Source organism: Pseudophryne corroboree, chromosome 3 (genome assembly GCF_028390025.1).
Source record: "Pseudophryne corroboree isolate aPseCor3 chromosome 3, aPseCor3.hap2, whole genome shotgun sequence".
NCBI classification, from domain to species: domain Eukaryota; kingdom Metazoa; phylum Chordata; class Amphibia; order Anura; family Myobatrachidae; genus Pseudophryne; species Pseudophryne corroboree.
In genome coordinates, this window is record NC_086446.1 from 671,333,697 (window position 1) to 671,477,875 (window position 144,179).

The window sequence follows — 144,179 nt, forward strand, 5'->3', positions numbered from 1 at the left end:
TGTCCACCTGTGGCAGTTCCCAACGGTTTACAATCTGTGTGAAGACTTCTTGATGAAGTCCCCACTCTCCCTGGTGGAGGTCGTGCCTGCTGAGGAAGTCTGCTTCCCAGTTGTCCACTCCCGGAATGAACACTGCTGACAGTGCTAGCACGTGATTCTCCGCCCATCGAAGAATCCTTGTGGCTTCTGCCATTGCCATTCTGCTTCTTGTGCCGCCCTGGCGGTTTACATGGGCGACCGCCGTGATGTTGTCTGACTGAATCAGTACAGATTGGTTTTAAAGCAGGGGCTCTGCTTGACTCAGGGCATTGTAGATGGCCCTTAGTTCCAATATATTTATGTGTAGAGAAGTCTCCAGACTTGACCACTGTCCTTGGAAGTTTCTTCCCTGAGTGACTGCCCCCCATCCTCGGAGGCTTGCATCCGTGGTCACCAGGATCCAGTCCTGTATGCCGAACCTGCGTCCCTCGAGAAGATGAGCACTCTGCAGCCACCACAGCAGAGACACCCTGGCCCTTGGGGACAGGGTGATCAACCGATGCATCTGAAGATGCGATCCGGACCATTTGTCCAACAGATCCCACTGAAAGATCCTTGCATGGAACCTGCCGAAGGGAATTGCTTCGTAAGAAGCCACCATCTTCCCCAGGACTCGCGTGCAGTGATGCACCGACACCTGTTTTGGTTTCAGGAGGTCCCTGACCAGAGATGACAATTCCTGGGCCTTCTCCTCCGGGAGAAACACCTTCTTCTGTTCTGTGTCCAGAATCATTCCCAGGAAAAGCAGACGCGTCGTAGGGATCAGCTGCGACTTTGGGATATTCAGAATCCAGCCGTGCTGTTGCAACACTTCCTGAGAGAGTGCTACGCTGACCAACAACTGCTCTTTGGACCTCGCCTTTATGAGGAGATCGTCCAAGTACGGGATAATTATAACTCCCTTTCTTCGAAGGAGTATCATAATTTCGGCCATTACCTTGGTAAATACTCTCGGTGCCGTGGACAGACCAAACGGCAATGTCTGGAATTGGTAATGACAATCCTGTACCACAAACCTGAGGTACTCCTGGTGAGGTGGGTAAATGGGGACATGCAAGTAAGCATCCTTGATGTCCAGCGACACCATAAAATCCCCCTCTTCCAGGCTTGCAATAACCGCTCTGAGCGATTCCATTTTGAACTTGAACTTCCTTATATAAGTGTTCAAGGATTTTAAATTCAGAATGGGTCTCACCGAACAGTCTGGTTTCGGTACCACAAACATTGTGGAATAGTAACCCCGTCCCTGTTGAAGGAGGGGAACCTTGATTATCACCTGCTGGAGGTACAGCTTGTGAATTGCCGCCAGTACTACCTCCCTTTCCCTGGGAGCAGCTGGCAAGGCTGATTTGAGGTAACGGCGAGGGGGAGTCGCCTCGAACTCCAGCTTGTATCCCTGAGATACAATTTGTACAGCCCAGAGATCCACTTGTGAGCGAACCCACTGGTTGCTGAAGTTTCGGAGACGCGCCCCCACCGCACCCGGCTCCGCCTGTGGAGCCCCAGCGTCATGCGGTGGACTTAGTGGAAGCGGGGGAGGATTTTTGTTCCTGGGAACTGGCTGCCTGGTGCAGCTTCTTTCCTCTACCCCTGCCTCTGGGCAGAAAGGATGCGCCTCTGATCCGCTTGCCTTTCTGAGGCCGAAAGGACTGTACATGATAATACGGTGCTTTCATAGGCTGTGAGGGAACCTGAGGTAAAAAAGTTGACTTCCCAGCTGTTGCCGTGGATACGAGGTCCGAGAGACCGTCCCCAAACAATTCCTCACCCTTATAAGGCAAAACCTCCATGTGAAAAAATGGGGTGTGTCTGTGCGCTTCAGTGACTCCAATTACAGTGATATTGTGTGAGTAATTGCCTTTACCATAAAAACCAAGAGACTTGTTATAATCTATTCTTTTACTATAAACAAATCACATTACACTTGTAAACACATTTATAAAAACCTATAATAAAATATAACAGCTCGATTTTTAATTAGAATTCAACCGGAATGCATTCCACAGTTAATAGAATTATATATATATATATGGCCGCTTTTAGCTTAATTAATACAACCTGATCTAACAAGGGTATCCACTTTAAATAAACAGTAGACCTTCTGATTATATTTGCCGTTAGTGCCACAATGTTTCTCATCAATAAATGGCAACTTATATATGAATAGTAATAGAAAGTCTCCACTTATCCTAATTACTGGCGTCCCAGTAAAGGATTAGTCCTTCCTGATGTGTTTTGCCCTAATTATATTGGGTTATATTTACCCTTCCTTAGGAATATCCTCCGTTTAGGCACTATGGCACAAGTGCACGGATTCTTTGGGGTGAATACCTTTTGGAAGTTCCCAGCTGTAGGGCAGCGTTTATAGGCACACAGTCAGTAGTGGTGGAGATAACAGCAAGTTGTCAGTGCTGCACTCGGCAGCATTCACGGAGCCACACTGGTGATGAGCCGTAGGTGTGAGTGTCCTTATTTAGATCGGCACACCGTAAACGGCAAGAATCCTCAGCGCACTCGTACAGTGTATGCGGCAGGTGTCCTCAGTGCATCCGCACGCTGTATTTGGCCGCCTGTTAGCACACAGGATGCGGCGAGGTGAGCGGCAGGAATCAGCACAGCACAGACGGCAGAAACGGCAGAGGCGGCCACTGAAAAATCACGTTTGCTGCAGTTGAAAACGGGTGATGACGTCAACGCGTTTCGTCCCGTTAATTCTCGGGACTTCCTCAGGACTGCATTTGATAATACGGTGCCTTCTTAGGCTGTGAGGAAACCTGAGGCAAGAAAGTCGACTTTCCAGCTGTCGCTGTGGACACGAGGTCCGATAGACCGTCCCCAAACAATTCCTCACCCTTATAAGGCAAAACCTCCATGTGTTTTTTAGAATCAGCATCACCTGTCCACTGCCGAGTCCATAATACTCTCCTGGCAGAAATGGACATTGCATTAATTCTAGATGCCAGCAGGCAAATGTCCCTCTGTGCATCCCGCATATATAAGACGACGTCTTTTATATGTTCTATGGTTAGCAAAATAGTATCCCTGTCGAGGGAATCAATGTTGTCTGACAGGGTATCAGACCATGCTGCTGCAGCACTACACATCCATGCTGAAGCAATAGCAGGTCTCAGTATAGTACCCGAGTGTGTATACACAGACTTCAGGATAGCTTCCTGCTTTCTATCCGCAGGCTCCTTTAGGGTGGCTGTATCCTGAGATGGCAGTGCCACCTTTTTTGATAAGCGTGTGAGCGCCTTGTCCACCCTAGGGGATGTTTCCCAACGTAACCTGTCCATTGGCTGGAAAGGGTACGCCATCAGTAACCTCTTAGAAATCACTAGTTTCTTATCGGGGGAACTCCACGCTTCTTCACACAAATCATTTAATTCATCAGATGGGGGAAAAGTCACTGGCTGCTTTTTCTCCCCAAACATAATACCCCTCTTGGTAGTAACCGGGTTAACATCAGAAATGTGCAATACATTTTTCATTGCAGTAATCATGCATCGGATGGCTTTTGTAGACTGTACATTTGTCTCATCCTCATCTACACTGGAGTCAGACTCCGTGTCGACATCTGTGTCTACCATCTGAGCTAGCGGGCGTTTATGAGCCCCTGATGGCCTCTGAGACGCCTGGGCAGGCGCGGGCTGAGATCCCGGCTGTCCCAAGGCTGCTGCGTCATCGAACCTTTTATGTAAGGAGTTGACACTGTCTGTTAAAACCTTCCACATATCCATCCAATCTGGTGTCGGCCCCGTCGGGGGCGACACCACACTTATCTGCCCCTGCTCCGCCTCCACGTAACCCTCATCAAACATGTCGACACAGCCGTACCGACACACCGCACACACACAGGGAATGCTCTGACTGAGGACAGGACCCCACAAAGTCCTTTGGGGAGACAGAGAGAGAGAGTATGCCAGCACACACCACAGCGCTATATAACACAGGGATTTACACTATAATGAGTGATTTTTCCCAATAGCTGCTTATTATCCTATTTGCGCCTAAATTTATGTGCCCCCCCCCTCTCTTTTTTACCCTTCTTGTACAGGATATTGCAGGGGAGAGCCTGGGAAGCGTCCTTCCAGCGGAGCTGTGAAGAGAAAATGGCGCTGGTGTGCTGAGGAAGAAGGCCCCGCCCCCTCAGCGGCGGGCTTCTCCCGCGTTTTGTATAGCTTAATGGCGGGGTTTTTTACACATATACAGTTTTCCAGATTGTATTATGTGTATTTAGTGCCAAAAGGTAATATAATTGCTGCCCAGGGCGCCCCCCCCCCCCCAGCGCCCTGCACCCTACAGTGACCGGAGTGTGTGTGTGCTGTGGGAGCAATGGCGCACAGCTGCAGTGCTGTGCGCTACCTTAATGAAGACCGGAGTCTTCTGCCGCCGATTTCATCTCTCTTCTGTCTTCTGGCTCTGCAAGGGGGACGGCGGCGCGGCTCCGGGAACGGACGATTGAGGTCAGGCCCTGTGTTCGAACCCTCTGGAGCTAATGGTGTCCAGTAGCCTAAGAAGCACAAGCTAGCTGCAAGCAGGTAGGTTTGCTTCTCTCCCCTCAGTCCCACGTAGCAGTGAGTCTGTTGCCAGCAGATCTCACTGAAAATAAAAAACCTAACAAATACTTTCTTTCTAGCAAGCTCAGGAGAGCCCACTAGGAGCACCCAGATCTGGCCGGGCACAGATTCTAACTGAGGTCTGGAGGAGGTGCATAGAGGGAGGAGCCAGTGCACACTAGATAGTACCTAATCTTTCTTTTAGAGTGCCCAGTCTCCTGCGGAGCCTGTCTATTCCCATGGTCCTTACGGAGTTCCCAGCATCCACTAGGACGTCAGCGAAATGTAGGTTTGTCCAGGGTGGCCTCTCGGGCACACTGCGCCTAAACTTATACTCATGTTTGGGTTTTCTCTTTTTTGCTTCAGATTTTCTACTGAAATGACCCGTAAAACCTACGATTTCTCTCTTTGTACGTCCTAATGAAGGTCACTGATCACTTTAAGAGCATTAGAATTGAGTTAATTAGGTGCTAATGATGATTTTCTAACAGGCGCCTGTCAGGCGCACTGTGCCTGAACCCAGGAGTCCCAGAGGTGCGCCTGATGGAGGGTTAAGGTTAAGATGTAATTTTTAATCAAAACTTTTAATATAAGTAATAAAAATAAAAAAATGTACTGATATATGATCGCTTTTAATACTTATTCACTGCCCTCCATCCTCATCTCTCCCCAGTTCAGCTCCATGTTAATCCCAGATCCTTTAGACCAGGCCTGGCCAATCTGTGGCTCTCCAGATGTTGTAAAACTACACATACCAGCATGCCCTACCACAGTTTTATCATTCACTAACAGCAAAACTGTGGCAAAGCATGATGGGACTTGTAGTTTTACAACAGCTGGAGAGCCACAGGTTGGCCAGGCCTGCTTTAGACTGTAAGCCTTCACAATCAGGGGTCTCCATTCACTTGGTTCTCACCCAACACGTTTCGTCTCTTGGACTTTCTCGGGGATATACATCATTGTAGAAGTCCAAGAGACAAAATGCATTGGGTAAGCCTCTGTCATCTGGAAAGTGTAAATGCAGAGATCACGGCACTTTTGCACTATTTACTGTCAATGATAGAGTAAAAGTTCCTGTTTTTAAAGGCTAAAATATGTTATACAAACACCTCATAACAAGTGTTCTAAAGAGATCTTACAGGTTAGGAAAGGATCTGCCAGTTTCCAGTGAAAGGGAGTATACTAATTATTCAATATACATAGTCATGTGGCATTCTGCTCTTACCCTCTGAGCCACAGCTATGTGTCAGGATGCCAACAGTTTGTATTTTCTCAAGGGTCTGTTCTGCACAAAGACCCATTACATAGAAATATGAAGGAACGGTACATTGGTAAAACCAGAACACTACAACAATCTGAAGGCATTAATGGCCTGAGTCAAACACATCTGTAGGCACTTTGCCATATGGCTGTGGCAGCATGCTTACTGCGTTACGCTAATGCAATATCTGCCGTCTATGTAGAATATCCCTGCGTCTGCATGCGGAAGGCCGTGCTGGGCACTGTTTCTCTGTCTGCAAAGATCATTTGTATCAGGACTTCCACTCACTCCATGCAAAATATCCATCTAAAACAGGTGTCTCTTCTCTGTCTGCTACAAACAAGCATAGAAGTCGGTTTACACGTCCATGACTCTCCCTCAAGACAGATCAGTTCCGTGTGTTCACATGGCTAATTTCACACAGTGATACGTCAATGGGTGGCTCAATCTGTCTGCGTTGCAATCTCCGTCTGCATATACAGTACATCTTCATTTCCACATGCATCTGATTAACAATTATGCTCTATATGTTCCAGTAGTGAGTTATTAATTATAAGCCCAATTTCCAGGCCATACATCTCCAGAATTAGCATCACTAAGGGCTGTTTAATACCTGCAGGCCACTGATTTTTTGATTGCAAAACTGTGGCTTTCTAAAATGCCCGTCTGCTACTTCTCTAATATAGGGTGGGTACCAGTGGCTCACCAACTCCATCCAATAATCAGTACTCTGTAACTCTCTGCCCCTCCCATAACCAAGCTGCCAGTCATCTTGCCCCATCTGTGCTTTCCTTTCCTTCCTTATTGATTTGATTTTGAAAAGCTTCAAACTTGTTTGTACTCCCTCAATTGTTTTATTACTTAAAACCTGTTTCAATCGGGTTAGGTACGAAATGTCAACAGTCATAATGTCAACATTCATCATGTAGACAGTGATGAGATGTCAACAGGTTATAATGTTGACATTTCATCGTGGTGGTCCATCGGCGACTTGCCTGCTCCTGGCGGCTGCATCTGCATCTTCTAGGTCCCATAGTTATGCGACGGCCCCTTCCGGGACAGACCTCCGATCCTCGGGCGTTCAAGTAATTTGTCTACCATCCCTAACCCTAGTCCCTACCCCTCATATGCCTAACCCTAATATCCCACCCACAAGCCAACTCTACAGCCTGCAGCATAACCCTAATGTTGACATGTTGCCCGTTGACATAACTGTCCACATTTTAGTGTCGACTTTTTGCCTACATCCCATTCCGATGACCTATTACCTTACTGCTGTACCTCATCGCTGCAACTCCTATAATGACAGAATTTTCTATTCTGCGGTTTACCTGTTGTATATTGTATTTACTCAATTCCAATACATCACTATACCCCTGAGATACCGTGACAGCTTCTGACATCACATTTAATAGGACACATATATTACAATAAATTCTCCTGAGTCATCTAGCATGTTATTCCAAAACATTTGTCTTTTAGCCTAAGTGTTCATGAATCATCATTTAATCTACCGAGGTCTATAATGTATGTCTGCTAAATGTTACTATAATCTGCAATGCATTTTGTTATGTAAATTGGAGCCATTAAACTTTTTATGCTGGCAAAGCTTTAAAAAACCTTAATCCAACCACATAAAACAATTCCTCTGCCCACCTTTCAGTCATTCATCTCCTACATTAACCTTCCATAAATGATTGCGTTCTATATGTAATATCTAATTACTGAATTGTTCGTAACCCAACAGTCAAGACTGCAGCAATAAACTGTAAAGATAGGCGATTTATAAAGAAATTACTAAGCAAAGGCATACTGAGCAGACACGTAAGTATTTTATTTATTTATTTTATTACAAAACTATATAGATACTAAAAGATTTATCGCAAGTTACTGAGTTTTGCACTCGACATCCCCCTCAGTAGTAGTCTTCATTGATTTCAGTTCCTTTTGTAACTCTTCTTCAACAGCGAGAAGCTCCTTTGGTTTTTGATACTATGTATAAAAATATGGCACAAAGTGTTAAATATTTAAACAAACCAACAAATAAAATCAACATAATTTTTCTTTTGTCTTAATGTGGGTACAAACAAAGAAAATTGTGGGTATACACTGGCCGATATATCAGCCGTTCTCCGTCGGCCAGTGTGTACGGGCGATATGTCTGTGAACTCCGTCGTTCACAGACGTATCGCGTCGGCCCCGCAGCACAGCCGACGGCCAATATTCTACCGACATATAGGCACGTCGCTGTTTGTGTACGGGCGGTCAGCCGCCCGCCCGTACACATGCTGCGGCAGCTGGCGGTGATTGACAGCTGAACTGGGCGGGCGTGTGTACACGCCCGCCCAGTTCATGACGTCAGTCCCCGACGGATCGGGCAGTGTGTATGCTCAACACACTGTCCGATCCGTCCATAGATATATCTGCCGATCAATTGATCGCCAGATATATCTTCCAGTGTGTACCCACCTTTACAGCTCTCAGGAGTCAGAACAATATTTAAACACAACACAAATGTTAATTTTTGATGATGGAAACTCGGAGATTTCCGGGACAAGCGTTGTTTTGTCTACTTGCACCGTCATGTGCTTATTTCTACACAACTGCAGGTTTTCATGTGGGGCAGAATAGAGAACCAGCACATCATAACAGGTTCTGCAAATTTCTGCTATTTCAGAATGTTTATTGTCCTCTTCTCCTTCTCATGTGTCACAAAAGGGTTTATTTACGGAGCGCTGGCTTGTACAAAAAGCCATCAAAACCGACACTTCCTGCTGCATTTAAGCCCAAACTGTAAAATGCTTTTAATAACAGAACACTGGGGGGAGGGGAGGGGACAATATAAGAAGCATCGCCCTTTTAAATTTCAGACTTAAACATGCCAGAAAGTGGTAAATAAACCCAGAAATCTGCAGGACTTGTGACGGTATGCAGCGGTGTAGTGGTATCAGCTGGAGACCAGTTACACACATAAGTATAAATCTACAAAGAAATATAAGTAGGCGCTGGTGTACTGGCTATGAGACACTGATGATATTAATACTGACTGCAGCTTCACTTATTTGAGGTGCTGAGCCTCAAAAAACAAAAATTAATAAAAACCAGAGAGAAGCGCTGTCACTAAAGTATTAATATATTTTATTAAAAATGACCTTATTCATATATAAAAATTATGAGAAAACCTAAACATCCTGTGACTTTAAAAAATCTTTTAGCAGCAACACATCAAAACATGTAACAATTTGTATTCCTCACTAAGGTCTCCTTTGGAACAATGTATCAATCTACCCTTTATATAATGTATAGTAACTCTTGTGATTAACAGGAATTCCTTAGAGTAAGCTCCACGCGTGGGCTGATTGAAACACTTGAAACCATATATTGGTAGAGGGTTTAAAAGTTCATCCGTGATGTATATAGGGATTATTCACATTGATGTCATCCGCTCCATTATTTGTGAAATCCCTATTTAGCTCTTATTTCTCAATAATGCCGTCCAGAATTGATCAGCTTTTCTTATGAAGCTTATAATTGCACAATAACAGATTAAGCATGTGACGCTATTTTGGAGTCTGTTATTATACTTAACCCAACTTATGCAATGGGCAACAATTGTGTTATGTCCGTAGGGCGCCGGCTGCCCGCTCTGGGACACTGCAATAGAATGTGCAGGGCTTGTGAGAAATAATAGATAAAACGCTCACAGTCTCATTCAGATCGGCATAAAAATTCAAAGACTATAATGCTCTCTCACCACTTTCCATCAAGCTTCACCTGTCATAAGCTGAATCTCCGTTTGATGCGGTGAGCCAAATGCCGAACAGATGCTGGGTGAGGCGCTGAGCGGCGGATGCTGTCGGGGACGTGCTGCAGAAATCAGTCTCTGTTCGTGATGGTTAGCTGGATGCCAAGCAGAATGTCGGGCAATGTAATCAGACGGATTGCTTGACGCGTTTCTCAGCCTCAATCCTGGGGCTGTTTCCTCAGAAGTACCGCCTCTAGAGCCCCTGGTCTCCTTTATACTCCTCTGCTTCCTTAATTGGCAATACACCTGTTAATCCTGGGTTGCAGAAATACAAGGCTGCAGTTGGTCCAGGCTCCAGGGTATCAGGTACTGGGATGTTCTGGTTTAGTCCAAATGGGTCACACCAAACCATAGATTCTTTGGATGGCTGGGTAAGGGGTGGGGTGGGCTCTGCACTGCCCACCCCACCCCTTACCCAGCCATCCAAAGAATCTATGGTTTGGTGTGACCCATTTGGACTAAACCAGAACATCCCAGTACCTGATACCCTGGAGCCTGGACCAACTGCAGCCTTGTATTTCTGCAACCCAGGATTAACAGGTGTATTGCCAATTAAGGAAGCAGAGGAGTATAAAGGAGACCAGGGGCTCTAGAGGCGGTACTTCTGAGGAAACAGCCCCAGGATTGAGGCTGAGAAACGCGTCAAGCAATCCGTCTGATTACATTGCCCGACATTCTGCTTGGCATCCAGCTAACCATCACGAACAGAGACTGATTTCTGCAGCACGTCCCCGACAGCATCCGCCGCTCAGCGCCTCACCCAGCATCTGTTCGGCATTTGGCTCACCGCACCAAACGGAGATTCAGCTTATGACAGGTGAAGCTTGATGGAAAGTGGTGAGAGAGCATTATAGTCTTTGAATTTTTATGCCGATCTGAATGAGACTGTGAGCGTTTTATCTATTATTTCTCACAAGCCCTGCACATTCTATTGCAGTGTCCCAGAGCGGGCAGCCGGCGCCCTACGGACATAACACAATTGTTGCCCATTGCATAAGTTGGGTTAAGTATAATAACAGACTCCAAAATAGCGTCACATGCTTAATCTGTTATTGTGCAATTATAAGCTTCATAAGAAAAGCTGATCAATTCTGGACGGCATTATTGAGAAATAAGAGCTAAATAGGGATTTCACAAATAATGGAGCGGATGACATCAATGTGAATAATCCCTATATACATCACGGATGAACTTTTAAACCCTCTACCAATATATGGTTTCAAGTGTTTCAATCAGCCCACGCGTGGAGCTTACTCTAAGGAATTCCTGTTAATCACAAGAGTTACTATACATTATATAAAGGGTAGATTGATACATTGTTCCAAAGGAGACCTTAGTGAGGAATACAAATTGTTACATGTTTTGATGTGTTGCTGCTAAAAGATTTTTTAAAGTCACAGGATGTTTAGGTTTTCTCATAATTTTTATATATGAATAAGGTCATTTTTAATAAAATATATTAATACTTTAGTGACAGCGCTTCTCTCTGTGGTTTTTACACACATAAGTATACCTAAGGGGAGCTGTATGAATGATGCCGTATTAGAATTGATTTTATGGGTAAGGACACGTGTGTGACAAGGTGACTGCACCTGGAGTGTGCAAAATGTTTCTTCTAATGAGAGAAGCTGTTGTGTATCAGGACAATCCCTGCTATAATAATATACATGATTATAAGCCCAATGGACTGACTCCCCTACTCATCAGGAGGGCCACTGCCTTGATCTTGTATATACCAGACTATGCTCTGTTTCTGAACTCACTAACACTCCTTTCCCTCTCTCAGATCACAACCTTATCACCTGCATGCTCTCAATTACTTCAAACTCAATGTCCATAAAGTCTACAAGGACACCTCTTACCCGCAGAAATATTAACTCTATTAATTTTCAACAACTATCTACCTTTCTGCAACCACTGCTCTCACCAATTTCTACATTCACCTCTCCAGAGACTGCTGTGTCACACCTTAACCAAACTCTAGAAACAGCACTTGATGAAGTGGCTCCAGCTACCCATCACACTCCACGTAGACTTAAATGTCAACCGTGGCACTCTAAATACATTAGACACTTACAAAAACTCTCACGTAAAGTTGAACGCCAGTGGCGTAAATCTCGTAGTTCAAGTGACTTTCTCACATATAAGACCACCTACCACTCTTATCGTAATGCTCTGGACACTGCCAAACAAACATATTTTCAATCTCTCATCTCTGCTCAAGCCTCTAACCCCAAGCGACTTTTTAATACATTTAAATCACTTCTTGTCCCTCCCTCACCTAACCCACCAGCCACTGTCAGTGCGCAAGATCTTGCTTCCTATTTCAAGGACAAGATTGACAAGATCCGAAATGAAATGGTATGCTCTTCCACAGCAAGTGACCTGCTCAATTCCCTGCCTGAACCCTCCAACACCTTCTCTTCCTTTGATCCTACAAATGAAGATGACGTATCTGCACTTTTTTCATCTGCCTACTCTAATACCTCTCCCCTTGACTCTATACCCTCACAAATTAGTAAAGCTCCGTCTACTGTGCTCATCCCAGCCTTAACGAACATCTGTAATCTCTTCCTGTCTACTGGTATCTTTCCTTCTCTGTACAAGCATGCAGTGATTACTCCCATTCTGAAAAAAACAAAACTCTGACCCGAACTCTCTCTCTAACTATCGTCCCATCTCTCTCCCATGCCCCTCCAAGCTACTTGAGAGACTAGCCTACACTCGCCTCACACACTTTCTCAACTCACACAGCCTACTGGACCCACTTCAGTCAGGATTTCGTGCCCAACACTCCACAGAGACAGCACTGACTAAGGTAGTGAATGATTTGGTCACTGCTAAATCTAAAGGACATTACTCTCTACTTATTCTCCTTGATCTCTCTGCTGCTTTTGACACTGTTGACCACTCTCTTCTCATACAAACACTACAATCCCTAGGTATTCAGGACACAGCCCTTTCTTGGTTCTCATCCTACCTATCTAATCGCTCCTTCAGTGTTCGTTTCTCTGATTCCACTTCTCCTTCGCTACCTCTCTCAGTTGGAGTACCGCAAGGCTCAGTCCTAGGTCCTCTGCTTTTCTCTATCTATACCACATCTCTTGGCAAACTAATCAACTCTTTCGGATTTCAGTACCATCTGTATGCGGATGATACTCAAATCTACCTATCCTCCCCTGATTTGTCACCATCTGTATTGGGTCGTGTCACTGAATGCCTTTCTTCCATTTCATCTTGGATGACATCTCGCCACCTCAAACTTAATATTTCCAAAACAGAATTAATTATATTTCCACCAGCCAATAGTAGTTTCCAACCTGATATCTCTATCACTGTTGAGAACTCGGCAATCATCCCTACCCCACAAGCTCGCTGCCTAGGTGTCATTTTTGACTCTGAACTGTCCTGTTACCCACATTCAATCTGTCTCAAGATCATGTTACATACATCTAAGAAACATATCCAAAATACGACCATATCTTACACAAGACACAGCAAAAACTCTAATCCATGCTCTCATTATCTTCTGCATTGATTATTGTAATAGTCTCCTGACCGGTCTTCCCAAACATAGGCTCTCACCACTACAATCCATTTTGAATGCAGCTGCGAGGCTAATCTTCCTTGCCAGACGTTCATCGTCTGCAGATCCGCTCTGTCAGTCCCTCCATTGGTTACCTGTATTCTACCGTATTAAATATAAAATACTTTTACTCACATACAAGGCTATTAACCAAACTGCACCAACATACATCTCTTCACTCATCTCAAAATATCTCCCTACCCGACCTCTCCGCTCTGCACAAGATCTACGTCTCTCATCCACACGCATTACTTGTTCACACTCAAAATTACAGGACTGTATCCGGGCTTCACCCACTCTGTGGAATGCCCTCCCACGCACAGTAAGACTCGCCTCTAGTCTCCAAACCTTTAAATGTTCCCTGAAAACTCACCTCTTCAGACAAGCCTATCAAATTCCAGACCCACCCACATAACCTTCAGTGCTTCCCTATCTAATTACATCCTCTGTAGAGTATTCATAACATCACATATCTTGTCTTTCTTTAGTCTCACACCCTCCTGACACTTGGCCAACTTTGTGGGGTATCATACAACCCATTAAGAACCTAGCAATCTGGTGGACCATTATGCAATAGGTAGCATCAATCCTTGTGTATCTATGCCTATTTCCCTATAGATTGTAAGCTTGCGAGCAGGGCCTTCCTACCTCTACATGTTTATTTTTACCCAGTTTTGTTCTATTACTGTTGTTCTTATTGTAAAGCGCAACGGAATATGCTGCACTATATAAGAAACTGTAAATAAATAAATACAGCCGAAATGCAATAAAAAAACAAACCCATCCTAATGATTTTCCAGGAGTGGAAAGTGAGCATTTAGGGAAGTGGTCCCAGGGCTGTTATAGCGCATTCTGCAGACATCTGGTAGTGTATTGAGACCCCCATAGGCAGTATTGCAAATCCAAGCAGCTGCGCACAGACAGAGGCGGTCGCAGATCCTTCAATGATCGACTCTCGGATAAATGCTGAACTCCATAAATATTGGCATTGTTTACATTTCCCAGTCCTGTATGTACAGATGTGTCCTCCCTCATCATTTTTGCAGCCATGTTAAACAGTCCTTCTAGTTCCGCCTAGTTCTGAGCGAGTTCACTAATGCAGAGCATTTACTATATCACCCAGTGCGCATGCAGCAGACGCGCGGCCCCACAGTGTCAGCCGTACATGCAGCTCAATTTGGACTCATCGTCCAGAATCAGAATCAGCTTTATTGGCAAGGTATAATTGCGTATACTAGGGATTTGTCTTTGGTTTGCTATACAACAGCTAAGTAGGTAACAGATAAGCAGGGAATTAAGTAAAGTCCTACAGATAGGAATGCCGTAGGGACACAAGTGAGTTACATGTACATCTAGTCAGTCAATGTTCAGGAGTTCAGCAGGCGGACGCTTGGGGCAAGAAACTTTTGAGGCTTCTGGTGGACCTGGCGGGGATGGCCCTGTAACGCCTGCCTGAAGGAAGCAAGTTAAACATGCTGTGGCCCGGGTGTAGCTGGTCTTTTACTATCTTCATTGCCCGCTTTTTAGCTCTGGACAGGTACAGGTCCTGGACTGAGGGAAGGTCGGCCCCGATGATCTTCTCTGCGGTTCTGACCACCTTTTGGAGCCTGCATCTGTCCCTTGAGCTGGCAGAATCGTACCATACCAGTATCGAGGATCACAGTACCGACTCCACAATCACCGAGTAGAAGAGGAGCAGTAGCTTTTGTGGGATGTTGAACTTCCTTAGTTGCCTGAGGAAGAACAACCTCTGCTGCATTTTTGCGACAGGCCGGGAGGGGACACACTAGGCAATGTCGCTCACGGAGCACATCGTCTAGTGTGTACCCACCATTATTCGCATTGTTATGCTAATAAGATGCACAAGCATCTGCTGATTAAAATTATACTTTGCAAGACTATATTCTGTTTGCGACTGCAGCTGTATCTGCATATGACATCCTATGCTACAGTGTTTTCCAAAACACACTGTCACGTAGAATTTCGTATGCAGATACGGCTGTAGTCGCACACAGAATATACAACTTAGCCCTTTTTTAGCACCTTGTTTTTTTTACCAATGCAACACTTTGTAACACTCTATTTCTTCCCTCTCACCTATGTAACTCTCAACACATAGCTGCTGCTGCTTCTTACTAATGTAACACCTTTTAACACTTAAACCTCTTACTAATGTGATGCCTTGATGTGGTTGGCCATTGATGGCCTGGAGGGGGGGGGGCAACACCTTGGGCTTGAAGCTTAGTGTTAGGGACCCACCAGATGAGGTCACCTGGTTGCAGTCGGTGGGCACATTTTTTTAGCAAAATTATGTTAAAACACCTAAAATTTATTATCTGCTATATTGCAGGGTTTACTATAATTCTTATCAGTGTTTAGTATTTAGCATTCACACCTGCATTTTCTATTTATTCTGCATGAAACTAAAAGCCTCAGCATGGTAACACCACTCATTATGTTTAGAATTAGGGTGTGCCATCCAAGCCCCCCTGTATGTTAGTGCACATAAAAGGTGGAGACTCCTTCAGCTTGGATAAGCACTATTCCCTCCTGTCCAATGATGTTTTTTTAATTAGCATGGTTTTTTTTGGCATTTGCAGACTGCCTATTGGAAAATGAACTATAAAATGGTAAGTCCTGAATAAATGTATAGAATTTGTCAGTTTTAGGAATGAGTTTGAGTCGCAGGGGCCCGCTGAGTTGGTGTGGCCTAGCTGTATTCGGGCATCATAGTGTAATCTAGCAGTTTTTTACCATTGTCTCACTTTTTAACACTGTCATTATTATCTTGTACCTTTGTAACACTCTCAACACATACATAGCTGTTTCTTCTTATTAATGTAAAACCTTTTAACACTTAAGCCTCTCACTAGCCTGATGCCTTGGGAGGTCCTGTACCCTGTATTTGATCTTTAGTGTTAGGGACCCACCAGATGAGGTCATCTGGTCATGGTTAGTGGGCCCATATTTTTGGCCAAAATTATGCTAAGCACCTCAAATGTACTCTTATATTGCAGTTTATTATAATTATTCTGCATAGCAGTGTTTAGTATTTAGAATGTGCACCTGCATTTTCTATTTTTTTTCTGTGGAACTACAAGTCTCAGCTTAGTAACACCTCTCATTATGTTTACAATTAGGGTGTGCAGTCCAGTTTCAGGCAAAATATAGAAAAATTGCAATTAAATATTAGCAACAAGTGATAGCAGGCAGAGCCTTGGGGTTTATTGATCACGTGCGTGTTTTGTAAAATCACAGACTTTTGGTGATTTTGCCAGTAGAATTTAAAATTGCATTTTATTAAAGGCAGCACATAGCGGTGCTTTATAAAAATCCCCCTACCATAAATAGTTGAAAATCTGCAATTTTACAAAGCTGAATAAATGTATCCACATCAGTTTGGTTAGGTGCCGCAAAGCTCCTGCATGGAAGCACAAAAAAAATAAGAATTTACTTACCGATAATTCTATTTCTCGTAGTCCGTAGTGGATGCTGGGAACTCCGTAAGGACCATGGGGGATAGCGGCTCCGCAGGAGACAGGGCACATCTAAAGAAAGCTTTAGGATCACCTGGTGTGCACTGGCTCCTCCCCCTATGACCCTCCTCCAAGCCTCAGTTAGGATACTGTGCCCGGACGAGCGTACACAATAAGGAAGGATTTGAATCCCGGGTAAGACTCATACCAGCCACACCAATCACACTGTACAACTTGTGATCTGAACCCAGTTAACAGCATGATAATAGAGAAGCCTCTATAAAAGATGGCTCACTACAACAATAACCCGAATTTTTTGGTAACAATAATTATGTACCAGTATTGCAGACAATCCGCACTTGGGATGGGCGCCCAGCATCCACTACGGACTACGAGAAATAGAATTATCGGTAAGTAAATTCTTATTTTCTCTGACGTCCTAGTGGATGCTGGGAACTCCGTAAGGACCATGGGGATTATACCAAAGCTCCCAAACGGGCGGGAGAGTGCGGATGACTCTGCAGCACCGAATGAGAGAACTCCAGGTCCTCCTCAGCCAGGGTATCAAATTTGTAGAAATTTACAAACGTATTTGCTCCTGACCAAGTAACTGCTCGGCAAAGTTGTAAAGCCGAGACCCCTCGGGCAGCTGCCCAAGATGAGCCCACCTTCCTTGTGGAGTGGGTATTTTAAGATTTTTGGCTGAGGCAGGCCTGCCACAGAATGTGCAAGCTGAATTGTACTACAAATCCAACGAGCAATCGTCTGCTTAGAAGCAGGAGCACCCAGCTTGTTGGGTGCATACAGGATAAACAGCGAGTCAGATTTTCTGACTCCAGCCGTCCTGGAAACATATATTTTCAGGGCCCTGACCACGTCAAGCAACTTGGAATCCTCCAAGTCCTTAGTAGCCGCAGGTACCACAATAGGTTGCTTCATGTGAAATGCAGAAACCACCTTAGGTAGAAATTGAGGACAAGTCCTCAATTCTGCCCTGTCAGAATGAAATATTAAATAAGGGCTTTTATATGATAAAGCCGCCAGTTCTGACACACGCCTGGCAGAAGCCAGGGCTAACAGCATCGTCACCTTCCATGTGAGATATTTTAAGTCCACAGTGGTGAGTGGTTCAAACCAATGTGACTTTAGGAAACTCAACACAACATTGAGATCCCAAGGTGCCACTGGAGGCACAAAAGGAGGCTGTATATGCAGTACCCCTTTTACAAATGTCTGAACTTCAGGCACTGTAGCCAGTTCCTTTAGGAAGAAAATCGACAGGGCCGAAATTTGAACCTTAATGGACCCTAATTTTAGGCCCATAGACAGTCCTGTTTGCAGGAAATGGAGGAAACGACCCAGTTGAAATTCCTCTGTAGGGGCCTTCTTGGCCTCCCACCACGCAACATATTTTCGCCAAATGCGGTGATAATGTTTTGCGGTTACGTCCTTCCTGGCCTTGACCAGGGTAGGGATGACTTCATCTGGAATGCCTTTTTCCTTCAGGATCCGGCGTTCAACCGCCAAGCCGTCAAACGCAGCTGCGGTAAGTCTTGGAACAGACAAGGCCCCTGCTGGAGCAGGTCCTTTCTTAGAGGTAGAGGCCACGGTTCGTCCGTGAGCATCTCTTGAAGTTCCGGATACCAAGTCCTTCTTGGCCAATCCGGAACCACGAGTATAGTTCTTACTCCTCTCCTTCTTATGATTCTCAGTACTTTTGGTATGAGAGGCAGAGGAGGGAACACATACACTGACTGGTACACCCACGGTGTTACCAGAGCGTCCACCGCTATTGCCTGAGGGTCCCCTGACCTGGCGCAATATCTGTCTAGTTTTTTGTTTAGACGGGACGCCATTATGTCCACCTTTGGTTTTTCCCAACGGTTTACAATCAGGTGGAAGACTTCTGGGTGAAGTCCCCACTCTCCCGGGTGAAGGTCGTGTCTGCTGAGGAAGTCTGCTTCCCAGTTGTCCACTCCCGGAATGAACACTGCTGACAGTGCTATCACATGATTTTCCGCCCAGCGAAGAATCCTTGCAGCTTCTGCCATTGCCCCCCTGCTTCCCGTGCCGCCCTGTCTGTTTACGTGGGCGACTGACGTGATGTTGTCCGATTGGATCAATACCGCCTGACCCTGAAGCAGGGGTTTCGCTTGACTTAGGGCACTGTAAATGGCCCTTAGTTCCAGAATGTTTATATGAAGAGATGTCTCCAGGCTTGACCATAAGCCCTGGAAATTCCTTCCCTGTGTGACTGCTCCCCAGCCTCGCAGGCTGGCATCCGTGGCCACCAGGACCCAGTCCCGAATGCCGAATCTGCGGCCCTCTAGAAGATGAGCACTCTGCAACCACCACAGGAGGGATACCCTTGTCCCCGGTGACAGGGTTATCCGCTGAAGCATCTGAAGATGCGACCCGGACCATTTGTCCAGTAGGTTCCACTGGAAAGTCTTGCGTGGAATCTGCCGAATGGGATTGCTTCGTAGGAAGCCACCATTTTTACCCAGAACCCTTGTGCATTGATGCACTGAGACTTGGTTCGGTTTTAGGAGGTTCCTGACTAGCTCGGATAACTCCCTGGCTTTCTCCTCCGGGAGAAACACCTTCTTTCTGGACTGTGTCCAGGATCATCCCTAGGAACAGAAGACAAGTCGTCGGAACCAGCTGCGATTTTGGAATATTGAGAATCCAATCGTGCTGCCGCAACACTACCTGATATAGTGCTACACCGATCTCCAACTGTTCCCTGGATCTTACCCTTATCAGGGAATCGTCCAAGTAACGGATAACTAAAATTCCCTTCCTTCGAAGGAATATCATCATTACGGTCATTACTTCAGTAAAGACCCGGGGTGCCGTGGACCATCCCTACGGCAGCGTCCGAACGGATAGTGACAGTTCTGTACCATAACCTGAAATACCCTTGGTGAGAAGGGTAAATTTTGACATGAAGGTAAGCATCCTTGATGTCCCGAGACATCATGTAGTCCCCTTCTTCCAGGTTTGCAATCACTGCTCTGAGTGACTCAATTTTGAATTTGAACCTCTGTATGCAAGTGTTCAAAGATTTTAGATTTTAGATTTTAAAATCGGTCTCACCGAGCCGTCTGGCTTCGGTACCACAATAGTGTGGAATAATACCCCGTTCCCTGTTGCAGGAGGGGTACCTTGATTATCACCTGCTGGGAATACAGCTTGTGAATGGTTTCCAAAACTGCCTCCCTGTCAGCGGGAGACGTCGGTAAAACAGACCTTTGGAAACGGCGAGGGGGATACGTCTCGAATTCCAATTTGTACCCCTGAAATATTACCAGAAGGATCCAGGGGTCTACTTGCGAGTGAGCCCACTGCGCACTGAAATTCATTGAGAACGGGACCCCACCGTGCCTGAACTTGTAAAGCCCTAGCGTCATACTGAGGGCTTGGCAGAGGCGGAAAAGAGTTTCTGTTCCTTGGAACTGGCTGATCTCTGCAGCCATTTTCCTCTCCCTCTGTCACGAGCAGAAAAGAGGAACCCTTTTGTCCGCTTGCCAACCAGGCCTGCGCCTGATAATACGGCGTCTTATTTTGAGAGGCGACCTGGGGTACATCCCCTCTTTTAAGGCAATACTTCCAAATGCCGTTTGGAATCCGCATCACCTGACCACTTTACTGGTATAATTGGACAACGCACTTATACTTGATGCCAGTCGGCAAATATTCCGCTGTGCATCATGCATATATAGAAATGCATCTTTTAATTGCTCTATAGGCAATAATATACTGTCCTTATCTAGGATATCATATTTCCAGTCAGGGAATCCGACCACGCCAACCCAGCACTGCACATCCAGGCTGAGGCGATTGCTGGTCGCAGTATAACACCAGTATGTGTGTAAATACATTTTAGGATACCCTCCTGCTTTCTATCAGCAGGATCCTTAAGGGCGGCCATCTCAAGAGAGGGTAGAGTCCTTGTTCTTACAAGCGTGTGAGCGCCTTATCCCCCCTAGGGGGTGTTTCCCAACGCACCCTAACCTCTGGCGGGAAAAGGTATACTGCCAATAACTTTTTAGAAATTATCAATTGTTATCGGGGGGAAACCCACGCATTTTATTTCTCAGATTCAGGAAAACTACAGGAAGTTTTTCCTCACCAACATAATACCCCTTTTTTTTGGTGGTATTCATATTATCAGAAAAGTGTAAACTTTTTTCATTGCCTCAATCATGCAATGTGTGGCCCTATTTGGAAATCACGGTTGTCTCTTCACCGTCGACACAGGAGTCAGTATCCGTGTCGGCGTCTGTATCTGAGGTAACGGGCGCTTTAGAGCCCCTATATGAGACGTCTGGACATGCACAAGCTGAGTAGCCGGCTGTCTCATGTCAACCACTGTCTTTTATACAAAGCTGACACTGTCACGCAATTTCCACAGTACATCCACTTAGGTGTCGACCCCCCAGGGGGTGACAACACTATTACAGACACTCTACTCCGTCTCCTCATCATTTTTCTCCTCATACATGTCGACACAAACGTACCGACACACAGCACACACACAGGGAATGCTCTGATAGAGGACAGGACCCCACTAGCCCTTTGGGGAGACAGAGGGAGAGTTTGCCAGCACACACCAGAGCGCTATATATATATATACAGGGATAACCTTATATAAGTGTTTTTCCCTTTATAGCTGCTGTATTGTTTATACTGCGCCTAATTTGTGCCCCCCTCTCTTTTTTAACCCCTTTCTGTAGTGTAGTGACTGCAGGGGAGAGCCAGGGAGCTTCCCTCCAACTGAGCTGTGAGGGAAAATGGCGCCAGTGTGCTGAGGAGATAGGCTCCGCCCCTTTCTCGGCGTCCTTATCATCCGTTTTTCTGTATGTTTTGGCAGGGGTTAAATGCATCCATATAGCCCAGGAGTTATATGTGATGCATTTATTTTAGCCATAAAAGGTTTTCTAACGATTTATTGCGTCTCAGGGCGCTGCCCCCCCAGCGCCCTGCACCCTCAGTGACCGGAGTGTGAAGTGTGCTGAGAGCAATGGCGCACAGCTGCGGTGCTGTGCGCCTACCTTTATCTGAAGACAGGAAAGTCTTCTGCCGCCGATTTTTCCGGACCTCTTCGCTCTTCTGGCTCTGTAAGGGGGCCGGCGGCGCGGCTCCGGTGACCCATCCAGGCTGAACCTGTGATCGTCCCTCTGGAGCTAATGTCCAGTAGCCTAAGAAGCCCAATCCACTCTGCACGCAGGTGAGTTCGCTTCTTCTCCCCTTAGTCCCTCGATGCAGTGAGCCTGTTGCCAGCAGGTCTCACTGAAAATAATAAACCTAAACTAAAACTTTCACAAAGAGCTCAGGAGAGCCCCTAGTGTGCACCCTTCTCGTCGGGCACAGAAATCTAACTAACTGAGGCTTGGAGGAGGGTCATAGGGGGAGGAGCCAGTGCACACCAGGTGATCCTAAAGCTTTCTTTAGATGTGCCCTGTCTCCTGCGGAGCCGCTATCCCCCATGGTCCTTACGGAGTTCCCAGCATCCACTAGGACGTCAGAGAAAACACAAAAAAAACCTTTGTAAATGACCTACCCATTGACTTAGAGTAAACAAACTCATACTTACAGTAATAATTAATGTGTTATTCGCATGGGCAAAACTTAGAGCACTTTCGTTCAGGTCAAGCTGACATCGGTCCAGGTCAGGAATAGAAAACTTTTTATAATACCTGTAACACCAAGACAGGCAGGAGTGAGATGCAAACAAAGACACACTGTATGACAAGCCAGACTACAGAGAAGTAACAGTAATAATGGAAGACAGTTCTGCATTACACACAAATCTCTGCAAGTGGCCGGCTGTTCCCTCACAACGGTGGTGGAGGCAGATATTTTAGACAGCTGATAGGTCTGTGATTTCTCAAAGCGAGAGGATGGGGGAGAATAGAGGTGTGGCAGGGATTTGTACATATACAGAGACAATATTACAGAGAGCACATAATACAATGGGAACATAAAGCAAAATGAAATATATATATATATATACACACACACATACATACATACATAGAGAACCATACAGTGTGTATGAAATACAAATCAACACTCACAACTGATTATATGATCTGTGGACTTATGTATTGATATGTAGTATGTAAATTTGTAAACTAATCTGTATTGACCTAATGCAGTTACGTATTTCTTTATATATTATTCCCTGTGTACAGTGCTACGGAACCATTGTGACGTCATATAAATACAGGACAGTTAAATACACAATTTAAATACTGTAATTAGACTGTATCTGACTCCTTCAAGTGTCTCTATTGGGTCAGGTTTAGAAGATCTCCTTCATTAAGTTTGGGTGCATACTACTGCGATCTGTAGATGAAGGACTTTTAGCAGTACCTAGAATTTCCCGTAATTCATGTAGAGGTTGAGCTTTTAGTCATGCGGCTCCGAATTTATGGAACTCACTTCCCCGCACAGTGCGAGAGGCCCCAACTATAGAATCCTTCAAAAGTAGACTCAAGACTTCCCTGTTTATTAAGCATTTCCATAATGTCCCTGTAGTATCTCCATGCAAAAAAGTCAGCACCAACTCTGTATTACGCTTATTGTATTTTTTTTCTACCGCTGTGTTACTGTATTAATTTTTTGTAATATGTGCTGTAATCTTCTTTGCTATGATGTATGTAAAGCAGTACTGTTGGAGGAAGAGCACTACTACTACTACTACTACTACTACTACTACTACTACTACTACTACTACTACTACTACTACTACTTACTACTACTACTACATGGGTTTTTAACCTCAACCCTCAAGTACTCCCAAAAGGTCATGTCGACAGGCTTTCTGTCTGTGGAAGAAGGGATTTGGCTTGATGCTCTAATCCTGTTCTCACAGCGAGATGGATGTATCAAACAGTGAAAAGTCTGTAGATGTGGACCAGTGGAGAGGTTGTCCATAGCAACAAATCAGCTTAGAGGTAGCATTTATCAAGTACATTTTATAAAATGATAGGTAGGTACAGATTGCCCATAGCACCAATTTCTCCACTCTTTTTACTGCTTGATACACCAACCGCAGAGAGAGTTCAAGGTCCATGGTTACCATTCATAATAAAGCAGGTACCTGACCCAATGGCTTATACCTGCACTGTGTACCAGAGAAGAGCTGTTAGACATCATAGAAAGGCATGGTCATGGCTTGCTTACACAAATGTGTATCCCACAGTGAGACAGGATAGAAAGAAACATAAGCATTGTATGTAAATGACACGCCTACAATTTATTGTATGTTACATATACGGCCACAAATGTAGCTAAAGCCAAAGTCCAACTTATTGCAGTGATGAGTATGAGTAACTCTGTCTCTGCTCCTTATATATTCCCCCGATTGCAGTCACATGCTGTGTGGATGTCCCTTCTCCCTAAAACTGAATAATATCTGCTCAGTGGGACTCCTACCTGTAGCATGTCCCGCAGAATGAGCTTTATACACGATACATAATTGTGAAGAAGTCACATGACCATTAAGCTAGATCCCAAAATATGTGCACCTATGTAACCTTAGTTTATAATAAAATACGCACTCATGTATCTAGAAAATGGTATGTGCAAAGCCAAGGCCCCCAAACCTGCAGCCACTTGATATAAATGTATACATCAGCGTTACCAAATATAGTTTCAGTGACAAATGTATGAAAGAAAGGAGTCTGGGTGCAGAATGTGTGGCTCTCCGACAGAGATTAAAGTCTTCTGTGATGTAGCTGCTTTTGGTATTTGGCAAAGGTGGCAGACATGGATAATAAGGGAGATGTCAAAGGTTAAACAGCAGAGATTAGATGAACACAAAGACATGTTAAAGAAGTGTTAACTCCTCAGTGATAGATAAAAAGACTATACAAAGCAGGAAACTCTGCTTGGGACAGGGAGGAACTGAGCACCTAATCCAATGAATGCATGTTCCTTACTAAATAATATACCTCATACATTGTTACACTGATAACATGCAGCACACGGACAGCGCCGAGACACGCAGCAGCCTCATAGGCAACCAGACTGTGTTACACTTGTCTTATTTTTCTTTTAAAACTTGTTCCAGCAAGCATTAAAAAGTAAAACAGATAATGGTAGAGCATTGAGGATAGTCTTATTAACAGATACTTGTAGTGACTAGCCGTTACATGGCAAAGTGCGATGGCGAGGGACATGGGTGGCAGAATGGTGTATAGTAGTAGCATATATGCTGGACATATGGCCAGTTGTAGGCAGTTAATAATTGTGATCAATACTTGTGATGGTTATTATGTAGATAATCCAAAATGACCTCTATTAAAAGATTAAGGGAGGAAAAGTCACTGATAAGAGCTGTAGGTACCTATAAACCAGATATAGGGGCTAATTAAGGTTTGATAGCAAATTCTGCTAATCAGCAGTATTTGCTATCCTTTGTATCGCATGCTGGGGGTCGCCCATCATACTGACTGCAGCCTCCCCCCAGTTGAACAAGCAGAAATTGCGGAGCGTTTGCAATTTCTGCTTGTTAGCAGAAACTGTGGGAGCCTCCTGGCGGCGCAGCTGAGCTGCGGTCGCAGGAGACTTGCCACCAGTTTCCTGATCGCAGCGGCTGCATGTGACGTCACGCAGCCGCCGTGATCACACCCACAACACGCTCCTATTCGTCCGCCTCTGCCCCCCGTTCACGACGCACTGCCCCCGCAACGCTCCGTCTCCTCCCCGGAAACAGAGCGTTGCGCCCCCACGACCGCCGCAGAGGCAATCACATTTTCTGCGCCGCCCCCCCCCCCCCACAGAAGGTGCAGGTGCACGCGCAGGAAGGGTGCTGCGCATGCACCCACATCTTTTCAACAAAAATTCCGGTTGGATCGCACACTGTGCTCCAACCTGAATTACCCCCATAATACTGTGAAGAGTTAGCACTACGTATGGTGTCACAGACACTTCTCAGCAGTTACAGCTGTCATACAAGTTGCACTTTTCACATCAGCTTCTAACTAGCATTTATCAAGTACATTTTATAAAATGATTGGTTGCTATAGGCAACTGCTCCTCTCTTCGGAAGGTTTAATACATCTCCCCATTAGTATAAAGACTTGTCTAAAGCTGTTCTTTCCACACAAAGAGCAATGATGCCCCATCAAGAATATTTTTTAAGTTTTTCCCCACCTTTAGATTTACCCAATTGATGTTCGGACATCAGGCGGTGTCCTCTGTCCAGAAAAAACAGGTGCATGTGTGAGAAAGATTCCATCATCTCAGGGGCGTTTTAAGAGAGGAGGGGACCTGCGTGCAGCCTCCGTTGTATGCAGCAAGAAGACTGGCATAATGCCAGAGTCTACTGCGCATGGGTAGATCTCCGGGAACATGGCGCCCGCACTTTGTTCCCGGGGACATCCCCATTGCGCATGCGCAAATCACTCGGAAATGGCTGCAGCGGCCACTTTCCAAGTGATCTGTGCCCACACTGCAGGGACACCGCCACGGGACTCCGGAGGGGTAAGTATAATATATGGGTGCAGGGTGTGCGGTGTGGGTCCCTCTGGATCCACGGGCCTGTGTGCACCGCACACACTGCACCCATTATACAACTATGTCTTAGGCAGCAATGCAATTGAGAGCACTGTAGGGTCTTGATGTGTGGCTCTGTACACCACTGAAGCTTCTGGTAGCCCAACAACGCTCATTTTTCTGTACACTCCTGTAGGGGTTCCAGGTAAATCTGACAATGATGCAGTCACAATGAGAAACCGTTCCCACACCATTCTAACAGCGGATCTCCAACATCTCTCCAAACTTAACTGCCCTCTTCAACTAGTTTTTGGAGGTAGAGGCACATTGCAGAACGAAATTATGTATCAGTGTAACTAGCGTCTCCCAACTACAGCTCAGTACCAACTCATGAGAACACCACTCCTCAATAATGGGATGCAGTCAATTTACCTACAATTAAAATCCCAACATTCAAAATCCCAACATCCATTGGCCGATAGTCAAAATACAGACATTTAAAAGGTCGACAGAAGTTTTTCATGATTTTTTTATTGAAACCGAGTGGCTCATACTTTACCATCCCAGTGGTCCTGGAGGGGGAATATAATAGTGTGCCGAGCGCAGCGAGCCATGCGAGTGGATACAGTACACTTTTACGATGTCCATGTCAACCTAGGTCGACATACACACACAAAAACAATGTAAAACTCGTGTCTACTTTTCGACCTGTCGACATTTTTAATGTCAGGATTTTGACCTTGTCGGTATTTTAAATGTTGGTATTTTGACCGTCTGTGAATTGTTGTCAGGAATTTGAACATCGGGATTTTAATTGTAGGCATTTCATACTGAGCCCTCAATAATACATATACAAGAACATTTGAGAGAGGCCCACTGTGCTGTTGTATTAAACTTCAGAAGAAGGATCTTCTGGCTCCTTTGGTATCCTAAATTCTCAGGCTGAGCCAGAAGATCCTTCTTCTGAAGTTTAATCCACAGCGCTTGTGGACCTCTCTCAAATGTTCTTGTACATTGCAGAATGAGGCTAATCTGCAAATATCACAGCCAAGATGGTCACGTGTCAGGTCAGCATAAACAAATACATGGTCCCCTCAAACTGGATGTGTACACTTTACACTTACATGTGCCCATGCCGAGCCGAACGCAAGCTGGCTGTCAATGCACCCAAATAGCATGCACAGAGGAAAATACATCCGTACTTGTACATAGCTACCTGCCTCTCCTATATACGCTTTGTATCATAGCTGCCATCATGGTGCGGTTCACTACGATATGCCGGCGGTCGGGCTCCCGGCGACCAGCATACCGGCGCCGGGAGCCCGACCGCCGGCTTACCGACAGTGTGGCGAGCGCAAATAAGCCCCTTGCGGGCTCGCTGCGCTCGCCACGCTACGGGCACGGTGGCGCGCGCCACGCTATTTTATTCTCCCCCCAGGGGGGTCGTGGACCCCCACGAGGGAGAATAACTGTCGGTATGCCGGCTGTCGGGATCCCAGCGTCGGGATCCCGTCAGTCGGCATACTGAAGACCACCCCATGTGCACTATCCCTGGTGTAAAAGATCCATCTTGAACAGGTGTACATACATATATAAGTACCCACAATGCTGCATACCCCGCAATTCCGTCTGCGCATCCTCACTATACTTATCCAGTGTGTGATCACACCATTACACCACATTACTCCCAATTAGCAGCAGGTGGCGATGGCAATGAGTTGTGTATGACTATGCATTACCCCTAGTTGTGCATGCTCAGCCCAGAAGCATGTCCTGTCCGAAACACGCAAAACTGACTTCAGTGGCACCTAGCCATTAACAATAATGGAGGTTTAAAATGTACAGCGCCATCAGAGCATATATAGAAAGTCAGATATATAAAGGAGAATGGCTTTTTACAATTCTGCTTTCTCTCTTTCAGGCAAGTGCAGCATCAGTTTTATAAAACAAATCTAAGCTAGTAACATTCACACAGAATTTTGTTTTGAATAATATCTAACTTCTCCCCAGACATAGGTGGTACAGGGCAGCAAGGATCATTGCTGGTGCCGTGCATATCTATCATGTTGTATATGGAATGACAAGGTGTTCATATGACATATCTTATCGGGACTCATGAAATGCATCAGTGGAGGAGTTCACTGATGGTTATGTGGGATCCTCTACGAGAGCGCCCTCTATTGAGCTCAGCTGAAGCCTACATCATAAATACTCAGCCATTCACATCAGTCCCTGCCTCAGTGGAGCTTACAATCTACAGTATATTCCCTATAACATGTACAGTGCATCCGGAAAGTATTCACAGCTCCTCACTTTTTCCCCATTTTGTTATGTTACAGCCTTATTCTAAACTGGAATAAGTAAATTTTTTTCTCTCAAAATTCTACACACAATACCCCATAATGTCAATGTGAAAAAAAGGCTGTTTTTTTTTTTTTAGATTTTTGCAAATATATTAAAAATAGGGGTCGCGGTCCAGGCAACGCAGGCATGCCCAGACCACTGGGGGGAGCCGCGGCGGCTGCGTAACGTCACATGCAGCCGCTGCGACCCGGACAGCGACGAGTAGCTCCTACCAGCGCAAGTACAAAAGAATTGGCGCTGTGTGATGCTTTTGTACTTGCGTGGCGGCACAGGGCCTGACATGCGGGGCAGACTTGCCCTGTGCTAGGTGTCCACCCACAAGTCAGGGAAGCTGATCGGTCTGAGTTAGCCCCTATATAAGGTCCCACACTTGACCGTGAATGTCTGAGCACAAACCAAGCATGAAGTCAAAGGGATTGCCGTAGACCTTCACAAATCTGGGGAAGGGTACAGAAAAATATCTGCTGCTTTGAAGGTCCCAATGAGCACAGCGGCCTCCATCATCCCTAAATGGCAGGAGTTCGGAACCACCAGGACTCTTCCTAGAGCTGGCCGGTCATCTAAAGTGATTGATCGGGGGAGAAGGGACCTAGTCAGGAAGGTGACCAAGAAACCGATGGTCACTCTGTCAGAGCTACAGCAATTCCTCTGTGGAGAGAGGAGAACCTATCAGAAGGACAACCATCTCTGCAGCAATCCACCAATCAGGCCTCTATGGTAGAGTGGCTAGACGGAAGCCACTCCTTAGTAAAAAGCACATGGCAGCCCGCCTGAAGTTTGCCAAAATGCACCTGAAGGACTCTGACCATGCAAAACAAAATTCTCTGGTCTGATGAGACAAAGATTGAACTCTTTGGCGTGAATGCCAGTGACGCATGGTGGTGGCAGCATCATGCTGTGGGATTATTTTTCAGCGACAGTAACTGGGAGCCTAGTTCGGATAGAGGGAAATATAAATTCAGCAATGTACAGGGACATCATGGATGAAAACCTGCTACAGAGTGCTCCTGACCTCAGACTGGGGCGACGGTTCATCTTTCAGCAGGACAACGACCATAAGCACACAGCCAAGACAACAAAGGAGTAGCTTCAGGACAACTCTGTGAATGGAGTGGCCCAGCCAGAGCCCAGATTTGAATCCGATTGAACATCACTGGAGAGATCTGAAAATACCTACTGGTAAATCCTTTTCTCGTAGTCTGTAGAGGATACTGGGGTCCACATTAGTACCATGGGGTATAGACGGGTCCACTAGGAGGCTTGGACACTTTAAGAAATCAAGTGTGCACTGGCTCCTCCCTCTATGCCCCTCCAACCAGACTCAGTCTTGAACTTTGCCCGAGGAGACGGACATATCTTGAGAGAAGGATTCAGAAATGATAGTGGTGAGATTCGAACCAGGACACACAAACAAGAAGAAAACCATGTTAACACAACATGAACAGGAACAGCAATGGCTGATCCCACACAATACTTAACCAAGTAACCCTGCAGGAATCACGAAACACTGGGCGGGCGCCCAGTATCCTCTACGGACTACGAGAAAAGGATTTACCAGTAGGTAATTAAAATCCTATTTTCTCTTACGTGCTAGAGGATACTGGGGTCCACATTAGTACCATGGGGATGTACCAAAGGTCCCAAACTGGGTGGGAGAGTGCTGAGGTTCTTGCAGAACTGACTGACCAAACTGAAGGTCCTCAGAGGCCAAAGTATCAAACTTGTAGAACTTAACAAACGTGTTCGAACCAGACCAAGTAGCTGCTCGGCAGAGTTGTAAAGCCGAGACACCCTGGGCAGACGCCCAGGAAGAACCCACCAACCGAGTAGAGTGGGCATGAAAAGATTTAGGAACCGGCAAACATGCCATAGAGTAAGCATGCTGGATAATCAGCGTGATCCAGCGAGCAATAGACTGCTTTGAAGCAGGACACCCAATTTTCTTGGGATCATAAAGCACAAACAGTGAGTCAGATTTTCTGTGACGAGCTGTCCGCTTCACATGGATCTTCAAAGCCCTAACAACATCCAAGGACTTTGAAGTAGCAGAGGTGTCGGTAAGCACCGAAACCACAATAGGTTGGTTGATATGAAAATGCAGACACCACCTTTTGAAGAAATTGCTGACGAGTTCTAAGTTCAGCTCTATCTTCATGAAAAATCAAATTGGGGCTTTTGTGAGACAATGCCCCCAGCTCCAACACACGTCTTGCTGAAGCCAAGGCCAACAGTGTGACAGTCTTCCATGTAAGAAACTTCACATCAACGTCCAATAAAGACTCAAACCATTCCGATTGCAGGAACTGTAACACCACGTTGAGATCCCAAGGTGCCGTAGGAGGCACAAAGGGCAGTTGGATGTGCAGAACACCCTTCAAGAACGTCTGAACTTCCGGGAGAGAAGCCAATTGTTTCTGGAAGAAAATGGAGAAGGCCGAAATCTGGACTTTTAAGGAGCCTAAACGGAGGCCCACATCCACTTCTGACTGCAGAAGAAGAAGAAAATGTCCCAGTTGAAATTCCACCGCAGGAAATTTCCTGTTCTCACACCAAGAGACGCATTTTTTCCAAATACGGTGGTAATGTTTAGACGTTACCCCTTTTCTGGCTTGGATCAAGGTTGGAATAACCCTGTCTGGGATCCATTTCCGGGCTAGAATTTGCGCTCAACCTCCATGCCATCAAACGTAGCCGTGGTAAGTCTTGATAGACGAATGGCCCCTGTTGTAGAAGATCCTTGCGAAGAGGTAGAGGCCATGGGTCCTCTAGGAGCATCTCCAGTAGATCCACATACCAGGCCCTTCTTGGCCAGTCCGGAGCAATGACAACTGCTTGAACCTTTTCCCTTTTTATTCTTTTGAGAATTCTTGGGATCACTGGAAGTGGTGGAAACACGTACACCATCTGGTAGACCCATGGAGTCACCAGAGCATCCACTGCCAATGCTTGTGGGTCTCTCGACCTGGAACAATACCGCTTGAGCTTCTTGTTGACACGAGAGGCCATCATGTCGATTTGCGGAATTCACCACCGACGTGTCAAGCCAGGGCTGCCATCAGAAGTTCTGGGGCCCGGAAGTCACAAAATAGGCAGCCCCCTCCCCCCCCCCAAAAAAAGGAGAAAGGATAAATAAATAAATAAAAATACTAAAAATATATATTTTATACACACAAAACACACACAATATAATATATATCACTCTCCCTCAACTTACCCATCACAGGCTGGCCAAAGCTGTGGCAGCCTGGTCCCTTGAAGCTCCGCCCCCTCCATTCATGTAGCTCCACCCCCTTTTCATGACAAGCTTTGGCACTGTCACCTGAGCCTCCTGTAGTATCTTTAATAACTGTCTCCTCTGAGGTGGCAGCCATTTTTGGAGGGACGTTTACAATAGAAGCTTGCAGTGTCCTCTCCCCCTCCTTTAGCAATGCCAGAACTCACTAATGAAAAGTGGGCGGAGCATCACGCCTGGCGGACGGTGGCATAAGCGGCCCGGGACAGCTGTGCCTGCAACACCCCCCTGATGACGGGCCTGTGTCAAGCACCCGAACACCTCCGGGTGAAGGCCCCACTCTCCTGGGTGGAGGTCGTGTCTGCTGAGGAAGTCTGCTTTCCAGTTGTCTACTCCTGGAATGAAGATTGCCGACAATGCCACAGTGGGTCTTTCTGCCCAGAGGAGAATCTTTGTTACCTCTGACATTGCTGCTCTGCTCTTCGTTCCTCCCTGTCGGTTTATGAACGTTACCGCCATCACATTGTCCGACTGAACCTGAATGGCGTGATCTTGAAGAAGATGTGATGCCTGTAGAAGGGCGTTGTGTATGGCCCTTAGCTCCAGAACGTTGATCGGAAGAATGGTTTCCAGACTCAACCATTTTTCTTGAAACTGTTCCCCTTGGGTGACTGCTCCCCAACCTCTGAGGCTTGCATCTGTGGTTAGCAGAATCCAATTTTGAATCCCGAACCTTCGGCCCTCGGTCAGGAGAGAAGTCTGAAGCCACAACATAAGAGAAATCCTGGCTTTTGGCGACAGACGTATCCTCTGGTGCATGTGAAGATGCGAACCGGACCATTTGGTCAACAGATCCAGCTGGAAGGGCCTTGCGTGAAACCTTCCGTACTGCAGTGCCTCGTAAGAGGCTACCATCTTCCCCAGAAGGTGAATGCATAGATGCACCCATATCCAGGTTGGCTTTAGAACGTCCCGCACCATCGACTGGATTACTAAAGCCTTTTCCAATGGAAGGAAGACCTTCTGTGCCTCCGTATCCAGTATCATCCCCAGGAATGGAAGCCTCCGTGTTGGTTCCAGGTGAGATTTTGGCAGGTTCAAAATCCACCCCTGATCCTGGAGTAGTCGTGTTGAGAGGGCAATGTTGTTATCCTGGCATGATGTTGCCCATATGTGACTGAAATATCTTTTTTATCATCAATAATTTTTATTCAGATTTTTTTTTTTGTTATGCAAAACAGGGGTACAGAAATAAGAAAAGGGGAGGGGAGGGAAGGGGGAGCAGTAAATACATAAGAGACAATTTGTATACTTATACATACTTTTCAAAATCGATCAGACGTTTGTACACTGGACGTAATGCAGTAGGGCGTACAGAATGGAAAGAAACGATGATTCCACATTAATGCATATTGCAACCGAGATCGCCGGGCGGTCCCAGGCTCAGGGAGAGGAGGTGTCTCCATCTAGGGGAGGGGTGTGGGGTTGGATGTCCGGGGAGGGAGATCGCCGTACCAAGTTGGCACCCTCACCCTCCGTGGTAAAAAGCAGCCAAGGCTTCCAACGTATTAGAGGGGACTTGGTAGAGAGGGAGCAAGACATATACTCAGTCTCCATCAGGAATTGTTTCTGAATTTTGTGTATGACTTTCATTAAGGGGGGGGGTATGGATTGTTTCCAGTTCTGAGCCAGTGCCGCCCGGGCTGCAAGGCAAATGTGGCCTAAAACATATTGTAAATTGGCACCCACGGAACGCGGATAGACATTTAGTAAAGCAATGAGGGGGGTGGGGGACAGGGTGAGTCCAAGTACTTTATTAATTAGCCCAAACACCTCTACCCAGTATGGCTTAATAAAAGGACAGGTCCAAAAGATATGGAAAAGGTGGCCCACCTCACCACATAGACGCCAGCAATACTTCGAGCATGTAGGCCAAATCGTGTGCAGCCTATCGGGTGTGAGGTATAGTCTATGTAATAACTTGACGTGCATCTCGGAATGGTTTAAGCATTTGGACATAGTGAAGGATGACATAAAGATATGTTGCCATTGGGAGTCGGTAAGGGTACAACCAATGTCTACCTCCCACCTGTTCTGGGCTCTAGTTTTAAGAACGGGAGCTAATGCAAGTAGTGTCTTGTACCAAAAGGAGATCTCTCCAGCCGAAGCGTCCCTAGAGAGACGACCCAAGGCCTGAGACATAGTAGGGTGCATTGGGGAGGGGGTAAGGCGTAGACTGGTCCACCAATGTTGTATTTGATAGTATCTGAGCCTCTCAGATTCAGGTAAGGCAAAGCGTTCTTGGATGGTAGAGAAGGAGCTAAGCACAGGCCCGTTGAGCAGGTCTCCCAGTAGGCCGATCCCTCTAGAACGCCAGCCTGACAAATTAAGGTTAGGGATTAGGGCGGTTACTGTACGTAGGGAAATTTGTAGCAATGTATAGAGGGGAGATGATAAGCCGATAGTCAGTTTATCCCAGACCTGTAGAGTGGCTCGGGTTGAGGGGAGAAGACGTAGGTCCGAGGGTCGCATGGGTTTAGGTAGCCAAAAGAGGTCCTTTAAGGGGAACCTGGGGCAGGTTAGTTCCTCTAGACACGTCCACTCCGAGTGTGTATCACTGGTGATAGCTTTAATCTGAGCCAAGAGGGAAGCTTCTTGGTATAGTGAAAGGTTAGGCATGTCGAGGCCACCAACTCTCCTAGGTAGTGACATCCTGGCGCGGGACAGTTTAGGCGGTCGCAAAGCCCAGACATATTTGGTGAGGATATTGGTAGCCTTGTCTAGGTATTTCTTGGGGAATATAAAGGGAATTGTGCGGAACAGGAACATTAGTTTGGGAAGCAGCGACATTTTAAAGGCGGCCAGGCGACCCAGCCATGATATCTCATAATTGAGCCACGATTTGGTGGACAGTTGTAGCGCAGTCAGTAAAGGGGGGAGGTTAACGTCAAATACAGAAGAGGAGGACGGGGGGATGTGAATACCCAAATACTTTATCGAGGTTGTTTGCCAATTGTAAGGGTATTTGGTACGCAAAGAGGCCATGGAATGGGAGAGGTTTATCGGCAGGGCGTCTGTTTTAGTTGTGTTTAATTTATAGTAGGACGCTGCAGAGTACCTATCTAAAATATCGTGTAAATGGGGGAGTGAGGTGCAGGGGTCAGTTACAAATAACAGAACATCATCTGCAAATAAACATAGTTTATGGGGGACGGTGCCAAGGTGGAGTCCTGGAAATTGTGGGTCTGCCCGAATCTTAGCTGCCAGAGGCTCAATCGCCAGGACAAAGATGAGAGGGGAGAGGGGGCAGCCCTGACGGGTGCCATTGTAAATTGGGAAGGGGGAAGAGAGGAAGCCATTACTAAAGACCCGGGCCGAGGGCGAACTATACAGGGCTAATATGGATGACAGGATGCGGTCGCGGAGGCCAAATTTCAATAATACTTCCCGTATGTAGGCCCAGTTTATGCGGTCGAAAGCCTTCTCCGCATCTAAGGACAGCAGGAGGAGGCCCTGTTCACGGGTTATAGAGTCTACGAGGTTCAATACTCTACGGGTATTATCAGACGCTTGCCGACCGGGAATAAATCCAACCTGGTCGGGGTGGATCAAGGAGGGGAGGAGGACGTTCAGTCGGTGAGCTATTAATTTAGCATATATCTTAATGTCACCATTTAACAGCGCAATAGGGCGGTAGTTTTGGCAGGAAGTCAAGTCCTTACCTGTTTTAGGGATCGTGACAATGCGAGCCTCCAGCATCTCCGTTGGGAGCGTGCCCTGAGAGGTAATTTGGTTATAAACTGTTACCAGGGATGGAGTCAGGAGGTCCTGGAGTGCCACATAAAAATCATTTATAAAGCCATCTGGGCCTGGCGCTTTACCTTTAGGGAGGGATTTGATCGCCCTTAACGTGTCTGCGGTGGACCAAGGGGCATTCAGCACTTCTAATTGGTCGTCGGTAATGGAGGGAAGTTTCAAATCAGCGAGGAAGGTGTTGATAGATGGAAGAGTGGGCTGCGGAGTAGAAGGGTCAGTTGCGAGATTATAAAGTTGGGAATAGAAGTCAGCAAACTGGTTCGATATCTCCAAAGGGTTAGATATTTTGGTGCCTGTTGGGGACATAATAAGCTTAATTCTATTCCTAGCTTGTTGCGCTCTGAGCTTACGAGCAAGCAGTTTTCCCGGTCTATTCCCTGCCAGGTAAAATTTCTGCCGCATCCTATTTAATGAGGCCTGGGTGCGCACCGTGAGCAATGTCTGAAGCTGGGACCTAATATCAGCTAATTCTTTCTGGAGAGATCTCGAAGGTCGAGCCTGATTTTTCTCCTCCAGTTCCTTTAATCTACGCTCCAAATCATTCAAGCGTTGTTGATGTAGTTTTTTAAGGTGGGCTCCTGCCTGTATCGCCGCGCCTCTAGCTACAGCTTTCAATGCGCACCAGAAGTTCAGAGTGGACGTGTCCGAAGGGGAATTAAATTCCAAGTAGGACGTGATGCTGTCTACAATAATTTTTTTTGATACGGGGTTGGCCAGTAAGTGAGGAGAAAGTCTCCAAGGTCGGGGCGGGGCATGTTGACTGTTAAGATCCCATTTGAGAAACAGCGGGGCATGGTCTGACCAGGTTATTGGGAGGATGTCAGCAGATCTAGTGAATTGGAGAGTCCATTTATCAGAAAACAAAAAGTCAATACGGGAATAGGAGTTGTGAACGGGAGAATAGTATGTGTACTCACGGCCCGTTGGGTTTTGCACTCGCCATATATCGTAGAGGTCAAATTCAGCAAAAAGGTTACGGAAGGCTAAGGATGGGGCGTTAGAGGAGGCTAATGGAGAGGGGGAAGGCCTGGGAGACCTGTCCAATCTAGGGTCAAGAACCAGATTAAAGTCCCCCATGAGAAGGAGCGAGCCTGTACGGTTCCTCTGGATAGCCAAACATAGCTTACGCAAAAAGGCCACTTGGTTTGAGTTAGGGGCATAGGCTGAGACCAAGGTAACAGGTTTGTCATTTAAAAGGCCACTCAGGATGAGATAACGGCCATTTTTATCAGCAACTTGCGAGTGTAAAGTGAAGGAAACAGAGTTTTTAAACAATATAGCTACACCATTCCTCTTAAAGGGGCCGTTTGCAAAATAGCCAATAGGGAACCTGTGGTCTTTAAACGTAGGGGGGGCTAAGGACGAAAAGTGCGTCTCCTGCAGCGCAATAACATCTGTCTTGTGCCTAGCAAAATAGTCCAATGCTAACCTTCGCTTATTAGGGGAGTTTAACCCCTTAACGTTCATGGACAGAACCTGGATCATCTAGGCGGTCTAAAACGCGCCATGAGTAGTGAGATATTTCTGTATACAAGTATGAAGTTATTTTGTCTCATACCATTAGTTAGAGTGTCGTGAGAGGGGGGGGGGGAGGGAATAACGAAGGAAGAAAGGGTGAGAACAAACCGAAACGACCCAGTACATCGGGTCGGTGTAACTACTGCAAGGAAAACAAAAAAATGCAGTAGTACATTAACGAGGGGGAACATGTGGCCTAACGCCACCACCACCAATGAACCTAGATAAGGGGAAAGAGAAGAAGAAAAAAGAGACATGTACAAATGCAAATATTCCTACCAACCATGTAAGGACCACAGATAACATATATGCACACACTAATAAACTAAAGTATGGGCACGGAGCCGGGACTCCAACATTACAACTACTAACGTAGTAACTCACGTGTCCGCATCTAGACGAAAGGCCAAGGCCTATCTATTAGAACAGAACATCATAACGTCCACATTCAAGACCCAAGTTTACAATGACGACTTTAGGCGACGATCCACTCCGATTGGGGGGTTGACTGTTTCTTGGCTCCAGGCGGCAGCTCGACAGCAATATCCCACTCCGATAGCAGCTTGACTCCAGCGTCCAGTGAGGCGACCGTGTAGGATTTGTTGTCATAGAAGACGATGAGCTTCACCGGAAAGCCCCATCTATAATTAATCTCTTGATCACGAAGCGCCAGGGTAACAGGAAGAAACGAACGTCTTTTGGCCAAAGTCAAAGCCGAGAAATCCGGAAAGAGCTGTAATCCACCAAGCGTGGTAGAATCCGCATCCCTTGCCGCCTTTAGAATGCGTTCTTTCGTCGTGAAGAAGTGCACTCTCATGAGCGTATCTCGTGGAAGCGAGGGAGGGACAGAGCGTGGTTTAGGCAGTCTGTGAATCCTGTCTATAAGCAGCTCTCTGGGGTCAGCCCTGGGCAAGAGCTTCCTAAATAGCGCGGTGGCGTAGTCTTCTAGCTCGGAGTTTTGCACGGAGTCGGGAATGCCTCGGATCTTGATATTATTGCGCCGAGATCTGTCCTCGATATCCGCCATCTTGAGTTTGAATGCCTCCAGGTCATTCTGCTGTTGATCATGGGCCGCTATGAGGTCATTATGGGACGAGACCAATTCCTCGACTTTCCGTTCCAGATGGTCTGTGCGTTCCCCTATAGCATGCAGTTCTGTCTTGACCTCTCGGACGGCCGATGTGAGATCCTGAGTCAGCTCTGTTTTAAATGCTGTTAGAGCCTGATACAGGGTTTTGACCGTGAGAGGGGCGTCAGAGTCTGGGTCGAACCCCGGAACAGAAGCAGGTCTGCAGGGAGGGTCTGACGCGGAGGTGGCTATTGGGGACTTCCGTGCCGTAGAGGGGGCAGAGGCTGCTTTCTGAGACGGCAAAGATACTCTAGGAGGAAGCACCGCTTTAACCTTTTTCGGCGCCATTCTGAAGCGATAAGTCCCGGAGACTATATGATGGAGGTTAGGTAAGCAGAGGGTTCAAAGGTGGTGGTGTATGAACGTTCTGGACTACATCAAAAGAACGGCATCAGCAGAGGTCCGGCGACCGGTCATAACCCTCCAGCGGTGCCGAAGGGCAGGTCTCCAGCGAGCAAGGGAGAGGGGGGAGCCAGGTATAAAGACAACAGCTGATAGCTCAATGTCGTAGGTGTCAGGCAAGCAGTGCCCTCCTGGACCAACACTCACCCCTCCTGGGATGCCTCCACGGTATTGCGCCTGGTCGGGGAGTGTGAAGGGGGGGGCACAGAGAGGTGACCAGGCTATCCACAGCTGCTGGGGGCGATAGTTGGCTCCAACAGGCCTCCACACTGGCAGGGCTCCGCAGCAGGTGCTCGCAGCTACTCTAGGCCCCGGATCCTGGTGCTGATGTAGGCCTCTACTCCCTGGGGCTTCAAAAGTGGCAGCAGACCCCCCTCTCTCCCTGCTGAGGGAGTATTTATAATAGAAGGGGTCTCAGGGGAGGCAGGGCCGGCTCGTAGGGGCAGGGGTGTGCAGGTGACCGGCGGGCCGGGTGTAGCAAGATGGCCGCCGCCGGAGTGTGTGCAGTCGGGAAAAGGCCGCAGCCGCGGCTCCGGAGGGCAGGGAGCGGGAGTCTGATCCGCCCCGCCGTCCCCGATGGTCTGGGGCAAGAGAGGGGCTTAAATGAGCCTGCTTACTTGTGCGGGGGAGCCGCCAGGGGACCCGGCGCGGCCGCGTTCCGGTCCCGGAGCTCGCTCCCGGGTAGACCCCAAACTCGAGGTCCCGGTCCCGGGACGGAGCGGAGGCCTCAACAATGAAACAGTGCCAGGGGGCACCTCTCCCGCCTCCTCGGGTGCTGGGCACGGTGGGCACTCGCCAGTGGGTATAAATCAGCGTGGGAGGTCCGGTAAATATGCCCTTTAAGTGCAGGGCCAGCAGGAGCTCTTGCAGGCACGTCCACACAGGCTGCAGGTCAGGCCACGCCCCCCCGTGACTGAAATATCTTAATCATGCTCCCACCCGCCTGTCTTCCAGTGTGGTCCACTGTCATGCTGAAGGCTTTGTGGAAGCAGAACTGGAGGTCTGTTCCTGTGAACCTGCAGTAGCTGGTTTTCTGGGTTTACCTCTATTGCCTTTGAAGGTTGTAGAAGAACCTTTGGTTTTACTTTTTAATTTTGCTGTCCGAAAGGACTGCAGAGTTGGAGCAGAATAGGTTTTCCTAGCTGGGGGTGCTGCGGAAGGAAGGTATGTAGGCTTACCCACCGTAGCCTTGGATATCCACGTATCCAGCTCATCTCCAAAAAGGGCCTCACCTGTGAATGGTAAGCTTCCACGCCTTTCCTGGAATCCGCATCCGCAGTCCACTGGCGTAGCCACAAGCCTCTGCGTGCTGACACCGCCATGGCAGTGGTGAGTGCATTGAGCAAACCAAATTTCCTTTATGGCCTCCACCATAAAATTAGCAGAGTCCTGAATATGCTTTAGGAGTAAAACTATCTACACCCTGGATAAGGAATCTAACCCGTCAATTAGACTACCTGACCATTTTGCAATGGCCCTATTGATCCATGCACAAGCAATAGTGGGTCTTTGGGCTACCCCAGCAGCTGTGTACAGGTATTTGAGAGTTGTCTCAATCTTGCGGTCAGCCATGTCCTTTAAGGAGGCTGCCCCAGGGACAGGTAAGACTATCATATGTGACAACCTAGATACTGATGCGTCAACAAATCGGTGGATTTTCCCACTTTTTCCTATAATCCTGAGGAAATGGGAAGGATGCGAGTAACATTTTAGGGATGTGAAACTTCTTGTCAGGATTAACCCAAGTTTCTTCAAACAGGGAATTTAACTCCTTATATGCAGGGAAAGTAGCAGAGGATTTATTTTTTACATTAAAATAAGATTCCTCATCCACCTCCGCCACCTTGTCAGGAATGTGCAGGACTTCTCTAATAGCTTCTATCAGGGCCTGTATGCCTTGTGACAGTGCTGCATCCCCCCCACTGGCGTCCACTTCACCCTCCTCCGCATCTGATATGTCATCGTCAGTGTCAGCCTGCAGGATTTGTGCCAGAGTACGCTTTTGTGGACAAATGGCAGGTGTTTGAGACACTGGAATGTGAACTGAATCTCTAGTCATCAGGTCATCCACAGACTGTCTTAAGTATTGTGTCTCTTTCTCATTATGTGATAATTTATTAGAAATATTTGAGATCATCCCTTTAAGGGAATCCAACCATGCGGGTTCGGACCCACTAGCCTGAGAATGTGTACTATCTTGGGTACACGGTAGTGATTCCTCCGGCGAAGGCAGACACTCTGCTGTGCAGGAAACACACTCCCTTGACATGTTATGTGAAGGAACACACACACACTCACACACAGTAAAGGTGACAGTTAACCCACACAGAGCCCGCCTGGAGACACAGAGAAGATGGAGCCAGCCACACCATGCCCTATTAGCCAAAGCCAAGCTCAGCTGGATCGCAAACTAAGTTCCTTAATAGGGCTTAGTATTTTAACACCGCTCCCCGCCATTACTATGACCCCCTGGTACCGCTGAGGAGACTTGGTGTCTTGGTGGATGAGTGCACTTCCCTGTGAGTCCTGTCAGTGTAAGCTGCAGAGGGAAAATGGCGCTGGTGAGCTGCTGGGTCCGCTCATAGTGAAGCCCCGCCCCCGTAATGGCGCATGGCTTCCGGGTTATTTTTATACTGGCTGAGGTGTTCTGTGAAGCTTAACAGCGGGTTAGAATCCCTGTAAGCCGTTTGCCAGTGTAAGGTCTGTTAAAAAAGCTCAGCTCGCCCCTCACAGGGGAAACATACACACATATAGCATGTACTGAGCCCCGGAGACGCAGCCTGCATGTCTGTGCTGCGCTCCATACCCTGATGCCGCCATTACAGCCGGCGACCCGCTAACCGGGACCCAGGCCACCTCCTCACCATTCTTCTTACTTCTGGCTTTGTTAGGGGTGGCGGCATGCTGCAGCACCGCACGCTCGCCGTGGTGGGGCTTGCGAATAGGACCCTCTGGAGCTCAATGTCCTGTCAGAGGGGGAACGGGGCCGTCCGTCCGTGTACCCTCTTCCCTTCCCCCCCTCCCCCTATACGTAATGATAGTATTTACCCAGGAAAGAAACATTGGGTCTGATCCATGTTTGTAACTAAATTATTAAAAGCAAACAACTTTGTGTCTGGAACATACCATATTGCCATGAAAGTGGAGCAAATACATTTATATTTTTTACAGCTTTATTTTTCACTGTAATTTAGATTTCAGTCTGAACACACCCCACCCAAATCTAACTCTCTCTGCACATGTATAATTGCAATTACTGATAGATACAGTAAATCTGCAGATTTTTCCGCAGTCATAGTTTTGGCAGTCAAAGGGGCATATTCAATTATCTGTGAGATTTATCGTGGGAGGATAGCCTTGAGCTTTTACGCCTGAAGCTATTAAATTTTAAGCCCATTTCCCCTGAAGTAACTCCACGGGTTAACGCGCATTAACCCAGAGTTTCTGGGTTAAGTGCCTGGAGCTATGGGTTAATGTGCTCACTGTAAGGGCAAAATGCACTACTTACAGTGGATTTCTGTTCGCACCTCAGGAGGGCACTGCAATAAGCCCACGGTAAGCCCCATGGATAATTAAATATGCCTGAATGTGTTTTAATAGTGTCTTCTCTGTGCACTGTGACATCCTCCGCCTCCTTCTTGAGGCCAGCGGCCTGTTTCTGGCAGCCATATTTGTTTGCCACCCAGAGTGGTAGTGAAAAGAAGATAATGATCTGTAGGAGAATTAGGTGTGGTTTTGCTGTTTCAAGAACTTAGGATGACATTGTTTGCAGTCATATAAAACTTTCACTGAATAGGAGGAGGTGGGGAAATCAATGTTTTTACCAACATCCAAAACCTATATTTTATACTGCAGGACAAACGAATGTAAATTAGATAAAGGACTATAAAGGGTGCTTAAATTTGGGGAGGAGGGGTTCACAGCTTGTTTTCCTACTGTACAAGGATTTTTATCTTCTGGCAACCTACTGTAAGTCTTCTACTATACCTTTTACTGGGACATCCTGTGGCCTACCATATGTGGTACTGTGAGGATGTGCATTTCTAGACAGAATTTTGCTAATACAATAAAAAAAAAAGATTATAACAATACAAAAGCAACAAATCTAATAACAAAACCAATATCCTCCACGTTGAATGTTTTAAGCCACAAAACAACCTATAGTATGAGAAAAAATGAAAAGCTAAAATTAATTAAAAAAGCGGACAATCCTATATAGTGTTCATAGCCTGGACCTAGAGGTGATGTTCACTCTTTTTGTCATACACATATTCACGGCGGCCATTTTTTCGGAGACCTGTGCATGCACTATAGACTCTGGCATTGTGCCAGAGTCTCTAGTGCTCAGACAGTGCGCCAACAGCGCTGTTGAGGCTGTCGGCTGCAGGACTCTGGAGAGGAGGGGACCCACACCCGGACACCAGAAAGGTAAGTATATAGAAGAAATGGGCGCAGTATAATGGGGCACACACTGCACCCATTATAGATACGCCACTGATCATTCATACATATGACGTACTTCCAGTTAGTAATTCCATTGCCGTCAGACTATTTTAGCCACCTTTAGTCAAAAATTACATCCTATAAAGAATAGTCTACTCTGCACAGTAAATGTTAAATATCTCAATGTTACTCTTAGGCTTTGTGGTTCTGTTCCCCCACCCTAGCACTCTAAATTTACTTGTTACCTTCAGAAATGCTGCCGCACTGCTGAATGGTACTGGAGGGAATCATGTGTTCAAGCTGACCACCTCCATTTCAAATACATGCTCCCTTCCTACAGGCCTGCTGTCTCACACCAAACAATTTTCTTCAAAACTCTCATCTCTGCTTGGTCCTCCAACCCTCGCCGCTTCTTTGCTACTTTCAACTTCATCCTCTGCCTCCTCATCCATCAATTGCCCTACTTCCTCTTTCCTCTGGACTTTGCCAACCACAGCAGTAAGTGTCTCCAAAGGGTCCGTCCTCGGTCCCCTTCTTTTTCCCCCCTCTACACCAACTCCCTTGACACCTCATCAGCTCTTTCAGCATCATACTATCTACACACTGATGACACAAACTCCCCTGACTTCCCTCCCTTTATCCTTGCCCACACCTCCAATTGCCTGTCTGCCATCTCCTCCTGGATAATCCAGTGCCTCCTGAAACTCAACATGGACCAAATCAAACGGATTGTTTTTCCCCCTTCCAGAATGCCACTTCCTCTCCCTCTCTCTAACATCACCCTCTCTTCTGTCTCCAAAGTCTGTTGGCTGTGTCATCCTTGAGTCTGCTCTCTCATTCACCCTCCACATTCAAGCTATCTCACAATCTTGCCACTTCCAGTCCCAGAACATCACAAGAAGCTGACACTTATTTACACCTGATGCCACCAAAACTTTTCATACTCTCATCATTTGCGGCATTAACTACTGCAACCTTCTCCTATGTAGCCTCCTTCTATCATGCTTCTTCTCACTTCAATCTATTCTAAATGCTGCCGCTCATCTAATTTTTGTTTCCCACCATATGGTTAATACCTCCTCCACCTGCAACCTGCTTCACTGGCTCACAACTTCTCTCAGAATGCAGTTCAATCTTATCAACCTCACCTACAGAGCCTTTAACCAGTCCACCCCTCCCTACATCTCTGTCCACACTCTGTCCCGCCCTCTCCGCTCCTTCTCTGACCAACACCTCCCCTCCTCCCTGGCCACTTCCTCTCATGCTCACCTAGAATATTTTGATAGACATGTCCCCATCCTTTGGAACTCACTCCTTTGCCCAATCAGACTACCCAGGTTTGAACACACCCTTAAAAAATACCTTTTCATTAAATCGTACTAGCCCTACTCTTAATCCATTCATTTCCAACCCTGCACCATTTATATTTCCGAGTTCACCATTCAACTGTTCTTCCCTAGCACACTTCACGTCCCCAGTGCTCTGCCCCCTTGTCACTTTCAGCGACTCGGATTCTGTCTCCTCACCTATACTGTACATTGGATATTGGATCTCTGAGACCAGGATGGATATGGAGACTTTTTACGTATAAATTTGTGAATGGTATTTGTAGCATGTTCACTTTACGGACTCTTACACTAAGCATTTTACAAACAAAATAATTGAATAATCACTTTCTGGAAGCAATACTATGCTTCCTCTATAGCACATAGACTACAAATTGTCATGAATATGCAATAATTCTCTCTCTTCAGGGCTAGAAATGATGAACACTTTATACAGAACAAAGGTGGTCATTCCGAGTTGTTCGCTCGATTAGCGGGGATTAGGTGGGAAATGTGCATGCGCATGGTACACAGCGCGCATGCGCTAAGTTATTTAACACAAAACTTAGTAGATTTACACAAGCTCAAGCAACGTTTTTTCATCGCTTGAGTGATCGTGTGTGATTGACAGGAAGTGGGTGTTTCTGGGCGGAAACTGGCCGTTTTCAGGGAGTGTGCTAAAAAACGCAGATGTGCCAGGTAAAAACGCAGGAGTGGCTGGGGAAACGGGGGAGTGGCTGGCCAAACGCAGGGCGTGTTTGTGATGTCAAACCAGGAACTAAACGGACTGAGGTGATCGCAATCTAGGAGTAGGTCTGGAGCTACTCAGAAACTGCAGGAAATTATTTAGTAGCAGTTCTGCTAATCTTTCATTCGCTATTCTGCTAAGCTAAGATACACTCCCAAAGGGCGGCGGCCTAGCGTGTGCAATGCTGCTAAAAGCAGCTAGCGAGCGAGCAACTCGGAATGAGGGCAAATATCATACAGGCTTTAGCAACCTCTTGGTGACACAGAGCACAGGAGAGTATCTTGAAGGAAGAAAGCAAAAGGGCCTACTCACTTTTTGTTGGTTGTTCGTACAACACAGTAACGCTCAGTATTGTCTACTGAGACACTATATACATCCTTTGGGTAAGGAAGATTACGAATTCTCCACTGAAAACTGTTTTTTGTATCCTTCCGTATAAAAACAGGCTGGAAAAGAAAAGAAATGTGTAGTCAACCAGTTTGGATGTTTTAATAAACTTAAACATAGAAACATAGAAACATAGAATTTGACGGCAGATAAGAACCACTTGGCCCATCTAGTCTGCCCCTTTTTTATTTTATCCTTTAGGCAATCTCAACCCTTTTTTAATCTTGATTCTTTGTAAGGATATTCATATGCCTGTCCCAAGCATGTTTAAATTGCCCTACAGTCTTAGCCTCTACCACCTCTGATGGGAGGCTATTCCACTTATCCACTACCCTTTCTGTGAAGTAATTTTTTGTTAAGATCTTTTAGCCTTTCCGGGTAAGTTTTGTGATGTAGGCCATGCACCATTTTAGTTGCCCTTCTTTGTACACTCTCTAATGTATTTATATCCTTCTGGAGATAGGGTCTCCAGAACTGGACACAGTATTCCAGATGGGGCCGTACCAATGACCTATACAGTGGCATTATCACTTCTTTTTTCCTGCTACTGATTCCTCTCCCTATGCAACCAAGCATCTGACTTGCCTTTCTCATTGCTTTGTTGCATTGCTTTCCTGCCTTCAAGTCACTTGAAATAGTGACTCCTAAATCTCTTTCCTCCTCAGTAGTTTCCATTATAGTACCCTTGATACTATACTTAGCCTTTGGGTTTTTGAGACCCAAGTGCATGATTTTGCATTTTTTAGCATTAAACTGTAGTTGCCACGTTCTTGACCATTTCTCAAGCCTACCTAGGTCATCAATCATTTGTTTGACCCCTCCCGGTGTGTCTACCCTGTTGCATATCTTTGTATCATCTGCAAAAAGGCATATCTTCCCTTCAATACCATCTGCAATGTCACCAACAAAGATATTAAAGAGAACTGGACCAAGTACAGATCCCTGGGGTACTCCACTGGTAACATTTCCCTCCATAGATTGCACTCCATTTACTACAACTGTCTGTTTCCTATCCTGCAACCAGGTTCTTATCCATTTCACTAACTTAGGATCCTTACACTTACTGTAATACATCACAGTTTTATACAGTATATGTTTATGCCACTATCACATGGTTAATCACAGCTCGAACAGTACTGTCAAAATAGTATCAACTAAATGAAGTTTTATTGTGTCTGGCACCGTGCCACATACTTGCCAGCTGCAGACTATGGCAGTAGCCACTTTGTGAGTGATACCAATGTTCATTAGAATACAGCTATTTCATTCTGTGCCTCTCACGAACATGTGGCCATGAAGCGCCTCAGTCGCCAGTAGGGGTTGCGACAACACACCGTCATAGCACTTAATGGAATATCTCCAAGCAAGGTCTAGCACTGGGCAAACATTATAGTCAGGATTTGGCAGGTGCATATTTTACGTCCATATTTAGTAGCGAACACACACATGCACACTACTATAACCTATGACAGTGTTTCACACTTCTTAATAAACTGCACTCTACTCATTTGGAGGATATAGCTTTCAAACATACCATCAATGATTCTCTTCTTACGCCAAAATGATTTTTGACAGTAGTATCTGACCTCTTAGAAAGAACATGGCAGCGAGGGTGTGCAGTAATAATTTGTAGTCATGTCATTAGTACTCACATTGGAACTGTTTTCCTTCAAGAAATCGGGCTGTAGAGCTCCTATGACAGGAAGAGGTGTCTCTCCAACTTCAATCTCCCATTGACCATAAGCTCCCAGGGCTGACTTCTGTCTCCATTTACGAACTAGAAAAAGTATAACAGTACCAGAGAATTATCTATGTGCTGACTGTACTAAACTATTTCCTACACATGGACTGGACACATAGGGCTTGGTGGATACATAATACTCTGTGTTGCCAATATTCTAACGCACTTTATCTTCTGATCATCCATGTGTGCCTAGTTTTTAAGAGTGAATGCAACAGGTGTTCTGAAAAGCCAAAACACTCCTACTAGTAAATACTGCAACTTAATTGAGTCCTGTTGGAGCAAGAGCGCTATATAAATAAAATTATTATTATTATTATTATTAATTCACTGCAATGGTAACAAAATGCAAATCTCAGAAATTCATATTGAAGTGTTAAACAATTCAAAAGTTATTCAAATGAAAATAAAATAGTTTTGATTTTTTTTGTGTTCTTAATTAATGGCGCTGTTTATGTGCAAGGTCATTTTATTTTATTTTTAAACAGAGAAGAGATGAGCCCCTATATAGGGAGCATTGCTTTCTACGCAGAGCCGGCAAGATTCACCTTTGCCTGTTTTACAGAGGCATATATATGAACAGGGACTGGAGAAGGTACAGTGGCCCTCATTCCGAGTTGATCGCTCGCTAGCTGCTTTTAGCAGCAGTGCAAACGCTAAGCCGCCGCCCTCTGGGAGTGTATGTTAGCTTAGCAGAAGTGTGAATGAAAGGATCGCAGCGCTGCTAAAAAAAAAAAAGATTGTGCAGTTTCTGAGCAGCTCCAGACTTACTCCTAGCTAGCGATCACTTCAGACTATTTAGTCCCTGTTTTGCCGACACGAACACGCCCTGCGTTCAGCCAGCCACGCCTACGTTTCCCCAGCCACTCCGGCGTTTTTATCTGACACGCCTGCGTTTTTACACACACTCCCCGAAAACGGTCAGTTACCTCCCAGAAACACCCACTTCCTGTCAATCACTCTGCGGCCAGCAGTGCGACTGAAAAGCGTCGCTAGACCTTGTGTAAAACTGCATCGGCTTTTGTGAAAGTACGTCGCGCGTGCGCATTGAGCCGCAGAATGCGCAGAAGTGCCGATTTTTAGCCTGATCGCTGCGCTGCGAACAACGGCAGCTAGTGATCAACTCGGAATGATACCCGTATGCGCTTCTTTTAACATCCCTTCTCCAACATCCACCCTGTATAGCTCCCATATATATGGTCACGAGATGTGATCTCTGTGCGTATAACCATCACTCATCCATGGACCAGACGGATACAAAAATCACTATATGCATGTAACCTAAGATTGCCAATTTAAGATTCTACTAGATACGCTCACTAAGAGGGATGTAATAATTTACAGTCTGTTTGAGAGTCTAAGCTTAATGTGTAGGGATAATCACATGCAGCATTATCTGTGTGGAACCACATTAACTCTCCATATACTGAACATCACAAAACACACTGAGTATAAAGTCAGCAAATTGTTGAAGGAACTGCAGGGTAAACTGGTAATGTAAGCACTTACGGTATATAATCCATTCTGCAACATTATAAACAGATATAATAAGTGTAATATATAATAAGTGTAATATAATAATATCTTGTAACATTTTCTAGGATTGTTATAAGGAATACAGGTCCTGCGTATAAGCCAAAGTCATTTATAAATAAGTTCTCTCATCGGAAACTTGCTCTGAAGTTACGCTGCTTGATATTTTCCTTCTACGGTCAATATAAAGCGTACCTTTCACTGACATTTTGAAGAAAGCGAATTAAACATTCCCATACTAGTAAAATGCTTTTAAAAGTATGTAAAGGGGTACATCATGTTCCTCTTAGCCTGTTTTAGCAGTGTAATGCTGACTGGGACTCATTCATCTGCCCCGAAGATCACACGCTGTCCATGTTTGAGAGCTCGCTTCTTGGCCGCTGCTTCAAGACCAGTGACCAGGCGTTAGACAACCCATTAGCCTTGCTGGACTTCTACAAGATCCAATACTTGGACATCAGCACCCAGGTGAGCTCTGCTGCGGTCACTGTGGAGTATTGGACTTCTACAAGATCCAATACTTGGACATCAGCACCCAGGTGAGCTCTGCTGTGGTCACTGTGGAGTATTGGATGCTGCCAACAACCATTAATAACCTTCATAATTATCTAATTTATTTAGACAATAAAAAATAGAATGACAATGCACAATTTAATAATAATAAGATATATCAATTAAAAAATTAAAAACCATATCAAATGGACATCTCTCGTGGAAATAAACAACTCAGTTGCTGGTGTTAAAGGGTCCAGATTAGGCTATTTAGCCAATAATTACTGAGCAAGTCCAGAATCCTAGTGTATCGTTAATGTCACCAGCAAGTAGCTTTTAACTGTTAAAAGATGTACTGTAGCAGTCCAATGCCACTTTTTTTTATTTTTGCTTCATTAGATTCCATCGAGAGTTAGCCAACCTTCCTCCTCCATGTTTGGTCATGGTCATATGTGTGTATGTGTATGTGTGTGTGTGTGTGTGTGTGTGTGTGTGTGTGTGTGTGTGTGTTTTTGGCGACAGTTGTGCCTTACATACACACACACACATACATATGTCTACAAATGGCATTCATATACCATATGCAATGTAATTAGTTCTCCTTAGTACAAATAATCCTTGCATCACTTTAAAATTGGAGTAGTAGTAAGCTCTTTCTCCTTCTCTGTCTTTTAAACTCCCGATAATCTGGGAAACCTATTTACCTCATTATATCTCTATATATGTAATTTAAGATATATCTGCATCAAAACCTAGAATGGTGTAACAAATCTAACTAGAGGTTCCTCCCATAATTTCCTGTTTTAATTTTTCCTTATATCCTATGTAATATATGGTATTAACAAAATATCAATTTTATATGTATGTATCGATTTTTGGGAAAATGTATATATGCGAGTCAAACCTGTGGGGTTGAGTCATCTACTTTGGTGCTCTCTTGAATTAGCCCATTAAGCTATTGGAATGCTTGGTCAACAGGAAAATATACTTGGTTATATTGTGCAATGTTAAGTTATGCTATGTCTGCTTCACAACACAAACTGGTATAAATAATGTAGCCAATTAGAAAGTCTTTTCATATTTTCTTTTTCCTCGGAAGTAATTTTTGGGTTAACAAAATAATAAGATAAGTAAACCAAAAAATAAAAAATAATTACCCACATTTATTTTTAAGAAAATGTCATGGGAATCGAAGTTATGAGGTTGATCTGTCTAGATTGGTGCTCTCCAGCATTAGCACACCAGACTATCAGAGCTCTTGGATCAAAATGATCATATTAGGTTGCCTTTGAAGTATATTGCGCAATGTTCCGGATCGATGCCATATATAGAATATTAATATATATTTTTATGCTCTTAATATCTTAAACAGTCTTTCTTTTTTAATTTAATGGAGCTCCTTATAAGGAGACTTTTTGATTGATGATAAAAAAAGGTTGTTTTATTTCTATTTACACTGATTGTGTTTCAAAATCCTGGATAAGGCACCAAAGTAATTACCTGTTTATTCTACACCTGTTATTTAATGGACAATGCCTTTTGATTGGATGGCCACTGTATAAATATCTTCCAAAGTGGACATTGAGTATACCTTCTGATGAAACCGCTACTCTACCTATAGCGGAGAAACGCGTCAAGGAACCTACAATTTCTCTGTGGAAATCAATTTATATCTATCCGTCACCACTTTGCTCCGTGCTGCCTGCATCCAGCTCTCTCCCCTAGTCTGCAAATCAGGCTCCACATCACTGCCGGAGACGTCCGGCTGTGCAGCCACGGTTCATCAGCGCACACTGGTAAGCCTGCAGGGGAGACGGGGACACCGCTGAACAGCAATAGATGGGAGTTTGGAAACACTTCCAACAGCGGTGAGCTTAAATTTAAGTGGCATTGGACTGCTACAGTACATCTTTTAACAGTTAAAAGCTACTTGCTGGTGACATTAACGATACACTAGGATTCTGGACTTGCTCAGTAATTATTGGCTAAATAGCCTAATCTGGACCCTTTAACACCAGCAACTGAGTTGTTTATTTCCACGAGAGATGTCCATTTGATATGGTTTTTAATTTTTTAATTGATATATCTTATTATTATTAAATTGTGCATTGTCATTCTATTTTTTATTGTCTAAATAAATTAGATAATTATGAATATTTAGCGCTCCCTGTGTACACATGTATGTATACATTATTGTAATTTCTTGTTCGGTTTGAATAATTGCAGATTATTCATTGGGAGCAGCATTGTAGATCTTCCTTATCCAGGTTATTTAAAGTTGGTAATAAGTGCGCCTGATTGCCTCTAAGTAAAATTAGTGTGAGTTTTATCAGTAATAACCTTGTTGTATTTCAGAGCCAATGTCCGGTAAATGCACTAAAATGGGATACAGTGCACCCCTTCTTTGCCTCCTAACATTACAATTTCACAGGAGGGGATGCAGAAACATTACTTCAGGCTGTAGCCTTACAACACCATGTACATTCTTCAGCATCCACTGCTTAAACAGCATTCATAGGTAACACAGCACACTTGCCATTTTAGGGTAATATGAGCTTTCTGTATTTCAATTATCCTAACCACTGGGCTACTCTTTTCAGCCAATGTGTTTAGTTTCAAAACAAGTTCCGGGTCCAGGAGTTAGCTGGTTTCCAATTCCTGGCTAGCCATGTTGCTAATAATGCAGAATATGCACTACTGTACATTTCAGCTTCAGAGACGCCAGTAACATGTGGTCCTTCAAAATATAAATATGCTATCATCACAGATCAGCACCCTGCCCAAAAGAAACATAGAGTGAACACTTAGTATGTGGATGGACACTATTGGTTCCAATGACCACATACCATTTTACGCTTGGAACCTGGAATGACATTTATATTGCTTTTCCTCCACAGACCCTCCTTGACCACAATTGCCAATTACCACTGCATGTCAGGTATTTATTTTTCAAATGCCGGTGGGTAACTATCCTAATGCCAGCGGGTAACTATTCTAAGGTACAGAGCTAAGTAACTGTTGATGTGTGTGGTCCAGAGGTAATCAGGTGACACTGCTTTAAGCAGAAAGGGATCCTATTGTTTCATGAAGCCTAATGATCCCATGTGTCCTTATTTTCTCATTATAGCCCCCCTTTTTCCACCTAATATCTTCTTGCAATTCTTATTTTACTATATCATGAGGAACCCAAATAAATTGGATAAAGTAATGGGTTTCGGTTCTTAGATCTGTTTTCCCATAGTTGAGATATAAAAGTAAGTATACAATGGACTTTTTATGGTGTTTGTAAACTTTAGGACACAACGGTGTCCAGTTCTTTTAATTCCAAAATTGTCTGATCCTAATGATGCTAAATAAGCTTCTCAAGAATATAGCGGGAACCTTCCCTGATACAATCTCATTCATGCTCATTAATACTAATGCCTACATAGAAGATGGCTCTTTTCGATGAACTGCACGAAGACATGTAGAAGCTAAATATATGTAACAAATGATAAATGTAACTTTGTTTTATTTGTATGTTGCTTGTTAATAATTTTGATTTAATATGCATGCTCCCTTTAACAGAACATATCCGACTATCCTAATTATTAACATTATTCTACTCAACGCATAATTAGCTGAAGGTCTGGGTGTAATAAGCATTAAAAATCTGTACAAGAAGGGACACAGTCATTGGGAGAAAATACAAACTCTATTAAAAAACACTATGGTCAGAAGTAAGCCTAAGAAGCAGCAATGCTACCCATTGTGTCACCCATCTCACAATATTCTGTCTGTTATTTAAGTTTAATGAAAACCTTTGTATGAAGTTCTTTAAAAACATTTTTTTATTTCTCCTGCAGGATCCACAGGTTATCCACAGGATAATATTGGGATATGAGGTAGCGACAGCGGATTGGCACCAAACGATCAAAGCTTTCAGCCTCCCAGAATGCAATGGGCCCATCCCTATATCCCCGCCTCCTGGCTCAGGCTATTCAGTTTTTTTGTTTAGTGCGGCAGGAGCCGGACCATTGTCAATGGGCAGCTGGTTTGTTGCAGCCATAAGCTTTTTGCTTTTTTATTTTACTTTTATAGTCTTACTATATTTTTTGAGCGATCTTTCTAAAAAGTGTCTTATACGTACCTTAGAAAGAGGCCCTCCAACAACTCCCCACTGGGTCGCTACAATGCTTACACACGTGTACAGTGCTGTTTTTCGGTGGGCGTCTGTGTAGAATGTACTAGCAAGTCCAGCAGACGTTACCAGGCTGTGGCCGGAGCACATGGAGAAGGTAAGGCATCGGTTCCGCTTAGTAGGGGAAACGTGAGACACAGACGCACTGTTTCGGGATGGAGACTACCGAACTGTCGCTGACACAGCTGCCACCTCGGGTGCAACAGCGCTAGGCCTCAGGGATCATAGGCTTCAGAGGCCGCGATCCCTAGGGTTGATGTCAGCAGTGGGGAGTAAGACGCTCCCTTGGTCGCCCCCATGACTGAGTTTCCTGGGTCAGAACAACTGACGGAAATTATGCAAGAGGCTTGGGTTACACCCAGTAAGAAGTTTAGAATTCCAAGGAAATGGAATTCCCATTATCCTCTTCCGGCTGGGGCTGTTTAAAAAGGGAGGTGGCTCCCAAAGTAGATAAGCATGTCATCCAATTGGTGCGAAAATCAACCTTCCCTCTGCCTTCAACATCATTAAATGACGTCATGGATAGGAAAATAGATGGTTTTCTGAAAACCATTTTCTCGTTATCTGGGGCAATCATAAGACCAGCCATGGCTTCAGCTTGGGTGGCAAAAGCAGTGGCAGCCTGGGCTGATGCATTGGAGGATGACCTTTCAATGGCATCTCGAGAGCAAAAATCCCATATTGCACATATCAAACAGGCAGCTATTTTTATAGAAGAAGCAGCCTTGCATATGGGTACAATTGCCTCTCAGGCATCAGCTTCAGCAGTAGCAGCTCGCAGAGCGGCTTGGCTACGTACGTGGAAAGCTGACTCAGAATCTAAGTAGGTTCTGGAGTCTTTGCCTTTTACTGGAGATATTCTTTTTGGTAAAGAATTAAACAGTATTTTGGCGTCAGAAGCAGACTCCAAGAAAGTGAAGTTTCCTTCCACACACAAATCCAAGCCTAGATTTCCAGCTTTTAGGCCCTTTCAGACTCAAGGAAAAGCAAAAGGAAAGGGTTATGGCAAACAGTCTCAATCTGACAAGTCTCGTAAGACTAAAAAGCATTGGGCGCACCAGAGGGCCGGGTTCCAAGTCAGAAGATAAACCATCAGCCTGATGGTACGGGCCTCCACCTGGGGGACCCAAGGGTGGGAGGCCGACTTCTTCAATTTGCACAGATCTGGCAGCAGTCTACCACTGATGCCTAGGTGCAAGAAGCATTATCTCACGGATATGCGTTTGCTTTCAAGAAACACCCTCCTCAAAGGTTTATTTGTACCAGACCGTCTTCAGTGGAAACGAAGGCCAGGGCTTTACAAGAGGTAATTCAGAAGTTGCTTAAATCAGGAGTGATAATTCCAGTTCCTCCTGCACAACGAGGGCAAGGTTTTTATTCCAACCTGTTTCTAGTCCAGAAGCCAAATGGGTTGTTCCGGCTCATACTCAATCGCAAAGTGCTGAACAACTACATTTGGGTGCCTCGATTTCATATGGAGACTTTACGTTCCATTATTTTGGCCATGGAGCCGGAGGATTTTATGGTATCCCCGGATATCCAGGATGCTTACCTTCATGTTCCTATAGCACTGTCCCATCAGCGCTATCTCAGGTTTTCTATCCTCCAGCAACATTTTCAGTTTCAGGCCCAACCATTTGGACTGGCCACAGCTCCCAGAGTGTTCACCAAAATTAGGGTGGTAATGGCATCTTATCTCCGTCAGCAGGGGATAAGGATTTTGCCATACCTCGACGGTTTATTAATCCTGGCACAATCTCAGGAATTGCTTCTGTGTCATCTGCGGCAGACAATAGTTTGTTTGCAGAGACAGGGTTGGCTCATAAATTGGCAAAAGTCATCCCTGGTTCCGTCACAACGGATGACTCACTTGGGGGCTGTGTTGGATTCAAGTCTTCAGAGTAATTTTACCTCTGAACAAACTATCCAAAATTCAGTCAAGGATTCATGAGCTGCTACACAGTCAAAGTGTATCCATTCAGGTAGCAATGCGTGTGATGAGATCGATGGTGTCGACATTCGACATGGTGGAGTATGCTCAGTTCCACTCGAGGCCTCTGCAACATCTGATCCTTTCCAAATAGAATGGTTGTCATCAGACAATAAAAACACAGACTATGGGGGTAATTCCAAGTTGATCGCAGCATCAAATTTGTTAGCAGTTGGGCAAAACCATGTGCACTGCAGGGGGGGCAGATATAACATTTGTAGAGAGAGTTAGATTTGGGTGGGTTATTTTGTTTCTGTGCATGGTAAATACTGGCTGCTTTATTTTTACACTGCAATTTAGATTTCAGTTTGAACACACCCCACCCAAATCTAACTCTCTCTGCAAATGTTATATCTGCCACACCTGCAGTGCAAATGGTTTTGCCCAACTGCTAACAAATTTGCTGCTGCAATCAACTCGGAATTACCCCCCATAGCCCTTCCTCTGAAAGTAAGAAGGTCATTAGCCTGGTGGCTGCAGACATCCCATCTGGACAAAGGGAGACCCTTTTGGATATAAGATTGGGAAATCACCCTTTTGGATATCAGATTGGGAAATTCTGACAACAGAAGGAGTTGCTTCCAGGGGCAGTGGACCAAGGAAGAGAGTTGCCTGCCAATAAATATATTTGAACTTCGGGCCATATATATGGCACTTATTCGGGCAAAGGACATCCTTCAGGGGAAACCAGTCCAAATACGCTCGGACAATGCAACGGCAGTAGCGCACCTCAACCATGAGGGAGGAACTCGCAGCCAAAACGCAATGAAGGAGGTAATTCACACATTAAAGTGGGCAGAACTTCATCATACAGCCTTGTCTGCAGTGTTCATTCCGGGAGTCCTAAACTCAGAAGCGGATTTTCTCAGTCAACACGACATTCATGCAAACGAATAGGCTTTACACCCCGAGGTCTTCCAAATTATGTTAGTCAAGTGGGGGTTACAGGAGATAGATCTCATGGCGTCCCGTCAAAACAACAAAGTTCCCACATACGGGTCAAGAACAAAGGATCCCAAAGTGATCTTGCCCTGTCAGTGAGATGGGACTTTCGTCTGGCATGTGTTTTTCCACCAAACACCCTGTTACCCAGGGTGATGCCAAAGGCAAAACAAGGAAGGGGCGCCGTGATACTAATAGCTCTGGCTTGGCCCAGAAGACATTGGTACACAGATCTGCAGAGGTTGTCGATGGATGCTCCATTCCTACTCCCTCAACGTCCAGATCTTTTGTCTCAGGGTCCTTGCTATCACAAGCACCTGGATCGACTGTCTTTGATGGCTTGGTTCATGAGACTTCCATCCTGAAAGCAAGAGGATTCACACAACAGGTAATTCAAACAATGCTCAGAGCAAGGAAACCTTCCTCAGCTCGCATTTATCACTGAATATGGCAAGCCTATTTAATGGTGCAGTGACCAGAAATTTGATCCTAGGTTTTTCAGAGTTTTCAGAGTCCTAGCATTCCTTCAGTTAGGAATGGACAAAGATCTAAGGGTGGCTTCCTTGAGAGTGCAAGTGTCAGCATTGACTGACTGTATGGTTTCAAAAGAAAATTGCTAACCTACAGGATGTGCGCACTTTTTTCCAGGGAATGCTGCACTTTCAACCTCCTTTTGTTCCTCCTACAGTGCCTTGGGACTTACGTTTAGTCCTAAAGGCCCTTCACGTTGCCCCATTTGAACCACTAAAATGAGTGGATTTTAAGTGGTTGACAGCTAAAGTAGCAGGTGATCACTGAATTATGAGGGTCATTCCGACCTGATCGTAGCTGTGCTAAATTTAGCACAGCTATGATCACTTACACGCGGGGGGACGCCCAGCACAGAGCTAGTCCGCCCCGCATGTCAGGGTGCCCCCCCCCCCCCACAAGTACAAAAACATCGCACAGCGGCGATGCTTTTGTACTTGAAGAGCAACTCCCAGCCAGTGCAGCACCTGCGGCTGGCCGGGAGTTACTCGTCGCTGCCCGGGTCGCAGTGGCTGCAGAACGGCAGGCAAACACGGCCGTGCTGCCCCCTCCCGCCCAGCGACCGCCTTTATCTGTCTATCAGGCAGAGGCAATCGCTATGCAACGACAGCCGTCGGCTGTCAGCCATGCGCCTGGGCACTGTAGCGCCGGCCCATGCACAGTTCTGACCTGATCGCTGCGCTGCGATGAACTGCGGCGAGCGATCAGGTCAGAATGACCCCCTAGGTGCCGTGCGTCTAAACGGTGCAGGGAGTGAGGCGCGGGCTGCCCAGCTGGGCTCGCCCCCAAAATGACAGAAAAATGGGTGTCATGTTATGAGGCCCCCGTCCCCTTCTGACGAAGCTTCACACCCTTGTCGAGCGCAGCCGCGACAAAACTTTGGGAGGTATGTGTACGTGCAATACACCTATGCAGATAAAATAACAAAAAGGCTTCTATAGAATGCATCAGCTGAAGCCTCTATAAGCCAGGTAAGGCTGACAAATTAGCAGCGCAGAGGCTTCCCATTGGAAGCTCTTTCTCCTAATTACAGTCTGCACTGGCAGTCCCAGGGGAAGAAAGTACCTCCTCCTTGGACAGCCTGTCCAGCGTGTGATTAGCAGGGAGGGTTTCCAATGGGAGCTTCTGCCAGTGCACTGCACTTGCTGGCTCAGGCAGATTTTACTGGGGAGGTTGTAGCCCTGCAGAACATAAGTAAAATCTACTACGGATACCATGTATACTTTACTTACCCAAAAGTTCATTTGTCTTGTGATCATATTCCTCGGCCATTTCCTTGCCATCTGAAAATAGATAATGTACCTTTCTTCTGTCTAGAAATAAAGAAATAAGGATTAGGAAAAGATGGCTTAAAAAAAAAAAAAAAAAAGCCTTATGAACCCAATAGTACAATGCATGACAACATATGCAGATAATTCCCAACTAGAGCATACAGTTTGAGTCATATTCTCAGCTGTGTGCCTCACCAGCCTATCTTTCTGGTGTGCAACACTTCCCAGATGGAGAAATAGGTCTCACTTAAAGTATGCTCTATAGCAGTTCTGGGAACACATACTCTCACATATGTTGCTGAATTAGCTTAGAAGACATGTATACCTGCCATTGTGACTGGTCACATCCACGTCTACTTGTGAAGTGCCAACAAATGGTTAAATAGCAAATCATTTACTTTAAACCAAATACTATACATATAAAACGCACAGCAGCATTTAAATTGGTTCATATGTATGTGAAATATTTTTACAATGCAAATTGCAAAATAAGATACGTTGTTTAAATTCAATGTAGTACCAGGGCCAAATGTACATTGTGAAAAATCTCAAATTTAAAGGGAGGAGGATAGAGTACTAACAATGTTGGAAATCGGGATTGTGCGTACCCACTGTTGCCTTACACCCAATAAGTAGCCCTATTTAAGGCACCCTGGGAACGTGCCAAGATCCCAGTGAAACATATTTTAAAGGTGCTTGACTGCCCCCAAAACCCATCTGAATAACATAGTGAGCTAGACATACCATCCAACAGTACTTCTAGTTGGTACAAAAAGGTCCTTACTGAATGTGTGCACAATCTTGATGGTAAGCAGAGTACTGTACACACCAGCGGAAACGTTGTGTAGGCAATGACCACTCAGGTACAGTAGCTTAACCAGGCTCTGTAGTTTTTTTGTAGAAGTGGATGTACAGCTGTACTCATTGTTACAGATATTGGTTCAGCAATTGAACAAAGCCTATAGTGGAGCTGGGTTGCAGACAGCTCATCAGCTGGTAACCTCAGGGTAGTGGTCCTTCACCCCGTCGCTAATATACATGGGCAAGATGGCGCAACACAAGCGCAAATACACTATTGGTGGCCATCTTGGTATGGTAATAAAGCATCCCTTAAGGAGCCATTTTGTTGAAGACTGCGCAGTAGCACACCCCACTTATGGACGATCTCGTCCATATTTGCCTGCACTGCTATGAAGCCGGGTGACGGGGGAGTGAAAAAACTTCACTTTACCCCGTCACTGCCCCCCGCCGCCGGGTCGGCTATAGCTGCCGTCGGGCAGCTCGGCAGTGGATCGCAAAGTGTGTAGGGCCCATTACATGTACTGTTGCCTCTGCCATGCTGCGGTACTAAATCCTAGTCAATGTGTCATTTAAAAAAATAAAATAAAAATCAAGCCCTGATGATTTCTGTGCCAAGATTTAAATGACAAAGCAATAGAACACTTAAGACCAGACACATGCACACACTAGTGTTTAGTTCTGATGCATGCTGCAGGTTTGTAAGGCTGCTATCTGTAGGCACATAGAATACATCCATGAAGCATGCAGTATGCACATTTCATAGGTGTCCGTTTTTATATGGCTGGTCTAACCATTCTTTCTATTTCCCTGAATGGATAAGTCAAGGGAAATAGTGAGGATTCTTATTTAAGTGCTTTGCAGCACAGTGGAGCAATGGTTAGCTTGCAGCCTTGCAGTGTTTTTACACAGAGGCTCCATGATGAGACAGTTATAGGAAATATACATGTATGGTTACATATAAAGATATGGGAAGGATACATATGAGATTATGGAAGTATGCATGTAATATTACATATAAAGTTATGGCAATATAAGGTTACATGTGAGGTTATGGAAAGCACACATGAAAAGTTACATATGAGTTCTGGGAAGCATATATGTAAAGGTTACTGTAAAGTTATGGGAAGAACACATGTAAGGTCACATATGAGGACATGGGAAGCACCCATGTAAGGCATACTTGCCTACCTGACCCTCTCCATGAGGGAGAAAATGCTCTGTTCCTGGACTTTCCTGGTAATGTATGATTGCCATCACCTGTGGTGAGCTAGGTAATTGATAAGAAAGGTGTTTCACCACAGGTGATGGCAATCATACATTACCAGGAAAGTCCAGGAACAGAGCATTTTCTCCCTCATGGAGAGGGTCAGGTAGGCAAGTATGATGTAAGGTCACATGAGGATATGGGAAGCAGACATGTAAGGTCACATGAGGATATGGGAAGCAGACATGTAAGGTCACATGAGGATATGTGAAGCACACATGTAAGGCTGCATATGAGGATATGGGAAGCACACATAGATACACAGGATATGGGAAGCACACGTGTAAGGCCGCATATGAGGATATGGGAAGCACACAAAGATACATAGGATATGGAAAGCACACGTGTAAGGCCGCATATGAGGATATGGGAAGCATACATGTAAAATTACATATGAGGATATGGGAAATACACATGTAAGGTCACATATGAGGATATAGGAAGCACACATGAAAGGCTGCATATGAGGATATGGGAAGCACACATGTAAGGCTAGATAGGATATGGGAAACACACATGTAAGGTCACATATGAGTATATATGAAGCACACATGTAAGGCTGCATATGAAGCTATAGAAAGCAAAAATAAAATAATACATGTGACAATCACCGTCTTGCAGGAGACAGGTCTTCTTAGCAGCTCTCAGACTCTCCAGCCACTGCTGCGCCGCCATCTTTACTAATGGCATAAACTACACGTCCCTATAGCAACCAGTCGGTCACCATAACAACCACCAAAAACCGTCGCCTGTTACTATGGCAGCGTATACCCAGGCCTACACCTGGCAATGCACAGCACCGTGCTTATCAGCAGCTGACAGACAGCCCAGCCGTGTGCAGCAATAATAATACTGATACTGAGAACACTGCTGCCCTCACTGCAGGACCGGTGCCAGCACCACATCCGGGTTGCCCGGAAGCGGCAGTGACCTCAGTAATCCCTGCTGCCGACCTGCTGTAATAACAAGTCATAGTGGGGTAAGCAGAGTATACCGAATCGGTTGTACCGAATCGTCTTATGTTCCCATCTAGGTGTCCTACAGAGCTTCATACACAGGTTCTCTGCTTCTTCCTCTGCTTGTCATGCCTGGCATACTGGGACATGTAGTCCGCCCCACCCGCAGAGCCACAGGTCTGTTGGTACAGTAGTGCTAGTGGCAATCCCTAATAGACCCAGCATGCTTTGGGCTGGCATGCAGTGTGGGATCTGTAGTTCCCCCAACAATTGGCAATGCATGTGCTTAGCTGCCCCTTGTCTTAAGTTTCAGCCCCAGCTTCTCTAGGGGGTCTCTATGGGAATGTTTTTTGAACAGCAACACAATAAAATTATTTTTTATTTCTTATCATCCAGTCTTACCTCTTTACAGCAGTGTTATTTGGAAGGGTGTATAAAAGGCAAAAATAAAATAAAAGACAAAAAATCCCCCACAACCTGTTATAGATGGGTAGAAATGGAAACATAGGAACTGTAGTTCTCTGCCGTCTGCCAGGACGGTGTACTGCTTGATGGCGTAAGTGTCAGCTCTGCTTTAAAGTCTAGCTGGAATTGTTTTAAAATTCTGGCAACTATGTATATGCATGGGATGCAGTCAATTTACCTACTATCAAAAGACCGACAACAATTGGCCTATGGTCAAAATTCTGACTTTACAAATGTTGACACGGTCACAATACCAACATTTAAAATGTCGACAGGTCAAACAATCAACATGAGTTTTTCATGATTTTTTAATTGAAACCGACTTGTTCATACTTTACCATCTCAGTGGACGTGGAGGGGGAATATTATAGTGTGCCCGAAGCATGGCGAACGCAGCGGTACACTTATACGGTGTCCATGTCGACATACACAACAATTTTTTCTTTTTAAATTGTTGACTTTTTGACCTATCAGCATCTTAAATGTCGGTATTTTGACCATGTTGACATTTGAAACGGTGGTATTTTGACCATCGGTCAATTGTTGTCGGTATTTTGACCGTTGGTATTTTGATTGTAGGTAAATCATACTGATCCCGTCATTGAATCTTAGCACTAGTCTTTCTCTATCGTCCTAGTGGATGCTGGGGTTCCTGAAAGGACCATGGGGAATAGCGGCTCCGCAGGAGACAGGGCACAAAAAGTAAAGCTTTAGGATCAGGTGGTGTGCACTGGCTCCTCCCCCTATGACCCTCCTCCAAGCCTCAGTTAGATTTTTGTGCCCGGCCGAGAAGGGTGCAATCTAGGTGGCTCTCCTAAAGAGCTGCTTAGAAAAGTTTAGCTTAGGTTTTTTATTTTACAGTGAGTCCTGCTGGCAACAGGATCACTGCAACGAGGGACTTAGGGGAGAAGAAGTGAACTCACCTGCGTGCAGGATGGATTGGCTTCTTTGGCTACTGGACATTAGCTCCAGAGGGACGATCACAGGTACAGCCTGGATGGTCACCGGAGCCTCGCCGCGGGCCCCCTTGCAGATGCTGAAAAGAGAAGAAGGTCCAGAATCGGCGGCAGAAGACTCCTCAGTCTTCTTAAGGTAGCGCACAGCACTGCAGCTGTGCGCCATTGCTCTCAGCACACTTCACACGGCAGTCACTGAGGGTGCAGGGCGCTGGGAGGGGGGCGCCCTGGGAGGCAATGTAAACCTATTTTTTGGCAAAAAATACCTCACATATAGCCTCCGGGGGCTATATGGAGATATTTAACCCCTGCCAGAATCCGTTGAAGAGCGGGAGACGAGCCCACCGAAAAAGGGGCGGGGCCTATCTCCTCAGCACACAGCGCCATTTTCCCTCACAGAAAGGCTGGAGGGAAGGCTCCCAGGCTCTCCCCTGCACTGCACTACAGAAACAGGGTTAAAACAGAGAGGGGGGGCACTAATTTGGCGTTAGAAATATATAAAAAGATGCTATAAGGGAAAACACTTATATAAGGTTGTCCCTATATAATTATAGCGTTTTTTGGTGTGTGCTGGCAAACTCTCCCTCTGTCTCTCCAAAGGGCTAGTGGGTCCTGTCCTCTATCAGAGCATTCCCTGTGTGTGTGCTGTGTGTCGGTACGTGTGTGTCGACATGTATGAGGACGATGTTGGTGAGGAGGCGGAGCAATTGCCTGTAATGGTGATGTCACTCTCTAGGGAGTCGACACCGGAATGGATGGCTTATTTAGGGAATTACGTGATAATGTCAACACGCTGCAAGGTCGGTTGACGACATGAGACGTCCGACAAACAATTAGTACCGGTCCAGACGTCTCAAAAACACCGTCAGGGGTTTTAAAACGCCCGTTTACCTTAGTCGGTCGACACAGACACGGACACTGAATCCAGTGTCGACGGTGAATAAACAAACGTATTCCTTATTAGGGCCACACGTTAAGGGCAATGAAGGAGGTGTTACATATTTCTGATACTACAAGTACCACAAAAGAGGGTATTATGTGGGATGTGAAAAAACTACCTGTAGTTTTTCCTGAATCAGATAAATTAAATGAAGTGTGTGATGATGCGTGGGTTTTCCCCCGATAGAAAATTATTGGCGGTATACCCTTTCCCGCCAGAAGTTAGGGCGCGTTGGGAAACACCCCTTAGGGTGGATAAGGCGCTCACACGCTTATCAAAACAAGTGGCGGTACCGTCTATAGATAGGGCCGTCCTCAAGGAGCCAACTGACAGGAGGCTGGAAAATATCATATAAAAGTATATACACACATACTGGTGTTATACTGCGACCAGCGATCGCCTCAGCCTGGATGTGCAGAGCTGGGGTGGCTTGGTCGGATTCCCTGACTAAAAATATTGATACCCTTGACAGGGACAGTATTTTATTGACTATAGAGCATTTAAAGGATGCATTTCTATATATGCGAGATGCACAGAGGGATATTTGCACTCTGGCATCAAGAGTAAGTGCGATGTCCATATCTGCCAGAAGATGTTTATGGACACGACAGTGGTCAGGTGATACAGATTCCAAACGGCACAAAGGTGTATTGCCGTATAAAGGAAGAGGAGTTATTTGGGGTCGGTCCATCGGACCTGGTGGCCACGGCAACTGCTGGAAAATCCACCGTTTTTACCCTAAGTCACATCTCTGCAGAAAAAGACACCGTCTTTTCAGCCTCAGTCCTTTCGTCCCTATAAGAGTCATATTTGCCCAGGGATAGAGGAAAGGGAAGAAGACTGCAGCAGGCAGCCCATTCCCAGGAACAGAAGCCTTCCACCGCTTCTGCCAAGCTCTCAGCATGACGCTGGGACCGTACAGGACCCCTGGATCCTACAAGTAGTATCCCAGGGGTACAGATTGGAATGTCGAAACGTTTCCCCCTCGCAGGCTCCTGAAGTCTGCTTTACCAAGGTATCCCTCCGACAAGGAGGCAGTATGGAAAAAAATTCACAAGCTGTATTCCCAGCAGGTGATAATCAAATTACCCCTCCTACAACAAGGAAAGGGGTATTATTCCACACTATATTGTGGTACTGAAGCCAGAAGGCTAGGTGAGACCTATTCTAAATCTAAAAAAAAAAAAATTAAAAAAAAATTTGAACACTTACAAAGGTTCAAATCAAGATGGAGTCACTCAGAGCAGTGATAACGAACCAGGAAGAAGGGGACTATATAGTGTCCTGGGACATCAGGGATGCTTACCTCCATGTCCCAAATTTGCCCTTCTCACTAAGGGTACCTCAGGTTCGTGGTATAGAACTGTCACTGTCAGTTTCAGACGCTGCCGTTTGGATTGTCCACGGCACCCCGGGTCTTTACCAAGGTAATGGCCGAAATGATGATTCTTCTTCGAAGAAAAGGCGTCTTAATTACCCCTTACTTGGAAGATCTCCTGATAAGGGCAAAGTCCAGGGAACAGTTGGAGGTCGGAGTAGCACTATCTCGGATACTGCTACAACAGCATGGATGGATTCTAAATATTCCAAAATCGCAGCTGATCCTGACGACACGTCTGCTGTGCCTAGGGATGATTCTGGACACAGTCCAGAAAAAGGTGTTTCTCCCGGAAGAGAAAGCCAGGGAGTTATCCGAGCTAGTCAAGAACCTCCTAAAACCAGGAAAAGTGTCAGTGCATCATTGCACAAGGGTCCTGGTAAAAATGGTGGCTTCCTACGAAGCAATTCCATTCGGCAGATTTCACGCAAGAACTTTTCAGTGGGATCTGCTGGACAAATGGTCCGGATCGCATCTTCAGATGCATCAGCGGATAACCCTATATCCAAGGACAAGGGTGTCTCTCCTGTGGTGGTTACAGAGTGCTCATCTTCTAGAGGGCCGCAGATTCGGCATTCAGGATTGGATGCTGGTGACCACGGAGGCCAGCCCGAGAGGCTGGGGAGCAGTCACACAAGGAAAAAATTTCCAGGGAGTGTGATCAAGTCTGGAGACTTTTCTCCACATAAATATACTGGAGCTAAGGGTAAATTTATAATGCTCTAAGCTTAGCAAGACCTCTGCTTCAAGGTCAGCCGGTATTGATCCAGTGGGAAAAACATCACGGCAGTCGCCCACGTAAACAGACAGGGCGGCACAAGAAGCAGGAGGGCAATGGCAAAAACTGCAAGGACTTTTCGCTGGGCGGAAAATCATGTGATAGCACTGTCAGCAGTGTTTCATTCCGGGAGTGGAAACTGGGAAGCAGACTTCCTCAGCAGGCACGACCTCCACCCGGGAGAGTGGAAACTTCATCGGGAAGTTTTTCCACATGATTGTGAACCGTTGGGAAATACCAAAGGTGGACATGATGGCGTCCCGTCTGAACAAAAAACGGGACAGGTATTGCGCCAGGTCAAGAGACCCTCAGGCAATAGCTGTGGACGTTCTGGTAACACCGTGGGTGTACCAGTCGGTGTATGTGTTCCCTCCTCTGCTTCTCATACCTAAGGTACTGAGAATTATAAGACGTAGAGGAGTAAGAACTATACTCATGGCTCCGGATTGGCCAAGAAGGACTTGGTACCCGGAACTTCAAGAGATGCTCACAGAGGACTTATGGCCTCTGCCGCTAAGAAGGGACTTGCTTCAGCAAGTACCATGTCTGTTCCAAGACTTACCGCAGCTGCGTTTGACGGCATGGCGGTGGAACGCCGGATCCTAAGGGAAAAAGGCATTCCGGAAGAGGTCATTCCTACCCTGGTCAAAGCCAGGAAGGAGGTGACCGCACAACATTATCACCACATGTGGCGAAAATATGTTGCGTGGTGTGAGGCCAGGAAGGCCCCACGAAGAAATTTCAACTCGGTCGATTCCTGCATTTCCTGCAAACAGGAGTGTCTATGGGCCTCAAATTGGGGCCCATTAAGGTTCAAATTTCGGCCCTGTCGATTTTCTTCCAGAAAGAATTGGCTTCAGTTCCTGAAGTCCAGAAGTTTGTCAAGGGAGTATTGCATATACAACCCCCTTTTGTGCCTCCAGTGGCACTGTGGGATCTTAACGTAGTTCTGGGATTCCTCAAATCACATTGGTTTAAAACCAGTCAAATCTGTGGATTTGAAGCATCTCACATGAAAAGTGACCATGCTCTTGGCCCTGGCCTGGGCCAGGCGAGTGTCAAATTGGTGGGTTTTTTCCTCAAAAAAGCCCATATCTGTTTGTCCATTCGGACAGGGCAGAGCTGCGGACTCGTCCCCAGTTCTCTCCCTAAGGTGGTGTCAGTGTTTCACCTGAACCAGCTTATTGTGGTGCCTTGCGCCTACTAGGGACTTGGAGGACTCCAAGTTGCTGGATGTTGTCAGGGCCCTGAAAGTATAGGTTCCAGGACGGCTGGAGTCAGGAAAACTGACTTGCTGTTATCCTGTATGCACCCAACAAACTGGGTGCTCTTGCTTCTAAGCAGACTATTGCTAGTTGGATGTGTAATACAATTCAGCTTGTACATTCTGTGGCAGGCCTGCCACAGCCAAAATATGTAAATGACCATTCCACAAGGAAGGTGGGCTCATCTTGGGCGGCTGCCCGAGTGGTCTCGGCTTTACAACTTTGCCGAGCGGCTATTTAGTCAGGGGCAAACACGTTTGTAAAATCCTACAAATTTGATACCCTGGCTAAGGAGGACCTGGAGTTCTCTCATTCGGTGCTGCAGAGTCATCCGCACTCTCCCGCCCATTTGGGAGCTTTGGTATAATCCCCATGGTCCTTTCAGGAACCCCAGCATCCACTAGGACGATAGAGAAAATAAGAATTTACTTACCGATAATTCTATTTCTCGGAGTCCGTAGTGGATGCTGGGCGCCCATCCCAAGTGCGGATTATCTGCATTACTTGTACATAGTTACAAAAATCGGGTTATTATTGTTGTGAGCCATCTTTTCAGAGGCTCCGCTGTTATCATACTGTTAACTGGGTTCAGATCACAGGTTGTACAGTGTGATTGGTGTGGCTGGTATGAGTCTTACCCGGGATTCAAAATCCTTCCTTATTGTGTACGCTCGTCCGGGCACAGTATCCTAACTGAGGCTTGGAGGAGGGTCATAGGGGGAGGAGCCAGTGCACACCACCTGATCCTAAAGCTTTACTTTTTGTGCCCTGTCTCCTGCGGAGCCGCTATTCCCCATGGTCCTTTCAGGAACCCCAGCATCCACTACGGACTCCGAGAAATAGAATTATCGGTAAGTAAATTCTTATTTTTACTACATATTTATTAGCCTGTAAGTTCTTATGTGCAGGGCCCTCTGCCCTCACTTTTACCTTAATTTCATCCCCCCTCTGCCCACAACGGCACCTACCTCTTGGATTCTACCACCCTGCTGCTTAATGGAGTATTATGACGGCTGCAGCAGAAATGTTTATAAACCATGTCCATGTCCTGCAATGTTCTGTACTGTAAGGCCGGCTAAACATTACAACAATGGGTACCTAGCTGATATGTCGGCCGATGTGCCAACATATCGCATTGGAGGTACACACCAGAACGAGTTAATGAATGATCCTTTGTTCCGTTCCTCCCTTAAGCTGCACTGGATCGCATACGGTATCATCTGATTGGCAATGTAGCACGGCCAGCCAGAAGATATTACATGCAACCCGCTGGAACGTGCAATTTGGCATATGCACTGCCTGATCTGCACAATGGGGGTCATTCCGAGTTGATCGCTAGCTGCATTTGTACGCAGCGCAGCGATCAGGCTAAAAAATGGCAGTTCTGCATATGCGGTGAAATGCGCATGCGCGTCGTATGGGCACATCGAACAATGTAGTTTTGCACAGGGTCTAACGAAGCATTTCAGTCGCACTGGTTGCTGCAGAGTGATTGACATGAAGGGGGCGTTTCTGGGTGGCAACTGACCGTTTTAAGGGAGTGTTCGTAAAAACGCATGTGTGCTAGGGAAAACGCAGGCGTGGCTGGGCGGGTTTGTGACGTCAAAACAGGAACTGAACAGTCTGAAGTGATCGCAAGCGCTGAGTAGGTTTTGAGCTACTCTGAAACTGCACAAAAAAACTTTGTAGCCGCTCTGCGATACAGTCGTTCGCACTTCTGCTAAGCTAAAATACACTCCCAGTGGGTGGAGGCATAGCGTTTGCACGGCTGCTAAAAACTGCTAGCCAGCGAACAACTCGGAATGACCTCCAATATGTAGTTCTGATTCTACATAGTGTGTACCCAACTCAAGTCACTTTTATCTTGTTTTGTTCTTGCTGTTTTTGTTTCTTCGCTGTGGACCCCTTTTTACACCATACAAATAAAGGCTAATTATAGTGATAAATACTATTGTCCAGGTTGATATGGCGTGATCCCTACGTTCATTAGCCATATATATGTTAACCGTGATCTATTTAGACGTAACTGTTTCACATAAGTTAAATGAATAACATTTTGATTTGAAGCTTTAGCTGTATATGTTTTGCATTTTTTCAGACTTTATCTAAGTCTTCTGCTTTCACACCTGAATAACAGTCACAATATAAACACTCATCTGTCATCTTGGAAAAAACTTGATTTGTAAATAAATACGTTGGTATAAAGATCTGAGAGTTTTAAAATCAAACTATAAAGATATAATTTTCCCCTATATTTACACTTAGCATTTCACTTTATTGAGAAAAGATGATATTGTCTGTTTATTTGTCTTGCGTATTATGTAATACAGAAAACAATTGGCTTTCTTTGTGACAAGTACTGGTTACTATGTGCAGAGAGAGTTATAGGCCCTACACATTAGGCGATTTCACTGAACGATATGAACGTTCTCGTTCATTAATGAATGAGAAATTGTTCATATCGTTCAGTGTGTAGGCACCAACGATGAACAATGCGCGGCCCCGCGCTCATCGTTGGTGCCGGGTGGCTTATACATGCAGGCCAATATGGACAATCTCGTCCATATTAGCATGATTTGCTATGGAGCCGTGTGACGGGGGAAGTGAAGAAACTTCACTTCCCCCCGTCACATCCCCCCCCGCCGATGGGTCGCCCGTCGGCCGTATCGGGCACCTCGGCAGCACATCGCCATATGTGTAGGGCCCATTAGATTTGGGTGGGGTGTGTTCAAACTGAAATCTAAATTGCAGTGTAAAAATAAAGCAGCCAGTATTTACCTTGCACAGAAACAATATAACCCACCTAAATCCAACTCTCTCTGCACATGTTATATCTCCCCCACCTGCAGTGCACATGGTTTTGCCCATTAGCTAACACATTTGCTGCTGCGATCAGGTCTGAATTAGGCCCGCAGTCTTCAGTAGTCACCTGTTATGTTGTTGCATCTATGGCATGGGTAATGTTCAGGCACATAAGAAATTTTTTTAATGCATTTTTCTATTATGCCACCTTGGGGCTGATTTTCCTTCAAAAGATATGTGCACAGAAGCATATTTTCAGTAACATGCAGAGCTGTACGCATTTGCCACTTCTGCGTACCCAGCATACGTGCCTGATTTATTACTAGTCATTATCACGCTGTACGTGCTCCTGCCGCATTACTTATGTACTGCATGGCCTGTATTTACATGACCACATTCTCTCTGGACCTTTCCTTCTTGAGAATGGCTCTTCCCATCCCAGTCCAGCTTCTTTGGTCACAAACGTTGATGCGCCCAAATGACATAAGTCTCTGCATAGACACATTTGCATGCGCTCAGTCTCTGAGCATTCGCAATGTGGGTTCACACAAGATACATTGCACAACGTTTATTGAGCTCCACATCGACCTGACTATGTATAAATCTTAAGGGCCCTATATACTAGAACGATAATGCCCGATTTCATCAAATTTCGGGCATTCGGGCCGATATATCGGGTGAAATCGAACATTTTGGATGTGTTTCCGATCTGATGCGCATTCCCGTGAGGGTCGGATCGGCTCCCCTAGATCGTTAGTGCTGCACTCGTGATATGTCGGTTCCCAGAGGCATGGCTGGGATCGCATAAGATATATCGCATGCAAAATGTACCAAATCGTATGGAACCACTCCCGGGAGAGTTCAAGGGAAATCGCCTCTGACTTCAGCCTCAGACATATCGTTGTAGTGTATGGGGCCCTACATTGCCTATTAAATAGCATGGTGTCAATAGTTAATTGCAACCAATCACATTAGCATAACTTGCACTGAACTGATCAAAGCTAATGTTAGACGCTTGCTGTGGATACAACCTCTTATCAAGCAAACCACTAAATAACTGCACTTTCCTAATATATCATCTGCAACAGATTTCCACTACGGCTACACAGGTGACTTTGATCAGCACTCGATCACCTGCTGCCATGGACCAGCATTATGTGAGAGCAGATTACTATTAGTTCAAGATTACCTACAATTGATGCTGTTCTGTGACTGGTGGAAGGAAATGCAGCATGAGGCTGACTGCGGGTTATAATCACCCATGCACAGAAATACGTTTGTGAGAGGAACTATTAATATTAATCTGAAGATGGAATTTATTAGTTAATGGTTCATGGATCAGAAGGCCATCCTGCTCTGTTAGCTGTTTTAGTGTTATTGGGTCCAGTTGCCATTAGATTGTACATCCAATGTGAAGATGCGATGAACAACTGGTGAAAACGACAGATTGGGTGTACACACTATAAAATAATCCTTTACACATACATTAGTACAAATCATCCGCTGTGGAATTGCAGAACGTAAGAACTAGGCCAATAGCACACATAGGAGGCATCCTATGCACTGTTATTGGTTACATCACTAAGTTTGTACTTTATATAGTAATTTGGTTGTGTTGTGCAGGAAATGCATCTGTAGTTTGGAGTCAAAGATAACACAGGCATTTGGATTAATTCATTGTAATGTTTCTATACTTTTACTGGTCTGTTGTGATTGTTCGAACTAAATTATAAATGTATCATGATATAATAAAAGGTATCATTTATACCGTTTTTTTTTGTTTTTTAAACTCTTTTCCAATAGTGTGTGCATGGAGCCGAGAGGTATTGTGAAAGCTTTCCCTAAAGTAAAAAGGCTGAGAGAGAACAGCAGTTCCACGCAGGACCCAAAAAAGATCAAAGCAGATATTGCTGTTCAAGGTAAGATGTAGTAAGAAGTGGTACTTGTGCAGTTGTTCCATACCACAGCAGATACAACTGTGGCCCCATTTCTGGTGTCCTCGCATGCTGCAGTACCTGTGTATTCTTTGCATGTTCAGCATTTTACAATGATGCTAAACTCTGCAGAGCTTCCTATGTGTCTGATACATAAATGTACAGTTCTTTTGTTAGATTGCAACTTTTGACCACAATTATTTACTTGTTTCAAATGCCTCGGGTAGCTGGCTACAATAGTTCAGATTACTTCCTAGTTTTTTTCTATGATGTTAGATCCAGTAGTAATAACAGAAACAGTAATACACACGTTTTGTATTGGTACACATAAGGGATTGTAATAGGTGCTATTTCAGTGACTGCCTTAGGTAGTTAGGGGCCTGATTCAGAGCTGGACACAATTCTCATATTTTTGCATGTGTCGCGATGGTCGTACAAAGGCATTTGTTGGGGCAATATGTAATATCCTGTGAGGTGCAGGCTGTTCTTGATTTTGGGCGAGTCTGCTCGTATTTTTAAAGTGGCAATCATTTACAAGGCAAAACTGACCTGGTTTTGCCTTGTAAATGATAGCCGCTTTAAAAAAATGTACGGCAGACTAGCAGAAATTCTTGAACAGCCTGCACCTTGCAGGATATTACATATTGCCTGTGGTGTGGATAAGGACACAGAGTGATTGACACATTGACCATTTGTGGGAGGTAAAGGGTGGGTGGCTATAAAAATGCAGACTATTGCAACCGTTTTGTGGGCGTATTGCAGCCAGCAGACCTTAGTTCACTGGAACCAGCCTTAACCCTACTATATGCACAGATGCCTCTATTTTTAGAATGGGTTAATAAATGGGCTTCTGTGTCTTATCGTACACTGTACTTTGTGACCTGTAGTTCTCTTTGGCAAATAGCCTTAGTTGATTTCTGTGTGAAATCCTCAGGTAGTAGTAATTGCTGGAGAAGGTATAAAATCTCTGGCACTGACCATACACCATAATGATTTTCAACCTATCATTCAGGAGACTATTATCCAACCTTTTTTGATCAATCCAAGGTTACTCTTCTTACTCAATGTCATGAGCTATATAAATAATGTTTAAATATTAGATAAACAGTATACAACATTTTTAAGTTACCTGCTACCTCTCTGACAACTCCATCCTTTATCCTCTTCAATCTGGCTTTTGCCCCCTACACTCTACTGAAACTGCCCTTGTCAAAGTCTGTTTTTGGACAAATCCAGGGGTCACTTTTCTCTGCTCATCCTCCTGGACCTCTTAGCTGCCTTTGACACTGTGGATCCACTGTTCCCCAATCTCCAACCTCATTTCCCTACTTACTCCCTTCTGACGACCAATGACCATCACCTCTCCTCTACCCTGGTCACTGCATCCCATGCGCGAATCCAAGATTTTACCCGTGCTGCCCCTCTTCACTGGAACAAGCTCACTTGCTCCAAAAGACTCTCCCTGACCTTGCAAAGCTTCAAATGGCCACTGAAATCCCACCTGTTCATCAGAGTGTACCCTTCCACATAACCTAGTTTTGAGGCCACTTTCCCAACCCTGTATTGTTCTAATGTCTGCCGTATGTACGGGGCTATGAAACACTTGTGGCGCCCTATAAATAAAATGTTATAATAATAATAATAATAAGATGGCAACATTTTGCAAAACTGAGAAAAAAATAAAATGAAGATAAAAATAAAGCATATAATAATAAAATTACAGGGTATCTAGCATATTCATATGCGCAATGCGTTTCACAGTATGCATAAGCTACTTCACTCCTTTTCCTGCCCAATTGGAGCTCAAGAGCTAAGATTAAAGTTCTTACCTCAGGCACATACACTAGGGCTAATTTGAGTCTACCTAGCAGTACATTTTTTGGACCATGGGAGGAAACGCATAAACCCAGTAGAAAACATACAAAAGCCACACAGATTGTGCAGTGCTAAACACTGTGCCAAAATATATATTACCTCTACTCATGTATAACAAAGTCTATATGTGCTATGCTGTAAAGTGTTTAAATAATGTTACTATGTATTTTAAATAGATTATATATAGATGTCAGTATATTGCCCTCTATTACTCCAGCAGTGGTAGTTAGGTTTTGCAGTTTTTTTCTGTTGTTGCTTTTCAGCATTGTAATGACATCAGGGGTCATTCCGAGTTGTTCGCTCGTTGCCGATTTTCACTATACTGTGATTAGTCGCTTACTGCGCATGCGCAAGGTTCGCAGAGCGCATGCGCTTAGTTATTTTACACAAAAGTTAGGTATTTTACTCACGGCATAACAAAGCTTTTTCATCGTTCTGGTGATCGGAGTGTGATTGACAGGAAGTGGGTGTTTCTGGGCGGAAACTGGACGTTTTATGGGAGTGTGCGGAAAAACGCTGGCGTTTCTGGGAAAAAGGCGAGAGTGTCTGAAGAAACGGGGGTGATGTCTGGGCGAACGCTGGGTGTGTTTGTGACGTCAAACCAGGAACGAAACTGACTGAACTGATCGCAGTGTAGGAGTAAGTCTCGAGCTACTCAGAAACTGCTAAGAAATTTCTATTCGCAATTCTGCTAATCTTTCGTTCGCAATTCTGCTAAGCTAAGATACACTCCCAGTAGGCGGCGGCTTAGCGTGTGCAATGCTGCTAAAAGCAGCTAGCGAGCGAACAACTCGGAATCACCCCCATCATCTGCATTTTAGAAGGATAACTTTCCTTTAAAGTGTACAGCACTGTGTAAAGGTTTACACTACCACTATATATATTTTTTCTCTGTTTATCTATCCAGAATGTTTTTTCGCGGGAGTACATGCACACATCCTGCAGGCAGGAATTGGCCAGGCCAGATCCGGAATATTTCAAAAACAGATTATTCAAAATGGCGGCCAGGTTTCTCCTCAGTTTTGCCCGGAGGTGACACACATTATAGTAGATGATGGTATGGACTGCGACCGTGCCTTCCGGCTGCTGAAGCTGCAGACTCTGCCCGCTGGCGTGCAGCTGGTAAAGTCCTGCTGGTTAAGCCTGTGTTTAAAGGAAAAGAAGACTGTAAATACAACAGGGTACAGCCTCTTCATCCCAGATCGGTAGGTACAAGTAGCAACAGCATGAGTATTTTGATACTATGAAACCAATATATATAACCTTTGTTTTTGTTTTTTCTGATGATTTGTTTCAAAAACTGGAAGACATATGCTGTATTAAGTTTGTGGCGCTGCACAGTGAAGATAGACAGAATATATGGCATTATTAAGGAATAGTTAACATAAGAGTTCAAGAACAAGTTAGAATATGTGTGTAATATATTACTTATCTGTAATCTATTAATAAAATAGTAGTTTGGACTACTTATTCTAATATCTAATGCTGTTACTATGACTTCAGACACATTTTACCCAATGTACAATATATAACCTAATGTAAAGAAAGGTTAATAAGAAACAATGGACAATATGACAATCTGTTCTTTGCCAACTATAATATAGAAATTATAATATTTACAAAAGATTATGTCAGGAATAAAATAATAGGTACCGTTTTAGAGCACGATTAAGAAAACTTGAAGTATTGGGGTATTTATCTGTTTATAGGAAAGTATTATCATCGTATTATTGTAGTATATTAAAATGATTTCATTTGTTTAGTGCTTTTCTCCCGCTAGGAAACAATAGATCTATGTTGACTTTGTTTCATCATAGAAATGCTCAGGTTTTGATTAACTGTAAGGATAAAGGAGAATAAGCATTGGGATGAAAAACTTCATGTTTCTCCTGTATTTTTTTCGGGCAATCCAGTTTGTCCGCCACCCAAAATACCTTTTCTACCGAAAACACACAGTTTAGTGAAACCTGTGGGTTTTCGGGAGAAATAGCTCAATTTTCGGCCAAAACTGCTGTTTTCTGGAATTTGTTTATCTTGCCTGAGGCAGGAGAAACATAATGTGAGATAAACTGGCTTATCGGGGATAACTGTATAATCCCGGGTGTGACAATTACCAAGGTCCTCCCTATATGTTTATCCTGCCTCAGACAGGAGAAATAAATCCCAGAAAACAGCAGTTTTGGCCGAAAATGGAGCTGTTTCTCCCGAAAACCCACAGGTTTCACTAAACTGTGTGTTTTCGGTAGAAAAGGTATTTTGGGTGGCGGACAAACTGGATTGCCCGAAAAAAATACAGGAGAAACATGAAGTTTTTCATCCCAATGCTGATGCTGAAGTTTTTAAACCCATTTGTCTGTGTTTTGAAGCCAGTGTTATAGGGATTTAATGTGACCTCAGGAGCAAGTTTAGGTCCGGTGTGGGTATAAAATTTTTTAGTGATTGCGTACCATATGAGCCAGCTTAGAGTCAGGTTTTCGGTCAAATGATTTATCACATATGGAACACTTTGAATGAAACATGCCATCTACCTATAACATTGTCAATGAGAGGTGAGGTGATAAGTATGACGATTTTAGTATACCAGAATGTGGACTGGAAACTGTCAGTTGCTAAATCATCCAGGAGTGCTGACATTCCTGGGGCAATTAAATTCTGAGTGATGGCCGTGAGGTACAGTCATTCTGACCATTTTGACTGCACTTGGCAATCATGCGTAGGGTTTCCTTGCACGCTATAGTGTTTGCTACACTGTACAGTGAATGTATGTAATAACAGTGAAGCTTGCTATATCATAAGTAGAGTAAATGTAAGTTGACATATATTAGGAAGAACACAGGGCAATGATGTAATAGATAAACGCCTGGGGACAGAGTGTTGTAGCCAATGGTGTAAGCACAGAGGTGGCCTGGTAACCAGTGGAGCACACCCGGGATAAGAGCTGGATACTGTTTTGTTCATGCAGTAGACATATTACATGTAGCCTACAAGGGAACGTGTCTTTTTGCTAATGATTTACAGATATGTGACGGAGTTGATATCCCAGAAGGAGTAAAACAAATTCCTAGTGATCTGTGAGCAATCTTACATTGTATACATCAATGTCTGTGGGACACATACATATGATAGCGGAATACGTTATTACTTTCTTTGAAGTGATGGTGATTGAGCAGCTATTTCTGTGTATGATACTTAAACTAGCAGCAGGATGTGAAGCTGTTCATAGCCCTGTACTGTAAATAATGCAGCTATGATGTTGTCTGTCAAAGCTTTTATTCTACCAGCTGTGCCCAGGGATGTTTCCACGTTGGTAAATATTTATAAATGACTTCCTGAAACCTTCATCTCTCTTTCCTAGAACTTGCTCCCAAGATTTCCTATTATCACATAATAGTTATGTTCCTACATCCATTTATGTCAGGTATTTCCCCTTTGGGCATAAAAGTACTGTGTGTCTGAGACTTCAATAGAACCACAAGTAAAGATGATTCTTAAAATAACTATAATTGTGCGGCAGGTACCTGGATGTCAAGAACCAGTCAGAGACTGAACAAAGAGACCAGGGCTCTGTGAGTGACAGGAAACCACATGATGAAAAAATGACACAGGCCACAGCCAGCTGCTCGCACACGGAACCGGCTCCTGATGTCTCCGCCGCACTGACTGATGGCAAAGTGTTTAAAGGACAGGTGAGGTTTACACCCTATACTGTATCTTTCTCCTTGGAAAGAAATCTACTGGTTAATACTAACTCATTTCTACAAAGAAGCACTTTTCATTATGAAACAATCAGATGGTTGAATGCCAGTGCAGAAAGTGGGGATTTGCCACACTATAGGTACCGTTATAAGGAACTAATTTTTTTTTTTTAAATACACAAATATTTCTCTCTTTAAATGCAACCAGTTTTTTTTTTTTTTTCTAGAATGAAATGAAGATGTAGGTTGCATATGGTGCTGATGCTGTGTCTTACAGCTGCCTTCTCTCTTGGAGGGTCCAGCTGAAAAGTGTGGGGTGAGCTGCCTGAGTTACTGTGCAAGCGATGCTAATTGCCTGACGAAGCCTATGAGCAAAACCACGCCGTTGATGCACAACACGCGGCTTATTTCTGCACCAGAGACAAGGATATTTCAGTATATATACTGCAGGACTCTAAGGGCCTGAATTCTGAGTCGCGGCTAGGACAATATACAAATGCTAGTTGCAGCTTTATCCTGGTGTAGATGTCTAAGATGCCCACTTTCATCGTCTCTGCACCCTATAGCAATGTTGGTGATGCTTATGAGACTGCTTTTTTTTTTTGTGTTCCCATATAAAGGGGCTCGACAAATCCCAGGAGCCAAGTAGCCATGGCTCCTAGATTTTGCTGCCTGGCTACCAGATTATGGAGGGAGGAAGCAGATCCTCTTCAGCCCCAGCGGAGATTCGCTGGAGTGCATGTCTGTACTGCGGCGCCCATTTCATGCACAGGAGTGCATGTGCTGAATGTCCGTCCCTGCCTGCGCTGAATGCTTTGCCTCTCTGTCCCGGCCTGTGCTGTCTGCTGTCTCCAAACTCTGACTGCATAAGGCTATCCGATAAGAGGCTGGCCGTAGGATTGGTTTGCCTGGGATGGGGGGGGGGGGGTTAGCTGCTCAGTAATGTGGCTGTGAGGGGGGGTGCGGGATTTCCTGTTTTTATTTTTTTGTGTGGTGGACGGACGACAACAGTAGTCTGGCTCCTATACTTTCATCCTGGCTCCTAGATTTTAGAAAACTTTGTCAAGCCCTGCATATGCTCACCTCCTAGGAATGCTCACCACTTTGCCGCCTCATTTCTGATATTGTGTATCCCGATCGCAGCAGCGCTTTTGTGTGTACCCTTTGTATAATGTATGAACGATAGGAGTTTTCTGAATTATTTGCGCACACGCAGTTGCAAATAAACGCGTCACTATGTGAACATCGGCATTGCGTGTGCGTCTGAATCAGGCCCTGAATACAATGAGATTATGCCTCCAGTCATCACGCTGTCAGTCAGTGAATTTAGCCTCCTCAGAGATCACCAGTGATAGAACCACAACAACTAACACACTTGATCACAGTATGACAGTATGATTGTTACCAGATTTTGGTATCCACCTGATCCTGTATGTCCCACAGTGTCTACCATGGTCCAGCAATGCTCTCCACCAGTCCCAACAACTCGCTGCCTATGTGAGAAGCAGCCTGCCTTGGCTGCAATGATGAGGGTATCTCCACACTGAGGCACACATTGGGGGACCACTTGACCCTTAACATATTCTCTTATAATGTATCGCTTAATGGAATACCATCCAAAACTGAATTTCTACAAACTGCGTATAATGCGTAAAGCAATGACAGCTGTTATACGTATCGGAATATGTCCACCCTGTTTCCCCCCCGCAGCAGGTTACCCTGTCAGGAAGGCTGTGCTTCTGTAACTACAGGCTGACAGTGGCTCACAGTCATAGGTGGCCATTCTCTGCATTGTGCACAAAGAGTTATCGCAGATTTTCCTGTGCACCTCTGTTGTCTTTGTGGCCATGAGTTACCGGACTAATAGTCCTAACCACCGGCAACTCGCAGCCATCACTATCAAGTAATGGCCGCCATATAGTGCGTTTCTGTGCAGTGTGAATATGTGGCAGAGCTGATGGTCTCAGTTCTGAGTCAGACACAAGAGGGACAGCAGACAGAGCTTGCGGATTTCAGCATAATGCGCCAAGTAAGGAAGAAGTCTGTAACCTGTGCCTGCGCCGACATACACTAACAGTGATCACTCCTACAAACGGATCTGTCTGGGCATTTATGGGTGGTGACTGGGCATTGACTGTGCAAGGATCAGCCCCATTCATGAGCGTGTCGTGGATGGGAAAGTCACCTTCCATGCATGATGGTAGCGGAACTAGAACGTCTGTTTCTGACAGATCTGTTGCATGGGGCTGGTGCAAGTCTAGGTACTAATGATGACAGCTGAGTATAGGATAGGTTTCTACAGTCGCACAGATTGTCTGCACACTTTGGCGGGTTCTAGCATTTGCTTTGAATCAGGCCCCATGACTGCAGTGTAGGCTTTCTGACCTGTATCAGATGTACTTAGAAGACTAAGGTGTGCGGGGCTTTGGCTGTATGTAAACGAATGGGGAGGTACAGGTTGAATATCCCATATCCAAATATTCCAAAATATGGAATATTCCGAAATACGGAAGTTTTTGAGTGAGAGTGAGATAGTGAAACCTTTGTTTTCTGATGGCTCAATGTACACAAACTTTGTTTAATACACATAGACATTAAAATGATTGTATTAAATGACCTTCAGGCTGTGTGTATAAGGTGTATATGAAACATAAATGAATTGTGTGAATGTACACACACTTTGTTTAATGCACAAAGTTGTTAGAAATATTGGCTAAAATGACCTTCAGGCTGTGTGTATAAGGTGTATATGAAACATAAATGCATTCTGTGCTTAGACTTGGGTCCCATCGCGATGATATCTCATTATGGTATGCAATTATTACAAAATACAGAAAAATCCGATATCCAAAATACTTCTGGTCCCAAGCATTTTGGATATGGGATACTCAACCTGTAATACTTTTAGGGGCATAGTCAATTGTATGCATATTTTATAAAACCTCCACGGTGCAGCCGGGGGGGGGTTCCTATTCAGTTGAAGTTAAGAAATCTTTGCATCTTTTTTCTCGCACCTCCAAAGCAATTTTTTATTTTATTTGTTAAAAAATTGACGGGAAATGCCCTGGGACCCCTTCGTCACTCCCCCCCACCCCATGACTAATAAAGCAATTGGAAATTTACTCACCTTCTGAAGCAGTGTCTTCTTCCTCCGGACCCTGAGCTGCTGATCGTGTGTGTGAGCGTGTGTTAGACCCCTGTGACCCCTGATGTTTGTGTGTGATTTGCCCCTACCCCCGTGTTTGTTTGGAGGCGGCAGTAGGAAGAAGTACATCTCACAGCAGCCTCATCCCCTCCCAGCATCTTCCTCCGCAGTGAATATATGGAGACGAGATGACCGGGAACTGCAGAGACCACTGGACCTGCCAGAACACACAGCAGAAAACCCCATGTACATATAAAATAAAATTTAAACTGGATACCGCAGATATCAGGAGCGCGCATACCGCAGTAATCCAAAATTGGGAGCGAGCTCCCAGGCATAACCACGCACCCAATTGTATACCCCCCCCCCAATTCTTAACACCGTAACAGTGAAATGTCACGTTTATTTTGAACAATATATTGTGCACTTACAGTACAGATTTTGCGTTTTAGTGATTTTTTTCAATGTCTGCTTTAAAAGTACCAGTTGTGAACAACCTGAAGGTACATTATGTTTAAAACACAGGCCCCCATACTACAGCATGCTTTGAATCCGAATGTACATTTTTATTTGTTTTAAGACCATCGCATTTAGCGACACTGCATTCTCCCAACAAACACAGTTTTCATTAAGAACATTCATCCCAGTAGGTAATAATTGGTATTTATTTCTCTTTGTGAAGAGGTCAGAGGATGAGGGCAGCGATGGAGAAGATGTCAGCGTTACTCAAGGAGATCTGGATGCATTAATGTTTGGCCAACCTCTTGCTAAGAGCACAGAGCATGAACAGGCTGGTGAGGAGATGCCAGCAGTGACCGGAAAGTGGGTGTGCGCTCACTCATCTGAGAGCAAGAGGGAGAATCACAACCAGTTTATCACGGACAAGCTGGAGGTGCTGGCTAAGGCTTACACTGTGCAAGGCGACCGCTGGAGATCTCTGGGTTATTCAAAAGCTATAAATGCACTAAAAAGTTACCATAAACCAGTCACTTCATCACAGGTAAAGAAACACAATACATTAATGCTTCTTTAATTAGCGTCTTCAGTCGTATTATTAATTAGTACTACACTGAGCAGTGTCTGTGACTTAAGTGTTAGTATTTTACACATATTGAAGAATTTTCTGACAGATGTCTGGAAAAGTTACTTAAAAGTATATTGCGGATATAAAACAGATGTGCAGAAAATATCTGTTGACATTGTGGCAGATGTATTAAGCCAGGAGAAGTGATAAAGCAGTGATAAGTGCAAGGTGATAACGCGCCAGCCAATCAGCTCCAATATGTAAATTGACAGGAGATGACTGGATAGTGCGTTATTACCTTGCACTTATCACTGCTTTATCACTTCTCCAGGCTTAATACATCTGCCCCATTATTTGGCCTAAATACTTTTTTGTATGTTCAAAATATTTTCCTTGTTTTAAAAAAGTGTCCCAAAATCAACAAAATAAATATTTCAAGTAGGTTTCATTTAACCTCCAGATGACCAGAGAGGTCTCTCCCACCCCTTTCAATACCATTTCCCAAATCTTCATGTGATACCTTATCTTTCCCAGGCAAATCTTATTTTTCTTGTAGAACAGAGACACCTTTAGGTTGATTGTATTAAAAAGAAAAATATTATTATTATTATTGCATTATATGATGTGGGACTCGGGAAAGTAGGAAAACAGTGTAGGCACTGTTTAAATCAGTGAGCTGCACCAGGACAGTAGGCAGTCACCCCAAAATTTGGGGATGGGGTTTGGTTATCCCATGGACACTGAACCCTTGGCTGCGTTGCTAGGTTTAGAAATAGGCAATACTAGTAAAACATTTTCTGCAGCGGGGTACACTGGGCTCCACAGGGAATGACATTGGAGGTGTAGAGTAGGATCTTGATCCGAGGCACCAACAGGCTAAAAGAGCTACCTCTATAACCCCGAATCCGTGCACAAGTGCTCAGTTTTGTAGTTGGTGCCATGCAGTAAGCAGGCATACAACAGGGGGCTGCTCCTGCAGCCCTGAGAAGAGCTTTTAAAAGAAAAATGAAGACTTCAAGGGCTGCAGCCAGGGCCGTCTTAACAGCAGTGTAGGCCCCTGGGCACAGCAATGCACTGGGCCCCCTACCCATCCTCCAGCATTACGGGTGGGGGTTGCTATCAGCGGCAGCTTTGATGTCCCATGGGCGGTAGAGGGTGTTAACATGTAGGACCTGGAGCAGTAATTTCTGCTAATTACTCCTTTACTGCCCAGATGGGGCTAAACTGTAGAAGAGAACATTGGGCTGAATGAAGAAGCTCTGGTACATGACTTCCAGGGTGTTAGGGGGTGTTTAATACGTAGGGGAGGGGTGGATAGTGGAGTGGGCTTAATATTTATCATTTTCTGGTGGGGGGGGGCAGATTGCTTGACTGCAGATATCTCAAGTTTCTGAAAATATATTTCTTAGCTAAGATTGGGGGGAAAAATAGAGAGTCCAACCTTTCAGGAGGTACTGGGGACTTGGGGATCAGAGTTCAGGAGCCAGAGCAATTCACCAACGAAAATATAAAACTGCATATTAGTCGTGTGGAGCTGAAGCAGGGACCAGCTGCTTGAAGGCTGATATCTCTGGTTCTGGGCATAGTAGAAACAATTTGCCAGTGTCCACCAAAAGGGGAGAGTCACAGCTTTTGGATTATACCCTCAGACAATCTCTAAATCAGACAGAACCTGAGATATCTGACTGGAAAGAGCAATTAACAGACTTGGATGGGGACCTCTGCTTTCAAGTCAGATATCACCAGTTCCCCAGGGCCGATTTTAAAAAATCTGGTACCCCTGGAAAGAGGGGACCCTCAGCTATCAGCCTAGGGCCCTTAAACTCCTGGGGCCCTTGGGCAAGAGCCCATTGAGCCCATACGAAAAGACGGCCCTGGCTGCAGCAGAGGCACTGTCTGTGTTAGATGTCAGTCAGACATCTGCTGCAGCTCCATCACCTCCCCCAGCGGCGCTGTATACTCCCGCGCCCTAGTTGCCGGGTACTTACAGCTGGGGCTCCGGTTTTCTTCCTGTTAGTCACTCACACGAACGCTGTTCTCCTGGACTGCGTGGCCTCACTCAGGGAGGAGGTAAGTGGGTCCCCCCGGCGGGACCCACTGTAAATCGCGATCCCGCACGGCCGGTGGGAGGCGGTCCGCGCGTGCTGGCGTGGACACTGTGGTAGTACAGGGACCCTACTAGACCACCAGGGCAAGGGCACAGGTCGGTTTTCTCTCATAAACCGTTTATATAAGCCCACAGTACCCCGTGGGGAAGTCCAGCAGGGGGATAAGGCTTTGACCTGTAGCCCCTCCCCCAGCCCCAGGGCGCCATTTAGAGTAAATGTTCCCGCCCTGGAGCTGCATCTCTCTCTCTCCCTCACTCCCTGTCAGCATTTGGGTGCCATTAGGACAAGCTGAGCTGATCCTGGGACTGTTTGGGCAAATCCTCCTCTGCAAAGCCGCCTGCTTGTCAGCGCTGTGCATTTTACAGGACACTTAAGTATTCTATATGTCTGCTGACAGTGTTAGTTAAGAAAGAGTGCATTTAGTCAGGGTTATATAGTACAAGTACCCTGTGATATACATCCAGTCTTTACTGTGCATTGTTATATCTATTGAGTGTATAGCTATACATAGTACTACTCTGTATTGCTAGTCCAGTGCAGTTTTATTGCATGTCATAATTTCTGCATTGTACAATGTGACTATGTGTGTGTGCATATAGCTGCTGTGTGACCTCCATTTCGTGTATCAGATTGCTATCCCTATATTCTATAACCTGAGGGGGCTAAGTGCGTCAGGTTTATCATTTAATATAGGTAGTTCACAGGATATACTCAGTGTGTATTTTTCGCTGTGATTTTTAGTCACGATATACCTCTTGAATTCCCTGTTTGTGCTGATACACTACACAGGGGGTTCTTGTCAGGTATTGTGCTGCTGATATTGTACTGTGTTGCCTTGCATTGAGCTTTCGGCTATGTCAGCTACAAAGGGCAATGGTGCTGGGGCTGATCCCACATTGAGTGGTGGTGACGCTGCCGACACATTTGAGGAAAATATAGCAGCTGAGGGTTCAGGTTCTGGGGGATCCTTACCCCCAAGTGGGACTGTAGCAACGGGGTTCAAAATGACCCACCTTGGGCTACCTTCTCCACGCTATTGAATACGCTGGTAACTAGGCTATGGGACCTCCTGTGCTGTACAACCGCTTATGGTCCCCGCAGTTAACCCGCCATGGGCAGATCAACTGTCTGCTCAGTTACAGCAATTGAACCAATCACTGACTACTCAAAAGTCTAACTCTCGCCCGCCTAAGACCAAGGGGTCCTCTAAGCGGGCCATTACTTCCTCACAATCCACCAACGTCCCAGACTCCTCGTCTGATGAGGATGGCGTTTATACTGACTCCACAGATTCTGATCCCGACGCTTCTGATGGGGAATCTGTTTCACAGGTGGATGTTCCTTACTTGTTGGAGGCTATCAGGACCATTCTTCAAATTACTGATGACCCGGTGCCTGATGCTGCCCCTAAGAAACCGGACAGGTTTAAACGTCAGAAAGTGGTTAAACAAGTTTTACCTCATTCTGACCATTTAGTTGACATACGTCAGGAGTCCTGGGAAAATCCAGGAAAGAAATTCACGCTTCACAAGAAGATGCTGGCTCGCTACTCACTCGCAGCGGAGCTAAGTAAAAAGTGTGAAACACCCCCTCCAGTGGATTTGCAGGTGGCGCGGCTGGTGGTTTCCTCAGCTCTGCCGGTAACTTCCGTCACGTCTCTGAAAGAACCGACGGATAAGCATGTGGAGGGTTGTTTAAAGGCAATTTACACCCTATCTGGTGCTGCACATAGGCCCACCATTGCAGCAACATGGACTACAGAGGCTGTTGAAGTGTGGGCTCAGGAGCTGGAGGCGGAGTTGCCTTCCAACGCTTCTGATCATGCTAGACAATGTCTATCTTATGTTGTCACAGCTTCTCATTACATTAAGGAGGCGGCTTCTGATGCCGGTATTCTGGCGGCCAAGGCTTCTACTACGTCCATTTTGGCTCGCCGGATTCTCTGGTTACGGTCCTGGTCTGTGGATCTGGACTAAGAAAACCCTGGAGGTACTCCCTTTTAAGGGAGACATTCTTTTCGGAGAAGACCTCAACAAGATAGTGGCTGACTTAGCTTCTGCTAAAACAGCATGTCTACCTAGTACTGCTCCTTCGGTGCCAAAGGCTAAGAGTACTTCCTTTCGCTCCTTTCGTCCTTCAGGGAAAGCAAAGGATCAGGCGTACCCGAAACAGGCTCGCACTTCCAAACCCAATAAGCCCAAAACCAAACAGGCCTGGGCTGCCCGTCAGCCTGCTTCCAAGACTGATAAGCCTGCCGCATGACGGGGCGGTCCTCCCTCTGGGGGATCCCAGGGTGGGGGGCCGATTTCTAGGGTATACCCAGGAATGGTTGAAGACCACTTCCGATGCCTGGGTACAGGAAGTCGTCACTCGAGGTTACTCCGTATTCTTCAAAAATCATCCCCCTCATCGATTTTGCCTGACAGACGTCCCTTCGGATCAGGTGAAGGCAAAAACTCTTCATTCGGTGGTACAGTCCCTACTGGACACAGGTGTGGTAGTACAGGTGCCTCTGGCTCAGAGAGGCAAGGGGTACTATTCACCGCTGTTCCTAGTCCCGAAACCGAATGGGTCATCCCGGCCCATTCTCAACCTCAAGTCCTTGAACAAATTTGTGAAGGTCTCCAAGTTTCGTATGGAAACTCTTCGCTCTATTGTTCTGGCATTGGAACCTGGGGATTATATGGTCTCCCTGGACATACAGGATGCTTACCTGCATATTCCCATTGCAATGTCTCATCAGCAATACCTGAGGTTTGCGATTGGCAACCTCCATTACCAATTTCGGGCGTTACCTTTTGGTTTGACCACGGCTCCGCAAGTCTTCACCAAGGTTATGGCGGTAATGACGGCTGTGCTCCGCCGTCAAGGGGTCAGGATCCTACCGTACCTGGGCGACTTGTTGATCCTGGCAAATTCCCCAGAAATTCTCCTACGCCATCTAGATCTGACTATCCAGTTCCTGCAAGCCCACGGGTGGTTAATCAACTGGAAGAAATCTTCCCTGGTCCCTGCTCAGAGCATGGTGCACCTGAGGGCGTTGTTGGACACTCACAACCAGCGGTTGTTTTTGTCTCAGGAGAAAGTCCTGAAGCTTCAGGACAGGATTCGATGCTTCCTATCTCATCCGCAAGTGTCGATACATTCGGCAATGCAAATGCTAGATCTCATGGTGTCTGCTTTCGATATGGTGGAGTATGCTAAATTCCATTCCCACCCTCTGCAGAAGCTGGTTCTTGCCAAGAGGGACGGCCTGCCTCACCGGATCAGGTCTCAAATTATTTCCTTGTCTCCGGAGGTCTGTCTGTCACTGAGCTGGTGGCTTCAGGACCAACGATTGAGCAGGGGTCGTCCCTTCTAGATCTCCAACTGGGTCCTTCTGACGACGGATGCCAGTCTGAGAGGTTAGGGCGCGGTGTTGGAGCAACACTCCCTTCCGGGTCGGTGGACCAAGGAGGAGTCTCTCTTCCCGATAAACATTCTGGAATTGCGGGCGGTGTTCAACTCATTGAACTTGGCCCAGCATTTAATACAGAACAGACCTGTTCAAGTACAGTCGGACAACGCCACCACGGTGGCGTACATCAATCAGCAAGGCGGTACTCGAAACCGCATGGCAATGAGAGAAGTATCAAGGATTCTTTAGTGGGCGGAACGCCATTATTATTATTATTATTATTATTATTATTATTATTATTATTATCCTTTATTTATATGGCGCCACAAGGGTTCCGTAGCGCCCAATTACAGAGTACATAAACAAATAATCAAACAGGAAAACAGCAACTTACAGTTGACGACAATATAGGACAAGTACAGGGTAAATAAACATAGCTACATCAGCAGATTACACTGGAATAAGTATCAGATGGCAGAAGACTGCTGGATTTGGTGCAGCTGAAGATTATTAAAGTAAGAAAAGGGTAAGCACATGAGGGAAGAGGGCCCTGCTCGTGAGAGCTTACATCTGCCAGCCATATCGGCAGTATTCATTCCAGGGGTTCTAAACTGAGAAGCAGACTTTCTCAGTCGTCAGGACATACACGCCGGAGAGTGGAGCCTCCATCCAAAAGTGTTTCAACTCCTCGTGGACAGGTGGGGCCTTCCAGATGTGGACCTGATGGCGTCTCAACACAATCACAAGGTTCCGGTCTTCGGAGCAAGGACAAGGGATCCTCAAGCAGCGTTCGTGGACGCACTGGTAATTCCATGGAACTTTCAGCTGCCATATGTGTTCCCTCTGGTGTCACTCCTGCCCAGAGTAATAAGGAAGTTCAAGCAAGAAGGAGCAATCCTACTTCTGATCGCTCCAACATGGCCCAGACGGCACTGGTTCTCAGAACTTCAGGGTCTCTCAATAGAGCGTCCCCTTCTACTTCCACAACGCCCAGATCTCCTCGTTCAGGGCCCCAGTGTGTATCAGGATTTAGCCCGGTTGGCCTTGACGGCGTGGCTCTTGAAGCTTCCGTCTTGAGGGCAAAAGGATTTTCTGAGGCGGTCATTCAAACCATGTTGAAGGCCCGGAAACCGGCTTCTGCTTGAATTCTTACTTTGCTTGGTGCGCATTTAACAATCATGACGCTTACAAGTTTAGTATGGCCAAACTTTTGGCTTTTCTATAACAAGGCCTGGACTTGGGCCTTCGTCTGGCCTCCATCAAGGTTCATATTTCTGCCTCGTCTGTTTGGTTCCAGAGAAAAATTGCGACTTTACCTGATGTACATTCACTCAGGGTGTGTTGCGGATTCAACCTCCCTACGTCCCGCCTGTGGCCCCTTGGGACTTGGTGGTTTTGGAGGCGTTGCAAGGGTCTCCGTTTGAGCCTCTTGAATCTGCAGACCTTAAGTGGCTTTCTCTTAAGGTGTTGTTTCTGTTGGCTATTGCCTCTGCTAGACGGGTGTCGGATTTGGGTGCCTTATCTTGTGGGGCACCATATCTGATTTTTCACTGTGATCGGGCGGTTCTTATAACACGTCCTGGATATTTACTTAAGGTAGTGTCTTCTTTCCACCTTAATCAGGAGATTGTTGTTTCGGCCTTTGCCTCTGTCTTCCAAAGAGCGGTCTTTGGATGTGGTACGGGCTCTTTGTATCTGCGTGAAGAGAACTGCCTCCATCAGGAAGTCGGATTCTCTCTTTGTTCTGTTTGGTTTTCACAAACGTGGCTGGCCTGCTCACAAGCAGACACTAGCCAGATGGATTAGAATGGTGATTGCACATGCATATATACAGGCTGGCCTTCCAGCTCCTGCTACCATAAAGGCCCATTCTACACTGTCGGTTGGACCTTCTTGGGCGGCCCGCCATGGTGCGACCCTTGAACAATTGTGCAAGGCGGCTGCGTGGTCCTCAGGTTAAACTTATAAGGCATAAGGTTCTATGCCTTCGATACTTCCGCCTCCAAAGATGCTTCCTTTGGACGCCGGGTTCTTGTGCCCGCTACAGTGCGTCCCCTCCCATAAGGAACTGGTTTAGGACATCCCCAATGTCATTCCCTGTGGAGCCCAGTGTACCCTGCAGCAGAAAACGAGATTTATGGTAAGAACTTACCATTGTTAAATCTCTTTATGCGAGGTAGACTGGGCTCCACAGGGTGCCCACCCTGACGCACTTAGCTTCTTTGGGTTGGTATGGCATTAGCCGCTGACACTTTCTCCTGTCGTGAGAATGTGGTGTATGTGGCTACTAACAGTTGTCGTCTCTTTTGCCTGCTACTGCATTGGACTGGTTAACAAAAACTGAGCTCCTGTGCACGGAGGCGGGGTTATAGTGGAGGCGGCGCTATGCATTCTGGGAAGAACGTCAAAGCTTTTAGCCTGTTGGTGCCTCGGATCAAGATCCTACTCTACACCCCCAATGTCATTCCCTGTGGAGCCCAGTGTACCTCGCAGAAAGAGATTTAACAACGGTAAGTTATTACCATAAATCTCGTTTTCACACGGAGTTCTTTAATAATAGGGTTGCAGTATTTACTATACATCTTTGCTGCAGTTATGCCAAAAGGCCCCAGTTTACGTGAGAATCTTTTAGTGTCGGGCGTCGTTTTTGCTGAAAATGCGTCTTAGTCGCAACACAATGCTACTAGGACGCACAAGGAGTCTGTGCTGATTAATTTGATATATGACACTTGTATATCTGTGTGCGACAGAGTTTCTGAATCTGTACAAAAAGTGCTATAATGTAGCAGCTGCAGCGGTTTTCCAATACAAGTTCTGTTCTACTGCGTATACAGACTTGGTCACACACGCACAATGTACAAGTGTCATACATAATCAACAGTCTCCTCGTGTGCCCTAGTTGCATTTCCGGCAAACAATACACCAGGTATTAGCAGAGTTACATGGAACCTGCCGGCTCACTCACGGCAGGCATCTCGCACTGCTTGACATATTGAGGCCGGATGTATGAGGACGCATCTGTATATAGAAACTAGTAACTCTGGGGTCAGAAGCTCAGTTTGGCTGGAGACCAATATTTAAATAAGTGTCACCTCTATTGTGACCTTGGATGTCTAGTCATTGTCCCTGACCCTAAAACTTCTTTCTTCATCTGCCACTGCAGGAATAAAAGTGCTAAATAATACTATGTGACTAGAGTACAAATAATATAGATAATGGTAATGTTTAAATAATATAAAAATAATAATCCTAATTATTCTATAATATTTGGTAGTATAAATGCAGCATATAGGAGAAGCAAATAGAGAACTCACTAGGAATGACATACAGTAGCTCCATATGAGCAAGGTAAAAATTGAATAGGGAATAAATGCCTTTTTTCTAAGTTGTCCTCTTCTGCTCGCAAATGATGTCACTTCAACTCGTCCATGGCAAAAACCATTTAAGGTGTTAATTAAAATTATGGGTAACATCCATAGGGCTGCTGTTTGTACACTTCTGTTCTGTTTTTAGGAAGCTGCTAAAATCCCAGGGATTGGTAAGAAAATGGCCGAAAAAATTGATGAAATTCTGGACAGCGGTCACCTGCGTAAACTAGACCATATGAGTGACAGCGTTGCCAGCCTGGAGGTGTTCTCTAACATCTGGGGAGCCGGTGTAAAGACAGCCCAATGCTGGTACCAGCAGGTGTGTGTGCTCCGCTAATCAGCCTAATCGCATAATGTCATGGCGTCTTGTGTGTTATTTCAAAGATGTCTTCCTGACTGTGAAAAGTGCTTTGACTTATCCAGGGAAATGACTGTTCTGAGGCAACAGTTTGTTCCAATTTTAGATTTTGCGAAGGCAAAAAATGTCTCTTCCTTCACAGTTGTTTAATGGTTGTCATCATTAGTCTTACACTATAAAGTCTTGTAAGAAGTATTTAGCAATGTCTATAAACCTATCTGTGTTTCTTAGGGATTTCGGACTCTGGATGATATTCGTACAAAGGCAAATCTCACCACACAACAGGCCATTGGCTTGAAGCATTACGAGGACTTCCTAGATCGCATGTCCAGGGAAGAGGCTGGAAAAATCGAACAGACTGTAAGACCATTGTATTCATAAGTTGCTAACAGTATGTTGCTTGTATGAGGGTGTGTGTGTCAGCTTCACTGCCAAGTATGCATCTCGCTACTGGAGGACCAAGTCCACCTAACATAGCTTTGTTGAGAGATATGGATTTCTTTGCAGTGTTGCAGACTTATATCAAGTGAACCAGATAAAGGGAGGTATTTTCAGAGGGAGGAATCTATCGGTTTGTAGAATATGGTGGTGGAGATTAAAAAAAAAATACATTCTATATACAGTATGGGTCGAATCCTATGAGTTATGCCTTATATGAAGACTGCAAGGCAAGAGCCTTGGTGCGTCTGCTTCACCTGTATTGTCCGTACACCTCCCTCCGAGCCTGTACTTGTGTTTATCTGCAGGTCGCTTAGGTTCTCCACTAGGAGGTCTGCCTCTGTTTAGTTCAGATGGTATATTGTGTGTTCTCTCTGGTGGCCATGAATACACCCCAATACAAGCAAGGTGCAGCCTCCTACAAAGCACATAATGCAGCTGGGACATAATAGGTTGTCACTTTGTTAATAAATAGTTGGCAATCTGTGAACAAATTCCTGGACTTTCTTTTTAGAAAAGTTGATTAAAATAAGGTTAAGCTACCTCTGAGATCTTTTGCTGCTGGGAATGGGACCAGAAGACATGGTCAAGCTGTGCAGATAAACTCCGCTTTACTCCAGCCTTTGTTTTCTGGGTATTTGTGCCTTTTGCCTCTGAAATTTCTCTCTCTTCTATTATTCGGTCACAACATTAATATATTCTGCTAAGAAAAGGTTTTCTCTCCCACAAGCTTCTGTAAGAGCACAGCTCTTTGTGATGATCATCAGGACACACTATTTCAAAGACAGTCTGTTGGAGAAAATGAAAGGCAGCAGAGTTGGAACGTTGCTGTTGAGTGACAGGATCCCTCGGGGTGGGTTGGAACGGCCCGCTTTATGTTACACCTGCATACACCCATCTCCGTGGAAGCATCGGTCATTGCGACGCTGTCACTCAGCCACAGAGCCTGACCTCAAAGAATGCGCACCGCACCGGACCCCACTGAGAAACTTGTTCCCATGCGTATGATTAAAGGCCAAAGGCTCAGTCCCCCAACTGCCGCCCCTCCCTTTTTGTTCAAACACGGTTGTCACGTAAAAGATTTTCAAGAATGACTTTCCAATTTCAAGTACCTTTATTCTCCCCCTCCCCGTCTTTTGAAAAGTCAGCCAGGTTGTTGTGGCTGCTGCGGGAGGAGGAGCCGAGTCCTATTGTTGTTGTTGATTGGATTACTTGTCCTGGGTCTCTAGGCCCCTGTGGGTGATGCATAGTAGAAAGAGGGGATTAAGGGATTAGCCACTGTCCTTGCTGTATGTCACATCAAGATATCTTGGGGGGGCTTCGCACTCAATTGCAGTGTAGCAGGTCTTCAGAAATCTTCATTAAAAAGAGACAAATATGCATAAGAAAGGAGTTGTGACCTTCTTAAGCATGTCACCGGCCCACAGGACAGAATTAATGGGTTTATTCTGCTAATGAAAGATGATCCTTAATTGTTATAAGGTGATAAAGAGGAAAATAACACAGAAAAGGCAAATTAGGAAACTATAAACCCCATAGTATATTTATTGATGGCACTATCTGCGAAATGTCTTCCAGAGATATGTCACACTATTTGTGAGCCATTGTTTTATTAGGTCTGCACCAATAGCCATAGTAATAGAAAGCGCCAGGCGCCCAGTGACGCTTTAGATTATGTAAGAAAATCCCTGATGGCATAACCCAAATTCTGCATATAGTATTACAAGTGTGGGGGTATGCTATTCAGTTGCAATGTAAAGTTAAGCATACTGCTGATATAAGGTGATTCTCACATACGAGTGTGTAATTCTTCCTACATTCCATCACAGAACACGCAGAATGAGTCATATGATACATGTGACATCACAGCTCTCCAAATATAAGGTTATATCTGACTTAATTACATTTTCATGCCAAGTGTGGATGGCTGTAATTGAACAGATTGCAATATTTGTCTCCTGAGGCAGGTGTTTATTTGCCTGAAAGGCATTAATACATTTTTCATTTATATAATGTGTATTACTTTTATTTAAATAAACATGATTATACATCTTTTTTCTCCTTTTGGATGGCACCCGTATTGATTACACCAGATGTTAATTATGGAAACATTTTACATCTGCAGTAACCTAGAACAACCAATCGGATATTTTCATTCATTCAATGAACTTGTACTGTTTCAAAGCTTATTTGTGGTTGGTAGCTACGGTTTGCTGCAAGCTTAACAGTCACCCCTAATACGTGGGACCATACAGGTGTACGTGCTACCATCTTGCTTACTAATACATTAGCTGAGTGTGGTTATTGTGACCTGCACAAGTTTTCTCTACTTTATGCAGTACTGTATTGTAAGGCTTCCACCTCCTCCTGTTTGCATGGACTGATGCATATTTAGTTATTTGTACTACACGGTTGTATTATTGATGCTGTAGATCAGGCATGTCAAACTCAAAATCCCAATTGGGCCGAATAATCAAGGTCAAAGGGGTATATTCAATTGAAGTCGAAAGCTGCCATCTGTCGAAAAGACGGCAGTTTTCGACTTTTTTAGGTCGGAAAGGGTTCCGACCTATTCAATATAACCCCAAATTATTCGACAAGTCAAGGAATTCGACTTGTCGAAAAGCACATGGATCAGCGGAATAGCTGCCGATCCACGTGCTTGTGTCGAAAACGGGGCGTTGGCCCCCTTTTCGACCATCTGAATTTGACTTTAAAAAAAGTCGAAGTGAGATGCAGGAGCACAGACGGGGGAGAGCCGCGGGCAGAGGGGGAGAGCATCGCCGGAGGAGACAAGGAGGAGGAGACGGGGTGGCAGATGGGGGAGAGCAGCGCTACAGCAGCGGGCAGCGTAGCCGGAGGATGTCACAGCCGCCGCTCACAGCAGCGTCCACCCGGCTCCAGCAAGTGGGACCCCCCTTTCCCGGTCTCCGGCGCTGCCCTCCCCCATCTCAGCTCCTGCATCTCAATGGATCCGACTTAAATTGAATATACCCCTAAGTCTTGTGTGGGCCGCAAGAAAAAGAAACAGTCTTATATGCAATTTTCAAAGGTTTTTTAGAAAAACCAACAATAAAGTAAAAACAAAGAGATGTCTAGTATCGTGAAGAATACATTAACTTTAATGCAGTGGTGCAAGTAGGAAAAATGTATTAGTGGTACTGTGTGCGTGTGCATTAATGGGTGTGTGATGCACACATGGGGGCCAGATACAAGTATGCCCTCAGTAGTGCAGTGCCAGATACGCATAGGCCACCAATAGTGCCAGATACACATATGCCCCACAGTGCCAGATATACACATGCCCCCACAGTGCCAGATATATACATATGCCCCCACAGTGCCAGATATACACATATGCCCCCACAGTGCCAGATACACACATGCCCCCACAGTGCCAGATACACACATGCCCCCACAGTGCCAGATACACACATGCCCCCACAGTGCCAGATACACACATGCCCCCACAGTGCCAGATACACACATGCCCCCACAGTGCCAGATACACACATGCCCCCACAGTGCCAGATACACACATGCCCCCACAGTGCCAGATACACACATGCCCCCACAGTGCCAGATACACACATGCCCCCACAGTGCCAGATACACACATGCCCCACTGTGCCAGATACACACATGTCCACACTGTGCCAGATACACATATGCCCCACAGTGCCAGATACACATATGCCCCACAGTGCCAGATACACATATGCCCCCACAGTGCCAGATATACACATATGCCCCCACAGTGCCAGATATACACATATGCCCCCACAGTGCCAGATACACACATGCCCCCACAGTGCCAGATACACACATGCCCCCACAGTGCCAGATACACACATGCCCCCACAGTGCCAGATACACACATGCCCCCACAGTGCCAGATACACACATGCCCCCACAGTGCCAGATACACACATGCCCCCACAGTGCCAGATACACACATGCCCCCACAGTGCCAGATACACACATGCCCCACTGTGCCAGATACACACATGTCCACACTGTGCCAGATACACATATGTCCCACTGTGCCAGATACACATATGTCCACACTGTGCCAGATACACATATGCCCCCAATGTGCTCACCGCCGCTGCTGTCTGCTGCCTGGGATCTGACGCCCAGCTGTGTGTGAGGGCAGGAAAGCACAGAGTGCGCCTCTCATGCTCCTCAGTCCGGTCTCCAGCAGTGGCGCGGGTATCTTAAATCAGGCGCTGGTTCATGAGCCAATTAGAGCTCGTGGACCGGCAGCTCCTGATTGGCTGCCGTTCCGCAAGCTCTGATTGGCTCACGAACCGGCGCCTGATTTAAGATACCGGTGCCGCCACCGGAGAAGGCGGTCAGGCTGCAAAAGGACCCCTGCCCGCAGGCCGCAAAAGGAAGTGGAGGGGGCCGCGATTTTGACACCCCTGCTGTAGATTATGAAGATGATGAGATCTGTATGGGGACACATCTAGCTGATTGTACAAACCATCGTATGTGTTTCATTGTGACTATTTAGTGTATGAAGGGTGTGCACTTTTTAGAGAAAGCACTATACATTCAATGTGTTAATGGTACGGCATTATACGGCAGACACTATTTATAGTATTACATAGACAATGTCTGCTGTAAAAATTTCTAGTAACCTGATGGAGGCAAATTGTAAGGGCAGCACTGTTGTGTAGAGAAAATAAAAAAAAATTGTGTTAAAGTTAATATTTGTTCTATTACTCAATCTTTTCCAAGACCTATTTTTACCCTTTAAAATAATGGAGATGTTAGAAAAAGCTAAATAGGTATATTGGGTGCACTAAATTAGGGCATATTCACTCACAAAACATTAGAAACAAGTTACTGAAAATGCCTTTTTTTATTTCAGCCAAAAGATGTACAGGTACAGCGTTCTTTAGTGTGCCACTGTGACTACTTTGCAGTGTATCACATTAAATGCTATGTGTGGTAAGAAAGCTTTGGAACGGTGCAGTCTTATGGATAGAAAAACTGAGATTTTATAGAAAAATAACAATACAGCGAAATATTATAGTAGCTGTGAATGGAGAAAAATGTTATTGTTTTACATCATATCAATTTGATTGCCTATTTTTTGTCTCTGCCAGGTCAAAAAAGCGACTAGCGAGATAAACCTGGAGTTAATCAGTGTGGCTTGTGGCTCTTACCGGCGACAAAAGTCAACATGTGGGGACGTAGACGTTTTAATTACACATCCTGATGGAAAGTCTCATAAAGGAGTTTTCAGCAAACTCATTGACAGCCTTAAGTTGCAAGGTGCGTAAATATTCCCTGTCCGTCAGATGAGACGAAATGTATACATTCGCTTTAAACAAAAGGCTGCATCGCAAATCATATCCAAGCGGTGTTTTAGGACACCGAGTCCAACCTGTACTTATTTATTAATCAAAGAACAGGAACCAGTTTCCTGGAATCCATGCTCGGGGAAGCCTGTAATTTAGTTGTGCTAATGATAAAGTGCGGCATTTCAGAACTCCTACGCATTATTAATCTCTGGATTTCTTTCACCTGGCACAGTGGACATAACAGAATGTATACTGTATCTATATATATATATATATATATATATAAATATATATCTTTAGTTTAGAAGTAGGCGAGGACAAATGGGAGCCTTTGCTGTTTGTTTGTTTGTTTGTTTGTTTGTTTGTTTTATTTAATTGAATTACCCATTTAATCTTTAATGTTCTTTCTCTTGTATCTGTGCTTGATCCTTCCAGGATTCCTAACTGATGATCTGGTGAGCCATGAGGACAACGGAAGCCAGAAGAAATACATGGGTGTTTGTTGTTTGCCAGGACCGGGGCAAAGACATCGGAGACTGGACATCATAGTTGTGCCTTATGGGGAGTTTGCATGTGCTCTAATGTATTTCACTGGTTCGGCTCACTTCAACCGCTCCATGCGTGCTCTGGCAAAAACCAAAGGGATGAGTTTGTCTGAGCACTCCCTGAACATGAACGTGGTGCGCAATAGGAGCGTGAAGGTCAATGCTGGCTACCCTGTGCCAACGCCAACCGAGAGACATGTATTTGAGGTCCTTGGTCTTCCTTTCAGAGAACCGCATGAAAGAGATTGGTAGATTCAGTAATGGTTAGATGAATTGGATCATGGGGAAGTATTGCTTCTAAACATCTAGTCTATGGTTTAGAGGTCATCAGGTTATTCATAAATACCTGTAATGTGAGATGAGTATTCAAGCGTTCCTGTTACTTTAACATCAGTGAGACACAAAAACAAAGGTTCTCATGACATAATAATGTCACTAGGTTTAAATGAATTGATTAATAATGAATGTAACCTTTCCGTCTACTGCGTTGCAAGAAGGTCTCTCATGGCTGTCCATAACATCTTTCATTATGCGGGTTGGACATATATGGGCCAGCAGAAAAGATGCATATGATACTAGCCGTTATTGAAAATTGGTCTCCACTGGCAGCTTTTCTGTTGGACAGTTAAATCTGTATATGTCTTAGGACGAATACATGTGGGACGCGTGGTGTGACCACTTGAAATTATGACACAGTTCTACTACATTTAAATATTTTAATATGATAAATATTTAATAAATTTGCAATACCAGATAGAAATAGAAAACTCTACGTCCAGATGTCATCAAGGGCTTCGGCCAATCATCACAAATTGTGGGATTATATGGCACAGTTGTGGTTAGTGAACGTATGTAGGAGAAGCGTGACTGTTTACTGGATGACTGTTCTATTCTCAAAAGAAAAGAAAATAGTTTTTTGGATTATTAATCTGTAGAAGAATTCAGCAGCATCAGGAGTATCAGTCTAAATTGACCCATACACTACAACAATATGTCTGAGGCTGAAGTCGGAGGTGATTTCCCTTGAACTCTCCCAGGAGTGGTTCCATACGATTCCATACAATTTGGTACTTTTTGCATGCAATATATTTTATGCGATCCCAGCCATGCCTGCGGGAACTGACATATCACGAGTGCAGCACTAACGATCTAGGGGAGCCGATCCGGGAACGTGCATCAGATCGGTTCGGAAACACATCCAAAATGCCCGATTTCACTCGATATATATCGGCCCAAATGCCCGTAATTGGATGAAATCGGGCATTATCGTTCTAGTGTATGGGGCCTTTTATTATTACTTACCATACAATATTACTGGTATGCACAAAATGAGGTTATCCTGCAGCATCATTGGTTACATGTCCCCCAAACCAAAAGTTGCCAGCATCCTATTTATGTCAACAGACTTACTGTACTAATTAAGAAAAGAATTTGGTCTCCCTGGGTATGCAAGATTCCCATATGATGTATATGAAATATTTAAATATTTTAATTCTGATACAAAATCTGGTGGTCTACGTATAAAAGCTTCTCATGTGATGTAAGATGCTCATGTAAAGAATTTAGGAATTTTTTTTTTTTATGTTATTTGGCCAGTATTTGTTTACATATTTATTATCTGTCATTTTTATCTCTTTAAAATCATGAATTAACTATGAGAAAATGTCTTCGTAATACCTGTAAAATATCTCTGATCACTGAGAAGGCATATTACGTAAAGTCCACAGTTTAGGTTAGTTTTTTTTTTTTTGCTGATCTATAAAAAGTTTCGGCACTGTGCCATTAATTCAGTTATTAGCAGATGACTAGTTACATTCAAAAATGAGCGCAATGGGCGATGGGCTCTATTCCAAACAGCGCATTAGCTGTGTGGGGTTTGTAATTTCTTCTTGTATTCATGTGGGTGTCTTCAAGGTCCAAAATATATGTACTGGTAATTTAATTGACTTTGGCTGCAATTGACTGACTGTAGTATATGTGTACAGGGACTGATGTGAATGATTACAGAGAATGTTTACAGCCGTGCATTATGTGTTGTGCTCTATAAGTCTAGGATAATTATATTTAGGATCATTCACTTAGAAACATAAACTATTATTAGTAATAACCTTAGGTCTAAAATGTACAACTTTATGCATTCCCCTCCCGGCACTGACGAGTAGGTAGACCAGTAAGTATCCTTGTTGTGCTTAGAGGTGTAAAAGGCTTTGGGCAGAATGTAATAGCCTGAGAGAAGCAGGAAGTGCGGGGTGCAATGCGACTCTTGCCAGGTAAATGATTGCCGCTTTAAAAATCCGGGCAGACTCGAACAAAATCCCTCGCTTCCTGCTTCTCAAGACTATTATATTTATGGCCCGATTCAGTAAGGATTGCAAATTCTGCTAAGCAGCCGAATTTGCAATCCTTGTGATCGCATGCTGGGGCCGCTTAGCATGCTGACTGCCTCTCCCCCTTTCCCCCTCCTCCCTTGATCAAGCAGAAATTGCGATCACACTGCAATTTCTGCTTGATAGCAGAAATTAGAGTTGCCTCCTGCCAGCGCAGGATGCCCGCCGCCATCTTTCTGTTCACAGCGGCTGTATGTGGCATCAGCTGTCGCGATCACACCCACGCCACACTCCCCATTTTGATGATGCCGCCCCTCTTTCCCCGCCTCCGCTCCAGCAATGCTCCGAAACAGAGCGTTACGCCCCGCAAACGCCTCTGATTGACAGGCAGAGGTGTTAGCATTTTCTGCGAGCGCCCTCAAAAAATGCAGGCACATGCGCAGGACGGCACTGTAATTCCTTTTTGTAATTTTTGCGGTTGGATCGCTTATTGTGATCCAACAGTTTAGTCCTGATTTCTGCCAACTTTAAGCTGGTGCACATTGAAGTCCCTTTGCAGAAAAAAGGCAATAGCCGTAACAGCAGTATAACACAAATAGGAGTCTTCTCTCATTCATCTTAATGCAATAGACCTGATTGCTGGGCTGCTAAATTTGTAGAGCTGCAATCAGATAGTCGCCACCCAAGGGGAGTGTATATTCACCGTGCAAGTGTGCGATTGCATTTGTATGCGCAGCTGCAAAAAATACCTCAGTCAGCGGACAGCTGCAAATCCGTTCGCACCTCACCATTGAATTATTTTTCCAGTGTGTGCAGTCTGTGCGCAGCCCAGGACTTACTTCTCCAGTGCAAAGAGAACAGGCTGATCAGGGCCGGAGCTGACGTACCTCCCTGAGAACGCTTGGGAACGCCTGCATTTTCCCTGACACTCCCAGAAAAAGATCAGTTACCGCCCACAAACGGCCTCTTCCTATCAATCAGCATGCACCTGTCGCTGTCAGGCGATGCCTGTCGTTTGCCTACGCGCGTGCGCATTGAGGTGCATGCCCAGTCTATTGCTGATTGCCCGCTGTGCGAAAACACACAGCAGCTATCAGATCTGATTCACCCCCTTTGTCCATAAAATGATGGGCTCTGGCAGACATGTAGATGCAGTCGTGCAAATTGGGGTAAATTGCAGGTCCAGAGCAGTATTTGCCCTCTGTAGCAGCCACAGGGCACTTTGTAAAATACCTCCAGTGTACTGTAGGCAGCTAGTTATGAACTCGACCAGTCTTCAGTCTATAAATTCAGTAGGGACTAATGACATCTCTGAGGCCCGACCCACGCTAGGTATCACCTGAAAAGTGACTGTCATGAATAGTTATTCAGCTCATATTCAGCTTCCTCTTTTCTATTTTGTAGATGGACAGTGGGCCTAATTCAGACCTGATCGGTGCTGTGCGTTTTTTCGCACAGCAGCCGATCAGGTCTGAACTGCGCTGGCGCATGCCAGACAGCCGTCGGCCGTCTCAGCCCTGCGATCGCCTCTGCCTGATTGACAGGCAGAGACGTTCACTGGGTGGGAGGGAGCGGGTTGGGGGCGATTGGCCGCTGTTTTAGAGGCGCGGTCCGGTAAACGCAACCCGCCCCCCGCCCGGACCGTGCGGGGGGCGGGTTGCATTGGCTGCGCGACGTCACACGCAGCCACTGCGACGAGTAGCTCCCTGCCTGCGCGCAGGAGTTGTACTGACAGGGAGCTACTCTTCAAGTACAAAAGCATCGCCGCTGTGTGATGCTTTTGTACTTGTGCGGGGGGCTTGGGCCTAACATGCGGGCGGACTAGCCCTGTGCTGGGCGTCCCCCCGCATGTCTGTGTGACTGATCGTAGATGTGCTAAATTTAGTGAACCTGCCTTTTCTTGAATGTCATAGCGTTTACACATGTTCATTCAAATGTGCCTTACTGCACGCATACCTGTTTCTCTGACGTCCTAAGTGGATGCTGGGGACTCCGTCAGGACCATGGGGATTAGCGGCTCCGCAGGAGACAGGGCACAAAAGTAAAAGCTTTAGGATCAGGTGGTGTGCACTGGCTCCTCCCCCTATGACCCTCCTCCAAGCCTCAGTTAGATTTTTGTGCCCGGCCGAGAAGGGTGCAATCTAGGTGGCTCTCCTAAAGAGCTGCTTAGAGTAAAAGTTTGTTAGGTTTTTTATTTTCAGTGAGTCCTGCTGGCAACAGGCTCACTGCTACGAGGGACTTAGGGGAGAGAAGTGAACTCACCTGCGTGCAGGATGGATTGGCTTCTTAGGCTACTGGACACCATTAGCTCCAGAGGGAGTCGGAACACAGGTCTCACCCTGTTCGTCCCAGAGCCGCGCCGCCGACCCCCCTTGCAGATGCCGAAAAGTGAAGGTCCAGAAACGGCGGCAGAAGACTCTTCAGTCTTCATAAGGTAGCGCACAGCACTGCAGCTGTGCGCCATTGTTGTCAGCACACTTCATAGCAGCGGTCACTGAGGGTGCAGGGCGCTGGGGGGGGGCGCCCTGGGCAGCAATGATAGTACCTTATTCTGGCTAAAAATACATCACATATAGCCCCTGGGGGCTATATGGATGTATTTAACCCCTGCCAGGTCTCAGAAAAACGGGAGAAGAAGCCCGCCGAAAAGGGGGCGGGGCCTATTCTCCTCAGCACACAGCGCCATTTTCCCTCACAGAAATGCTGGTGGGAAGGCTCCCAGGCTCTCCCCTGCACTGCACTACAGAAACAGGGTTAAAACAGAGAGGGGGGGCACTTATTTGGCGATATGTATATATATATTAAAATGCTATAAGGGAAAAACACTTATATAAAGGTTGTCCCTGTATAATTATAGCGTTTTTGGTGTGTGCTGGCAAACTCTCCCTCTGTCTCCCCAAAGGGCTAGTGGGGTCCTGTCCTCTATCAGAGCATTCCCTGTGTGTGTGCTGTGTGTCGGTACGTGTGTGTCGACATTTATGAGGACGATGTTGGTGAGGAGGCGGAGCAATTGCCTGTAATAGTGATGTCACTCTCTAGGGAGTCGACACCGGAATGGATGGCTTATTTAAGGAATTACGTGATAATGTCAACACGCTGCAAGGTCGGTTGACGACATGAGACGGCCGGCAAACAAATTAGTACCTGTCCAGGCGTCTCAAACACCGTCAGGGGCTGTAAAACGCTCATTTACCTCAGTCGGTCGACACAGACACGGACACTGACTCCAGTGTCGACGGTGAAGAAACAAACGTATTTTCCTTTAGGGCCACACGTTACATGTTAAGGGCAATGAAGGAGGTGTTACATATTTCTGATACTACAAGTACCACAAGAAGGGTATTATGTGGGGTGTGAAAAAACTACCTGTAGTTTTTCCTGAATCAGATAAATTAAATGAAGTGTGTGATGATGCGTGGGTTTCCCCCGATAGAAAATTATTGGCGGTATACCCTTTCCCGCCAGAAGTTAGGGCGCGTTGGGAAACACCCTTTAGGGTGGATAAGGCGCTCACACGCTTATCAAAACAAGTGGCGGTACCGTCTCCAGATAGGGCCGCCCTCAAGGAGCCAGCTGAGAGGCTGGAAAATATCCTAAAAAGGTATATACACACATACTGGTGTTATACTGCGACCAGCGATCGCCTCAGCCTGGATGTGCAGCGCTGGGGTGGCTTGGTCGGATTCCCTGACTGAAAATATTGATACCCTTGACAGGGACAGTATTTTATTGACTATAGAGCATTTAAAGGATGCATTTCTATATATGCGAGATGCACAGAGGGATATTTGCACTCTGGCATCAAGAGTAAGTGCGATGTCCATATCTGCCAGAAGATGTTTATGGACACGACAGTGGTCAGGTGATGCAGATTCCAAACGGCACATGGAAGTATTGCCGTATAAAGGGGAGGAGTTATTTGGGGTCGGTCCATCGGACCTGGTGGCCTCGGCAACAGCTGGAAAATCCACCTTTTTTACCCCAAATCACATCTCAGCAGAAAAAGACACCGTCTTTTCAGCCTCAGTCCTTTCGTCCCCATAAGGGCAAGCGGGCAAAAGGCCAGTCATATCTGCCCAGGGATAGAGGAAAGGGAAGAAGACTGCAGCAGGCAGCCCATTCCCAGGAACAGAAGCCCTCCACAGCTTCTGCCAAGTCCTCAGCATGACGCTGGGGCCGTACAAGCGGACTCAAGTGCGGTGGGGGGTCGTCTCAAGAGTTTCAGCGCGTAGTGGGCTCACTCGCAAGTGGACCCCTGGATCCTACAAGTAGTATCCCAGGGGTACAGACTGGAGATTCGAGACGTCTCCCCCTCGCAGGCTCCTGATGTCTGCTTTACCAACGTCTTCCTCCGACAGGGAGGCAGTATTGGAAACAATTCACAAGCTGTATTCCCAGCAGGTGATAATCAAAGTACCCCTCCTACAACAAGGAAAGGGGTATTATTCCACACTATATTGTGGTACTGAAGCCAGACGGCTCGGTGAGACCTATTCTAAATGGGAAATCTTTGAACACTTACATACAAAGGTTCAAATCAAGATGGAGTCACTCAGAGCAGTGATAGCGAACCAGGAAGAAGGGGACTATATGGTGTCCCTGGACATCAAGGATGCTTACCTCCATGTCCCAAATTGCCCTTCTCACCAAGGGTACCTCAGGTTCGTGGTACGGAACTGTCACTATCAGTTTCAGACGCTGCCGTTTGGATTGTCCACGGCACCCCGGGTCTTTACCAAAGTAATGGCCGAAATGATGATTCTTCTTCAAAGAAAAGGCGTCTAAAAATTATCCCTTACTTGGACGATCTCCTGATAAGGGCAAGGTCCAGAGAACAGTTGGAAGTCGGAGTAGCACTATCTCAAGTAGTTCTACGACAGCACGGGTGGATTCTAAATATCCAAAATCGCAGCCGTTTCCGACGACACGTCTGCTGTTCCTAGGGATGGTTCTGGACACAGTCCAGAAAAAGGTGTTTCTCCCGGAGGAGAAAGCCAGGGAGTTATCCGAGCTAGTCAGGAACCTCCTAAAACCAGGAAAAGTGTCAGTGCATCATTGCACAAGAGTCCTGGGAAAAATGGTGGCTTATTACGAAGCGATTCCATTCGGCAGATTCCACGCAAGAACTTTTCAGTGGGATCTGCTGGACAAATGGTCCGGATCGCATTTTCAGATGCATCAGCGGATAACCCTGTCTCCAGGGACAGGGGTGTCTCTCCTGTGGTGGTTACAGAGTGCTCATCTTCTAGAGGGCAGCAGATTCGGCATTCAGGATTGGATGCTGGTGACCACGGAGGCCAGCCTGAGAGGCTGGGGAGCAGTCACACAGGGAAAAAATGTCCAGGGAGTGTGATCAAGTCTGGAGATTTTTCTCCACATAAATATACTGGAGCTAAGGGCAATTTACAATGCTCTAAGCTTAGCAAGACCTCTGCTTCAAGGTCAGCCGGTATTGATCCAGTGGGACAACATCACGGCAGTCGCCCACGTAAACAGACAGGGCGGCACAAGAAGCAGGAGGGCAATGGCAGAAACTGCAAGGATTTTTCGCTGGGCGGAAAATCATGTGATAGCACTGTCAGCAGTGTTCATTCCGGGAGTGGACAACTGGGAAGCAGACTTCCTCAGCAGGCACAACCTCCACCCGGGAGAGTGGGGACTTCATCGGGAAGTCTTCCACATGATTGTGAACCGTTGGAAAAGACCAAAGGTGGACATGATGGCGTCCCGCCTGAACAAAAAACTGGACAAGTATTGCGCCAGGTCAAAAGACCCTCAGGCAATAGCTGTGGACGTTCTGGTAACACCGTGGGTGTACCAGTCGGTGTATGTATTCCCTCCTCTGCTTCTCATACCCAAGGTATTGAGAATTATAAGACGTAGAGGAGTAAGAACTATACTCGTGGCTCCGGATTGGCCAAGAAGGACTTGGTACCCGGAACTTCAAGAGATGCTCACAGAGGACTCATGGCCTCTGCTGCTAAGAAGGGACTTGCTTCAGCAAGTACCATGTCTGTTCCAAGACTTACCGCGGCTGCGTTTGACGGCATGGCGGTTGAACGCCGGATCCTAAGGGAAAAAGGCATTCCGGAAGAGGTCATTCCTACCCTGGTCAAAGCCAGGAAGGAGGTGACCGCACAACATTATCACCACATGTGGCGAAAATATGTTGCGTGGTGTGAGGCCAGGAAGGCCCCATGAAGAAATTTCAACTCGGTCGTTTCCTGCATTTCCTGCAAACAGGAGTGTCTATGGGCCTCAAATTGGGGTCCATTAAGGTTCAAATTTCGGCCCTGTCGATTTTCTTCCAGAAAGAATTGGCTTCAGTTCCTGAAGTCCAGAAGTTTGTCAAGGGAGTACTGCATATACAACCCCCTTTTTGTGCCTCCAGCGGCACTGTGGGATCTCAACGTAGTTCTGGGATTCCTAAAATCACATTGGTTTAAACCGCTCAAATCTGTGGATTTGAAATATCTCACAGGGAAAGTGACCATGCTGTTGGCCCTGGCCTCGGCCAGGCGAGTGTCAGAATTGGCGGCGTTTGTCTCAAAAAGCCCATATCTGATTGTCCATTCGGACAGGGCAGAGCTGCGGACTCATCCCCAGTTTCTCCCTAAGGTGGTGTCAGTGTTTCACCCGAACCAGCTTATTGTGGTACCTGCGGCTACTAGGGACTTGGAGGACTCCAAGTTGCTAGATGTTGTCAGGGCCCTGAAAATATAGGTTTCCAGGACGGCTGGAGTCAGGAAAACTGACTTGCTGTTATCCTGTATGCACCCAACAAACTGGGTGCTCTTGCTTCTAAGCAGACGATTGCTAGTTGGATGTGTAGTACAATTCAGCTTGCACATTCTGTGGCAGGCCTGCCACAGCTAAAATATGTAAATGCCCATTCCACAAGGAAGGTGGGCTCATCTTGGGCGGCTGCCCGAGGGGTCTCGGCTTTACAACTTTGCCGAGCTGATACTTGGTCAGGGGCACACACTGACTGAGGAGGACCTGGAGTTCTCTCATTCGGTGCTGCAGAGTCATCCGCACTCTCCCGCCCGTTTGGGAGCTTTGGTATAATCCCCATGGTCCTGACGGAGTCCCCAGCATCCACTTAGGACGTCAGAGAAAATAAGAATTTACTTACCGATAATTCTATTTCTCGTAGTCCGTAGTGGATGCTGGGCGCCCATCCCAAGTGCGGATTGTCTGCAATACTTGTACATAGTTATTGTTACAAAAATCGGGTTATTATTGTTGTGAGCCATCTTTTCAGAGGCTCCGCTGTTATCATGCTGTTAACTGGGTTCAGATCACAGGTTGTACAGTGTGATTGGTGTGGCTGGTATGAGTCTTACCCGGGATTCAAAATCCTTCCTTATTGTGTACGCTCGTCCGGGCACAGTATCCTAACTGAGGCTTGGAGGAGGGTCATAGGGGGAGGAGCCAGTGCACACCACCTGATCCTAAAGCTTTTACTTTTGTGCCCTGTCTCCTGCGGAGCCGCTAATCCCCATGGTCCTGACTGAGTCCCCAGCATCCACTACGGACTACGAGAAATAGAATTATCGGTAAGTAAATTCTTATTATATGGAAATTCCAGAATCAATTAATAGATTGACAGTTTCCAAGTAATTATGATAATGCAAACTGTTTTTTCATATAGAATACAATGTATTAAACCAGCCAAAAATGATTGTAGTTCTTGTGTAAACTACAGAACATCCATTTAACACTAGGGTGCTGATTAGATTGGGACATAAGTCCAGCTGGGAGCAGTTAGACATTCTGCCCCCTACTCCTGGAGATTGGTGGTGCAATTTACTTTCAGTTGGGCCCACCCCAAAATTTTCCTGTGAGGCCCAAAAAGGCAATGTTCCGTCCCTGTCTGGAGGACAGCCTTATAGTTTGCCTTCAGCTGGATCGATACAAGACCCAAAATATTTTGTCTGTTCCTTTTCTGCATTTCTAGGTATATTTAACAGTACAAAGCAAATAGCAAAAATATTATGTAACCTGTAGCAACAAATCAGACAGTGGCATTGATCAGTCTATTACTGTGGATTACGGCACATTTTTTCAGTATGCACTGTATTTGTACAGCATAGTTTTATGTCACTTGCTGGGTATGTTTTGCCAAGGGAGTGATTTTATGTTGTAACTATGTTAGTGATGGCCAAATAGTACATTTGTAAATCACGTCAATATGTGCCCACTTTATGTACTGTCAATGATAAACTATCCTTTACACACAGTTGGTGTTCTGTATTTAATGCAAACTGACTGTGACGTACATATGTTATACAGATTACTGACCACCTTGCTGGTTTTGAAAAATGAAGGGGGAACAGACGTTATAAGAAAACAATACATACAGTATGTAAGTGTGACTCATTGAAGGAGAAACATTTAGCTTTAAATTGTGCATCAATCTACTGATGTATTATAAACTTTCCCATGATTTTGTGGGGTGTGGCATGTTAGATAGATTAGACTTGGGTGTCTAGGTCGACCACTATTGGTCGACATGAAAAAAGGTCGACATGGGTTTTTTGGGTTCTTTTTAGGTTTTTTTTTTGTGTCGTTTTTACTTCGTAGAGTGACTGGGAACCCCAATTAGTGCACCATGTCCCCTCGCATGGCAAGGTGCCTCGCTGCGCATGGCACAGGTTACCATTCCCAATTGTTGTCCACGTGGATCGTAAAGTATGAAAAAGTTAAAATGGAAAAAAGTGAAAAACTCATGTCAACCTTTTGTCATGTCGACCTAGAGTCCCTGCCGACCTAGAAACCATGTCGACCTACTTACTGTCGACCAATAGTGGTCGACCTAGACAGTGTCGACCTACGTCTTGTTGACCTAAAGACCGGATCCTGATTTTGTGTATAGCAGGAGATAGTTGTGAATGATTTTAAGTGATTTGGGTAAATGAGTGAGAAATCTTACTATGCAATATATGGATATGTAACTATAATAAGCTGCAGAATGTCATTATTATATAATCAGTGGTTCCTAACCTTCCTTCATCTCAGTACAGTATCATCTGGCAGCCCATTTGCTTTATCTGCACCGACAACGTTTGTAATGAATATAAATTGCGTTAGATAAAATGTTTAGGCGGCGCTATATATAAAAGCACTAAATGTGCTATAAAGAACATTTAAAGAAAAAAGGACACAAGAAAATAGTAAATTGTGCATATTTATTTCTCACATATTATAATTTAAGAAAAAAATCCATCTCGCAATAAAACTATAGTCCACGTCGGCTTTCTAATTAATATTTAATGCAATGTTATTTTCTAACAATTACAGAGATACCAAAACTGTGGACATATTTTCCCTTTATTAATTAATTTTTTTTTTAACGTTATTATTGTGAAATACTGTATAGAAACTGGTAAAACATGCAATATAGGTGCTATTTTATAGGCTGATGTTATAGGGCCTGATTCATGTTTGTAAGTAAAGCAAATGATCATGCAACTGGGAAAGACTATGTTGCACTGCGGGTGGGGCAGATATAAAGTGCAGAGAGAGTTAAATTTGGGTGGGTTATATTGTTTCTGTGCAGGGTAAATACTGGCTGCTTTATTTTTGATTTTCAAAGATTTTTATTGATTTTTGGAATAAGAGTATCATAACATTCAACCAGTAAGAAACTTAATAAGTGCTCACCATTGGAGCCATGAGGATTTGTACTCTATTTACCTGGATACAAAAAGCAATAATTGAGTGGTTGTTCTCAACAAATCAAAACATAATATTAAATGGAATAGATGAGGTTAAGAGAGAACCCTGAAAGAAGATAGAAGAGATAAGCGAGTATCTAGAGACACAAGACAATGGAGGGAGGGAGGGGGGTGGAAAAAGGGGGGGGGGGATACATATAACCAAATACCATAGATCCATTGAAATCATATATAATATGAATGAAACTACGACCTGGTAATTGGAGTTATTAGGGTTAAGACAGGTTCCTCCAAATGTCCACTTGAATAGAGTCATCTAAAGTAGATATATATTTACTCCATTTCCTAATAAAAGAGTTGAGGGAGCATTCTGAGTTGAGTGAGAGTGTTCTTTTGTCAAAGTAGATTAGCTGAAGAAGTCTGTTCCGGAGCTCTCCAATAGATGGGGCGGTTTTTTGAATCCAATGTATCAGAATGAGCTTCTTTGCCATTGTGAAAACTGTGATTAGGAATGCTGAGGGCGAGCTCTCTGTCTTGGGGAAGTTCCAATCTTTAAAATTCAGGCATAGACAAGCAAGTGGGTTGAGATCAAGGCTTAGGTGTAAGATGCGGTTGAGAAAAGCTATGGTCTTGCGCCAAAACTTCGATATTTTAGAGCATGTCCAGAAACAATGGAAGAATTTGGCATTAGCCATAGAACATTTGTAACAAGAGCCAGGGTCATCGGAAGACATGTGTCTTCTTTGTGCTGGGGAAATATAAAACCTGTGTATAGTCTTGAAGTGGACTTCTTGGAGATAGGAAGATTGAAGTGTTTTCATGATTTTCGGATACTGGTAAGTGTTAATTATATCGGCTCCTGTGGCTCCAGGGATGTCGGCACTCCAAGCGGACGCAAGGTTAGCTAGATCAGAGTCATTGGTTGAATTTATTAGGAGAGCGTACAACGCCTTAGTTGAGGATTTAGGACTATTATGAGTTTTGAGAATGGGATCCAGAGGGTGGATTCCTTTAAGTGAGCTGTTTAGATGAGATAGTGATATTGTGTAGTGTCTAGCTTGAAGATATAGATAGAAGTGGGAATTAGAAAGGTCGTAGATGTCTTTCAGGGCAGAGAAAGCATGTATGTTTCCTCCAGGATCGAAGAGTTTCGATGCCAGATTAAGGCCTTTCTGGGACCATTGGCAGAAGATTGGGTTAGTTAGGGAGGGTTGGAAGTTGGGGTTACCCCAAAGTGGGCAAAAAGGTGAGTGTGTGTGTGGGAATCTAAGGTTTTTACTCAACTTGACCCAAGTGTTGTATGTGACTCTAAATAGAGGGTGATTTATAATGTTTGAAGGGATTAGATGGGCAGGTGTGTGTAATAAAGCACCCGGAGAAAAAGGGAAAAACAAGCATTGTTCTAGCGCCTTATCAGTGAACTTTGAGGTTTCCATAAGCCAATCTGCTATTATCCTGAATTGGGCCGTGATAGAATATATTGCAAAATTTGGGATGCCTTGACCGCCTTTTGACCTGGATTTGTATAGCTTTCTTAGGGCTAATCGAGGGCGTTTGCCCTGCCATAAGAACTGTGAGATTCTTTTCTCAAAGATGGAAAGATCTTGTTTGGATATGATACACGGTAGCAATTGTAAGGGGTAATAGATTTTTGGGAAGATTACACTTTTCAGAACTGCTGCTCTGCCTAGCAGTGATAAAGGGAGTTTTGACCACCCATCTAGTTGGGAATAAATTTTTGTAAGGAGGGGAGGGAAGTTCGCTAAGTATAAGGAGTGAGCTTCGTTTGTGATTTGAACACCTAAATATTTAAGTTGCGAGGTTTTTATGTGAAATTGGGCCAGTATCGGTAGAGAATGGAATTGTTTAAGTTGGTTAGATATAGGGAGAAATTCAGATTTAGCAACATTGATTTTATACCCTGCGAACGAACTAAAAGATGTAATTATCTTTAATATCACTGGGAGGGATTTGGCTGGGTCAGACATGAAAAGCAACATGTCGTCTGCAAAGAGGGACACTTTTAGTTCTAAAGAGGCAACTGTAATGCCGATAAAGTCTGGGGCGGATCTAAGGGCAATAGCTAATGGTTCAATCGCTATGTCTCAAAAAGGAGTGGTGACAGGGGGCATCCTTGCCGGGTGCCCTTTTGAATAGGAAAGGGGGGGGACAGAAATCCATTACATGAGATTTGTGAGGATGACAATGTGTATAGTGTTCTAACGAAAGAAATAAAAGTGGATGGGATACCGAATCTCTCCATTGTGAGGAACAGATGGGACCAATGTACTAAGTCAAATGCTTTCTCTGCATCTAGTGAGAGAATTGCTTTTCCATTGGGCCCACCTGTTCCCCCCTGGCTCGTATATACTGCAGCCAAAACTTTACGGATATTTGTGAGGGGTTGTCTGCCCTTGATGAATCCTGTTTGGTCGTGATGAATTATTGACGGGAGGATAGGATTAAGGCGGGTGGCTAGGATTTTTGTAAGGAGTTTGTAGTCAGAATTTAAAAGGGAAATAGGCCTGTATGAAGCTGGCAGCGCTGGGTCTCTCCCAGATTTGAGTATTAATTTGATGATTGCGGAATTAAAATGGGGAGGGAGGGATGCGTTAGAAAGAATGGAATTGAAGACTGAAACTAAAATCGGAGCAATGCGTTCGTCAAATAATTTATAAAAGTCTCCACTGAAGCCATCAGGTCCTGGAGCTTTTGCTGGTTTTAATGTTTTAATGGCCTGAATAACTTCAGTTAGAGTGATCGGTTGTGTTAGGGAATCATGAGAGTCTGTAGGGGCTTGGGGATAAGTAAGCGTGTCCCATAAGGGGCTGGAGGGTTCGGAGTTTGGAGTAGTGTTGGGAAAGTCCATATTCAAAGGTATCTGGGGGTGTGAATATATGTCTGTGTAGTAGAGTTGCATGTTTTGGGAGATCTGTTTGTTGGATGTAGTGTGTGTGCCATCAGGTTGTAATAGGGGGTGTACTGTCATAGGGGGTCTGGTCCCGTTAAGGATGTTGGTCAATAGCTTACTAGTTTTGTTGCCGTATCTATGAAAGCGGTAGTTAGAATAGAATTGTGATTTATCTGATAATGCTTGGAGGGATTCTTCAAATTTTATTTTTGCTGTTAGGTATAAAGATTTGTTGGCAGGGGTGGGTTGTAAGCTATAGTTGGAGTAAGTTTCTGTGAGGGATTGTTGTAATAGGAGGTAAGATTTAGAGCGATTCTTTTTTTCCTTAAGTTCGAAGTTTAAGACCGAACCTCTTAAGACTGCCTTTGCGGTCATCCAATATAGGGGTGGGTTAGTTGCTAAGAATTGTTTGTTGTTATCATGGTAGTCTTCCCAGGATTGTTCTAGATGATTAATGAATCTAGGGATTTTAGAGAGGTGAGCAGGAAATCTCCAGGATTTATGTGTAGATTTCTCACTTTGAGTTTTAATTGTAGTCCATACCAATGCATGGTCAGATAAGGTGATTGGTTCTATTCCCGAGTCGAGTATTTGGGTAAATAAATTATTAGAAAGAGTGACATAATCTATCCGGGATAGAGAGTCGTGTGCGGATGATAGACAAGTGTATCCTCTGTCTGTAGGGTGGAGGGCCCTCCATACATCAATAAGTTGTAAAGACGATAGGAGCGTGGGGATACCTAATTTTGGTAATGAGTGATGAGACCTTCTGGTATGGGATCTGTCTAAATGCGGGTGTGATATCAGATTGAGATCTCCTCCCATAATAAGATTGTCAGAGGAGAAGGGTAATAATTTACGTAATATCAATTGAAAGAAGGCTTTCGAATACGAGTTAGGAGCATATAGTGTACATAACGTGTAAGTGTTAGAGTATAATTTTATGGTGACGATAACATATCTGCCCTCTGGATCTGATTCAGATGATAAAATCTCTAGTGGGAGTGATTTAGAAGCCAAAATTGCTACTCCTCTGGATTTTGAATTAAAGGAGGAGGAAATTAGCAGGCGCCAGTTGAGCATTTGTAATTTGAGTGATTCCGGCTGTGTAAGGTGCGTCTCCTGTAAAAAAGCAATATCCAATTTTTGTCTGTTTAGATATATTAATACCTTGCGTCGCTTAGCAGGAGTACCGAAACCCCCAGCATTCAGAGAGCCAACCCGTATAGTAGTTACATTAGCGTGTGCCATATGGGGAGTGTCGTGGAGAAGGACGTCCTAAGGAACCTGCAGCAAAACCTGTATTGGAAAGGGGAACAAAAGGGGAGAGAACAAGAAGGATGGGGGGGACACGACAAGAGAGAAAGAGAGGAGTATAGGTAAAACAGAGATACAAACCTCATATTTACAGTTGTATCCGCATGTGTGTGTATGCGGTACTTCCGCAAATAGGAGAGAAAACAGTGTAAAATTGGAACACTAAACATAGTGTTTAAATTTATCAAATCATCATAACGAAGCATAACAGGGGGCATCAATACCCTTATATATATTTGAAATAATCAGCCCTCATGGATAAAGCTATAGTGCAGGGTAATATCTGACCCATCCAAATCTATATTACCAGAGATCAGGCCTGAAAGTCCAGATATGAACTATTATGAATTGTTATATAAAGTTGAGGGTTGAAAAAGGGAGGGAAGGGTGGGGGGGTATAGCAGTATAAGACAAACATCCTGTGGGAACTGCATAGAATGGATGGAAGGGTTAGGGGGGGGGGGGGGGGTAACCTTTTTGAAGAAGAGGCTTTGTAACGGAGTGTAGCATGGTGGGCACATCTCCTGAGAGAGGTGACCTCAACGAGAGACACTGGAAACTGGAGGTGTATCAGATATATCTTCGTTTTGAGACTGCTGGTCCTCGCTCCAGAATGCTTGTGCATCTTCCGGCGTGTTAAAGTCATAGTGTTTGTCTGCGAAGAAAATACGTAGGCGCGCTGGGTACATTAAAGCAAATTTCTGCTTAGCTGCGGCAAGTTGAGAACATATTGGAGTAAAGGCTTTTCTAGCTCTCGTGAGCTCCACTGAAAAGTCCTGAAACAGGTGAATGCGTTTGCCTTCCCATGTGAGGTTTTGAATCTGGCGCGAAGCCTTCCAGATAGCTACCTTGTGCAGGTAGTTGAGGCATTTAAAAATAACTACCCGCGGCCTCTTTTCTTGTGGTTTAGGAGGGGGGCCGAGTCTATGTACCCTTTCTATTATTAAGTCCTTGCATTCTGACTCAATTTTTAGTAGTTGCGGAAGCGTAGTGGAAACAAAGGTAAGCAGGTCCGGGCCTTTAACTGACTCCGGTATCCCTACTATCCTTATATTTGATCTCCTGGAGCGATTTTCTATGTCATCGACTTTATTCCACAGTTGGTGGTTTTCTTTCCGTAATAGTATAATATCTCGCTGGGCCCCTGACATATCATGGCAGACCGAGGCTACACGATGTTCTGTGTCTGTGACCCTTCCCTGTAGATGATGCATTTGTTGTGTGATGTCGGCTACTGCCCGCGTTAGCAGGGGTGTCATAGTGTTTTTAATAGCATCAACTATGTCCTGGTATGTCGCTGGGGAGTCAGGCTGTCGACGTACCTGCGGTGCGTTTTCATCATCTGCTGCTTCAGCTGCAGCTTTCTTCGAGGCCGGGACACTGTGTGTCGCTCCAGCGTCCGGCGCCATTATGGGGTCCGCGCGGCGCTTCTCTTGACGGCTCGTCTGATGTTTGGCGGCAGGCGGCGAGGCCAAAAACTTCTCCATCAGAGGGAGAAGTGGTCAGGAGGGTCGTGTAGCGAGGCTGTGGAGGCTCCAGGAGCCGTTAAGAAATGTATATTGCTGGGTATTGTGCGGAGGAGCACGATCACGCTGTGCTCTGCATGCAACCGGAAGCGGAAGTCTCTGCTGCTTTATTTTTACACTGCAATGTAAAAAGGAGAGTTATGGTAGACTTACCATGGCTAACTCTCTTTCTACAAGGTACATTGAGTTCCACAGGGAAAACATTGGGGTGTAGAGTGGATCTTGATACAGAGGCACCAACAGGCTAAAGCTTTAGCTGTACCAGGATGCATTGGGGCCTCCTCTATAACCCCGCCTCCAGGCACTAAGAGCTCAGTTTTGTTACCCAGTCCAATGCAGGAGCAGGCAAGAGAGAAGGCAGATGTTAGTCACATAGTACCACATTCTCACGATAGGGGAAGGTACCAGCGGCTAATGCCATACAACCCAAAGAGACTAGGTGCATCAGGATGGGTACCCTGTGGAACCCAATGTACTCCGCAAAAAGAGAATTAACCATGGTAAGTCTACCATAACTCTCCTTTTTTGCAACAGGTTACATTGGTTTCCACAGAGAAAACATCGGGGATGTCCTAAAGCAGTTCCTCAAGGGAGGGGATGCACCTTAGCGGATGTGAGAAGCCGGCATCCAAAGGAAGCATCCTGGGAGGCGAAGGTATCAAAGGCATAGAACCTAAGAAACATGTTCACTGAGGACCACGTAGCTGCTTTGCACAATTGTTCTGCGGACGCGCCATGGCGAGCCGTCCAAGAAGGTCCAATAGATCGAGTAGAATGGGCTTTAATAGCAGCAAGAGCTGGGAGTCCAGCCTGCGCATAGGCTTGTGCAATCACCATTCTACTCCATCCGGCCAAGGTTTGCTTATTCGCAGGTCAGCCACCTGTGGAAACCAAACAGGACAAAAAGGTTATCTGACCTCCTGATAGAGGCAGTCCTCTCCACATATATATATACACGGAGAGCCCTTTCCACATTAAAAGAACGCTCTATGGAAGACAAGTCTGAAGAGATAAAGGCCGAAACCACAATCTCTTGGTTAAGGTGAAAAGATGACACCACCTTAGGCAAATAACCTGGTCGACTTCGTAGAACCGCCCAGTCACGGTGAAGTACCAGAAAGGGTGGACGACAAGCCAAGGCACCCAAGTCCGACACCCGTCTTGCAGAGGCAATAGCCAGCAAGAACAGGACCTTAGCCGTGAGCCATTTAAGGTCCACTGATTCAAGAGGTTAAAATGGAGACTCTTGCAGGGCATTCAGTACAACAGACAGACCCCATGGAGCCACAGGAGGGTCATAGGGAGGCGGAATCCGTAGGACACCCTGAGTGAAAGTATGAACGTAAGGTATAGATGCAATTTTTCTGTGAAACCACACCGACAAGGCTGATATGTGAACCTTGAGGGAGGCCAGACGAAGACCTAAGTCTAGGCCTCTTTGTAGAAAGGCCAGAATTATGGAAGTTCTGAATCTATAGGCATCGTAATTCTTATCAGCACACCAAGTGAAGTAAGTATTCCAGACCCTGTAATATATCTGAGCAGAGGCTGCTTTACGGGCCTTCAACATAGTTTGAATAACCGCCTCTGAAAATCCTTTGGCCCTCAGGAGTGATGCTTCAAGAGCCACGCCGTCAAAGCCAGCCAGGCCAGGTCTGGGTAGAGACAAGGGCTCTGTACGAGGAGGTCCTGTTACTGAGGAAGAAGGGGATGCCCTGTTGACAGACCCTGCAGTTCTGAGAACCAATCCCATCTGGGCCACGCTGGAGCAACTAGAAGTAGCATTCCTCCTTCTTGTTTGAACTTCCGTAGGACCCTGCGCAGGAGTGACACTTGAGGGAACACGTAAGGGAGCTGAAAGTTCCATGGAATCGCCAGTGCATCCACGAACGCTGCTTGAAGATCCCTGGTCCGAGATACGAAGACCGGAACCTTGTGATTGTGTTGAGACGCAATGAGGTCTACATCTGGTAGGCCCCATCTGTCCACTAGGAGTTGAAAGACTTCTGGATGAAGACTTCACTCTCCAGCGAGCATGCCCTGATAACTGAGGAAGTCCGCTTCCCAGTTTAGGATGTCTGGAATGAATTCTTCCGATATGGCTGGCAGATGGCATTCCACCCAACAAAGGATCTTTGACACTTCTAACATTGCCATGCGGCTTTGAGTGCTGCCTTAATGGTTTATGTATGCCACCAGGGTGGCGTTGCCTGACTGTACTTGAACATGCCTGTTCCGATCCAGAGGCAGGGCAAGAGAGCATTGAACACTGCTCTCAGCTCCAGAATATTTATTGGGAGGAGTGATTCCTCCTTGGTCCAATGACTTTGAAAGAGTGTTGCTCCAATACTGCTCCCCATCCCCTCAGACTGGTGTCCGTAGTCAGTAGGACCCAGTTGGGAATCCAGAAGGGACGACCCCTGCTCAATTGACAGACGAACCTCCAGAGTTAAAGAGATCATGTGAGATTTGATCCGATGAGGCAGGCTGTCCCACTTGGAAAGGATCAACCATTGTAGAGGGCGACAATGCGTATTATGCGAGGTACATTGCCCGATGCAAGTGGACACGGTGCACTAATTGGGGTTCCCGGTCACTTTACGAAGAAAACTACACCCAAAAAACATTTAAAAAACTCATGTCGACCTTTTTTCATGTCGACTGTATTCATATCGACATATTTCCTGTGTCGACCTACTCCCTGTCAACCAATAGGCATCGGCCTAATGTGTGTTGACCTAGACAATGTCGACCCTGAGTCCCATACGGTATGGATTTCACTAAATGCAATAATTCTCTTTTATGCAGGAAACACCAATGACCATGTCAGTACATTTTCTTTGTTTGTTATCAGGGTCATAATGTGATGCTTGTGGGTTAAGATCCCCAGGACACTTATTTGCCTATGTGCCCAGTAGCACACCTGACCAATGTAAATGTAAGTTGGGTGTTGTAGGCCTTCCAAGTATGGGACAGGTCCTGATGTAATTGAGGGCAAAGAAATGATTAAGGATTTTAATTCATTACAGTAGAGAACGTGGCCACGGGCTGAGACTCTGAAATGGGGAGGAAGAGAAATGACTTTGCTACTGTACTAGCTGGGCTTGTGGGGTAACTGAAGCTTGTCAGCCATCGATGACTGCCAAAACCTGCCCTGCACCCCCACCACCAGCCATTACTGTCTTTTTTTTTTTTTTTTTATCACTGAATGTTGCAGCAAGTACCCCCTGGATTTACTTGTCCCCAGGATGTGAACCACTAATATAGTTGACCTGTAAACCCATAAGTCAGTAGTTCTCAAACTGTGTGTTGTGGCTCCCTGGGGTGCTTCCGGGAACTTGTAGGAGTATCCTGGGTTGGTGGTCCAGGACCAATTGAAATTAATTGTGCTCAATGTAATAGGCAAAACCAGTGCTGGTGGCTGCCAATCATAAAATATGTGGACAAACAGAAGCAAATATTGTCCCTCACCATACAATTGAACCTAAGGATGACATCTAAACATAATTTACTTAATTTAATATTTCTTTCTAAATTTCTCAATAAGAACATTTTGGCCCTAGGGGTGCCTTTAAATAAATTCTGAACGCTAGGGAACCGTGATTTAAAAAAGTTTGGGAACCACTGGCATACGTGTTGTTATGGTACATTGTACCTGCTGCACTTTTAATATAATTGTTTCTTGACATAAAATAAGGTTGCTTTATATAAAACAGCTGGTAATAATATTTACAAATACTGCAGAATTGTATCAGCATCTAAAGTAAATACTGGAATGTAAAGATGGAATATTGGTGATTCTGAAACTCTGCTGTTACCTGCAATACAAGAGTTCCTGCGGAAGGCCTGTGAGTGCGCTGCAGCTTTACTTCTGTAGTAGGGTACACTCTCCGGGCCTGGGTCAGTTAGGAGCACAAGTACACAACAAGCAATTTGTTTCTGGAACAGACCATGCTGCATTGCAAGGGGTTCAAAGGGGTTGCCCATGATATGTCGACAGTCATAATTTTTCGAAATGAGAATGTTAACATGGTCATAAGGTCGACATTTACCTTGTTGATTTTCATCATACAGTGAAATGTCAACATGTTTTGAATCTCAACATATTGTCCCTGTTGACCCAGTGGTGACTTATCATTTCTTATCGGCTCTAGCAGCATCTGCCGGTCATGTGACTGTCACTTACTGGTCAGACCTCCGATCCTCCAGCATCCTGGTAAATAATCCCAACCCTCCTTCTAGTGCCTAACCCTAACCCCCGCCCCCCCCCCCCCCCCCCGCAGCCTAAACCTAACATCGACATTTCACCTGTCAAAATTCTGAGAATGTCAACACATTACCTGTTGACATTTTAGCAATGCCAACATCTGTCTACAGACTCTACATTATATTTGTCAATCTTTTGACTATATCCTGTCCAGAAGCTTTTCCATGTAGAGACCAAATATTGGACAGCTTTGTTGTAACACCGACAGTGGGAATTACACTGGGACATGCCCCTTCCTACAGTAAAATCACATCTCTCTGCACATTCTAGGTCTTATGCAGGGGCAAAACGTAACTGCACATTAGTAAGCCATGCTGCACTGCAGGCGGGGGAGATTTAACATGTGCAGAAAGATTTAAGTTGGGTACCCACTAGGCGATTAATTGGTCAATATGTTCCGCTGTGGATTAGAACAATATTCAGCCACATCGCTCAGTGTACCCGCGATTACTCACTCCCTCTCGTGGGACATTCCCTGGGTCGTCCTGTTGGGCGTGCTGCATGCTCGGTGGGATGACCCAGGAATGACGGTATGCATTTTAAATGTGGTAGGCAACGATACATTGCACCAACCACTGCATTGTGCAGTGTGTATAGGCGGCACAATGTATCATGCCCTCGCTGGGTACATACATTGTTTAGTGTGTACCCAGCATTAGAACTGAGAGGAGCGTGTCCAGCTCAAATCTAAATTGCAATTTAAAAATAACGCTGTCCAGCATTCTTGTCTACATGCAAAAGCAGCCAGTAGTTACCCTACATGTAAAAAAAAGTTTCAAAAAATTATATATATATACTGTATTGTATTAAATTTGCAGTTCTTCTATTGCAACATGGTTTGTCTGGGTACAAAGGGCATGCACCTAAAATAATGCTGCGTACACATTAGACGACCAGCAAACAATGCAATGTCATCAACGATTTCCCTTAAACTCACGGACAAACCATATAGTGCTTACACACTGCAATCGTGCAAAATATATCCAGGAGTATGCGGTCGTTGATGATATCCTCAGATTTTTCTGCATGTAGGTCCGATCAGAAGATGTCGCTGACAACCACGGGGGCGCGCAAATAGTGCGTACACACAGGAGGATTCAAACGATTTGTCATTTCAATCCGTCAGAATTGGCCAAATCGTTAAAAAAACCTCTAGTGTGTACCCAGCTTTAGTTGCTCTGTTAGTCTTATGACAGTTGTCACAGAGAGGAATTACTTACAAAATGATTGACAGTCAGGGACCGTTGGGGGGAGGTAACAGGCAGTAGCATCAAAAGCGTGAATGTATCGTGACATTTTTTGGTGCGTATTTCAGGCTCTGACTGTGGTCCTATACGCAGCTGCAGTGGCTCTGACGTCCTGTCGCCGTGCTGAGCGACCACTCAGAACTTTGATTATCGTCTGATCCGCAAGCAGCGCAACATGGTTCTGCCAAGGTACAAATTCTCCTTTTCTTATGTGTAAATTGTGAATCAGGCCTTCCATGTTCTACTTACTGGAGTGACATCACTGCTTCCATAGTATAGATGCTACAGATCGGATATTTTATCAGTAACCTGGCAACCAGCAAACCAGACATCAGAAAAAGTGCTTGGTGATAATGCCATATTCAGAAACAAGAACACAAGTGCCTCTACACCACTGTAAGGAGCACTGCTGCATGCAGTGAGGACACCGACGGAATGGATCCCAGCGCTCGAAATACCGATGTCGGAATCCCGTCCGCAACTGGAACACCGACATCCAGACAGGACTTGGGATCCCGACATCTAAAAACTGACGCTCGGAATCCCGATCCTTCTTTCAGCACGTCCCGCCGAGGGGGGGGGTTGTGTTAGGTTTAGCCGTCAGAAGGGCCATTAGGGATAGGGTTCAGGGTTAGGGTTAGGTACTGGGCAGGGATGGTTAGGCACCTAGCAAGAAAGGGGGGGGGGGGGGGGTGTTAGGGTTAGGCACCCACAAGGGAGGTTTAGGGTTAGGCACCAAACAGGTAGGGTTAGGGTTAGGCCCCTAGCAGGGAAGGGAGGGTTAGGGCTAGGCACCCACAAGGGAGGCTTAGGGTATGGTAAAGGTGATGGTTAGGGGGCTTATTGGGGGGCTGTTGGTATTCTGACGGACGGGATAGCACTGTTGGTATACTGACAGCCGGCATCCTGTCCATCGGCAAATCATGCTGATCCCTGCTGAACAACGTAATGATACGGAATGTGCTCAGCAGTGAGGAGAAGAAGAAAAAACAAAAACAACAAGTTTTGTAAAACATCCTGAAAATTCCAGATGGAAGTCCTGCACCTGTAATACAGTATGTCTTTTCAATGGTTCATTTTGTATTGTCAGTGTGACCTCTCTTTAAAGACGTGACCTTTTTTATGTTGTACACGGCGACTTGTTGATCTGCACCATCCCATATGTTTGGTTTTTTTTAAATCCCTTTTTTCCTTTATATTTTACAGCATTAAACAAAAGAAATGTAAGTTCACAAGACAGCAAGTTGTGACTTTGCTAACAAAGAGCCCTAGCAGCAACTGTTGTGCAGGTCAGTAAATTGTTGAAAAATGTAATTCACAAGACCATGTTAAGCATCCGGACAATGGTTCATCAAAGACCGAGGCTGAGTCATTAAAGCTTTTATGAGTCAGTGACACAAAGCGCAGGTCCAGGTGCATAAATTGACAAGTGTGTGGCAGCCCCTGCCCAGCGGTCACAGTGAGTCACAGCCTAACCCGAGATATCTCACACACTCCTCACTGATGATGGGTCAATAAACACAGAATATTGTACAAAGCTCAGAACCTCCCATAGGAGAATGCTCCCCATTCCTTTCTTTTGTCATGGATTCTGTGAGAAAGGTGAATTTGTGTCTGCTAGCCTGGGGTGTCTGATTAGCATTAATAAAAACCCAATTGGAAGAATATGAAGCATCAGATCACACTTGCACAACAAAAAGTAGCTATGATGAGTGTTTTCACACGTTCCCTGAATAGCTCTAAGGGTGAACTTTTTTTACGGGGATTAAACTCATAAATGTTTTCAAAGGCTTTAGGTAGTGGCCGGTTGCCTTACCAGCAGTGTACTGTACAAGTATTTTCTTTTCTTGACTTATCTTATCTGCAAGTTACTGCTAAAGTTCTTACTGTATATACTAAGGTGCCCATTTATCAACATGCAACTTTCAGAACTATGGGTTATTTTTTATTGACGCTTATCGTGGTGATAAAAAAACCCTTTTTGTCTCAGCTGGGGCAGCGGTGCAATAGCGTTCCGCATCACGAGACCGGACACTGCCGATGTACTCACTCCTGAGCCAGCTATCAAATTTGGGCTTTCAGGTCCACTAATAATAAAATAAAAAGATTTAACAGCCCTCAAATATAAAACAAACAATAAAGCCTTTTTTTTTCCTTTTCTTCTAAAGTAATGTTTTGTCATCACACCATTAAATCGTAGATTCTCTATGAAAATATTTTATTTTCTATACAGCAACTGCAGTCATCAGTATATGGTGATTATATGTTGCAGGTGGTGTTTTTATTTCTTTTTTAAATTACAGGAGCAACTTATTTTCCATGAAAACTAAACAATTAACTTTATTAGTATTTGGGTTTGGACGATTTTAATTGTTGTTTTAATTTTTTTCAGGTAGGCAAATTTTGGGAGTTTATCCAACTTGGATAAACGACTGTTTTTGACAGTTTTGCAGTGTTTGGGAACAAATGATAGATTTCAATTTGCTCTCATCCCTTATCAGATTTTCATTCCAACCAGCTAAATCTGGCAGATTATCTGACAGATAACTGTATAGAGCAGAGGTTCCCAAACGTGGTCCTCAAGGAAGCCCAACGGTCCTGGTTTTAAATGTATCCATGCTTGGCCACAGGTTACTTAATTAGCACCTCAGTCAATTTGATTTAACCATCTGTGCTGAGCCATACCTAAAACCTGGATTGTTGGGGTGCCTTGAGGACTGCGTTTGGCAACGTCTGGTATGGTGTGTACCTAGCTTTACTGTGTAACTCATTTACCTTATCACAGGCCTCCTAATACTGAGTGTAACATGAAGTGGTCACTACTCTCTCCTTACATCAGTCCAGTCATTATATATAGAATAATTTACCTAGTGTACAGGTGTGCACTATGTGGGTGTAGAATCCGAGCGGCACCAGAGAATCTGTTTCAGAGAGTTCCCTGTTTGTCAGAAATACAAAATATTCACAGGGACCTACCTCCTCTGAGGACCTAGAAAAGTACCTCACTGGCATCTGAGCTGCCAGACTAGTAACACAATGGGACCCAGCTTAGAAAAGTTTTAACATTAAGCATAACCGAAATAAAGATATTAGAAGTCACTCATGAGTTTAACAAATGCTTAATAGGCAGACATGTCAAACTGGCAGCCCCGACGTGATGCCAGAATAAAACACAACTAACGGGTAAAACTAATCAGGATCTAGAGGGCATCTGACCAATGCCTTAAGGTCCCCATGTAGCCCTACGGGCACTTGTCTCTAGTATGCAGTGTGATATGGGTACAGAAAATGGGTCACCTAATTAAAAACATATATACTGGAACATACTGTATATTTATAACAAATTACCAAAGTGGCACTGCTTTGATGGTCAGCATAAAGAACAAGGATCATTGTCAGAGACCAATTTCCAAGGATAACTAATTTCTTTGAAACTAGAGACTGCTGCAACTACTAGGACCAGTTTTTGGTTAATTAGTGCCCTCTACTGGCCAAACAATATATATCATATTGTATACTAAAATATATTATATTCCAGATCTGACGTTAACTTGTTATTTGCAGGTTGTTTTACTAAACCTCACACTTTTGTATACTGTAGGTAATAGAACTAAAAGGCTGCAACAAGCAGTTTTATTTATTAGGCAGCTTTGTCAGTATATATATTAATAATACATGTAGGTATCAACATGGAAACAGTAGGTACAATATCTCACACCTGTCTATAGCTGAGAAAAAGAGTCGCTTGTAACAGCTATATTTTGCAGTTTATTTTTTATAGTATGACATGACACCTATTGTAAGTTTTTATTTTTATTTTGAAGCAAATATTCTTGAGGGTGTAAAATCTCATTCATTAGGAACTAGCGACATCACAGATGTCTACACATCAATGACTATTACAGGGGCGGACTTTGTGGCAAATACTTGACTGTGATCCAACAAAAATTTTTTACAAATGCATATACACATGATGTAAAATTGGTATTACACCTATATTCAACACAAAAAAAAACCAATTTAATAACTTGCGCAAAATAAAGTGTATTGTAACTGTTTTCTATATACCATGAGGATAAAGCATAAAGTAATTGTGATTTAAACATGAAACACTGATTTGTCTTTACTATTTTTTAATAGGAAAAGTATGCACCTGTAGCAGTAATATAGCTGCAGAATATGGCCGTTGTAATCTCTCCAAAGGTACCCCTTTACCTTATGACATTTAATGACATGTAGGTGTTAATCAATGTCTCTCTTATGGTTTAGTTGACATACATTAGCCTGTTTTATATGACAAAATATTTTTTAAAGGTGTGAAGTTATTTTAAAATGAATTAAAAGTTGTTTATATATTTTTTTATTATTATTATTTTTGCCTGGAACTGTATTTTTTTGTAAATACTTTGGGGCATTTTCAATCTACCAGGGAAATTACCACAGAATTGTATAATCAATTGCAGCCCCCGGTAAACCCACAGATTACCGTAGGTTTCAGCTTGCACCCTCTTGAGGTGTGAGGACGAATCTGCAGTAAGTAGAGTTTTGCCCTTACCATGGCTGCTGCAAAGAGATCACCTAGCAGCTCTAGGCACTTAACCTAGAACCTATGGGTTAACGCATGTTAGCCATGGGTTTACCACTGGAGGTAATGGCCTTAAACTTGAATAGCTCCGGGTGTTAAAATTTGAGTCTGTTCCCCTACAGTAAGCTTCACGGCTATGTGAAAATTTTCCCCTTTTATGTTTTACGTTTAAGCTGGCCAAGCATGCTAGTACTTGCAGTACTACATCTGGAGAGTAACATGATTCCTAAATCTGCTCTGTTGCTACATAATTTTTTTTAAAGTGGAGTGCAGACTCCATGTTGCTAGTCCTACTGGAAAGCTTAATTCCTTGTAACAAGAAGGCAGCTGAGGCTACTACTGAGCTTGTGCGGAGCTATGTTGAGACTGTGTGAGATTGCCCCAGTGGAAGACAGTATCTGCCCCTAGGCATAGGCATTATACGCAAATACCTAGGGGTCTCCCAAGCCTAGGGCCAGCAGTAAATATTTTATGTTTCACCTGGCAACCTGAGCCAACCAGGAGGAGACATCAGGAGGCTGCAGCAGCAGCACACTGTGCTCAGCCTCAGACAGGAAGTGTGTTTACTTTCACTTTCTGTGAATGTATGTTGGTTAGGGCTGACCATCGGTGTGTCCTCCATCGATGGTTGCCATTGATGGTGAAACTGTGAGTGGCCATCGATGGTCACCAACTATGCCATGGGAGACTATTGATGGTTTCACCCACCGATGTCATCCCTGTTATTTTAGTGAATGACACACAAGCAGGGCCGGGTTAAGGGCCACATGGGCCTGGAGCTGAAAATGTTCAAGGGCCTACTTTGAGATGCAGAGAAGCTGTGATTAGTGTGGGTGTGGGTGGGGCCAGAGTCACATGGGTGTGTATACCCCTAAACTACCAGCTCCACTGTTTCCCTGAGTACATAAATACTGTGTGGCCAGCTGGGTGGCTAGTGATCATCATGCTGCCATAATGATGGGCCTATTTTTATGTGGAGGCCTGGAGCTGCAGCTCCATCCGCCCCATTGTTAATCTGGCCCTGCACACAAGCCAATCACAGCCCGGGGCTAGGCTTTGTGGGTGTCGCTGTGCCATCGATGGAGGGAAACCATTTGGTTCTCTCCCATCGATGGCAAAAGCATTTGACATTGGCCATAAACCATCGATGATTAGAAATCATCGATGGCTGATGGCCATCCCTACTGCTGGTCACACATCATGGGTCAGACATGTATAGGAAGTGTGCCTTGAGTGCAGATAAACATACTGTGGGACAAGCAAGAGTAATGGATGTACTGTATTTAGCCTGCAGTAGAATAAAGTTTATGTAAAGTTTAATGACGATACCATGAGGGTTTCAGTTAGCAGAGCATCCGTGTTTGGAACTTGAAGGAATATGTTCCTCTAAGTATTAAGGCACAAGAAAACCGCATATGACTACAAGTACCTGTTGTCATATCTGCATTAACCCTGTGTAACCTGCTTCCTGTTATCTGCCGGTTAATAAACTACTCAGCCTAGTTACGGTATCTACTGCGTGGACTGACTACCATCACACAATGCTGATACCTATACCAACATCTAAAGGGTATTGCCAATACATTGCTCAGTCTCGGCCGTGCATGCAGCTCAATTTGGGATCATCGTCCAAAGCTGCATGCTCCGGCCAGCTGCTGCATGATGTCACTGTATGATATCATTAGTGGTATGATGTATCGCACAGTGTGTATGGCCGCCGTCGGGCAGCCCGGCCCTGGGAGGGGAAACACTACTCACCGAGTGTATCACCTAGTGCATACCTCCCAACTTTTGATTTTCCTAAAGAGGGCTAAGAAAAGGGGGCGTGGCTTCGCGGAGGACCCGCAATTGCGAGCCACGCCCCCATTTTCATCACTGAGGGGGCATGCCCAGCGCTCTGTGAGCCACTGGCATGCCCCCTCTCCCTCTGACTCCAGTGAATAGACGCTGTGCGCATGCGCACAGCGTCTATTCACCCGGCTCTGCTAAGCAGGGCAGCGACAGACAGAGCCTCCCAACTGCCCCCCCCACCGCGGGACACTGCGGCCCGCGGGTGGGACAGCGGGACAGTCCCCAAAAAACGGGACTGTCCCGCGAAAATCGGGACAGTTGGGAGGTATGCTAGTGTGTACTCCCCTTTAGTGAACCCTTACTGCAAAACAATCTGTAGTGTAAAAAGCAGGTCTGTCTACTCTTAGAGCCGAAACTAGGATTTTCGTCTCCCGGGGCAAGGCAGTAATTTGGCACCTTCACCCCCACACCACCCAAAAAATAATAATAATCAAAAAAACACAAAACAAACAAGCCCTACCAGACTAAAATAATCAGATTATCTAAAAAATGTAAAAAAGGGGATACTACTGGACAATATTCCCCTATGTGCCTCAAATGCCGAATGCGTCACATGCACCGCCAGTGTGTTCAACCACAGGACATTCTCCTCTGTGTGTCCCCATACATTGCACTATATCATAACACTTCATCACTGCATTACATTCCCCTATCCACTGCATTACATCACTATACTACATCCCCTACACCCTGAACTACATCACTACACTACATGCCCCTATCCACTGCACTACATACCCTATATGCTACACTACATCCCTACACTACATCCCCTTATATGTTACACCACATCAGTGCACTACATGCTCCTATATACGGCAATATATTACTACACTACATACCCTATATGGTACACTACATCACTACACTACATCCCCCTATAAGCTACACCAAATCCCCCCATCTGGGAGGCAAAGCGGAGGTTGATACTGCCAACTGCGAGCACAGTGCACTTCTATAGCTTGTACGGTGCACCGCACGCTAGTCGCAGCACTGCATGGCAAATAAGAGAGTTTAAGACAGTAGCCAACATAGGAGAGATCCTAGGTACTCGAGATCACCTGCACAGTGTTGGAGCCAGCTGCGGGCAGACAGATGGGTCAGATACATTGCCCTGGAAGCTGTCTGCTGTCTCACTGGAGCAGCACAGCACTGCCGGTTAAAAAAAAACCAAAAAACCCTTGCTCCTCCAACTCCTTGGCACCCCCTGAAATCCTGCATCCGGGGTGCATGCCCCCTTAGCCCCCCCTAGTTACGGCCCTGCTACTCTGAGCTACATAACACCATAGATATCAACCTTTTTTAACCCCCCTATTAGAGAATCCTGAAGGAGACATTGCTATGACATCACTGTGTTCCTTATTCTCTGTGCCATGACATCACTGTGTTGATTATTCTCTGTGCTATGACCTCAATGTGTGCCTTATTCTCTGTGTCATCACTGTGTGCCTTATCCCCTGTGCTGTGCTATTACTGTGTGCCTTATCCTCTGTGCTGTGCTATCACTGTGTGCCTCATCCATTGTGCTGAGACATCACTGTGGGCCTTATCTTCTGTGCTATGGCATCACTGTGTGCCTTATTCTCTGTACTATGGCATCACTGTGTGCCTTATCCTCTGTACTGTGACATCACTGTGTGCCTTATTCTCTGTACTGTGACATCACTGTGTGCCTTATTCTCTGTACTGTGACATCACTGTGTGCCTTATTCTCTGTACTGTGGCATCACTGTGTGCCTTATCCTCTGTGCTGTGACATCACTGTGTGCCTTATTCTCTGTAATGTGGCATCACTGTGTGCCTTATCCTCTGTGCTGTGACATCACTGTGTGCCTTATTCTCTGTGCTGTGACATCACTGTGTGCCTTATCCTCTGTGCTGTGACATCACTGTATGCCTTATTCTCTGTACTGTGACATCACTGTGTGCCTTATCCTCTGTGCTGTGACATCACTGTGTGCCTTATTCTCTGTACTGTGGCATCACTGTGTGCCTTATCCTCTGTGCTGTGACATCACTGTGTGCCTTATTCTCTGTGCTGTGACATCACTGTGTGCCTTATCCTCTGTGCTGTGACATCACTGTATGCCTTATTCTCTGTACTGTGACATCACTGTGTGCCTTATCCCCTGTGCTGTGACATCACTGTGTGCCTTATCCTCTGTGCTGTGACATCACTGTGTGTCTTATTCTCTGTGCTGTGACATCACTGTGTGCCTTATCCTCTGTGCTGTGACATCACTGTATGCCTTATTCTCTGTACTGTGACATCACTGTGTGCCTTATCCCCTGTGCTGTGACATCACTGTGTGCCTTATCCCCTGTGCTGTGACATCACTGTGTGTCTTATCCTCTGTGCTGTGACATCACTGTGTGCCTTATTCTCTGTACTGTGACATCACTGTGTGCCTTATCCTCTGTGCTGTGACATCACTGTGTGCCTTATCCTCTGTGCTGTGACATCACTGTGTGCCTTATCCTCTGTGCTGTGACATCACTGTGTGCCTTATCCTCTGTGCTGTGACATCACTGTGTGCCTTATTCTCTGTACTGTGACATCACTGTGTGCCTTATCCTCTGTGCTGTGACATCACTGTGTGTATTATCCTCTGTGCTGTGACATCACTGTGTGTCTTATTCTCTGTACTGTGGCATCACTGTGTGCCTTATCCTCTGTGCTGTGACATCACTGTGTGCCTTATCCCCTGTGCTGTGCTATTACTGTGTGCCTTATCCTCTGTGCTGTGCTATCACTGTGTGCCTCATCCTTTGTGCTGAGACATCACTGTGGGCCTTATCTTCTGTGCTGTGGCATCACTGTGTGTCTTATTCTCTGTACTGTGGCATCACTGTGTGCCTTATCCTCTGTGCTGTGACATCACTGTGTGCCTTATCCCCTGTGCTGTGCTGTTACTGTGTGCCTTATCCTCTGTGCTGTGCTATCACTGTGTGCCTCATCCTCTGTGCTGTGACATCACTGTGTGTCTTAAACTCTGTGCCGTGACATCACTGTGATTGACAGGCAGAGGCGGTGCGGGGCAGGAGGGGTTGTGCCAACGGCATTAGAATGCCGTTGGCGGGGCACAGTCCAGACAATGGAGGTGTGTCCGGACCGTTGGGGGGGGCGGGCTGCGGCGTTAGAATGCCGTTGGCGGGGCACAGTCCAGACAATGGAGGCGGGGGCGGGCCGCGGCGGCTGCGTGATGTCGCATGTAGCAGCTGCATCCTGGAATGCGGTGGGCAGCTCCCTGCCAGCGAGCAGGAGCTGCTCTGGCAGGGAGTTTCTCGCCAGGTACAAAAGCATCGCCGCCGTGTGATGCTTTTGTACCTGTGCGGGGGAGACGGGGGGGAGCAGGGCCTGACATGCGGGGCGGACTAGCCCTGTGCTGGGCATCCCCCCGCATGTCAAAGTAAATGACCGTAGAACTGCTGAATTTAGAACATCTGCGATAAACTCTGAATTACCCCCTGTTACTATGTTACTATTACAGTGTTCTTTATCCCCTGTGCTGTGACATCACTGGCCTCTGTTAGGCGTGCGCTAGGCCCGTGGCTATTTGTCAGGCCTCTGGCCTGTGATTAATTAGGGGGCACTAGGCCCAGTGTAAATAGAGTAATCCCCAGGTGAATAAGGGTGGTGCTGGGCACTAGGCCCAGGCCACCCCAACGTGTACATGCAGGCAGGCTCACAGGCCCTGAGCCCCTGGTAAGCTAGTGTATGGGAGGTGGGTAGGCTGTGTGGAGCCCACCCCCCAGTAATCTTGAAGCAGATAAAAACTTAAAGGGACAGCACCATTGTAGATACTTGTACTGTACTGTGTTATTGTGATGAATGTTGTTTCCGTGCAGGGCCAAGTTTGCTGATAGTTTGTGTTTAGTTTTGTTGCACCACACACACAGAGCTAGTTTGAGGGCTCTGCCGTTGTAGTTAGTGTAGTGGTGTTACACTAGGATAGAGTTGGGCCCTGCACGGCTGATGTTTGTTTGCCTCCTTACGGGGACCTGTAAGTGAAGAGGAAGAGCGCAGTACAGGATTAGCAACGGTGAGCATCATCTGTGTCCGTCTGTCCCTCTGTCTGTCTGTCCCCTGAGCGCCGGTTTGGTGGACTTTGCATGGCCGTGCGAGGTCCAGGGTACACCTCAGCGTGAGAGCGCTGTTAGGTGAAAATTGGGTGGTTGAGGCTTTGTGCCTGTGATGACCTTTTACCCAACCAGTGAAGGTCACGCCACCCCTGGGGTATCCTCTTTTCCGGTGGAAGAAGAGTTAATACTTCTTCATTTATTTCCTTTCCTTCCCAGTTCGGCTGTCATCAGCTTCTGGAAGGGGATCCCCGTGTCCAGGTTCCAGTCAAGATTCCAGGTCCGTTGAGGTTTCCGGATCCTGAAGGTGAAAGTGCGGCGGGAGGTAAGCAGTGAGACTACACCTGCACGGCAGCAGGCACTGCACCAGCACCGCCACCCTCACATTTGGCGTAGTCGGCAGGATAACGGACCGCGGACACGATGTGGAACATCCCCAAGAAGACCTCCCTGCGAGCGGCTCCGGAACAGATCCACCCTTGGGTGTGTAAGGACAAGAGCGACTGGGTAACTGTGTCTGGGACAGACATCCTGAAGATGGTGCAGGGGGGGCAGGGCCTGACATGCGGGGCGGAATAGCCCTGTGCTGTGCATCCCCCCGCATGTCAGAGTAAATGACTGTAGATGTGCTGAATTAAGCACATCTACGATAAACTCTGAATTACCCCCTATGTTACTATTACAGTGTTCCTTATCCCCTGTGCTGTGACATCACTGTGTGCTTTATTCTCTGTGCTGTGACATCACTGTGTGCCTTATTCTCCGTGCTGTGACATCACTGTGTGCCTTATTCTATGTGCTGTGACATCACTGTGTGCCTTATTCTCTGTGATGTGCTATTACTGTGTGCCTTATCCTCTGTGCTGTGGTATCACTGTGTGCCTTATCCTCTGTGCTGTGACATCACTATGTGCCTTATCCTCTGTGCTGTGACATCACTGTGTGCCTTATTCTCTGAGCTGTGCTATTGTAGTGTGCCTTATTCTCTGTGCTGTGCTATTACTGTGTGCCTTAGTCTCTGTGCTGCTACATCACTATGTGCCTTATTCTCTGTGCGGTGTTCTGTATGCTATTACTGCATGCATTGTCCTATGTGCTGTGCTATTGCTACATGCATAGTCCGATGTGCTGTGCTATTACTGTGTACACTGTCCTCTGTGCTGTGTCATCACTGTGTGCCTTATCCCCTGTGTTGTGGCATCACTGTGTGTATTATTCTCTGTGCTATGACATCACTGTATGCATTATTCTCTGTGCTATGACATCACTGTGGGGTACATGTATGAATGGTTGGACGTTTCACTGTGCAGCCATGGAGGCATTAGGGAGTTCCTCACATCTGCATTGTGACGGAGTACGCAGTTGCTGTGACATCACTTATCTCTGTGTGCCTTATCCTCTGTGCTGTGACATCACTGTGGGCCTTATCCTCTGTGCTGTGCCATCTATGAGTGCCTTATCCTCTGTGCTGGGACAACACTGCGTGCCTTATTCTCTCTGCTGTGTTATAACTGTATGCCTTATTCTCTGTGCTGTGACATCACTGTGTGCCTTATCCACTGTGCTGTGACATCACTGTGTGCAGTGGCGTAACTAGAAATTTTTCTCCCCCAAGCCAAAAAATTCTCTGGCGCCCCCCCCCCCCCTCCCCCCATAACTGGTACTAGTAAAGCGCTGAATCTGTGCGCCCCGCAAAATGGGTGTGGCTTTGTTGGAATGGGTGTGGCTTCACATAAAGGGGTGTGGCATTGCAGGGAAAGACTACCTTATACCCCAGTTTTGCAACCTGCAAGCCCAGACGTTGGCCACCACAGGAAAGACAAATAATCCTGATTCATGCCCCTTACATAATTTGTAATTTTTCCTCCTTATGGTAATGGCCAGTATACATTATGCTACACACTGCAATGCCCCTGATACATTATAGCACATACAATGCCTGTGACACATTATGACACACACCGTAATGACCCTGAGACATTATACCACATACCACAATGCCCGTGATATAGTATAGCACACACCGTAATGCCTGACACATTATGACACACACCGCAATGTCCGTGATACATTATGCCACATACTGCAATGACCCTGAGACATTATACCACATACCACAATGCCGTGATATAGTATACCATACATCGTAATGCCTGTGACACATACAGCAATGCCCGTTATACCCTATGCCACACACCGCAATGCCCGTTATACATTATGCCACACTGCAATGCCCCTGCGACATTATACCACATACCACAATGCCCGTGATATAGTATGCCACACACCGTAATGCCTGTGACACATTATGACACACACCGCAATGTTCGTGATACATTATGCCACACACCGCTATGCCCATTCCACATTAAGTCCTACAGTAAGGCTTCTAATTACTTTTAAATTACCTGCTCGTTGCCAGGGGTTTCATGCTCTTGGTTCCATGCACGGTGCCAGGGGTTTTCCTGCTCAGGGTATCATGCTCATTGCCAGGGGTTTCATGCACTGGGTGTCATGCTCGTTGCCAGGGGTTTCATGCACTGGGTGTCATGCTCGTTGCTAGGGGGTAATGCTTGTTGCTAGGGCTGTGCTCCCAGTGCCACATATGCACCTAGTGCCAGATATTCCCCCACAGTGCCAGGCACACACATGCCCCCAGTGCCAAATATAGCCCCCCCATATGCCAGTTACACATATACCCCCCAGTGCCACATATGCCCCCTCAGTGCCACATATGCCCCCCCAAGTGCCAAATATGCTCCCCCTCCCCCAGTGCCAGATATGCTCCCCCAGTGGTAGGTACAACTCTAACCCCCACCCCCTGCTCCCCGCTCCCCCGCTGCTGTGAAGGAGGGACACGGAGGGCACAGCGCGCGCCTCTCCTGTGTCCCTCCTGTGTCTCCGATGTAGTGCCGGTTCGTGAGCCAATCAGAGCTCGCGAGATGCGCGCGCTGTGCCCTCCGTGTCCCTCCTTCACAGCAGCGGAGGGAAGGAGGAAGAGGAGACAGCAGATTGACATGCGGACGGCTCATCCGCATGTCAATCTGCGCTAAATCAGTGGCGGCGCCCCCGCAGCCCTGCGCCTCCAAGCCACCGCGAAGGGGATCCCCGTGTCCAGGTTCCAGTCAAGATTCCAGGTCCATTGAGGTTTCCGGATCCTGAAGGTGAAAGTGCGGCGGGAGGTAAGCAGTGAGACTACACTTGCACGGCAGCAGGCACTGCACCAGCACCGCCACCCTCACATTTGGTGTAGTCGGCAGGATAACGGACCGCGGACACGATGTGGAACGTCCCCAAGAAGACCCCCCTGCGGGTGGCTCCGGAACAGATCCACCCTCGGGTGTGTGAGAACAAGAGTGACTGGGTAACTGTGTCTGGGACAGACATCCTGAAGATGGTGCAGCGTCAGTCCAGCATGGAAAAGGGCCGCAAAAAGGCCGCTGTGACACTATGTCAGAAGTGTCGGCAATTGGGACATTTTGCCGACGAATGTACTTGGCGAGAGACTCCAAGGAAAATAGGTCCAGAGACGTCTGCGAAGAAGGTCACCCAGGTGGTCCAGCAAGCGGACCGAAGATGCTGTCAGAAGGGCCAAGGGAAGAAAAGTCCTGGTGTTTGCTCTGCGGAAACTACGGGCATAAGCACAACAGCTGTCCTTAAGATGATGAGTGGAGCCAAGACGAGGTCGAGTTCCGGTGTGAAACCTGCTGAGATCCCCAGCATCGGCGTCCGGAGTGTCCATGGACTGAAGACAGGACAGAGTACGAGGTCACGGTGAAGCAACAGGTGGAGTCTTGTCAGGAACTCTGGAACCGTGTGACTGAAGAACCAGTATGTGCCCTTTGTAAGGAGAAGGGACACGAATGTCCGTGGAATGAAGACCGGATGATTGCGGATGGTCGTGCCTAGAGATGGCAGGAAGGAACAAGAGGAGTGGAGCGTAAGAGCCTGGTTGAAGTTAGTTCGCAGGTGCCCATTTAATCTAAACCGGAGCCAAAGGATGGAGACCCCTCGTTAATGGAGGTGGCCAAGAAACTCGTGTTGGAAAAGGTGGCAGTAACACTCCCTTGTTGGAAGTGTCAGCGACCAGGACATTTGGCCAATCAGTGTCCCCAGGAAGATGCCGTGGATCTACTCTGCCCCAAGAAAGTGACCCCAGTGAAAGAGGATCCTTACCCGCAGAAGGCGGACATGGACAACTGGGAGAAGAAACCACGCTGCAAGGAAAAGCGTGAAGACCCAGTGACAGAGGTGTCCAGAAGTTCCCCACAATGGAACTGTCCACGACCAGGACGTGTAGTGCTGGAGTGTCCTGGGTATTGTGCGATACCAGCGGAAGAAAAGAAGTACGCTGAGGAAGTTGAGATGCCAGCGGAAGAGACAAAGTATGCTGAGGAAGAAAATAGCCCTCTGGTCCAAGAGTCTGTTGAGAAGAGTCCAGACTTAAGGCAGATACATCGGCCATGTCCGAGAATGATTCGGTCCATCAAGAGAAGATGGAAGAAGACTCGGGCATAGGGAGTGCTGACGAGAGTGAATGGCAGGATCGAGTGGAGTCGTGCTCACAGTCGATTGCCCTCCGTGAAGAGGAGGAGACGATCCTGGAGCAAGATCACTTGCCGGCTGTGGACAGTTGGACGGATACATGGGGAGGAGATGCGTGTGATGCCGTGGGAGGACCAGTTCCAGAGGAAGACATAGGACCGTTGGAGATGCCCCACGAGGAAACACTGCAATTGGTGGCTGTTGCCCAGGAGGAAACTGATGCCCCGGAGGATTCCACTGTTGGGTGGTGGTCGGTCCCACACCCTGAAGACAGTGACGATGCCCCAGACGACTTGGGAGGCCAAGAGTCGGTTACTGTTGCACCCATGGAAGAGGATTCCCCCTTGTGGCCTACAATAAGTGGCTATGATGGGTCGCCGCTCCCCCAGAGGATCTGCAAATTGAGGTCAAGGGGTACAAAGAAGAGGAGCCCCGGAGCCGGCGGAAGAAGGATGTGGGGTCACAGTCGGTCCAGGCTGGGCCCTCAAACACAACCTCGCCAGAGGCACCTTGGAAATTCCTGACCTGCGGACAATGGACATCGTGAGGACCTTTGTAGGGACTACTATTTCCTTTCCTCCCCAGTTCAGATGTTGTCAGCTTCTGGAAGGGAATCCCCGTGTCCAGGTTCTAGTGAAGATTCCAGGTCCATTGAGTTTTCCAGATCCGGAAAGTGAAAGTGCGGCGTGAGGTAAGCAGTGAGACTACACCTGCACGGCAGCAGGCACTGCACCCGCACCGCCACCCTCACACTATTACTACATGCATTGTCCGAAGTGCTGTGCTATTACTGTGTGCACTGTCCTCTGTGCTCTGTCATCACTTTGTGCCTTATCCCCTGTGTTGTGGCATCACTGTGTGCATTACTCTCTGTGCTGTGACATCACTGTGTGCATTATTCTCGGTCCTGTGACATCACTGTGTGCCTTATAACCTATGTTGTGGCATCACTGTGTGCCTTATTCTCTGTACCGTGCTATTACTGTGTACCTTCTCTTTTGTGCTGTGACAGCACTGTGGGCCATATCCTCCATGCTGTGACATCACTGTGTACCTTATTCTCTGTGCTGTGCTATTACTGTGTGCCTTCTCCTTTGTGCTGTGACATCACTGTGTGCCATATCCTCCATGCTGTGACATCACTGTGTGCCTTATAACCTATGTTGTGGCATTACTGTGTGCCTTATTCTCTTTGCTATGACATCACTGTGGAGTACATGTATGAACGGTTGGTATGGGGGGGAAGAGGTATCAGCGAACATTATGTATGCGTATACTGCTCCCCCCATGTAATGCAACGGTATGTGCTCAGTTACAGGGGCACTTTGCGCCTCTGTCATTATCAGCGCTGCTATCTAAAAGATAGCATGCCGATGTGCAGGGCAATGTATGTTGCACTGACCATTCTGACACCTGCAACTATCGATTTTGACAGCTCCAGGTATTGTTGCCCTATCTCCACAGCGTAGTCCCTGGCTGTGGTGGGTGTCTGCTCTGGGCTGCACATGAGATCTTGTGATAGTAGTGAGATCTCGCACCTGCGCACTGATGCCGGGTGGGGGAGGGACATAGCTGATGCTCTGTGCTCTCTAGCAGTGATCGGGGGAGGGGGGGTGTCGGGAGTTTTCACTGTGCAGCCAAGGAGGGATTTAGAGAGTCAGCGTTTCTCACATCTGCATAGTGCATCTGCGCATGTTGCAATGTCTTCCATGGGCATCTCTGATCACTTGTGGGCAGCTGCTACCCTTGTGATGCCTCGCAGTTCCGTCACTAAAAAGATCGCTGCTACATCAGCATTGTGACCGCATCTGAATCAGGCACAATGTGCACGGTATTGCCACATCATTTTCATCGTTTCATGCAGCAGATCCGATCCAATCATGTGATCCGACTGATTTTGGAACGATAACTGGCTTTGGGTGCTGTGTATACACTCTGAGATTATTGGACCAAGGAAACGGAAATCGTTTGATTGGCCCAGTTATTGCAAAGTGTGTACCTGATTGGCCCAATTATTGCATGGTGTGTACTTAGCTTAATCGTCTAATTGGCTTGATTATTGCATGGTGTGTACCTAACTTAATTTGTCTGATTGGCCCAATTATTGCGTGATGTGTACCTAGCTTAAATCGACTGATTGACCCAATTATTGCATGGTGTGTTATCTGCACATGTTATATCTGCCCCCCTGCAGTGCACATGGTTTTGCACACCTGCTAACAAATTTACTGCTGCGATCAATTCTGAATTAGGCCCTTAAATTGTCTGATTGTCCCAATTATTGCATGGTGTGTATCTGATTGGCTCGATTATTGCATGGTGTGTACCTAGCTTAATCTTCTGATTGTCTCCATTATTGCATGGTGTGTACCTAGCTAAAACATCAGATTGGCTCGATTATTGCATGGTGTGTACCTAGTTTAATCTTCTGATTGGCTTAATTATTGCATGGTGTGTACCTAGCTTAAATTTGTCTGATTGGTCCTGCGTATGCATGGGTCACCTGGAATTGTCGATAGTGCTGCATTCGCAATTATGCGAATGCTTATGCAAATATGCGAAAGCATTGTTGGCCGTCTTTTACCTTTCTGGGAGGCTCTTCACAAGCATTTTTTTTAGCAGAAGCAGTTCTAAGAAAAACACAATTTCTGTCTCAATAGCGATCCAAGCTGAATAAGACCTCTGTCTCCTGCAGTAATGATGCAAATCCACAAGGTGGCAGATGGTCACAGCTTTTTGATTAAGGGAAAAATTCAAGTTATCTTATCTGGAGAAAATGTACAGTACACATTTATTTCCAAGTACACTTATGTAGTGTTGCACCCTGCACAGTAACATCTCTCAGCATCAGCCCCTGGGCTGTGACATAAGGGTCTACAGTGTGCTCTGTGCTCCACAGTCACTGTAAGCATGATTCAGAGATGGGCACAAATCCAATTCCTTTCGCATTTGATCGAATAATGGCCATCAGCACATGCGCATAAGTTGCGCTGTGCATCTGCCGTGATAGTCATGTAATGGAGGTTGCAGACAGGAGTGAAGCTGTGCTATCCTGCACGCAGCTACAATGCCTCTGGTGCCTTACTCGCTGCGCAGCCATAGGGCCACTCAGAACTTCCATAACTGACTGATCTGCTACAGATGCTGCGTCTCTGTATGCAACCGCTGGGATTTGCACAGCCGCCATGGGCGTCTCAGTACATATCCAGCTGGCTGCGGCATTAGGGTATATTGGCACAGCCACTGCCATACTTGCCTACCCTCCCTCATTCTGCAGGAAACTCCCTGAAATAGCAGCAATCTCCCTGACTCCCTGAATAGTCCAGCAATCTCCCTGATTGCACCTTAGCCCCATTATGCAGCTGTTACATTCTTGGGGTAAATAAATAAATCACAGATACATACATTCAAATGGGAACATCAATGCCATTTCCCTGCATTGGTTATAAGGCACAGTGATCCCTATGGTTACATGCATTTTAAATAAAGTTTCTCGTGACCACTTACAGTATATGAAAGCTCTTGTGAAGCACAATACACAAACAAATTCTGCAAATATCAGTGTCTTTTCTTCAACTAGTAGATCTTACTAACTTTGGGACTCATTTACATTTGGATATAAGTCATTTTTATGACACGTCTCTCAGATGTAGCAGTACACGTCCGCACTGATAGGTGTTACTTTCACATCTCCCTGGAATGCTTTTTCAAAAGTAGGCAAGTATGCTGCATACACACTCACAGCTGCTCATGCATTTGTGTGGATCTCTGACTCAGGTCCTGTGTGCATTACCCTCTGTGCTGTGACATCACTGTGTGCATTACCCTCTGTGCTGTGACATCAATGTGTGCATTGCCCTCTGTGCTGTGACATCACTATTTGCATTACTCTCTAATGCCTCCCAACTGTCCCGATTTTCGCGGGACAGTCCCGTTTTTTTGGGACTGTCCCGCTGTCCCACCCGCGGGCCACAGTGTCTCGCGGTGGTGGTGTGTGTGTGGGGGGGGGGGGCAGTTGGGAGTCTCCTGCCCTCGCTGCAGCAGCGGTGAATAGATGCTAACAAGGCGCTGGGCATGCCCCAAAAGTGACGAAAACCGGGGGCCTGGCTCGTCATCGCGGCACTCCCGTGAAGCCACGCCCCCTTTCCAGAGGCCACATCCCTTTTTCCGGCAGGCGCGCCGATGTCCCTCTTTAACGGCCACCAAAGTTGGGAGGTATGCTCTCTGTGCTGTGACATCACTGTGTGCATTACCCTCTGTGCTGTGATATCACTGTGTGTATTATCCTCTGTGTATTATCCTCTATGCTGTGATATCACTGTGTTCATTGCCCTCTGTGCTGTGACATCACTGTGTGCATTACCCTCTTTGCTGTGACATCACTGTGTGCATTACTCTCCATGCTGTGACATCACTGTGTGCATTGCCCTCTGTGCTGTGACATCACTGTGTGCATTACCCTCTGTGCTGTGACTTCACTGTGTGCATTACCCTCTGTGCTGTGACATCACTGTGTGCATTACTCTCTGTGCTGTGACATCACTGTGTGTATTATCCTCTGTGTATTATCCTCTGTGCTGTGACATCACTGTGTGCATTGCTCTCTGTGCTGTGACATCACTGTGTGTATTATCCTCTGTGTATTATCCTCTGTGCTGTGACATCACTGTGTGCATTGCTCTCTGTGCTGTGACATCACTATGTGTATTATCCTCTGTGTATTATCCTCTGTGCTGTGACATCACTGTGTACATTGCTCTCTGTGATGTGACATCACTGTATGCATTATCCTCTGTATGTGACATCACTGTGTGCATTACTCTCTGTGCTGTAACATCACTGTGTGTAGTATGCTATGACTTCTCTGTGCTGTGACATCACTGTATGCATTATCCTCTGTGCTGTGACATCACTGTGTGTATTATCCTCTGTGCTGTGACATCACTGTGTGTATTATCCTCTGTGCTGTGACATTTCTCTGCTGTGATATCATTGTATGTATTATCCTCGGTGCTGTGACATCACTGTATGCCTTCTCCTGTGTGCTGTGATACCACTCTATGACCTATCCTCAGTGCTGTGACATCAATGTGTGCATTATCCTCTGTGCTATGACATCACTGTGTGCATTAGCTTTTGTGCTGCAACATCACTGTGTGCATTATTCTCTCTGCTGTGATATCACTTTGTGCATTATCCTCTGTGCTGTGACATCACTGTGTGCATTTTTCTCTCTGCTGTGATATCACTGTGTGCATTATTCTCTCTGCTGTGATATCACTGTGTGCATTATCCTCTGTGCAGTGACATCACTGTGTGCATTATTCTCTGTGCTGTGATATCACTTTGTTCATTATTCTATGTGCAGTGACATCACTATGTGCATTAGTCTCTGTGCAGTGACATCACTGTGTGCATTAGTCTCTGTGCTGTGACACCACTGTGTGCATTGTCCTCTGTGCGGTGACATCACTGTGTGCATTGGGCCATTTCAGAGATGGATGCTGCTTACATTGCTGTTGCGCCTTTTCATGCAGTAGCAAATATGCTGAGATCAGTAAATTTGCGTGCGAAGTCGCAGACACTGGCCTCTGCACTCCGCACAGAGAACATGGATGACACAACCCTATTGTGAATGCTGCTCAGCGCCACCGCATAGGCGGATCCAGGAGGGGGGCACATGGGCCTGTGCCCCCCCTGTCGTTTCTGACTTCTTCTTATTTTCAAAAGGAGAACAGCAGCAGCACTACTGCTATTTCCGTCAGTCAGATTTGATAAAAGAGCAGGCAGGCACTAGGAGCCGCCGCGCCTCTAACAGCAAGTCCATGTGGTAACCAATAGAGAGCTCACACCGCAACCTACCTACCCCACTGCCAGCCGGCCAGAGTCCAGCCCAGGCGCGGGGTTCAAATGCCAGCATTGAGTAAAACTGTTACTTATGACGGCGCAGAAGGCTTCATTAGTCTTCACTACACCGCACAATAATCCCAGCGCTTCCTCCTCCACTTCCTTTACCATCATGCTAGGTGCAGTCAAACTCAGCCTCAGCTTTGAGAAGGCAGCCCATATGATTGTGACAGGGCTGTCCTGCAGATGTCTTATGCTGCTTGTTGGAGATCCAGCTGGCTGCTTCTGCTAATCAAAGATGGGCAGCTTGTGTCCTGCAGTCTGAGTCTCAGTGCAGTGCCCAAAACAAGGTATGCTGCACCTGCCACCACCAACTAAAAACTATAATAATTATATTGTGCTGTGCTGCCTTCCAGGCTCCCATAACTAATGGAACAGGTGACCAACATTTCAAGGCCCAATCAGCCTTTTCATCAGGGTGAAACATTGGCAATAAACCAGAATGCGCTCCCACACCCCTTATCTGGGAGCACGCGTGCCTTAGGTGCATGTAAATATAACTAATACCGTTTCCCTATCATGGTGCCCCCCCTTTCATTTTCTTCTGGATCCGCCCCTGGCCGTCCCCCACCCAACCCCCAAACAGCTGCAGTCCGTCAATCAAGCTATAAGTTAGCGGTCACTGGGGCAGATGTATTAAGTCCGGAGAAGTGATAAAGTAGTGATAAGCACTTATCACTGCTTTATCACTTCTCCAGGCGTAATACATCTGCCACACTGTGTGCAACTACACAGAACCCGTTCTGCATATGTGCAGAACAGGTCCTGCACGTGCATAGTCCACCTACCATTGGGTTTGTGTTTAATTAGGAGTAAGACCCTTTATTCTTTGTGCTGTGACATCACTGTGTCTATTATTCTCTGTGCTGTGACATCACTGTGTCTATTATTATCTGTGCTGTGACATCACTGTGTCTATTATTATCTGTGCTGTGACATCACTGTGTCTATTATTATCTGTGCTGTGACATCACTGTGTCTATTATTATCTGTGCTGTGACATCACTGTGTCTATTGTTATCTGTGCTGTGACATCACTGTGTGTGTGTTATTTTCTTTGTTGTGATATCACTGTGTGGATTTTCCACTGTTTTGTGACATCACTGTGCATTATTCTCTGTGCTATGACATCACTGTTTGTGTTGTTCTCTGTGCTGTCATCACTGTACATGGGGGGTCATTCCGAGTTGTTCGCTCATTGTCGATTTTCGCTATGCTGCGATTTGTTGCTAAATGCGCATGCACAAAACTTAGTAGATTTGCTGTGGATCCTGCGGTGCTTTTCAGTCGCACTGCTGATCAGTGAGTGATTGACAGGAAAGGGGCGTTTCTGGGTGGTAACTGAGCGTTTTCCAGGAGTGTGCTAAAAAACGCAGGTGTGTCAGGGAAAAACGCGGGAGTGTCTCGAGAAACGGGGGAGTGGCTGGCCGAACGCAGGGCGTGTTTGTGACGTCAAACCAGGAACTAAACGGACCGAGCTGATCGCAATCTGTGAGTAGGTTTGGAGCTACTCAGAAACTGCAGGGAATTATTTATTAGCAGTTCTGCTAATCTTTCATTCGCTATTCTGCTAAGCTAAGATACACTCACAGAGGGCGGCGGCCTAGCGTGTGTAATGCTGCTAAAAGCAGCTAGCGAACGAACAACTCGGAATGAGGGCCATTATCCTTTGCTGTGACATCACTGTGTGCATTATCCTTTTTGCTGTGACATCACTACATGTATCATCTTCTGTGCTGTGACATTACTGTGAACATTTACCTTTCTGCTGTGGCATCACTCTGTGTATTATTCTCTGTGCTGTAACATCACTGTGTGCTTTATCCTCTTTGCTGTGACATCACTACATGTATCATCTTCTGTGCTGTGACATTACTGTGAACATTTACCTTTCTGCTGTGGCATCACTCTGTGTATTATTCTCTGTGCTGTAACATCACTGTGTGCTTTATCCACTTTGCTATGACATTACTACATGTATCATTTTCTTTGCTGTGACATCACTCAGTGGCGTATCTACAGGGTGATATACAGGAGCAAATAGCCCCATCATGTGCCAGAGTCTCTAGTGCTCAGTGCGCTAGCAGCGGCGGTGTCGGCTACGGGAGAGGAGGGGGCCCACACACGGTCACCGATGGATGCTGGATAGGTGAGTATAGAAGAAATAGGTGCACTGTGTCCCGTGTGGGCCCTGTCTGGTCCCAGGGGCCCGTGTACACCGCACACACTGCGCCCATTACACAGGGTGATTCAAAAGTCGCAAATACACCCTTTTGTTTCAAAAACTGCAGGAAATGGGAAAACTGAATACTCCAGTAAGGTATGGGTGAGGTGGGCTATCTTTTAGGGCAGGGGTAGGCAAGTCATTTTTAATGGAGTCCAGATGTTTCTAATTATTTTGATCGAGGTCCAAAAAAACCACAAAATCAAATATCTGGAATGTAAATAATAACAAGTTTTTATTTTCTTGCTGAAACAAGTAATATACTACATTCCTTAAAATAAATTTTAAGCCTTAAAACTTTACTAGACATTACGAGTCTTTATGTTACTCTTAGGCAGTGATTCAGGTTGGTTTGCAAAAGCAAACTCCTTCTTTAATGGACAAAACCATGGAGGTAATTCAGAGTTGATTGTAGCAGCAAAATTGTTAGCAGTTGTGCAAAATCATGGGGGTCATTCCGAGTTGTTCGCTCGCTAGCAGATTTTAGCAGCATTGCACACGCTAGGCCGCCGCCCTCTGGGAGTGTATCTTAGCATAGCAGAATTGCGAACGAAAGATTAGCAGAATTGCGAATAAAAATTTCTTAGCAGTTTCTGAGTAGCTCGAGACTTACTCCTACACTGCGATCAGC

General features: G+C 45.6%; 2 protein-coding genes across 3 annotated transcripts; one reads left to right on the top strand and one right to left on the bottom strand.

The window, feature by feature from the left end:
• Positions 1 to 7,672: 7,672 nt before the first annotated feature.
• DPCD (deleted in primary ciliary dyskinesia homolog (mouse)) lies at positions 7,673 to 61,174 on the bottom strand. Of its 2 annotated transcripts, none has more exons than XM_063961886.1 (6): positions 60,954 to 61,174; positions 58,239 to 58,319; positions 47,253 to 47,377; positions 45,526 to 45,659; positions 22,326 to 22,428; positions 7,673 to 7,851 (listed from the first exon to the last, which is right to left on the bottom strand). In XM_063961886.1, exons 1-6 carry the CDS (start codon positions 61,030 to 61,032, stop codon positions 7,747 to 7,749), a joined length of 627 nt encoding a protein of 208 aa, XP_063817956.1. In that variant the 5' UTR covers positions 61,033 to 61,174; the 3' UTR covers positions 7,673 to 7,746. The 2 variants fall into 2 exon arrangements, with proteins under 2 accessions (XP_063817956.1, XP_063817957.1); XM_063961887.1 differs by having other exon boundaries at positions 60,941 to 61,173.
• Positions 61,175 to 61,194: 20 nt separating this feature from the next.
• Positions 61,195 to 97,848, top strand: POLL (DNA polymerase lambda). The gene is made up of 9 exons (XM_063961885.1): positions 61,195 to 61,321; positions 71,686 to 71,801; positions 74,599 to 74,896; positions 77,206 to 77,377; positions 81,214 to 81,531; positions 90,574 to 90,747; positions 91,018 to 91,146; positions 96,339 to 96,507; positions 96,972 to 97,848. The coding sequence occupies exons 2-9, from the start codon at positions 71,693 to 71,695 to the stop codon at positions 97,331 to 97,333; spliced, it is 1,731 nt and encodes a 576-aa protein (XP_063817955.1). The 5' UTR covers positions 61,195 to 61,321; positions 71,686 to 71,692; the 3' UTR covers positions 97,334 to 97,848.
• Positions 97,849 to 144,179: the final 46,331 nt, after the last annotated feature.

Coding starts and splice junctions, on each gene's coding strand:
- DPCD (XM_063961886.1), bottom strand. CDS start 61,032: ATGCCATTAGTAAAGATGGCGGCGCAGCAGTGGCTGGAGAGTCTGAGA. Junction 45,660..47,252: donor TGAAGGAAAACAGTTCCAAT/GTGAGTACTAAT, acceptor TTTCTTTTCCAG/CCTGTTTTTATACGGAAGGA. Junction 22,429..45,525: donor GTACGAACAACCAACAAAAA/GTGAGTAGGCCC, acceptor TTGGTGTTACAG/GTATTATAAAAAGTTTTCTA.
- POLL (XM_063961885.1), top strand. CDS start 71,693: ATGGAGCCGAGAGGTATTGTGAAAGCTTTCCCTAAAGTAAAAAGGCTG. Junction 74,897..77,205: donor AGCCTCTTCATCCCAGATCG/GTAGGTACAAGT, acceptor ATTGTGCGGCAG/GTACCTGGATGTCAAGAACC. Junction 96,508..96,971: donor TGACAGCCTTAAGTTGCAAG/GTGCGTAAATAT, acceptor TGATCCTTCCAG/GATTCCTAACTGATGATCTG.